This window comes from Ylistrum balloti, unplaced genomic scaffold (assembly GCF_031769215.1).
Source record: "Ylistrum balloti isolate Yb309-2 unplaced genomic scaffold, AGI_CSIRO_Ybal_v1 Utg371326, whole genome shotgun sequence".
Classification (NCBI taxonomy): Eukaryota; Metazoa; Mollusca; class Bivalvia; order Pectinida; family Pectinidae; genus Ylistrum; species Ylistrum balloti.
In genome coordinates this window covers 1-107,644 of record NW_026782706.1, presented here as the reverse complement: position 1 = coordinate 107,644, position 107,644 = coordinate 1, and the positions used below count along the sequence as shown (strand labels likewise).

At 37.4% G+C, this 107,644-nt stretch overlaps 2 protein-coding genes across 2 annotated transcripts; one reads left to right on the top strand and one right to left on the bottom strand.

Moving 5' to 3' along the window:
• The first annotated feature begins 13,390 nt into the window (after nucleotides 1-13,390).
• On the top strand, nucleotides 13,391-74,228 carry LOC132562015 (ATP-binding cassette sub-family D member 3-like). Its single transcript, XM_060226737.1, has 24 exons — nucleotides 13,391-13,497; nucleotides 15,145-15,178; nucleotides 15,467-15,516; nucleotides 16,127-16,178; nucleotides 17,915-18,003; nucleotides 18,221-18,290; nucleotides 18,447-18,473; nucleotides 19,168-19,238; nucleotides 19,552-19,675; nucleotides 20,727-20,783; nucleotides 21,091-21,143; nucleotides 22,379-22,468; nucleotides 22,758-22,827; nucleotides 23,037-23,106; nucleotides 23,781-23,967; nucleotides 24,297-24,855; nucleotides 41,992-42,083; nucleotides 42,238-42,329; nucleotides 42,846-42,915; nucleotides 44,253-44,316; nucleotides 45,169-45,246; nucleotides 54,664-54,729; nucleotides 71,595-71,651; nucleotides 71,974-74,228. The coding sequence occupies exons 1-24, from the start codon at nucleotides 13,391-13,393 to the stop codon at nucleotides 72,049-72,051; spliced, it is 2,307 nt and encodes a 768-aa protein (XP_060082720.1). The 3' UTR covers nucleotides 72,052-74,228.
• A 3,239-nt stretch (nucleotides 74,229-77,467) lies between these two features.
• LOC132562016 (PAT complex subunit Asterix-like) lies at nucleotides 77,468-81,913 on the bottom strand. The gene is made up of 4 exons (XM_060226739.1): nucleotides 81,750-81,913; nucleotides 80,593-80,692; nucleotides 80,011-80,108; nucleotides 77,468-78,801 (listed from the first exon to the last, which is right to left on the bottom strand). Exons 1-4 carry the CDS (start codon nucleotides 81,803-81,805, stop codon nucleotides 78,735-78,737), a joined length of 321 nt encoding a protein of 106 aa, XP_060082722.1. The 5' UTR covers nucleotides 81,806-81,913; the 3' UTR covers nucleotides 77,468-78,734.
• Nucleotides 81,914-107,644: the final 25,731 nt, after the last annotated feature.

Sequence of the window (107,644 nt, the reverse complement as noted above, 5' to 3'; positions counted from 1 at the left end):
GTCTCCCATCTGGACTGGTAGACGGCAGAAGAGGAAGCCCTGATAGATCGCGCGATGCGATCTGACACCTCTCGAGAAAAGCCTGCCTTGGCGAGGCTTCCAGAGATAGCCTCCACGCGTGAAGGTGGAGGATCTCTGGTCGCGGGTGTGTCGTCCTGGACTGAGGCTGACGAAGGAGATTCGGTCTGGTGGGGAGAGCCAGGGGCTCGTCCACCAGAAACGACAAGAACTCCGGAAACCAAGGCTGCCTGGGCCACAGGGGGGGGGGGGGGGGGGCTATCAGAAGTAAGGAGCAGTGATGCTCCCTAAGCTTCTGAAGCACCCTGCCCACCAGGTTGGAGGGAGGGAATGCATAGGCATGCATTCCGTCCCAGTCCAGAGAAAGGGCGTCCACAGCCCAAGCCTTCGGATCTGGGACCGGAGAGAAGAAAGGTTGGCAGCTGATTGTTCAGAGAAGTGGCAAACAGATCTATCAAAGGCCTGTCCCACACCTGACAAATTCCCCGGAAGACCGAGGGACACAGCTGCCATTCCGTCAACACCGGTTGGCGGCGCCTGGAGAGGGTATCCGCCAACACATTCAACCTGCCCGGAAGATGCTTGACCGCAATGGACAATTGCATCTCCTGACAGAGGAGAAGGATGCGGCTGGAGAGGGCACACAGGACGAGACCTGATGCCCCCTTGTCTCTCCAGAAACGCGACAACTGTAGAGTTGTCGGTAGCCACACAAATCGCCTTGGACTGCAGGAACCCCCGAAAGGATTGCAGTGCCAAAAGAACTGCCCTCATCTCGAGCGTTGATGTGCTCCGAGAGCTGATCCCCAGGCCACTCCCCCGAGCGACAATGGCCGTCGAGGTAAGCTCCCCATTCTGTCATGGAAGCATCCGTGAACAGGGTCATAGAGGGGACAGGCTTGGTCAGCGGAAACCCGCGGAGAACATTCTCCCGAATGGTCCACCAGCGAGCGAAGTCCCTGACCGACTGAGTGAGAGTTATCCAGGCCTCCCACTTCCTGGATGACGGAACCCAGTTGGACAGGAGGAACATCTGGAGAGGTCTGATGTGAAGCCTCCCTAGGGGGATTACATCTGCCAGGGCGTTGAGATACCCAGAAAACTGAGGAACCAACGCACCTGGACCTGCGACCGTTCGATGAAGGACAGAGCTAGAGCCCTGGCCTTCTCGAACTTCTCCACCGGTGGTAGGGCTATGCCCAGAACCGTATCGAAACGAATCCCCAGGAAGACAAAGTCCTGAGATGGGGAAACCTCTGACTTCTCTCTGGAAGGAATGAAGCCGACTCTGAGCAAGACTTTCAGGACCAACCGGGTATCCTTCACTAACGATTCCCTCACCCTGTGAAGCATGAGGGAGTCGTCGAAATAGATGTGGACGTCTATTCCGCGAGAGTGAAGGAATCCCACGACTACCTGCAGCAGCTTGGTGAACATCAAAGGAGCTGTCGTCAGCCCGAAGGGCATGGCCCGCAATTGGAAGACCTTGCCGTTGCACGTAAAACGGAGGAACTTCCGTGCCGACTTCTTGATGGGGATATGGAAATAGGCATCCTTCAGATCTACCGAAGTTGCCCACATCCCGACCCTCACGGAGGCCATGATGCCCCGTGGGGTCTCCATCTTGAAGTGAGGAGAATCTACGTGCCTGTTGAAGGCACTGAGATCTATGATCGGACGCCGATCTCCGGACTTCTTCCGAACGAGAAACATTCGGGAGTAGAAACCGGGAGTGATTTCCGACATAGGAATCTCCTCTACCGCGCCCTTTGCAAGCAAGGTCCTTACTTCCTCCTGGATCGCCCGAGCCTTCTCCAAATCCCCCGGAGGAGGAAAGAAGATCGGCTGGGCGGTAAGAGGCGGATCTCGAAGAAGGGGAATACCTAGACCCTCCTTGACCACCGACAACGTCCACGCGTCCTCTGTAATTTCCTGCCACTGGGACAGGAAAGCGGAGAGACGCCCGCCCACAGGAAGTTCCGGATGGGGCAGATCGAGTCCCTGCCAAACCAGGATTCGTCCGCCCATACGGAGCCTGAGCCTGCGGGAGAAAGACAAGAGACCTGAAGGGGAGGACCGCCGTCCACCCCGCCAGATCCCTGTTCTGTCTCGGTCAAGGAGAAGAAAGAGTCAGGAGCCCTTCTTCTTGCCCCCAGGAGGTTTCTTACCCTTCTTACCTTTCCCCTTATTGCCCTTGAAGTGTGGCTGTGATTTGGGTTGGGCAGACGCCTGCCCAGCCGAAAACTTAGCCCTCTTCTTGGGAGGCGCTGACCCCTGCGAGGCGCTGGCCTTCTCGGAACGATAACTCTTCACCACGAGTGCTGAGGCGACCGAGTCCTCCTTCATATCCTTCTGGACAGAAGGGAGAGCTCCCCCGAACAGGGTAGAGCCAGAGAAGGGGGCAGTCAATAGACGGGAAAGATAAGGTTCCTCGACTGGGCGATTTTTTAAGATTGAAAATCGCATAGCCAACACGACATTGGCGAGCAGGGAGACCTGTAAGGCCGCCGATGCCCTCAACGCCGCGTTCAGGGCAGCTGTAAGTACCGACGATGCATAAGGCGGCGGGCATACCTCCGCCCCGAGAATCCAAGAAATGTCGGCCCGTAGGGCCCGCATCCCCGAAAGAACATGCTGAGCCTCGGTTTCAGCAATCTCGGAGCCCCCTACCTCCTGGGAACCCTCCTGGTCGGAAGGGTCATCTGCAGATGACTCGGACGGATCAATCGCCAAGCACCCATGAGACAGATGGATAACATCGTCATCTTCTGCCAAGCCCACGCCCTCAGCGTCCATCTCCTCCTCGGTAGCGACCGAAGTCGCCCTGGGAGGAACAGGGGCCGCCAGAGGAGACCTCTCCGGAGAGGGGGACTCCTCTATACGGCGTTTAGACGTAGAACGTCTAACAGCCGAAGCTGTAGGCTTAGAAGCCAACCCCTGAGGACAGGAGACCGACGGGTCCGCGCGGGAGGCGGAAGTCCTAAAGGTCCGGCGAACCTTTTTAGGACCGGCCGAAACGGCCCCCGAAGTAGCAGAGCGTTGGGGGGATTCAGCACTGCTAAAACGTCTCCTAGAGGGAGAGACCATACCCCAAGGGTTCCATGAAGGAAGACCCATGGGGTTGAACCCAAACCCCTGAGGGAATGGGAACAGTCCCGCGGGCTGGGAGTGACCCCAGAACTGGCCAAATTGGCCTGCCTGAGCCTGGGGCTGGACACCCTGTCCAAAGGACCAGGATGAACCTCCACTCCCACCAGGTGGAAACCCAGCCATGTACGGGCCGAGCCCGTAACCGCTGGGTAACTGCTGGTACCCATGACCATCCGCAGGTTGGCCTGGGCGGCCCGGGATTAAGTGCCCGCAGGCACCCCTACACCCCGAGCCCGGGGGAAAACGCGACCGGAAACCGGAAGCCTGACCTGGGGCCCCAAATCCCTGGGGGAAACCCCCTGGGAAACCCTGCACCGGAAAATCTGGACTAGAGCGAAAAGCCGCAGATCAATAGACCTGTGAGGGTAGGAACCCAGGCCCCGCACTGACACTAGGATTAGTGAACTCAGTGTCACTAATCCCCGTAGCCACTGACAACCCTGACAAAAAGTCAGTGACCCCTGACCCCATACCCGAGGGTACCGGGGGTTTTGTTATCAGTACCTCAAACAGAGGGTTTGTTATCATAGCAAGGCACAATTAAAGTAATTTGATTGATTTCAGGAGGAAAATCTGACTAATCAAAGGCTGATACGCTGCTTTTGAAGATTACAAAGAAGCGACACCCAGCTTCAAAGCTATAACAAAATACTGCTAAGCGACCTTGAGATTCGTTTGATATACATCAAAGGATCAAACTAGTTTTTCGTCCTGTCTGCAAGGTGTCACACATGGAACCTTCAATTTTGCAACAAAATATTCCAGGGGTGGGTACAGCGAAAGTTATCGTACTCCCTGGAGAGTGGAAGTAATCGTAATTCTGGAGTATAGAGGATGACAAGGCAGGAACGCAAATAGAGAAGGTAGTGTCGAAAGTCATAATGATCAAGATAGATGTTAACATTGGTCAATTATTTGGTGTCTTCACAGGAAATTTCAATTATGAGGTGGAATGTTTGGTGGTCCATGTATTATTTGACAATATCATAAAGGTTGTCTGACGATCGTTTTGATTAGAGATCTGAAAATCCTTTAGTCCTATTAATTGACTTTGATAATGCAAATGCTCTACATGAAAGTGATTATGAAACCGTTACAGGTCTCTCGATAATTTTATTTGAAGATTTGTGTGAACATGTTACAACTATTTGAACAGTGAAAAAAACAGAACAAGTAGAACATGCCTTGCATTTACTTCTTGTGAAACTTAGATCCAGAGAGTCTAACAAGCTTCATTTAACGCTGGGAAATGAAGAGTGAGACAATCTCATCTGCATCTTACCATTTTAAGTTCCGATGAAGACGTTACAGTTTACACAAAGATTGTCCTGTTGTGAAACCCATGATGTTTGATTATACTATCGGATATATGGTATCTGTCATGGGACCCTATCTTGCATACTCCAAAAACAATGATGCCAATGTTTTGAAGCATGCTATTGCAACAAACTGCGATGCAATAAATGAGTGGATCTCTGAGGCGGACGTGCTGATCATGGATAGAGTCTCTATAAGTATGTTGGAAGATCTAGGCATAAAGGCAAAAATGCCTAAATTTTGCCACTCAAAGGACAGAAACAACATTCAACAGAGGCAGAGAATGATTCAAGACTTGAGATGGATAACTGAATTTGTTAACGGTAGAATCAAACAATGTAAATATTTAGAATAGACGTCGAGAGTAGGCACAACACGAAGCCGTGCCGGTTCAATTCACGATTTATTCGTGCTAAGAGTTGATTACATGTTTCGGATCCAAGCGATCCGTCATCAGAACAACAATATTCAATTAATACGTCAAACATTGTACCTTATTCGCAACTACCATTTATTGGTGACTATGTGCACCTTGTTTATACCCTTTGCAATAAATACAAATTACCTGAAAATGAATGCTGATAACGTTTCCATCATTATCAGAGGACAATTTGCACTCCGAGTGTTTATCAGTTGAAGTTGGCACGGAGCTACATCGAGGAGCATTTTGATGAAAGATTGATATTTTCTTCAACTAGCTAAATTTTATCTATGTAGCTGGTTCCCGCCTCCTTTGTAGAACTCTTTCGATCTACAGTTAGTTTGACGTTGAAACCTAGATTGACTGGACTATATATAGATCTAGTATTTGACGAATTGGTAATTTCTTTTCATTAGATAATGCTACTGTAATGGAAATTGAAGTATAAGAGTTATGTCCCTTGAATATGACTTGCGTAATGGAAATTGAAGTATAAGATTTATGTCCCTTGAATGTGATTATAGCTAATTACACATTGGTTAATTTGTTCATCTAATAATTTTTGTCGATTAATACAAATGTTTATAATTATGTAGTAAGATATGGAAAGGTATTTTGTACTATGTTAATATTTTAGTATGCATCATTTATGGTAAATTAAATACCAACAATTGCCACACCTAATGAAAGAGTTTATTATACATGTAAATAGAAATTACTTTGAATTATTGCGAGCGCTGTTATACTGACTGTTGTTGAGGCTTTCAGAGATACACAGACGACGAAAGACTTCTTACTAAGCAAGTAACACAGTCATGTGTAACAGGTGGTGGGTGAAAGTCTGAAATAGTGGCTTTTTCCGAAACCGCTTGTCAAGCTGATGCGAGAGCTCTTTAGTTCTCACCGAAGCTTGGACTTTTGACTGTGGGTAGCTAGCTATAGGGTTAGGTTAGAACCCGAGCTAGGGACACGAGGAAGGGTTGACTTAGTTGGTAGGACAACCTAGTGCTTAGTCAGGACCGACTAAGTGGTATTGCTCGGCGACTAGTTCAGTAGTTGGAACTAGGGTTAGGTGAAGTCACTGGGTGTCGAGCTTGCACTCACGCTCACATGCTAGTCAGAACAGTCTGTGTCGGGACAGCAGTCCATGTGAATACTAGTTCGTTCGTTAGTTTTATTGTTAACTCAGGTAGAGTTTGCTGTTCCACGCTATATATATATATCGGCATTTGTTAGCTAGTATCTCTGCAAGGAATCAGAGACATACCCACCGTGTGCAAAGCTAGGCTGCACGTTACAAAATTGGTGGCAGCGGTGGGATCTTGCTAGCTTTCATTTTTTATATATGGTATTGTTGTTTGCTTTGCCTAGAACTTTGCTGGTTTGCTATAATATATCTATGTTGAAACATGTCAGATCAAGACCAGCTATCTTTACAAAAAGGTATTGATGCTATCTCTGAGGAGATAAAGCAAATCGAATCTAGAAGACAGTCTCTAGACCTGGGCAATGTCGACACTCGCACACCGCCCATAAACGTTAGGGTACCGTATCGTGACTCGGGTATCGGTATGCTGCGTTCAGAAAACACGAGTAGCTATAAGAAACTCGGGGCCAGACCGAAACACAGTTTTGATTTGCACACTACAGAGCAAGGTCGTTTGTCTTCAGACATATTGGAGGAAAGTCGACTGACCTTGCCAGAGAGCCCCTACACCCCTTATACTGATTCAGACAGATACGCTAGGCCTTCTCAGCAAACACCTCCTGCAAACGTCACATATAGACGAAGCAGATTGCCACGCAATTCGTCATTGATGGAGGATCGTAGCAATCTACAATACTCTTCATCACTTGCTCGTGAAAAGTCTAGTTGTCACAATGCACGAGTTAACCCTGCAAAGTATGACGGAACAGGTTCCTGGATTGACTATCAAGCTCATTTTGAGGCTTGTGCAACTTTAAATAGGTGGACTCCTGAAGAAAAGGGATTAAACCTTGCCGTGGCGTTACGAGGACAAGCGCAAGGTGTGTTAGGTAACCTAAGGGGTCCTCTTGGTCAAAATTATGATATGCTGGTAAAGTCCTTGGAGGAGCGCTTTTCTCCGCCGAATCAAACAGAGCTTTATAGGACTCAGCTAAAAGAACGCCGACAAAGAGCTACTGAAACTCTCCCAGAACTGGCCCAAGATATACGCAGATTAACGAACTTGGCATATAACACAGTGCCTTCAGACGTCAAAGAAACCCTGGCTAAGGAGCAATTTCTTGATGCGCTTGTAGAATCTGATCTGCGAATAAGAATCAAGCAAGCCAGACCAGTAGATTTGAACGATGCCCTTCGTCATGCTGTTGAGCTAGAAGCTTATCTTAACTCTGAAAAGAAGATAAGGGAGCAACAGGCTTTCGCCAGATCTATTGACTCTGGTATTGCGAAAAATGAGAAGGTTTCTGAGAACAAGGCGGCTGAAACAGTTGACCTGGCAGGAATTGAGAAGTTACTTTCTTCCATGCAGAAGTCAGTAAGTGAACTTACCAAGGAGGTAAACGCAATGAAGCAAAACAGACGACAGAACCGATTTGCGCGGAGGAGCAATAGTCAGCCAACCGCACAACGATTTACGGACAGAAAATGCTATGAATGTGGGTCTCCAAAACATCTAAAACGTGACTGTCCTAACAAGAAAGGTCAAAGTACTAAGTCTGGACAGCAAGATGACAACGACCAGAAACCCAAAGCTACTGTGAATCTGAATAACGTAAAGAAGGAATCTGGTGTGTTCCTTACTACAGAGGTTAATGGGTACCTAATCAGCCTTTTAGTGGATACTGGTGCTACCGTTAGCCTGTTGTCTGATGAAGTCTTTGACAAGCTTGGCGTAGGCAAACAGCCTGCACTGCAGCCATTGAAGTGTGATGTACTGTCAGCTTGCGGCTCCCCTCTGGAGATAAGAGGGAAGGCCAATTTTGAATTGGTTATTGGGAGTTTCCGTTGTGCTGAAGAGCTAATGGTTGCAAAGCTGAACATTGACGGAGTACTTGGTCTTGACTTTCTGCGTAAGTATGGCTGCATTGTGAACATGACAGACGGTTCTCTTCAGATTGAGGAAAAGAAGCACGACATGAAATTTGAAGGCTTAAGTGGGTGCTACCGAGTTAGCGTGTCAAGCAACTCTAAGATACCTCCACAAAGTGAAGCAGTTATTCACTGTACTGTAACCATTCCTGATGGAAAGACAGCACCTACAGGCCTCGGTATAATTGAACCTCTAGGTACGTTCCTGGAATCAGACAGAGGTGTAGTTGGGAAAACTCTGGTTACAGGTAGTAACCAAGTACCGGTAAGATACATGAATCCCTCTTCTGAACCACAAACGTTGTATGCAGGAACGGCTATTGGACAATACAGTGTGGTAAATCACGTCAAGGCTCTAAGTAGTGTAAAATGTAAGAAAGGAAAGTCTCTTCCATCACATCTATTGGAGTTGTTTGAGAGAAGTAAAGAGTCTCTCTTACCTCAGCAGACAAGTCAGGTTCGGGAATTGCTTCTAACGTACTCTCCATTATTCGCTGAAACTGATAAGGATCTTGGGCGAACTGACATTATCAGGCATAAAATTGATACAGGAGACGCAAGACCGGTGAAGCAACCGTTGCGACGAATGCCTGCACCCATGGCCGACGAAGTTGACAAACAGGTTGATGACCTCTTGGAAAGAGATGTAATTCAGTCATCGACAAGTCCTTGGGCATCAGGTGTAGTGCTCGTTAAGAAGAAGGACGGAACGACACGATTTTGTGTCGACTATCGGCGACTAAATGCATTGACAGTGAAAGATGCGTATCCTTTACCGAGGATCGATCAGTCCTTGGATCAACTTGCTGGTTCTAAGTGGTTCTCCACTTTAGACCTCTGTTCGGGCTACTGGCAAGTTGAAGTAGATGAGAGCTCTCGGGAAAAGACTGCATTCTCCACAAGGAAGGGTTTGTTTGAGTTCAAATTAATGCCATTCGGGTTGTGCAATGCACCCGCTACATTTGAACGAGTCATGGAGACTATCCTTGCTGGACTACATTGGCAGACCTGTCTAATATATCTGGACGATATCATAGTGATGGGAAAATCATTCGAAGACATGATCAGTAACCTGACACAGGTGTTTGACAAACTACTTTCAGCAGGTCTCAAATTAAAGGCCAGAAAGTGTTGTTTGTTTGCAAAGCAGGTAGAATTCCTTGGTCACATTGTGTCTGAGGAAGGATGCTCTACTGACCCAAAGAAGATTAAGACAGTCCACGAATGGCCTGAGCCAGTAACTGTCTCTGAAGTTAGATCCTTCCTCGGTCTTTGTAGCTATTATAGAAGATTCATAGAGTCATTTGCTGCAATTGCAAGACCTCTTCACAGACTGACCGAGAAGTCAAGAGCTTTTGTCTGGACCAAAGAATGTCAGGAAGCATTTTATGAGTTGAAGTGTAAACTGACAAATGCACCAATTCTCGCACATCCCAATTTTACGGACTTATTCATCCTGGACACTGACGCAAGCAACAGTTCAAGTGGTGGAGTTTTATCTCAAATACAAGACGGGATTGAAAAACCAATAGCATACGCAAGTAGAGCACTCACGAAAAGTGAACGAGCGTATTGTATTACAAGAAAGGAACTTCTTGCGGTTGTCTTCTTTACCAAATACTTCCGGAACTATTTGTACGGGAGACGGTTTCTGCTGCGTACTGATCATAGTTCGCTGCGGTGGCTGACCAGCATGAAGGAGCCAGAAGGACAGTTAGCCCGCTGGCTAGAGGTCTTGTCTACGTATGACATGGAAATCCAACATAGACCTGGAAGGCTCCATGGGAACGCTGATGCGTTAAGTAGAATGCCTTGTAAAACCCCAGATGTTCACCCAAGCTGTTGTCAGGAATTTGTTGAAGCTATTCAAACAGTGAAGCCGTCTAAGTTATCAATAGACAGTACTTACGAACCGGTGACTTTCAGCAAGCTGCAAAAAGAGGATCCTGATTTGTCAGAAGTAATGCAAACAGTTGAAACTGGAACTCAACCAAGTTATGCGGAAATCAGCACAAATAATGCCTTTGCCAAATCACTGTACAATCAGTGGAGTTCTCTAGTAATAGAGAATGGTGTGTTGTGTCGGAAATGGACCTGCACTGGGAACAAAGAGGCAAAGATCCAGGCCGTGGTTCCTGGTAAGGAACGGGTGAAGGTACTTCAGCAGTGTCACGACAGTCGAACAGCCGGTCATCTAGGGGTAACAAAAACTCTGTCTAAGATAAGACAGAGTTACTACTGGCCGGGAATACAACAAGACGTCCGACGCTACATTGCCGGTTGTGATAAGTGCTGCCGTAGAAAGAACCCTCAAAAGACAAAGCGTGCTCCTATGCAACTGATACAGGTTGGGTATCCGATGGAACGAATCGCGACAGACATCCTTGGCGAACTTCCGATGACAAGGCAAGGCAATCGGTATATTTTGGTTGTGTCCGACTACTACACCAGATGGACAGAAGCCTTCCCTATGCGCAACATGGAATCTGTTACAGTTGCAAAACTCATTGTTGAGGAAATTGTAGCAAGGTATGGAGTACCAAATTCTATACACTCCGACCAAGGAGGTCAGTTTGAAGGAAAACTCTTTACTGAGATGTGTCGACTTTTGGGTATCAACAAAACTCGCACGACACCGTACTACCCGCAATCGGACGGGATGGTCGAGCGTTTTAATAGAACACTCGCTACTATGCTGAGTGCTTACGTGAACGAGTCACACACGGACTGGGACGTGCAGCTTCCATATGTTATGATGGCCTATCGGTCTGTCGAACATGAAAGCACGGGTTGCACACCGAACAGTCTGATGTTGGGCCGAGAGGTCAGCACTCCTCTTGATCTGATGTACGAGATGCCAGTCCCAATAAAAAGCATACCTCAAAATGACTGGGTGTGGGTCCTCCAAGAACGAATGGAAAAGGCACACGCGCTTGTCCGAGAAAGCACACAAAATGCTATGCAACGGCAGAAAAAGTATCACGATCGGAAATTGTACTGGCAATCATTTGAGCCAGGAGATCGAGTTTACGTATTCTTTCCGAGGAAGGAAGCCGGACAATCGCCGAAATTTGCATCGTATTGGAAAGGGCCATTCGATGTTATCGAGAAAATCAATGACGTGAACTACAAGGTCAATTGTGGCCAAAAGAATCAGCCACAAGTCATTCACGTTGACCGCATGCGCTTAAAGAAAAGCCAGCTACTATCCCATGAGAGATCAGACCTTGACGAACCTCTTTCTGATAAATATGAATGTTGCCCCGATACCGAGTCTGCAGAATCATTTAGTGATGCTACTGAAAGCGAGGACGAGCATGATTTTCGCATGGGTCGTCCAAAAAGACTTAAACGCAAACCATCAAAGTTCGGTGACTATGTCATGACCTTGTGCTAAAGCAATGGAACCGGAGCCCAAGTTGTCTGGTCCATCTGCTAAGCGGTTGTGCGATATAGGTGTACAGACCGAGGGACCCTACACTTGTAAGAGAGTGATTAGAAAAATTGTCACATATAGAGATGGTGACAGGAAGGTAAAGGAGGTGGACGGGCAGATTATCATATAATATGTCCATACCTGCTGGGTGCAGAATTTGGGACACTATATCTTTCGTAAAACAGGACTATTGTTGACTGTATTTCATGATCAAGTTGTTGTTTTGTGTCGGTTGTTAAAAGAAAAGAAAAAAATGAAAATAATTTGTTAATGATCGTTATGCGGGACGCATAAGTCGGAGGCGTGGGTAATGTAATGGAATTTGAAGTATAAGATTTATGTCCCTTGAATATGACTTGTGTAATGGAAATTGAAGTATAAGATTTATGTCCCTTGAATATGATTATAGCTAATTACATATTGGTTAATTTGTTCATCTAATGATTTTTGTCGATTAATACAAATGTTTATAATTATGTAGTAGGATATGGAAAGGTATTTTGTACTATGTTAATATTTTAGTTTGCATCATTTATGGTAAATTAAATACCAACAATTGTCACACCTAATGAAAGAGTTTATTATACATGTAAATAGAAATTACTTTGAATGATTGCGAGCGCTGTTGTACTGACTGTTGGTGAAGCTTTCAGAGATACACGGACCACAAAAGACTTCTTACTAAGCAAGTCAAACAGTCATTTGTAACAGGTGGTGGGTGAAAGTCTGAAATAGTGGCTTTTCCGAAACCGCTTGTCAAGCTGATGCGAGAGCTCTTTAGTTCTCACCGAAGCTTGGACTTTTGACTGTGGGTAGCTAGCTATAGGGTTAGGTTAGAACCCGAGCTAGGAACACGAGCAAGGGTTGACTTAGTTGCTAGGACAACCTAGTGCTTAATCAGGACCGACTAAGTGGTATTGCTCGGCGATTAGTTCAGTAGTTGGAACTAGGGTTAGGTGAAGTCACTGGGTGTCGAGCTTGCACTCACGCTCACATGCTAGTCAGAACAGTCTGTGTCGGGACAGCAGTCCATGCGAATACTAGTTCGTTCGTTATATATATATCGTTTGTTAGCTAGTATCTCTGCAAGGAATCAGAGACTTACCCATTGTTAACTCAGGTAGAGTTTGCTGTTCCACGCTATATATATATATCGGCATTTGTTAGCTAGTATCTCTGCAAGGAATCAGAGACTTACCCACCGTGTGCAAAGCTAGGCTGCACGTTACACTACCACATAATTCCTTCACTTATGTGTAACAGAGATCATTTTTCATCTCAATGCCTCCGCTAGGAATCGATCCCAGGACCCATGGCTTACTAGTCTGACGCTCAACCAATCGAGATAAAGAGAAGTTTTCGCTAGCCGAGTGGTATATTGCGGCAGAGACGTATATAACACGTTATACACGTCTCTGATTGCGGCTAGTATTTTACCAGGGTTACATATCAACCCAATGATAGTTATTTCACCAAGAAAGAAAACAAAATTAAAAAAGAACAAGTCCACACGCAAGATCTGTCTCTGAGTTTTTCCTCGATTTATCATAAGTACTAATCAGATCATTGGAGGAACTAAATGGATATTTTTGGGAATACAATGATACCTATTTGATTTCAGTTGTTGTTGTTGTTGACAATGATTTAAAGATGATGTGCTGGTGAAAACTGAATGTTCCTACGTAAATCATCAGCTTATGGTTAAATATAAGTCCGCTCCAGAATTATTCTTTACTGAGGAAATTCATTAGCGTGACATGGTTCTTAAGGTGTCAGAAACCAATTCGCCAATGATATATTTAAGATATATCAAACATTAGTCTTCTTTGATTATTTTTTCTTTTAAAATGTAGCAATATAAATTTATAAAGAAAAATGGACACATAAATCTTATTACAGGTTTTTACTAATCCGGATACGAAACACGTTTTTAATATTAGATTGTACAACCTGGCGGAAGTCCCTGTAAAACATGGCTGCCTTCAGCAAATTGACGCCGAGGAATTCGGCGTTGTTAACAGCCGTTGCTGCAGGATCTTTTCTGGTTTACAAGAACATAGCTGACAAACGAGCCAGAGGGTATGATGATTTTGTTATTGAAGATGATATTACATCCGATATCTCCTCTTGTGTTGGCACTTATATTTATAGGCTTACACAATATTCAGAGGCTGTGCAGTAACTGTAACCAAAGTCCATTTCACAGGTCAAAAATCGGAACACTATTTCATGGACTAGATCGTCGCACCATATCTATCATACAACCAGTTTACGTATAATACATGTAACATGAATTCTTATATATAAAAGCTGTATATAATTAATCCAACAGGTATGATCCGCTGCTTTAGTACATTTTGAACGCTTGTTCTAGAGGGCAATGGTAGGAAGGCCACGCACGATTGCACATATCACAATAGTCATACTCTCTTTGCATTAGGTATAATGCAGGGCAACGACGATAATTTTGCAGGATTTTTTAATTTTCAATTATTATTTCACATTTTTAGCGTCCAATTCTAGTGTATTTACCAACTCAGTATTAAAAAGGAAGACTGTCTCTAACACTGATTTACCTGAGTGTGATTAGAGGTAATTCCTTCCAGCAAATACGTAGGTGTCATGCTTTCAAAATCCGGCATGGGTATGTACAGTATACATCATATTTCCTCTGTTACTCTCAAATAGGAAGCTCAGTGTCAGATAACCAAAATAAACCCCAGTGTTCTCACAGATAATCAAAATAAACCCCAGTGTTCTCACAGATAACCTAAATCAACCCTAGTGTTCTCACAGATAACCTAAATCAACCCTAGTGTTCTTACAGATAACCTAAATCAACCCTAGTGTTCTTACAGATAACCTAAATCAACCCTTGTGTTCTCACAGATAACCAAAATCAACCCCAGTGTTCTCACAGATAACCTAAATCAACCCTAGTGTTCTCACAGATAACCTAAATCAACCCTAGTGTTCTTACAGATAACCAAAATCAACCCCAGTGTTCTCACAGATAACCTAAATCAACCCTAGTGTTCTCACATATAACCTAAATCAATTGTAGTGTTCTCACAGATAATCTAAATCAACCATATCATCAACCCTAGTTTTCTCACAGATAACCAAAATAAACCCTAGTGTTCTTAAAGATAACCTAAATCAACCCTAGTGTTCTTACAGATAGCCTAAATCGACCCTTGTGTTCTCACAGATAACCAAAATAAACCTCAGCTTTCTTACAGATAACCTAAATCAACCCTAGTGTTCTCACAGATAACCTAAATCAACCCTAGTGTTCTCACAGATAAGCTAAATAAACCCCAGTGTTCTAAGAGAACCCCTATTGTGTTCCTAGAGATTTATGGATTGAAACCCAGTTTTATATTTATACAGGGAACCAAAATAAACCTTCCATAGTGTTGTTATTTGTCAAGTAAAAGCTGTGATGATAAAAAGGCTGGTTCAAGAATATATAAAATCTTGGATTTTATTTGGATTAAGAGAGTGTAGTGTGATTATGTAACATATTGAACACATGATGGATATTACACATGTGTATACAGTGGAAATTATGGTAAAAGTAACCTGAAATCAGTGACATTCTACATGTACACTGTAATATTATCATCTAAATTTGTATTAATATCTACATATGTATATGAATCAGTCCTAACTACCTTATAAGTTAGCAGTACACATTTGTACTTTTTACCTTTTCTATTTTAGGAAAGAAGCAGATATCAAAGTGGTAATCCATGAGGTAAGAATATACATGATGTATTTATAACTCTATAATTCAGACAACTTCGTTCCAGGCCCAAATTTTCCAGAGTAGAAGTTTTCCATACTGGGGAAATTAGTCAACTTGTGAAGATAAATCAAATTGCAAGTTTTCCGGTGCAAGTGGCAATGAATATATGCAAATTGTTTATGTGTTCAGATTAAAGGAAAGAAAAATGAATGGATATGAAAAAGTGAAGTTAAAATCACAATAGAAATGACTTGTGATTTAACATAGCCTTAAGTGATTTTCTTTGTGATGTTCTAGACTGTCAGTCAGAAGAAGGAGAGGGCTGCTGTAGATGGAATCTTTTTTAGGTGAGATATTACTGAAAAAACTTAGTTTTATATAATATTGATAATAAACCTGGCCCCTTGGAGAACTAATAGGCCTAGAGACATAATATTTGGCTGATATGTTCCTTGGATTTAAAATGACCTTGATTAATATTCAAGGTCACTGTGGTCAAATTTGTTTGAACATTTAAATGACTTCTTTTCATGAACTTAAATATCCAAGAAAAATGATGTTTGACTGGTATGTTCTTAGGATGAAGCCTGACAAAGTTAGCAAAAAGAAATTGTCTTGACATATATTCAAGGTCACAGCGGTCAAATTTGTTAAAACCTTTAAAAAAATTCTACTCATGAACTAATAGGCCTGGAGGCAATAAATATACCAGGTGAGCAATGCAGGCCCATCAGGCTTCTTGGTACATTGTAAACATACTTGAATTAATTTTCATCAAAATTAAATGAGAATTATTCAGATTACTAGAGATATGAATCTATTGGATTTGAGTTGCTTCATGTTGAAGATACCTATCAATGAATGTAAAATCAAGATTGATGCAACAGTTATTGGTTAATGAAGTCGATGAATAAAGATTCATATAATTCTTTTTTATGTTGTTTTTTCTCCTTACAGACGTCTGTTTAAAATTCTCAAAGTTCTAATTCCTGGATGGTTCACTGCAGAGGTAAGGAGAATGTCTCTCTGTTAACATGAGACGTAAGGAGAATATCTCTCTGTTAACATGAGAGGTGAGGAGAATGTTTCTCTGTTAACATCAGAGGTAAGGAGAATGTCCCACTGTTAACATCAGAGGTGAGGAGAATGTCTCTCTGTTAACATCAGCGGTGAGGAGAATGTCTCTCTGTTAACATCAGAGGTGAGGAGAATGTCCCACTGTTAACATCAGAAGTGAGGAGAATGTCCCACTGTTAACATCAGAGGTGAGGAGAATGTCTCTCTGTTAACATTAGAAGTAAGGAGAATGTCTCTCTGTTAACATCAGAGGTGAGGAGAATGTCTCTCTGTTAACATCAGAGGTGAGGAGAATGTCTATCTGTTAACATCAGAGTAGAGTAGAATGTCTCTCTGTTAACATCAGAGTAGAGGAGAATGTCTCTCTGTTAACATCAGAGTAGAGGAGAATGTCTCTCTGTTAACATCAGAGTAGAGGAGAATGTCTCTCTGTTAACATCAGAGTAGAGGAGAATGTCTCTCTGTTAACATCAGAGTAGAGGAGAATGTCTCTCTGTTAACATCAGAGTAGAGGAGAATGTCCCACTGTTAACATCAGAGGTGAGGAGAATGTCTATCTGTTAACATCAGAGTAGAGGAGAATGTCTCTCTGTTAACATCAGAGTAGAGGAGAACATCAGAGTAGAGTAGAATGTCTCTCTGTTAACATCAGAGTAGAGGAGAATGTCTCTCTGTTAACATCAGAGTAGAGGAGAATGTCTCTCTGTTAACATCAGAGTAGAGGAGAATGTCTCTCTGTTAACATCAGAGTAGAGGAGAATGTCTCTCTGTTAACATCAGAGTAGAGGAGAATGTCTCTCTGTTAACATCAGAGTAGAGTAGAATGTCTCTCTGTTAACATCAGAGTAGAGGAGAATGTCTCTCTGTTAACATCAGAGTAGAGGAGAACATCAGAGTAGAGTAGAATGTCTCTCTGTTAACATCAGAGTAGAGTAGAATGTCTCTCTGTTAACATCAGAGTAGAGGAGAATGTCTCTCTGTTAACATCAGAGTAGAGGAGAACATCAGAGTAGAGTAGAATGTCTCTCTGTTAACATCAGAGTAGAGGAGAATGTCTCTCTGTTAACATCAGAGTAGAGGAGAACATCAGAGTAGAGTAGAATGTCTCTCTGTTAACATCAGAGTAGAGGAGAATGTCTCTCTGTTAACATCAGAGTAGAGGAGAATGTCTCTCTGTTAACATCAGAGTAGAGGAGAACATCAGAGTAGAGTAGAATGTCTATCTGTTAACATCAGAGTAGAGGAGAATGTCTCTCTGTTAACATCAGAGTAGAGGAGAATGTCTCTCTGTTAACATCAGAGTAGAGTAGAATGTCTCTCTGTTAACATCAGAGTAGAGGAGAATGTCTCTCTGTTAACATCAGAGTAGAGGAGAACATCAGAGTAGAGTAGAATGTCTCTTTGTTAACATCAGAGTAGAGGAGAATGTCTCTCTGTTAACATCAGAGTAGAGGAGAATGTCTCTCTGTTAACATCAGAGTAGAGGAGAATGTCTCTCTGTTAACATCAGAGTAGAGGAGAATGTCTCTCTGTTAACATCAGAGTAGAGGAGAATGTCTCTGTTAACATCAGAGGTAAAGCTGATGTTTTTATTACAGTTACTGTTTTACTAACACTTACCTGAAATTGAATGAGATGTAGATATGTTGGTGTTTGTTTACTACACAGGCCTGGTACATGTTCCTTGTGGCTGCTGCTCTGATTGCACGAACCTATGCTGATGTTTGGATGATACAGAATGGCACATCAATAGAAAGGTACCTACCACATACAGTTACTTACAGTTACTACATGTGATTGTTTTTTAAATTTCTTTCTAGATGGCATCCATTGATCTGTGAATCTGGTTTTGAAGGGAGATTAATATATTGCATGTGTGAATTTAAACTGAAATCTGTCCTTGAATTACTTTGAGTGCCTAAAGTTTATCAGTCATTTATATGTTTTTCCCATATACGTTTATTTCTATTTCAGTGCCATCATTGGACGGGATATGGAATTGTTCAAGAAATATCTCTTCAAATTTATCTATGCTATGCCCTTGGTGAGTAAATCAATGTTATTGATAAATTAATAAATAACAAACAGGTGATTTTATCTTACCATCAGTCATGTTAATGATGTTATGGGCACTTATTCAAACTTTGTTTTCTTTAAAACTATATGTTGCTTGTGAACTGGTTTTGTTTCATTTTTACAGATTTCCTGTACAAATAATGCTTTGAAGGTAAGTAAATACCTTTATAATAAAACAACATTTTTCTGACTCATGATCGGATACATGTCATTTGTAATACAGTAGAGAAATATTATAACATTAAAATTCTAATTGACATCTAAGCCTTTTTATTAGTCGCTGCTTTGTCTGTCTGTCCGTTTGTCTGTCCGTCCTGATTTTGTCTGGAGCATAACACAAAAAGCTGTAAGAGGTATCAACATAAAACTTCATAGTTAGATAAATCTGAACAAGGAAAAGTGCACTGCACATGAACCATCACTCTCTTTCACATGATTTTAGAGTTATTTTCCATACTTCAATTTTGTCCAGAGTATTACACTAAAACTTTAAGAAACTCTATAGGTAGATAGACTTCAGTGAGCAGAAGAGCAGTGTAATTTTTCATACTTAAATTTTTCCCCATATGGGGAGCATAACCTGTCTCTGATGGCCCATGTTTCTTACAGAGGAGAAAAAATATTTTTAGCCAGAGAATGTTGATGAAGTCATGTATTGTAAAATCACAGTTTTTATGGGATTAAAATTTTGTGTTTTTTTTAAAATACTGTATTTAGTGGAAAAAAATAGCATATTAAATCTTTTTTTATCTTATTTTAACAGTGCATGAAAAATCTCCACAGTTCATTGATGTTGATGTCTTCATTACTCAAAACATTTATTGTGCATTTTTCCTTTGTTACAGTATGGGCTGAATGAGTTGAAATTGAGATTCCGTACCAGATTGTCTGAAAATCTGTATCAAAAATATTTACAGTAAGTAAAATATCATACTTTAATGTTGCACCATTTGCCTTCATTTGCTTTATATTTTTGTAATTCATTCAAAGCCTGCTGCCCAATGTTGATCTGCTCCAGTTGCAGTATTTTCTTGCCAGTACAGAGTAACTTATATATAAATGAAATGAAATTATTGCAATGACATACAGGGTATTTATTTTTCAATGAAATTTAAGCAGTTGATGTCAAAAATTATTGGTGCCTTGATGATTAACAGAAAGCTACTATGTTCTTGAGATGAGGAGCTAAGTCTTATTGGTAAAACATTTGACTGTTATTTTATTTACAGAGGTTTTACATATTACAAAATGTGTAACCTAGACAACCGGATTTCTAACCCTGACCAGCTGCTCACACAGGATGTGGACAAATTCTGTGACTCTGTGGCTGAACTTTACTCTAATCTTAGCAAGGTACTCAAATTACTTTGCAATACAGGACAAGTATTCACACTGGACTGTTTTCTAACAGGATTTCTAACAGTAGATTTTTCTTGTGATTGGAAACTAGAGATTCAGCGTAGATCTAACAATTTGATTACACAGTGAAATGTATGTTTACTTACACAGGGTGAACTGATAAGGTTATGTTGTTGTGTTACAACATGTCTTAACAAAGGGAAAACTTTGCGATTTATAGAACAACTTCTGGAGGAAACATGGATTAGGATTTTTCAGTGTATTATGAATACTATGGGTTAGTAATTGTAAACAAAAGTTATATATGACTCTTTAAAAAACAAACACTTAACAGGATAACTTGTGTTTAGCAATTAGCATCATTACTCAAGCCCACTCATCCCACATTTAGAAAAAAACAAATTTTTGATGGAGGGGGATAGGGATAGGGAAATTGAAGTTATAATGGAATCAGCTTGTCTGTCCATAGACAAATGTCTGGAAAACTCATCCTAAAGTTGTGAAAAAAATTTCAATGAATTTATGCAGAAATGTTAGGGACCATGTGCAGATGTGCAGGTTTTTTCAGCAAAAATTTTAATTATCAGATTAGTGTACACAGGTTTTTGTGTAATGGCCAATAGCTCATTAGCCCATGGATAGATTTTAACAAAACTTGACTATCCGCGGTATATACGCATCTGGTGTTTTTGGAACCATTAACATAGAAATGTAATGGTAGCTTCTGATTGGTTGAAATTCAGATATTGCCTGATTATGCTGAAAATCATTATATAAGGGTTTTGAAGATTGGTAGTTATGGCACTATTTTCCAAAACCACTGATGTCATTTTGTAGTCATGGTAACCAAATATAAGATCTCTGATTAGAGGGATTTTGGGCTTGCGTAAATTTGCAGGCAGGTTTTTTTTCCTTTTTATTTTTTGCAAAAGGTTTGGTTGCCTTGGCAACAGAGTCACTGTACATATATATTTGTGTAATGGCCCTTGGCTTCATTCTTTACTCCACCAAGTTAATTAATGGTCTATGTATATCTATATTACAGCCGATACTGGATGTTATCCTGTATACAGTCAAGTTAGCTGGAAGTATAGGAATTCAGGTAATTATTGATGACAAGTTCGTAATATGTAAAACTTATGTCTAGTAGAAGTCTTACAGCACTTAATTTACATACATCATTTTTATTTATATCCCTGTTTGTGACTTTGTACTGTAACATTACATTGATATGAAATGATAGGGGCACATAGCATGCACCTGTCATCAACACTGAGTCGCACCTTGATGATATGAAGTCAAAAAGTCTACTGGCTGACTTTTGCAGTTAGCACCATTACAATTAAAACAAGCACATATGAGACTGAGGTTTGGACCACTTCCTGATAAGTGTGTATTTTGTGTTGTAGGGACCAGCTAAGATGTTGGTTTATTTGGCCGTTTCAGGTCTTATACTTACCAGGTACGTGGAGTCAACTTGATCAATTTAAGTTATCTTTGCTTCTAGAAATAACCAATGTCTGTCTGCTGTAGCAATTTTGAAATGTTGCAGAATAAACAGAATTTCATAATTTTATTAATGATGGTGGGCTATTCAAATCGCTCTGCGTCTGTGGTCCGTGGTCTGTGGTCCGTTGGTCCGTCTGTAAACAAATTTGTTATCGCTATTTCTTGAGAAATACTGAATGGATCTTTCTCAATTGCATGTGTAGGTTCCTTTGGTCCCTAGTTGTGCCCATTTGATTTTGGGCCAGATCAAAAAAATCAAACTTGCTGATAGGTAGCCATCTTGGAATTTTTCAATGAAGTTTGTTATCGCTATTCTTGAAAAGTAAGAGACGGATCTCTCTCAAATTTCTCAAATTTCATATGTAAGTTCGCCTTAGTCTCTTGTTGTGCCCATGTAATTTTGGGACTGATCAGGAAAACAAAATGGCAGAAATGTGGCCATCTTTGATTTTGACTTTGAAAGTTTGTTAACGCTATTTTTTGAGAACTACAACATAAATCTTTCTGAAATTTCATATATAGGTTCCCCTTGGTCCCTAGTTGTGCTTTTCTGATTTTTGGTCTGATCAAAGAAACAAAATGGATGACAGGTGGCCATCTTGTATTTTGACTTTGAAAGTTTGTTAATTGCTATTTCTTGAGAAATGCTGGATGGATCTTTCTTGAATTTCATATGTATATTTCCCTTGATCCCTAGTTGTACCTGTTTGATCTTGGTACTGATCAGAAAAAAATAAAATGGCCGACAAACAGCCATCTTTGATTTTGACTTTGAAAGTTTGTTATCGCTATTTCTTGGGAACTACTACTACAACATAGATACTTCTGAAATTGCATATATAGGTTCCCCTTGGTCCATAGTTGTGCCTATCTGATTTTGGGATTGATCAAATGAAGCAAAATGGCTTCCAGGCGACCATTTTGGATTTGGCAGGTAAAGATTATCATCACTATTCCTGCAAAGGAATGTTCAAACGTCTATTCATTATCAGCAAAATCAGAGAAGAGAGACAAAAAGAAAGGAAAAGACCCAACTTTAAAAGAGCATGTAAAGATCAAACAATGGTGAATGCCAAGATCCCTCTGGGATCTCTTGTTTAAATTTGTAAATATTGCCTCACTGTTAAGGAAAGTAAAAATATTGTCACTCAAATATGTTCAATATCATTACTGATTTGTGTTGGACAGGTTGAGGAGACCTGTTGGAAAACTGACTGTGATTGAACAAAGACTTGAGGGGGAATACAGATATGTCAATTCTAGACTTATTACTAACAGGTGAGAAAAGTCATCAGTGAATAATGTAATTAGTAACAGTAAGTCTGAATTAAGGATTGTAATATTTGTTTCACCTATCTAGCTTCTTCATAATTATTGATAGAAAAATAAATTGTGAACACAACTAATTAATTAGAAAATGAGACAAACTGCTATTCACATAAAAATGGCAGACAAATTTTCTGAAATACCACTTCATTTTGACGTAGGATAGGTCAAATTCATGTACTATGTTTGCATTTGTTTGTATTAGTGATCTTGTGTATATTTGTTGTCTTTCATTTTGCAGTGAAGAAATTGCCTTTTATCAGGGAAATAAAAGAGAGCAATTCATTATATTGGCTACCTTCCGAAAATTGGTATGTTTGTTGATTAATTAAATGTTCAATATGATACTGATGTAATTTCCTTACTTCTAACTTCAAATTTTAAGGTTGTTTCAGATATTTTCTTCAGCTAGAATCTATTAGTTTTGATTCTAAACCTGATATTTCTTATGTACTTTCTTCAGTTAGAATCTATTGGTGTTGATTCTAGACATGATGTTAATGATGTGCTGTATTCACAGGTGAATCACTTACGACATTTCATCAGCTTCAGGCTACAGATGGGATTTGTAGACAACATAGTGGCCAAGTGTAAGTGGACTTAAAATGGGATTTAACTGCGTGTCACAACATATAGAGTTTTCAAAAACTGAAAAAGATGTTTGAAAATGAAGGAGCAAATATTAACCTTGGTTAAGGAGCTTAAAAGACTGTACAAATGACATACATTTAAATAGCACCTTTCAATATAAATTTATACTCAACAAAAAAGGAAATGCACAATTAAATTATGCATTTCATTTCAGTAATAATTACCGTAACTTTAGTATGCAAATATAGTAACCCTACACCCATCTTTGTTTCCCAAAAACAATAGAGCATGAACCGTCACAGTTAGAAACATAGAGTGATCTCCTGTCCTCTTTCCTTTATGGCTTTATGGAGTATTATTTTTTACTCAATTTGAATTTATCTACCCATCTTTCAGTTTATATTGTCGTTTAAGACTTTGTTTTATGTTTGTGTCTATTTTTCGCCGTGTTTTTCTCTACATGTTCGAGTGCGTGACCATTTGTTTCGCCGTTTTGGTTACGTGAAGTTTTTTTAATCATTTTCCTGCTTTGTCTGTTTTGATGTGGCTGTTTCTTGCAGTTTTTGCCGCGTTATGTTGGTATTTTGCTTTTGTGTGTGGTTTGTTTTGTTAGTTTTGTCTGAAACTTTCCTGCCTGTTTTTATTATTTACAATTTTTGATTATTGTTTCAAGTACGGCTAGTGCCGGGTTTTGTCGGGGTTCAGCACATGGGTGTTACCATTTCTTTGGGATTTATCCTCTTCCGGCAGGAGAAGCATCCTGGTAAGTCCTTTACCTCCGGTTCTCCCAAGAAGAGGGTGATGTCTTCGGCTGCTCAGCCTTTTGCTCAAGCCTTGCTTCAAGAACAACAAGGGGAAGGGTAGGAAGTGTAAGAACCCTCCTGAGGACAAGAAGAAGGGTTCCTGACGCCTTCAGCTCCTTGGCCACAGCAGACCAAGAGCCGGCGGTCCTCCCGTCTCAAGCTCTTGTTCCTGTCCCGCAGGATTAGGTTTCAGGTGTGCAGAGGATATGCTGGTGTCTGGCAGGGTCTCGATCTGCCCTATCCAGAACTTCCTGGTTTGGGGTTTTTTGGGGGGGGGGGGGGGGGTTGGGGAGTCTTTCTGTTTTTCTTCTGCAGTGGCGGGAGATCACGTGAACACTTGGGCATTGTCTGTGGTCAGGGAGGGTCTAGGTATCCCCCTTCTTCAGGATCCAACCCTCGCTGCCCAGCCAATTTCCTTTCCTCCTCCAGTGGATAGGTAAAAAAGCTCGGGTGCTCCAGGAGGAAGGAGGGACCATACTTGCCAAGGGCATGGTAGAGGAGGTTCCTATGTCGGAATGCATTCCCAGCTTCTACTACAGAATGTTTCTGGTTCGGAAAAAGTCCGTAGCACGGCGTCTGATCATAGGTGACAGTGCCTTCAACAGGCACATAGATTCTCCTCGCTTCAAGATGGAAACCCCACAGGGCATTATTTTCTCTGTGCAGGATGGAATGTGGGCAACTTCAGTAGATCTGAAAGATGCCCCCTCTGCTCTGACCTTCATCGCTTGGTGGCATGTCCAGGTGCGTTGGTTCCTCAGTTTTCTGGGGTATCTCAACTCCCTTGCAGATGTGGTCCCACTAGGAAGGATTCACATCAGACCTCTGCAGATGTTCCTCCTGTCCAACTGGGTACCCTCATCCAGGAAGTGGGAGGCCGTTCAACAGCAGTTTGACTATGACAATCCATCATCATCACAATTGTTCTACCCCTCTGAAAATGTGGCATCTTGGTCAATAATGAAATCTAAATGCCATTATTAGTTTGAAAAAAATCCACCTTGGCTTGATCATGCTGCATGATTTGGACTAAAGAAGCTTACGAAGTCAGACAATGACATCACGCTTGACTGATTTTAGGGTATATTGTCGAGAAGGCGATAATTTCGGGTTGTTGGGAAATCCAAGATGGCCACCATGGCCGCCATCTTGAAAACACATTTTCGACTTCTTCTCAAGTTCCAACAGTGCGATTGAGCCAAAATTTGCAAGAAATGATCATGACATGGCACTGACCAAAGTTTGTTTATTTCGGGTTAGTCCAAAATCCAACTTGGCCGCCATGGTCACCATTTTGAAAATACATTGAAAACACGTTTTCAACTTCTTCTCAAATTCTACCTGTGACATTAACTGAAACTTACCTGAAATGATCATGATATGGTCCTGACCAAAGTTTGTTAATTTCGGGTTGGTCCGAAATCCAAGATGGCCACCATGGCCTCCATCTTGAAAACACAATTTCAACTTCTTCTCAAGTTCTACTGTGACATTGAGCTGAAACTTACCTGAAGTGATCATGACATGGTTCCAACCAATGTTTGTTAATTTCGGGTCAGTCCAAAATCCAACATGGCTGCAATGGCCGCCATTTTGAACTTTATCAACTTCTTCTCAAGTTCTACCAGTGCGATTGAGCCTAAACTTGCATGAAATGATCGTGATATAGCACCAACCAAAGTTTGTTAATTTTGGGTCAGTCTGAAATCCAAGATTGCTGCCAACTCCTTCTCATAAAATCTTTTAACAAACTTCTTTTTGATAACCACGAGGCACCGAGACTTGTTTTGTCACCTTACCTTATACCCAAAGTGCCATTCTCAAGTGCCTTTTTATAGCGATAAGTTATCATATAAAAGTGTACGCCTCCCAAACATTCAAGTGACTGAGAATAATGAAATGAAACTGAACTTATGTTAATGAGGAAAAAGGTCACGAAAAGCCATGGCAGTAAAATACTGTCCGAAATTGAAATATGTTAATCGGCATATTTTCCTCCATATGCAGAATACATGTCAAAAACATCTTATTTTGTCTGACATATATTCGATCTGCATCATCACTATCGGCAACACAGTCACAGATAGCGATGTACATGTAACCTTGCCTCCTTCAGTAAGTTAAAAAGAAACAATTTATCGCATTAATGAAAAATTATAAGTCAATAGTATATATACTAATCATAAGTCACAAGTGGTCTTAATCGTTTATGTCACTATGTATATATTTGATTTTAATTAAGAATACAAAATGCGTCATACATGTTGCTGATCCAAATGTTTAATATTTCAATTTCCTGTCATAATTGTACAGTGTTTAATATACTAGAATTATAAATTTACGATATTTGTGTTTATATATTAAGAAGAATTTATTTATGGTGAACATAGGTGTGGAAGAATAGATTTTCAACAGTTTTGAGCAATATGGTATAATATTGCAAGGGAGATAATTTGCTTCCTGACATCTTTGTGCACAGAAATAAAATTTTCTGGAATGTTTTGGAAGCCAAACTGAACACCCAGGGTGATGATATGTGGCCTGTTGCATGCTGGGATGAAGGTTTAATAAGTTTGTTGAAATGAATAACCTTAAACCACTTTCAAGGTTGTGACTGAGTGCCCTTGATTCTTAGATCCAGGTGAAATGAATTCAAAATTTGAAATCTTGTCAGATGACCGTTAAGGCTCATGGGCCTCTTGTTCAATACAAGTTTGGATTTAGATACTGTAGAGTCAAATGATTAACCAAACTTCATCTTGCAGTTTACAGAACAAATACTGAAAATGGTTGAAAATTTTATGAAACACAGGATTTGCCCAAAGATCTCATTCTCAAAGCTGAAAATAATTGTTACAAACCGATTTAAGCCCACTGTCAGCAGATGGTCGACTGTTCAATAGTCTTCCTTCAGTGGTCCAATGTTGATCAGTTTTTTTTAAAACTTTCTTGTTATCACTATTTCTTTCAAAGAAGAGGATGAATCTTTCTCAAGGTTCATAAGTAGATTCCTCTTAGTCATTGGTTCTCCAAATTAAAATTTGGGACTGATCGGAAAAATATTGACTGACAGTTGGCCATATAAGATTTTAATTATTAGATTATTAGGTTTTTTGTTGTTCTTTCTTGAGAAGAACAGTATGGATCCATCTCAGATTTTAGTATTAGACTTCCCTTTTCTCTTACCCTGGACAGGGATATCCACACGTTTTAACGGTGTTAGATTTCCTAATCTCACCCTAGGGTGAGACAAGCTAAACACGCTCTGTGCACATTCTTAACAATTATGTGACGTCACTATCTTGACCCGGAAGTGGAAACACAAGGGATGTGGATCATGTGACATATAAATGACGTCATTTCAAAGTATCGATTTGATAATCTGTGTTGATTTTGTTATACATTTTCATTTCTGGAACTGATGATGAGAAGATATGACTGACTGCTGGCCATCTTAGAATACAACAGTTGTAGTTTGTTTTGGCTGTATCTTGATGATTGCTTTTCAAATTTGATCAGTAAAAATAAGTTCCCCTTGTTCTTTAGTTGTGTATAAGTTCGCCTTTGTATTTAGTAATGTATAAGTTCCTATTGGTCTTTAGTTGTGTATAAGTTCCTTTTGGTCTTTAGTTGTGTATAAGTTCCTCTTGGTCTTTAGTTGTGTATATGTTCCCCTTTGTCTTTAGTTGTGTATAAGTTCCTCTTGGTCTTTAGTTGTATATAAGTTCTTCTTTTATTTAGTTGTGTATAAGTTCCCCTTGGTCTTTAGTTGTGTATAAGTTCTCGTTGGTTTTTGTTGTGTATAAGTTCCTCTTGGTCTTTAGTTGTGTATAAGTTTCCCTTTGTATTTAGTTGTGTATAATTTCCCCTTCGTCTTTAGTTGTGTATAAGTTCCCCTTTGTCTTTAGTTGTGTATAAGTTCCTCTTGGTCTTTAGTTGTATATAAGTTCTTCTTTTATTTAGTTGTGTATAAGTTCCTCTTGGTCTTTTGTTGTGTATAAGTCCCCCTTGGTCTTTAATTGAGTATAAGTTCCCCTTGGTCTTTAGTTGCATATTAGTTTCCCTTTGTATTTTGTTGTGTATAAATTCCACTACGTATTTAGTTGTGTATAAGTCCCCCTTGGTCTTTGGTTGTGTATAAGTTGCTCTTTGTCTTTAGTTGTGTATGAGTTCCTCTTGGTTTTTAGTTGTGTTTAAATTCTCCTTTGAATTTAGTTGTGTATAAGTTCCCCTATGTATTTAGTTGTGTATAAGTTCCCCTATGTATTTAGTTGTGTATAAGTTCCTCTTAATCTTTAGTTGTGTATAAGTTTCCCTTTGTCTTTAGTTGTGTATCAGTTCCTCTTGGTCTTTAGTTGTGTATAAGTTCCTCTTGGTCTTTAGTTGTGTATAAGTTTCCCTTGGTCTTTAGTTGTGTATAAGTTCCCCTTTTTATTAAGTTGTTTGTAAGTTTCCCATGGTCTTTAGTTGTGTATAAGTTCCAGTTGGTCTTTAGTTGTGTATAAGTTCCCCTTTGAATTTAGTTGTGTATAAATTCCCCATGGTCTTTAGTTGTGTATAAGTTCCCCTTGGCCTTTAGTTGTGTATAAGTTCCTCTTGTTCTTTAGTTGTGTATCAGTTCCCCTTTGAATTTAGTTGTATATAAGTTCCCCATGGTCTTAAGTTGTGTATAAGTTCCCCTTTGAATTTAGTTCTGTATAAGTTCCCCATGGTCTTTAGTTGTGTATAAATTCCCCTTTGTATTTAGTTGTGTATGAGTTCAAGATGGTCTTTAGTTGTCTATAAATTCCCCTTTGTATTTAGTTGTGTATAAGTTCCAGATGGTCTTTAGTTTTGTATGAATTCCCCTGGGTCTTTAGTTGTGTATAAGTTCCCCTTCGTCTTTAGAAGTGTATAAGTTCCCCTTTGTATTGAGTTTTGTATAAGTTCTCTATGGTGTTTAGTTGTTTATAAGTTCCCGTTTGTATTCAGTTGTGTTTAACTTCCCCATGGGCTTTAGTTGTGTTTAAGTTCCTCTTGGTCTTTAGTTGTGTATAAGTTCCTCTTTTTATTTAGTTGTGTATCAATTTCCTGTAGTCTTTAATTGTGTATAAGTTCCCCTTTGTCTTTAGTTCCTGTTTGTATTTAGTTGGATATAAGTTTGTCTTTGTGTTTAGTTGTGTATAAGTTCCCCTTTAAATTTAGTTGTGTATAAATTCCCCATGGTCTTTAGTTGTGTATAAGTTTGCCTTGGTCTTTAGTTGTTTATAAGTTCCTCTTGGTCTTTAGTTCTATATAAGTTCCCCATGGTCTTTAGTTGTATATAAGTTCCTCTTTTTATTTAGTTGTGTATAACTTTCTCTTGGTCTTTAGTTGTGTATAAGTTCCCCACAGTTTTTAGTTGTGTATAAGTTCCCCTTGGTCTTTAGTTGTGTATAAGTTTCTCTATGTCTTTAGTTGTGTATAAGTTTCCCTATGTATTTATTTGTGTATAAGTCCCCCTTGGTATTTAGATGTGTATTAGTTCTCCTTTGTTTTTAGTTGTGTATAAGTTCCCCTTTGTCTTTAGTTGTGTATAAAATCCCGTTTGTATTTAGTTGTGAATAAGTTCCCCTTTATCATTAGTTGTGTATAAGTTGCCCTTGGTCTTTAGTTGTGTATAAGTTCTTGTTTTTAGTTGTGTATAAATTCTCCTTTGTATTTAGTTGTGTATAAATTCTTCTTGGTCTTTAGTTGTTTATAAGTCCCCCTTTGTATTTAGTTGTGTATAAGTTTCCCTGGGTATTTAGTTGTGTATAAGTCTCCCTTTGAATTTAGTTGTGTATAAGTTCCCCTTTGAATTTAGTTGTGTATAAGTTCCCCATGGTATTTAGTTGTGTATAAGTTCCCCTTTTTATTAAGTTGTTTGTAAGTTTCCCATGGTCTTTAGTTGTGTATAAGTTCCAGTTGGTCTTTAGTTGTGTATAAGTTCCCCTTTGAATTTAGTTGTGTATAAATTCCCCATGGTCTTTAGTTGTGTATAAGTTCCCCTTGGCCTTTAGTTGTGTATAAGTTCCTCTTGTTCTTTAGTTGTGTATCAGTTCTTGTTGGTTTTAGTTGTGTATAAGTTCCTTTTGGTCTTCAGTTGTGTATAAGTTCCTGTTGGTCTTTAGTTGTGTATAAGTTCCCCTTTGAATTTAGTTGTGTATAAATTCCCCATGGTATTTAGTTGTGTATATGTTCCTTTTGGTCTTTAGTTGTGTATAAGTTCCCCTTGGTCTTTAGTTGTGTATAAGTTCCCCTTTGAATTTAGTTGTGTATAAGTTCCCCATGGTATTTAGTTGTGTATAAGTTCCCCTTGGTCTTTAGTTGTGTATAAGTTCTTGTTGGTTTCAGTTGTGTATAATGTCCTCTTGGTCTTTAGTTGTGTATAAGTTTCCCTAGGTTGTTAATTGTGTATAAGTTCCCCTTGGTCTTTTGTTGTTTATCAGTTCCCCATGGTCTTTAGTTGTGTATAAATTCCAATTTGTATTTAGTTGTGTATAAATTTCCCTTGGTATTTTGGTTGTGTATAAGGTCCTCTTTGTCTTTAGTTGTGTATAAGTTCCAGATGGTCTTTAGTTTTCTATCAATTCCCCTTGGTCTTTAGTTGTGTATAAGTTCCTCGTGTTATTTAGTAGTGAATAAGTTCCGCTTTGAATTTATTTGCATATTAGTTCGTCTTTGTTTTTAGTTGTGTATAAGTTCCCCTTTAAATTTAGTTGTGTATAAATTCCCCATGGTCTTTAGTTGTGTATAAGTTTGCCTTGGTCTTTAGTTGTGTATAAGTTCCTCTTGGTCTTTAGTTCTATATAAGTTCTTTTTAGTTGTATATAATTATAAGTTCCCCATTCTTTAGTTGTATATAAGTTCCCCTTGGTCTTTAGTTGTGTATAAGTTTCCCTTCGTCTTTAGTAGTGTAAAACTTCCCCTTTGTCTTTAGTTGTGTATATGTTCCTTTTGGTCTTTAGTTGTGTATAAGTTCCCCTTGGTCTTTAGTTGTGTATAAGTTCCCCTTTGAATTTAGTTGTGTATAAGTTCCCCTTTGTCTTTAGTTGTGTATGAGTTCCCAATGGTATTTAGTTGTGTATAAGTTACCCTTGGTCTTTAGTTGTTTATCAGTTCCCCATAGTCTTTAATCGTGTATAAGTTCCCCTTTGTCTTTAGTTCCTGTAGTCTTTAATCGTGTATAAGTTCCCCTTTGTCTTTAGTTGTGTATAAGTTCCCCTTGGTCTTTATAAGTTCCTCTGTCTTTAGTTGTGTATAAGGTCCTCTTTGTCTTTAGTTGTGTATAAGTTCCCCTTGGTCTTTAGTTGTGTATAAAATCCCCGTGGTCTTTAGTTTTGTATAAGTTCCCGATGGTCTTTAGTTGTGTATAAGTTTCCCTTGTCTTTAGTTGTGTATAAGTTCCCCTTTGTCTTTAGTTCCTGTAGTCTTTAATCGTGTATAAGTTCCCCTTTGTCTTTAGTTCTTTAGTTGTGTATAAGTTCCCCTTGGTCTTTAGTTGTGTAAAACTTACCCTTGGTCTTTAGTTGTGTATAAGTTCCCCTTGGTCTTTAGTTGTGTATATGTTCCAGGTGGTGTTTAGTTGTGTATAAGTTCCCCTTGGTCTTTAGTTGTGTATATAAGTTCCCCATGTCTTTAGTTGTGTATATAAGTTCCCCTTTGTCTTTAGTTGTGTATAAGTTCCCCTTTGTCTTTAGTTCCCCATGTAGTCTTTAATCGTGTATAAGTTCCCCTTTGTCTTTAGTTGTGTATAAAATCCCGTTTGTATTTAGTTGTGTATAAGTTCCCCCTTGAATTTAGTTGGGTATAAGTTCTCGTTTGTATTTAGTTGTGAATAAGTTCCCCTTTATCATTAGTTGTGTATAAGTTGCCCTTGGTCTTTAGTTGTGTATAAGTTCTTGTTTTTAGTTGTGTATAAATTCTCCTTTGTATTTAGTTGTGTATAAGTTCCCTTTGTCTTTAGTTGTGTATAAGTTCCTGTTGGTCTTTAGTTGTGTATAAGTTCCCTTTGTATTTAGTTGTGTATAAATTCCCCTTTCTTTAGTTGTGTATAAGTTCCCCTTTGTCTTTAGTTGTGTATAAGTTCCAGATGGTCTTTAGTTGTGTATAAGTTCCCCTTTGAATTTAGTTGTGTATAAGTTCCCCGTGGTCTTTAGTTGTATATAAGTTCCCGTTTCTATTTAGTTGTGTATAAGTTCCCCCTTGAATTTAGTTGGGTATAAGTTCCCCATGGTCTTAAGTTGTGTATAAGTTCCCCTTTGAATTTAGTTCTGTATAAGTTCCCCATGGTCTTTAGTTGTGTATAAATTCCCCTTTGTATTTAGTTGTGTATAAATTCCCCTTTGTCTTTAGTTGTGTATAAGTTCTTGTTGGTTTTAGTTGTGTATAAGTTCCTTTTGGTCTTCAGTTGTGTATAAGTTCCTGTTGGTCTTTAGTTGTGTATAAGTTCCCCTTTGAATTTAGTTGTGTATAAATTCCCCATGGTATTTAGTTGTGTATATGTTCCTTTTGGTCTTTAGTTGTGTATAAGTTCCCCTTGGTCTTTAGTTGTGTATAAGTTCCCCTTTGAATTTAGTTGTGTATAAGTTCCCCATGGTATTTAGTTGTGTATAAGTTCCCCTTGGTCTTTAATTGTGTATAAGTTCTTGTTGGTTTCAGTTGTGTATAATGTCCTCTTGGTCTTTAGTTGTGTATAAGTTTCCCTAGGTTGTTAATTGTGTATAAGTTCCCCTTGGTCTTTAGTTGTTTATCAGTTCCCCATGGTCTTTAGTTGTGTATAAATTCCAATTTGTATTTAGTTGTGTATAAATTTCCCTTGGTCTTTAGTTGTGTATAAGTTCCTCGTGTTCTTTAGTTGTGAATAAGTTCCCCTTTGAATTTAGTTGTGTATAAGTTCCCTACGGTCTTTAGTTGTGTATAAGTTCCCGTTTGAATTTAGTTTTGTATAAGTTCCCGATTGTCTTTAGTTGTGTATAAGCTTCCCTTTGTATTTATTTGTGTATAAGTTCCCCTTTGAATTTAGTTGTGTATAAGTTCCCCATGGTATTTAGTTGTGTATAAGTTCCCCTTGGTCTTTAGTTGTGTATAAGTTCTTGTTGGTTTCAGTTGTGTATAATGTCCTTTTGGTCTTTAGTTGTGTATAAGTGTCCCTAGGTTGTTAATTGTGTATAAGTTCCCCTTGGTCTTTAGTTGTTTATCAGTTCCCCATGGTCTTTAGTTGTGTATAAATTCCAATTTGTATTTAGTTGTGTATAAATTTCCCTTGGTCTTTAGTTGTGTATAAGGTCCTCTTTGTCTTTAGTTGTGTATAAGTTCCAGATGGTCTTTAGTTTTCTATCAATTCCCCTTGGTCTTTAGTTGTGTATAAGTTCCTCGTGTTCTTTAGTAGTGAATAAGTTCCGTTTTGAATTTATTTGCATATTAGTTCGTCTTTGTTTTTAGTTGTGTATAAGTTCCACTTTGTCTCTAGTTGTGTATAAAATCCCCTTGGTCTTTAGTTGTGTATTTGAATTTAGTTGTGTATAAGTTCCCCACGGTCTTTAGTTGTGTATAAGTTCCGCTTTGAATTTAGTTTTGTATAAGTTCCCGATGGTCTTTAGTTGTGTATAAGTTTCCCTTTGAATTTAGTTGTGTATAAGTTCCTGTTGGTCTTTAGTTGTGTATAAGTTCCCCTTGGTCTTTAGTTGTGTATAAGTTCTTGTTGGTTTCAGTTGTGTATAATGTCCTCTTGGTCTTTAGTTGGGTATAAGTGTCCCTAGGTTGTTAATTGTGTATCAGTTCCCCTTGGTCTTTAGTTGTGTATAAGTTCCCAATGGTCTTTAGTTGTGTATAAGTTCCCCTTGGTCTTTAGTTGTTTATCAGTTCCCCATGGTCTTTAGTTGTGTATAAATTCCAATTTGTATTTAGTTGTGTATAAATTTCCCTTGGTCTTTAGTTGTGTATAAGGTCCTCTTTGTCTTTAGTTGTGTATAAGTTCCATCCAGATGGTCTTTAGTTTTTTATCAATTCCCCTTGTTCTTTAGTTGTGTATAAGTTCCTCGTGTTCTTTAGTAGTGAATAAGTTCCCCTTTGAATTTATTTGCATATTAGTTTGTCTTTGTTTTTAGTTGTGTATAAGTTCCACTTTGTCTCTAGTTGTGTATAAAATCCCCTTGGTCTTTAGTTGTGTAAAACTTTCCCTTTGTCTTTAGTTGTTTATCAGTTCCCCATGGTCTTTAGTTGTGTATAAATTCCAATTTGTATTTAGTTGTGTATAAGTTCCCCTTGGTCTTTAGTTGTGTATATGTTCCTTTTGGTCTTTAGTTGTGTATAAGTTCCCCTTGGTCTTTAGTTGTGTATAAGTTCCACTTTGAATTTAGTTGTGTATAAATTCCCCCTGATCTTTAGTTGTTTTTAAGTTCCTGTTTGTATTTAGTTGAGTAGAAGTTCGTCTTTGTGTTTAGTTGTATATAAGTTCCCCATGGTCTTAAGTTGTGTATAAGTTCCCCTTTGAATTTATTTGCATATTAGTTCCCCTTTGTATAAGTTCCACTTTTTCTCTAGTTGTGTATAAAATCCCCTTGGTTTTTAGTTGTGTATAAGTTCCCCTTCGTCTTTAGTAGTGTATAAGTTCCCCTTTGTATTGAGTTTTGTATAAGTTCCCTATGGTGTTTAGTTGTTTATAAGTTCCCCTTTGTATTCAGTTGTGTTTAACCTCCCTATGGGCTTTAGTTGTGTTTAAGTTCCTCTTGGTCTTTAGTTGTGTATAAGTTCCTCTTTGTATTTAGTTGTGTATAAATTTCCCTTGGTCTTTAGTTGTGTATAAGTTCCCCTTTGTCTTTAGTTGTGTATAAGTTCTTGTTGGTTTTAGTTGTGTATAAGTTCCTTTTGGTCTTTAGTTGTGTATAAGTTCCCCTTTGAATTTAGTTGTGTATAAATTCCCCTTTGTCTTTAGTTGTTAATAAGTTCCTGTTTGTATTTAGTTGAGTATAAGTCCGTCTTTGTGTTTAGTTGTGTAGAAGTTCCCCATGGTCTTTAGATGTGTATAAGTTCCCCTTTGAATTTAGTTGTGTATAAGTTCCTTTTGGTCTTTAGTTGTGTATAAGTTCCCCTTTGAATTTAGTTGTGTATAAATTCCCCTTTGTCTATAGTTGTGTATAAGTTCTTGTTGGTTTTAGTTGTGTATAAGTTCCTTTTGGTCTTCAGTTGTGTATAAGTTCCTGTTGGTCTTTAGTTGTGTATAAGTTCCCCTTTGAATTTAGTTGTGTATAAATTCCCCATGGTATTTAGTTGTGTATAAGTTCCCCTTGGTCTTTAGTTGTGTATAAGTTCCCCTTTGAATTTAGTTGTGTATAAATTCCCCATGGTCTTTAGTTGTGTATAAGTTCCAGATGGTCTTTAGTTGTGTATAAGTTCCCCTTTGAATTTAGTTGTGTATAAGTTCCCCGTGGTCTTTAGTTGTATATAAGTGTCCTGTTACCGTTTCTATTTGTTTATCCGGTGTTGTGTATATACTGTGAATTATTTGTTTTGTAGTGTTGTATGTTTGATGAACTGTGAAATTAAGTGTGTATATGTGAATTATCTGTGAATAACATGTTGTACTGTGTGATATACTGTGAATTTTCCTGTGTGTTATACTGTGAATTATCCTGTGTTGATACTGTTTGTATATACTGTGAATTATCCTGTGTTGTACTGTGTGTTATATTGTGAATTATCCTGTGTTGTACTGTGAATTATCCTGTGTTGTATATACTGTGAATTATCCTGTGTTGTATGTGTGTTATACTTGTGTGTTGTAGATATACTGTGAATTATCCTGTGTTGTACTGTTATAATTATCTGTGTTGTTGTACTGTGTGTTATACTGTGAATTATCCTGTGTATCAGTTGTGTTTGAGATAGGTACTGTTTGAATTATCTGTGTTGTACTGTTTGATATACTGTGAATTATCCTGTGTTGTACTGTGTGTTATGTGTTGTACTGTGAATTATCCTGTGTTGTACTGTTTAATGTAGTGTGTGTTGTACTATACTGTGAATTGTGTTGTACTTGTGATGTATTGTGATTGTGTTGTACTGTTTGATACTGTGTTGTATATACTGTGAATTATCCTGTGTTGTATACTGTTTGTTATACTGTGAATTATCCTTTGTTGTACTGTTTGATATACTGTGAATATCTGTGTTGTACTGTTTAATATACTGTGAATTATCCTGTGTTGTAGTGTTACTGTAATACTGTGAATTATCCCATGTTGTAGTGTTTGTAATACTGTGAATTATCCTGTGTTGTACTGTTTGTAATACTGTGAATTATTCTGTGTTGTACTGTGTGTTATACTGTGAATTATCCTGTGTTGTACTGTTTGTAATACTGTGAATTATCCTGTGTTGTACTGTTTGATATAATTATCATTTGTTGTACTGTTTGATATACTGTGAATTATCCCATGTTGTAGTGTTTGTAATACTGTGAATTATCCTGTGTTGTACTGTTTGTAATACTGTGAATTATTCTGTGATGTACTGTTTGATATACTGTGAATTATCCTGTGTTGTACTTGTAATACTGTGTGTGAATTATCCTGTGATGTACTGTGTTATTCTATAATACTGTGAATTATCCTGTGTTGTACTGTTTGATATACTGTGAATTATCCTGTGTTGTACTGTTTGATATACTGTGAATTATCCTGTGTTGTACTGTGTGTTATACTGTGAATTATCCTGTGTTGTACTGTTTGATATACTGTGAATTATACTGTGTTTACTGTGTGTTATACTGTGAATTATCCTGTGTTGTACTGTTTGTATATACTGTGAATTATCCTGTGTTGTACTGTGTGTTATACTGTGAATTATCCTGTGTTGTAGTGTGTGTATATACTGTGAATTATCCTGTGTTGTACTGTTTGTGTGTGAATTATCCTGTGTTGTACTGTGTGATATACTGTGAATTATCCTGTGTTGTACTGTTTAATATACTGTGAATTATCCTGTGTTGTACTTGTGACGTACTGTGTGTTATACTGTGAATTATCCTGTGATGTACTACTGTGAATTATCCTATGTGTTTTGTAATGAATTATCCTGTGTTGTACTGTTTAATATACTGTGAATTATCCTGTGTTGTACTGTGTGTAATACTGTGAATTATCCTGTGTTGTACTGTTTGTATACTGTGTTGTACTATTTGTAATACTGTGAATTATCCTGTGTTGTACTGTTTGATATACTGTGAATTATCTTGTGATGTACTGTTTGATATACTGTGAATTATCCTGTATTGTACTGTTCGATATACTGTGAATTATCCTGTGTTGTACTGTGTGATATACTGTGAATTATCCTGTGTTGTACTGTTTAATATACTGTGAATTATCCTGTGTTGTAGTGTTTGTAATACTGTGAATTATCCTGTGTTGTATTGTGTGTAATACTGTGAATTATTCTGTGTTGTACTGTGTGTTATACTGTGAATTATCCTATGTTGTACTTTTTGATATACTGTGAATTATCCTGTGTTGTACTGTTTGTATACTGTGAATTATACTGTGAATGTGTGTGATATACTGTGAATTATCCTGTGTTGTAGTGTTTGTGTTGTAATATACTGTGAATTATCCTGTGTTGTACTGTTTGTATATACTGTGAATTATCCTGTGTTGTACTACTGTGTTTGATATACTGTGAATTATCCTGTGTTGTACTGTTTGATATACTGTGAATTATCCTGTGTTGTTCTGTTTGATATGCTGTGATTTATCCATTTGTTGTGTTGTACTGTTTGATATACTGTGAATTATCCTGTATTGTACTGTTTGATATGCTGTGAATTATCATTTGTTGTACTGTTTGATATACTGTGAATTATCCTGTGATGTTACTGTTGTGTTATACTGTGAATTATCCTGTGTTGTACTGTAGTGTTATACTGTTATACTGTGAATTATCCTGTGTTGTACTGTTTGATATACTGTGAATTATCCTGTATTGTACTGTTTGATATACTGTGAATTATCCTGTGTTGTACTGTTTGATATACTGTGAATTATCCCATGTTGTAGTGTTTGTAATACTGTGAATTATTCTGTGTTATACTGTTTGATATACTCTGAATTGTCCTGTGTTGTACTGTGTGTTATTCTGTGAAATTATCCGGTGTTGTACTGTTTGATATATTGTGAATTATCCTGTGTTTTACTGTTTGATATAGTGTGAATTATCCTGTGTTGTACTGTGTGTTATACTGTGAATTATCCTGTGTTGTTACTGTTTAATATATTGTGAATTATTCTGTGTTGTATTGTGTGTTATACTGTGAATTGTCCTGTGTTGTAGTGTTTGTAATACTGTGAATTATCCTGTGTTGTATTGTGTGATATACTGTGAATTACCCTGTATTGTACTGTGTGTTATACTGTGAATTATCCTATGTTGTACTTTTTGATATACTGTGAATTATCCTGTGTTGTACTGTTTAATATACTGTGAATTATCCTGTGATGTACTGTGTGTTATACTGTGAATTATCCTGTGATATACGGAGTGTTATACTGTGAAAAATCCTGTGTTGTACTGTTTAATATACTGTGAATTATCCTGTGTTGTACTGTTTGATATGCTGTGAATTATCCTTTGTTGTACTGTTTGATATACTGTGAATTATCCCATGTTGTAGTGTTTGTAATACTGTGAATTATCCTGTGATGTACTGTTTGATATACTGTGAATTATCCCATGTTGTAGTGTTTGTAATACTGTGAATTATCCTGTGATGTACTGTGTGATATACTGTGAATTATCCTGTGTTGTAGTGTTTGTAATACTGTGAATTATCCTGTGATATACGGAGTGTTATACTGTGAATTATCCTGTGTTGTACTGTTTAATATACTGTGAATTATCCTGTGTTGTAGTGTTTGTAATACTGTGAATTATCCTGTGATGTACTGTGTGATATACTGTGAATTATCCTGTGTTGTAGTGTTTGTAATACTGTGAATTATCCTGTGTTGTATTGTGTGTAATACTGTTAATTATTCTGTGTTGTACTGTGTGTAATACTGTTAATTATTCTATGTTGTATTGTGTGTTATACTGTGAATTATCCTGTGTTGTAGTGTGTGATATACTGTGAATTATCCTGTGTTGTACTGTTTGATATACTGTGAATTATCCGGTATTGTACTGTGTGATATACTGTGAATTATCCCATGTTGTAGTGTTTGTAATACTGTGAATTATCCTATGTTGTACTGTTTGATATACTGTGAATTATTCTGTGTTGTACCGTGTGTTATACTGTGAATTATCCTGTGTTGTTACTGTTTAATATATTGTGAATTATCCTGTGTTGTTACTGTTTAATATACTGTGAATTATACTGTGTTGTACTGTTTGTAATACTGTGAATGATCCTGTGTTGTACTGTTTGATATACTGTGAGTTATTCTATGTTGTATTGTGTGTTATACTGTGAATTATCCTGTGTTGTACTGTTTGATATACTGTGAATTATCCGGTATTGTACTGTGTGATATACTGTGAATTATCCTATGTTGTACTGTTTGATATACAGTGAATTATCCTGTGTTGTTACTGTTTAATATATTGTGAATTATCCTGTGTTGTTACTGTTTAATATACTGTGAATTATACTGTGTTGTACTGTTTCATATACTGTGAATTATCCTGTGATGTACTGTGTGATATACTGTGAATTATCCTGTGTTGTACTGTTTAATATACTTTGAATTATCCTGTGTTGTACTGTTTGATATACTGTGAATTATCCTGTATTGTTCTGTTTGATATACTGTGAATTATTTTGTGTTGTACTGTGTGGTATACTGTGAATTATCCTGTGTTGTACTGTTTAATATACTGTGAATTATCCTGTGATGTACGGAGTGTTATACTGTGAATTATCCTGTGTTGTACTGTTTAATATGCTGTGAATTATCCTGTGATGTACTGTGTGATATACTGTGAATTATCCTGTGATGTACTGTTTGATATAATGTGAATTATCCTGTGATGTACGGAGTGTTATACTGTGAATTATCCTGTGTTGTACTGTTTGATATACTGTGAATTATCCTGTGTTGTAGTGTTTGTAATACTGTGAATTATCCTGTGATGTACTGTGTGTTATACTGTGAATTATCCTGTGATATACGGAGTGTTATACTGTGAAAAATCCTGTGTTGTACTGTTTGTAATACTGTGAATTATCCTGTGTTGTTCTGTTTGATATGCTGTGAATTATCATTTGTTGTACTGTTTGATATACTGTGAATTATCCCATGTTGTAGTGTTTGTAATACTGTGAATTATCCTGTGTTGTACTGTTTGTAATACTGTTAGTTATTCTATGTTGTACTGTGTGTTATACTGTGAATTATCCTGTGTTGTACCTGTTTAATGTACTGTGAATTATACTGTGTTGTACTGTTTGTAATACTGTGAATTATCCTGTGTTGTACTGTTTGATATACTGTGAATTATCTTGTGATGTACTGTTTGATATACTGTGAATTATCCTGTGATATACGGAGTGTTATACTGTGAATTATCCTGTGTTGTACTGTTTAATATACTGTGAATTATCCTGTGTTGTAGTGTTTGTAATACTGTGAATTATCCTGTGATGTACTGTGTGATATACTGTGAATTATCCTGTGTTGTAGTGTTTGTAATACTGTGAATTATCCTGTGTTGTATTGTGTGTAATACTGTGAATTATTCTGTGTTGTACTGTGTGTTATACTGTGAATTATTCTATGTTGTATTGTGTGAAATACTGTGAATTATCCTGTGTTGTAGTGTGTGATATACTGTGAATTATCCTGTGTTGTACTGTTTGATATACTGTGAGTTATTCTATGTTGTATTGTGTGTTATACTGTGAATTATCCTGTGTTTTACTGTTTGATATACTGTGAACTATCTTGTGTTGTACTGTTTGATATACTGTGAATTATCCTGTGTTGTACTGTTTGATATACTGTGAATTATCCGGTATTGTACTGTGTGATATACTGTGAATTATCCCATGTTGTAGTGTTTGTAATACTGTGAATTATCCTATGTTGTACTGTTTGATATACTGTGAATTATTCTGTGTTGTACTGTGTGTTATACTGTGAATTATCCTGTGTTGTTACTGTTTAATATATTGTGAATTATCCTGTGTTGTTACTGTTTAATATACTGTGAATTATACTGTGTTGTACTGTTTGTAATACTGTGAATTATCCTGTGTTGTACTGTTTGATATACTGTGAATTATACTGTGATGTACTGTGTGATATACTGTGAATTATCCTGTGTTGTACTGTTTAATATACTTTGAATTATCATTTGTTGTGCTGTTTGATATACTGTGAATGATCCTGTATTGTACTGTTTGATATACTGTGAATTATTTTGTGTTGTACTGTGTGGTATACTGTGAATTATCCTGTGTTGTACTGTTTAATATACTGTGAATTATCCTGTGATGTACGGAGTGTTATACTGTGAATTATCCTGTGTTGTACTGTTTAATATACTGTGAATTATCCTGTGATGTACTGTGTGATATACTGTGAATTATCCTGTGATGTACTGTGTGTTATACTGTGAATTATCCTGTGATGTACGGAATGTTATACTGTGAATTATCCTGTGTTGTACTGTTTGATATACTGTGAATTATCCTGTGTTGTACTGTTTGATATAATGTGAATTATCCTGTGATGTACGGAGTGTTATACTGTGAATTATCCTATGTTGTACTGTTTAATATACTGTGAATTATCCTGTGTTGTACTGTTTAATATACTGTGAATTATCTTGTGATGTACTGTGTGATATACTGTGAATTATCCTGTGATGTACGGAATGTTATACTGTGAATTATCCTGTGATGTACGGAATGTTATACTGTGAATTATCCTGTGTTGTACTGTTTGATATACTGTGAATTATCCTGTGATGTACTGTTTAATATACTGTAAATTATCCCATGTTGTAGTGTTTGATATACTACCTGTTATGCTCTGTAACATAAAATAAGCACCATTTTACATATATTCTATGCATCGGCAGGACTACTATAAGAGTGGAAGGATGTTGGTACGAATGGCTGAAGCCATTGGCCGGATTGTCCTGGCTGGACGAGAGATGACAAGACTAGCGGGGTAAGCAGCTTGTTGATTTTTAATAAACCCTGATAAAGAACAGAAAAGCATGGAATTGTCAGCGTCAGACTTGACATTAAAATGTCTATTGATAGAGGTTTACAAGTGTCAGCTGTCAAACTCATTTTGAAATGTGTATCAATATGTGTCCCAGATTTACCTCAAGGATCACAGAGCTCATGCGCGTCTTGGATGATCTCAACAAAGGCCGATATGAAAGGACTATGGTGTCAGAACAAAACAAATGTGAGTTGTAAATTCTATGTATTAGATTTAAAACAAAAATTTTGTGCTTATCATAAATTTGTGTGAAAATTATCCCAGTACATTAGCTGGATGTGCTTGACTATCCCAAGTGACAAGTTATTGAAGGATCTGAATAGAGACCCATGACACCCTCTCTCTGAAGATAATACTTGTTCACAACCATCACCTATTCTGTGCTTTTATGGCTGACCTCCTTGGATTAAACATGAGATGTCTATGAATGTTCTATGTTAACAACACTGACCAGAGACTATGAAATCTGATATAAAATTCCACGAATCAAAAAATAAATATATTCCATTATTGTTGGCCATTATTAATGTTAACTTATTTAGGCTTTTTATCCATGTTTTACATTTCATGTATTGGCTATTGCTAGGGATGTTGTATTAACTCATCAAACAGTGAATTTAAACAGACTGAAGGGAATTAATTCCTTGTTTGATAGATCATACATTTACATCATTACATCATCAGTAACCTGTTAATTTCCAGCAAAAGATGAGCAGACTCAGACTTTCAAAGCAGGAACTGGACAAATAGTAAACCAGGATCACCTCATCAAGTAAGATTTAGATACACAGTACTAAACCAGAATCAACTCATCAAGTAAGATTTATATACACAGTACTAAACCAGGATCATCTCATCAAGTAAGATTTAGATACACAGTACTAAACCAGGATCACCTCATCAAGTAAGATTTAGATACACAGTACTAAACCAGGATCACCTCATCAAGTAAGATTTAGATACACAGTACTAAACCAGGATCACCTCATCAAGTAAGATTTAGATACACAGTGCTAAACCAGGATCACCTCATCAAGTAAGATTTAGATACACAGTACTAAACCAGGATCACCTCATCAAGTAAGATTTAGATACACAGTGCTAAACCAGGATCACCTCATCAAGTTAGATTTAGATACACAGTGCTAAACCAGGATCACCTCATCAAGTAAGATTTAGATACACAGTACTAAACCAGGATCACCTCATCAAGTAAGATTTAGATACACAGTGCTAAACCAGGATCACCTCATCAAGTAAGATTTAGATACACAGTACTAAACCAGGATCATTTCATCAAGTCAGATTTAGATACACAGTACTTAACCAGGATCACCTCATCAAGTAAGATTTAGATACACAGTACTTAACCAGGATCACCTCATCAAGTAAGATTTAGATACACAGTACTTAACCAGGATCACCTCATCAAGTAAGATTTAGATACACAGTACTTAACCAGGATCACCTCATCAAGTAAGATTTAGATACACTGTACAACAACTGTAATACCTCAAATACCTAAACCAGGATCACTACCTCATTTGAAGTCTGTTGTTTTTTGTCAAAATCAAGATAATTGTTTAAACTGATTCAAGAAGTTGTAGAAGGACATTTCAAACAGATAAGGAATATGTTAGAGAGGAGAGCAATTAAAACAGTTTGTTTCATTTTGACTTCATTAATTAGATTGTCACATTTTACAAGGGAAAAATTGTACATTGATACAATTTTGCTATAAATGAAATAAAACACATATAGTGAAGAAAATTCTGCATTTGAAAATTTTGTTTTGTCAGAACAATCCTTTTTAACAGAAAACAATGAAATAGAAAGTGTTAGAAAACCTTACTCAGATTTCAAACAGTGTTTAGTGTTACAATATATGCGCTAAATGCATTCATTACTTGTCCTAATTTATAATGTAACCATGTGTATGAAACAGACGTCATAATTGATTTCATTGCCTCCATTAGGATTTGAACACCGAACCCCTGTCTAGTATTTTACCAGGGTTACATGAAGTTTAGAAGATATGTCACCTCAGTAAATCCACTATATATAAATGTGATAATTGTTTACATATTTAAATATTTGTTGTGATTTTAGGTTTGATAAAGTGCCCCTTGTCACCCCCAACGGAGATGTACTCATCAAAGAACTTACGTTTGAGGTACGTTGAGACAACATGCTGTAAGTTGAGGTTGATGTATCAGTATAATGTACTTAATTGTAAGATCTGTAAATAGAAATGAGATAACAATAGAATAGATGTCCTTATAACACAACCCGTGTGATGTTTGATGGCTACATGGTCACCTTGATCAGACAAATGACCAGTGTGGACCGTAATAGTACTGATGTACATAGTTTACGAGATGGAATCGACCAACTTTTTTAGCTGTACGATAACACTGTGAACACTCAGTTTGAAAATAGTATGACAAGATAGTAAACAGATTATAGACCAAATACACCAGATGGTAACAACATGCTGTAGTCAAAATGGCTACGCTTTTTGGTATGTCAGTGTTAGAGACACATTGATCAATAAGCAATAAGTTTTCCCAGAAGAGGGGGAAAAAATGGTGTTCCTCTTTTCGTCATGTATTCTTATGAACTAACTTTATGGATTCGGCCTTATACCTATGTATTTAATCCTCTATTCACAAAGACATGAATAAACACTATTGTTTTTACTCACATGTATGGTACGGTTTTTCATATTGATCCTGAAAAATAAACAGAATTTACGTTTTGGTTTGACATTTCAGCTTATTTTTGGGATCAATCCCTAAAGGTGTATTTGTCCAAATTCTTTTTGGATCATTCCCGAGAAAAGTTTTTACCAGTTTTCCTTTTCAGGATAAATCACGAAAATGATTTTACCAAATTACCAATGAACCTAAAAATGGCTTTGACTAAATTGTTTTTGAGTTATTTTTCTATATTTCACTGGTAAAAATGAAATAATTTTTGGAAATAATAGATACATTTTTGTAGTTGTAGTTACACTATTTGACAGGTGAGGGGAGGAATGAATGTATTGGTATGTGGACCAAACGGCTGTGGTAAAAGTTCCCTGTTCCGTGTTTTGGGTGAGGTAAGTGATATTGTGAACTACTGCTGTGTGGTAAATTTGATATAAGGTTGTATAATGTTGAAAAAAAAGCCTGTCATCGTACAGCCATATGTCTGTCCGTCTGTTAACAATTTTGGTTATCACTTTTTCTTGAGAAATGCTGGATGGATGTTTCTCAAATTGCATATGTAGGTTCCCCACGGTCCCTGGTTGTGCCCATTTGATTTTGGGACTGATAAAAAAAAACCAAAATGGCCAACAGGTGACCATCTTAGATTTTTTCAATGAAGTTTGTTATTGCTATATGATGATTTAATTTATGTTAAATTATAGTTTATATACAACTTACTGGTATATATTTTGTTTTGTTTACTTTCTTGGCTTTAGATCTTATGCTAATTATTCATTTGTATCTGTTTAATTCTGAGGGGTTTGTTTTTCCAGGGCCAGTGTAAGTCTATCTAATAAAGCTATGTTTACGTTGATATGCTAATTAGGGGAATTTTGGGATTATTGACCAATCACCATTTACTCCTAGAGGGGTATGATGTATTGCAGTTTCAGACTTCAGTAATTGTTTTCTAATGATTGGTGGTGTTTGTTTGTGACATATCTTTTCTACCCTATGATCTACATTTATTACATCCCTGCAGTGTTTGGAGTACTGACGCTAATCATTGCAATCTTCGATATTCACGGTGTCTTTGAGCGTGAATCTTTTCTGGAGAAGACTAGGCCTAGGTGCCTATGTTCTCGACGACTCAAAGTTTTGCTTGGAATCTATGCTCAGACTTTGCTAATAACCTACCTCATCATGGAACGTCAATATTTTGTTTAAACTACAGTAATTTTGTGTGATTGTATCTCACCCGTCATTTTACGAACTTTACCTTTATACAGACTATTTATTGCCGATCATGTGTTTAACCTGTTCATGAGTGTTTCTCGGTCCTTGAAAGTGTGTCACTCAGACTCTGTACCAAGAACTAGGCTGGCTGTGCTGCCCAATTTTGCCTGTGTGTTAAGTTTTTGTATTTTGACTCTTCGCTACTTATTATGTGCTGACTTATACCAACGGATACCATTCATGTGTGTTAATATACTTGTGTATGTGAAATAGGTCGTGACTTGCATGGGTGTTTGAGCTATATAAAGACTTGTGTTTGTTTATGCAATATTGGGCCTAAACGCTATTCTCGTCGAGCTGCACCATACTATCCTGAGCTTCTGGAAAATTGGACGCTTTCACGTTTAAGAGAAGAACTTAAATTGCGAGGTATTGTATTCAAAACAACGACAAGCGCATGGTTCTCATTTAAAACTTGAGGGACGCTAGAAATTCTACAGGCCGTGTGCAAAGCGTAACTAGAGCATAGAGCAGGTGCGTGATCCCATAGTGCAATGGGCCAAGATGGTTACTCACAAGATGGCAGCGCCCATGGAATTAATACAGACAGTAACAGCCATTTGTATCGTATGGTGTCTAGTTTAGCAGACAGTATCGCTACGTAACAAGAAAGTTATTTGAGACTAGAAAACCATTTCATTTCTTCTGGAAGTGGTACGAGGCTGTATTCATCTCCTGTGGTGGCGGCAGGTAGCGAAAGTCAACTTACTTCCAACGCATTGACCTCACTCTTAGATAGGACAACCTCCACTACCAACAACGACAGAAACATTGTAGTAACTCCACCTACACATCAAATGTACACACTGAACAAGGCTTATAGACAACAAAGCGAATCATCTATGGGTGCTACATCTCAAGGTGAGAGTTCTGTCCGTTCTAGGACTTGGTTTGGATTTGCAGTGGAGTCCCTACCATTTGTAGAGACAATTTCTTCCCCCCTCTGCCAGCAAATTATTACAGGGTGTGATGTGAATCTAGCGGCCTTGCTCATTCCATATTTTAGTGGTCAAAGCCATCCTAGTTGCCATACTTCTGAACAGCCTGACTCTCAGCTTACTAAGTCACTTACCTTAAGTGAATTTATTTTGGCCTATTGCGAGACAATAATGTTCCTATAGACTGGTCAGTGCGTGACAATACTCTTTTTTGCAACATCTTTGCAAACTCAAAACCTTTGTCTTGTGAAGGATGTGACAGTACACTCTACACAACCAGTTTCTGTCCTAGTCTTTGCGACAAACCATGTCACTCTTCTGGCTATGGCCCCAAGAATGTTAAGACAAATAACAACAGAAATCACAATTCTTCGTCACCAGATTCTAAAGAAAGCGCCAAGGTTTTTCACGAAGGATGCAAGATTTGCAATGATTTTAATAGCTCTTTTGGCTGCAACATATCTCCATGCTTTTTCCTGCACGTTTGTTTGAACTGTAAAGGGGGTCGTTCCAAGCAAGTCTGTCCTTTAGAGTCAACGAAGCCTCCTATGAGGAAAAGATAACCAGACGTATCTGTGACGATCCTTTCACTGCTACTACTCCTATTAATATTGAGGCTTTAAGATTGGAACTCATTCATCATCCTGACAAAGACTTTGTTAACAATTTTCTACATGGATTAGCTCATGGTTTCCAACATTTACCAATCAATTCCATTATCGGCAAAAACCTTAAGTCAGCTTTGGATGACCCAAACTGTGTAACAGAATTAGTTAATAAAGAGCTTTGAAAAGGCTATCATATTGGCCCATTTGACAACATACCTTTCACAATGTATAGGATTAATCGCATTGGGTTGGTGGAGCATAAATATTAAAAAAGAAGTGCCTCTTCATGGATTTGTTTGCCCCACACGAAGAAGACCTGAACCCTAGTCTTAATAGCCTTATTGACAAAATCATGTGTTCATTAAAATATGTCACTATTGACAATGCTGTCCGTTTTATAAAAAACTTTGGCTTAGATGCTTGGTTAATGAAAACGGACATTACTGACGCATTTAAGTTGCTGCCTATTAAACCTGAACTGTGGTCGTATCATGGTATTCAGTGGAATAAGAAGTTTTGTTTTTTCACTAGACTTGTGTTTGGAAGCCGTTCTATCCCAAAGTTGTTTGATACATTGTCTCAAGCTATTTGTTGGATAGCACGAACAAATTACAACATCAATCACATACTTCACCTTTTGGACGAATTCTTAGTGGTGGAACCAGCTCAAGCTAACGCTACTACTACCATGGAACATTTTTTTGCTATTTTGCATAACCTGAACAACTCAAAGACGCATCAATGGCTCTTTTTGAACTGTACCCCATTGTGCATCAATGGCTCTTTTTGAACTGTACCCCATTGTCATGGCTTGTGTTTTATGGGGCCACTTGTGGCACAGGAAAAGAATACTATTTCATTAGGACAATTCTTCTACTTTGGAAATTATTGCCAAAGGTTGTTCTAAAGTTAAAAGCAGTATGAGTCTCATGCGTAGACTTACAGTGAATTCCGCGATCAATTACTTTGTGGTTCATGCTGTTAACATTCCTGGATGACGGTTCAGGCAGCTGGCACCCCAGGTAGTTGTCTTCCCAATTCCTCGTCTTCCTATGTCTGCTTTGATGATGAGTTAAACTCTCAGGTCAACAATCTGTGGAATGAAGCCTTGAGCAAAAGGACTATGGCTACTTACTGCTCAGGGCTCAATTGTTTCCTTTCATTTGTGCTCATGCAGGGCATCGCTTATCCCACCGGCTCTCTGCCTGCCATTTGTGAGGACCTCCTTATCCAGTTTGTTACCCACTGTCAGCACGCCTTGAGAATCAAATTTGACACAATTAAGCTTTATTTGGCTGGGGTACGTTTTCACTGCATTCATTCCAATTTGGGAGACCCTTTGTAGGGGACTCTTCGTTTGTCATATATTTTGTGCGCAATCCAGAAATCCTCTGTTGTGCATACAACAATATTTGCAAATACAACGTTTGCCTCAGGTGAGGATGTCGCTGTGATTGTTGCTGATGGCACTTATCCAGTAATCCAGTAATTACACATTCCAACGTCGCTCTTTCTCAATGCAAAAGGCACGTCCTCTCTTGAAGCCAATGCTTCTTGTAGCTTCTGATGGTTATATCTTGTCTGTTCTTGGTCCGTATTTAGCAGATGGTCGAAACAATGATGCCAATATCACAAAGCACATGCTCAAAACTATCACTGAGAACATCAATGATTAGTTTCAAGATGATGATGTCCTTGTTGTTGACGGAGGCTTTAGAGATGTGACAGATTTTTTGAGGGATTCTGGTATCAAAACAGAAATGCCATTTTTTCTACCGAAGGGTCAGAAGCAATATACCATCAAAGAAGCAAATGAATCCCGTCTTGTTACAATGGTAAGGTGGGTTGTTGAGTCAGCCAATGGACGGATTAAGCAGTGGAAGACGTCGGGACATGTATTGCCAAACACATTAATTCCCGTTGTAGGAGATTTTGTACGAATTGTTTGTGCAATTTGCAATGCCTTTTGCCCTCCACTTGCTTCAAATTCTCCCAATGACATTGTAATTGCCGAGAGAATGATGGCATTGTCCAAAACACCTAACAAACTTCAAACTCTTATTGAGGCAGAAGGGTTAACAAGGAAGTGGTCTATTTGGGTAAAGCTTGATGAGGCCAGTTTGCCTGATTTCCCAAAGTTATCAGAACCAGAGTTGAGAGATCTTACCATGGGGGTATATCAGCTGAAACAGGCAAAATCCTACACCAAAGAGCACTTAGCTGAAGATGGTCAGTATGAACTTATGCTATGCAGGGAGAAACCTGACTTGATTAAAGTTCCGATTCATTCACGACATGTTGCTTCGAAGGTGTACAATCTTTGGATTGAATATTCTAATGGACTGACCCCAATATCAGGCTGGTATTGTCAATGTAAGGTTGGTGCCAGAGTAGTCGGCTGCTGTGCCCACATTGCATCTGTCCTATGGTATCTTTCTTATGACCAACACCAGTCTGGTACTGCACAAACAATTGCCTCCTCAAGTTTCCTTAGTTGTGTTGATGACGCAATGACGGTGGAGAACTGGTTAGATTGTGACAGCGACAGTGACTCCTAAATGAATATCCCAACACCACCATTCCCCTTACTAAAGCAGTAAACAAAAATGCAATCCCTAAAGTAATAGACAATGGTCATTTATGATCCTGTGAAACCCAGTGCTAAATTAATTTTTACCATTTTAATATCATCCATATTTGCAAAAATATTTCAAATAAATACACTGCACATGATAAACGTATTGTTTATAGATGTATTAAGAGAAAAAACGGTGCTCAAGTGTGACTTAACTAGTAATTAGGGCACTTAATTACAGTGACCTACTTTTCAACAATGGCATATTTTTTGTCATTTATTCTAATGAAGTTTTGAAATATATCATCAAATGACATTTAAGAGAAAAAAACTAAAAAAAGATGTTTCAGTTTGATAATTATTGCAATAATTATTAAATTTGATCCCCCACTCGTCCCCCCTATAACAACTGAACAGCCTTGAGCCTTAGGAAGAATTGAATGGATATCTCTCAAATTTTATATGTATGTTCCCTTTGGGCTCTCCTTGTGCTCGTTTGATTTTGGGACTGATCAGAAGGCGGCCATTTTTGATTTGGCAGGTAAGATTATCATTGCTATTTCTGCAAAAGGATGTTCAAATGTCTCATCATTAAGAGCAAAAACAGAGAAAAGAAGAGAAAATAAGAAAAAGATCCAACTTTCAAAGAGCATACAAAGATCAAACAATGGTGGGCGCCAAGATCCCTCTGGGATCTCTTGTTTTAATTTGTATTTCTCGTTAACGTTGCTTAATGTTAAATGGTAATTGTGATCAGCATTCTGTGTGGTTTGATAACTGTTTGTCATTAACTAACAGTACCTCATTTGTGCAATTACTGTTTCCAGTTCATTTTGTTAGAAATTACTTCCTTCGTCATGATTAAAAAGCAATTGTTACTGAGTTTACCCAATGGTAGTTGTTTTCTTTTGATGAAAAGTTTGGTGTAGCTCACGCTATAGGTACATTTAACAGTGGGGACCTTTAGAGAAGATACATGTAGTTGAAAAACCTCAAACAATTACCCCACTCCCCCTCCCAAAGTTCCATAGGACTGAAGGGAGATGTCAAAGATAGTAGATCATGAGTCACAGGTATGGATAATGGGGGTAAAACCTAATTTGGTATGGAGCATTCCTGTGATAACAGAATAAAAGTTAGTTGTACTGTTGAGAAGAGGGGTTGAACCCAGTAGCGGAATGAAGGTAGCATTTGAGGCACAATTTGAGATTGAAAGAATATGGAAGTTTGATGGTGAAGGGAGTTAAGTGTTACACTTGAGTACTTATCTGAACACTTCAGTATGTACCTGTAATTAGTGTGAACTCTCAGGTGTTTACCTGTAATTAGTATGTACACTCTAGTATTTACCTGTAATAAGTGTGGACACTCTAGTATTTACTTGTACTTAATGTGAACTCTCAAGTATTTACCTGTAATTAGTATGTACACTCAAGTATTTACCTGTAATAAGTGTGGACACTCTAGTATTTACTTGTACTTAATGTGAACTCTCAAGTATTAACCTGTAATTAGTATGTACACTCAAGTATTTACCTGTAATAAGTGTGGACACTCTAGTATTTACTTGTACTTAATGTGAACTCTCAAGTATTTACCTGTAATAAGTGTGGACACTCTAGTATTTACTTGTACTTAATGTGAACTCTCAAGTATTTACCTGTAATTAGTATGTACACTCAAGTATTTACCTGTAATTAGTGTGAACTCTCAAGTATGTACCTGTTATTAATGTGAACTCTCAAGTATGTACCTGTTATTAGTGTGTACACTTTATTATTTACCTGTAATTAGTATGTACACTCTAGTATTTACCTGTAATAAGTGTGCACACTCTAGTATTTACTTGTACTTGATGTGAACTCTCAAGTATTTACCTGTAATTAGTAGATACACTCTAGTTTTTACCTGTACTTAATGTGAACTCTCAAATGTTTACCTGTAATTAGTATGTACACTCTAGTATTTACCTGTAATTAATGAGTACACTTTATTATTTACCTGTACTTAGTGTGTACACTCTAGTTATTACCTGTAATTAATGTGTACACTTTATTCTTTACCTGTACTTAGTGTGTACACACTAGTATACACCTGTACTTAGTGTGAACTCTCAATTATTTACCTGTAATTAATGTGTACACTTTGTTATTTACCTGTACTTAGTGTGTACACTCTAGTGTTTACCTGTACTAAGTGTGAACTCTCAATTATTTACCTGTAATTAATGTGTACACTTTATTATTTACCTGTACTTAGTGTGTACACTCTAGTGTTTACCTGTAATAAGTGTGAACTCTCAATTATTTACCTGTTATTAGTGTGTACACTTTATTATTTACCTGTAATTAGTATGTACACTCTAGTATTTACCTGTAATAAGTGTGCACACTCTAGTATTTACTTGTACTTGATGTGAACTCTCAAGTATTTACCTGTAATTAGTAGATACACTCTAGTTTTTACCTGTACTTAATGTGAACTCTCAAATGTTTACCTGTAATTAGTATGTACACTCTAGTATTTACCTGTAATTAATGAGTACACTTTATTATTTACCTGTACTTAGTGTGTACACTCTATTACCTGTAATTAATGTGTACACTTTATTCTTTACATGTACTTAGTGTGTACACACTGTATACACCTGTACACTCTTATTATTTACTGTAATTAATGTGTACACTTTGTTATTTACCTGTACTTAGTGTGTACACACCTGTAATTAATGTGTACACTTTATTCTTTACATGTACTTAGTGTGTACACACTAGTATACAGTGTGAACTCTCAATTATTTACATGTAATTAATGTGTACACTTTGTTATTTACCTGTACTTAGTGTGTACACTCTAGTGTTTACCTGTACTAAGTGTGAACTCTCAATTATTTACCTGTTATTAGTGTGTACACTTTATTATTTACCTGTAATTAGTATGTACACTCTAGTATTTACCTGTAATAAGTGTGCACACTCTAGTATTTACTTGTACTTGATGTGAACTCTCAAGTATTTACCTGTAATTAGTAGATACACTCTAGTTTTTACCTGTACTTAATGTGAACTCTCAAATGTTTACCTGTAATTAGTATGTACACTCTAGTATTTACCTGTAATTAATGAGTACACTTTATTATTTACCTGTACTTAGTGTGTACACTCTAGTTATTACCTGTAATTAATGTGTACACTTTATTCTTTACATGTACTTAGTGTGTACACACTAGTATACACCTGTACTTAGTGTGAACTCTCTATTATTTACATGTAATTAATGTGTACACTTTGTTATTTACCTGTACTTAGTGTGTACACTCTAGTGTTTACCTGTAATAAGTGTGAACTCTCAATTATTTACCTGTTATTAGTGTGTACACTTTATTATTTACCTGTAATTAGTATGTACACTCTAGTATTTACCTGTAATAAGTGTGCACACTCTAGTATTTACTTGTACTTGATGTGAACTCTCAAGTATTTACCTGTAATTAGTAGATACACTCTAGTTTTTACCTGTACTTAATGTGAACTCTCAAATGTTTACCTGTAATTAGTATGTACACTCTAGTATTTACCTGTAATTAATGAGTACACTTTATTATTTACCTGTACTTAGTGTGTACACTCTAGTTATTACCTGTAATTAATGTGTACACTTTATTCTTTACATGTACTTAGTGTGTACACACTAGTATACACCTGTACTTAGTGTGAACTCTCAATTATTTACATGTAATTAATGTGTACACTTTGTTATTTACCTGTACTTAGTGTGTACACTCTAGTGTTTACCTGTACTAAGTGTGAACTCTCAATTATTTACCTGTAATAAATGTGTACACTTTATTATTTACCTGTAATTAGTATGTACACTCTAGTATTTACCTGTAATAAGTGTGCACACTCTAGCATTTACTTGTACTTAAGGTGAACTCTCAAGTATTTACCTGTAATAAGTGTGCACACTCTAGTATTTACCTGTACTTAATGTGAACTCTCAGGTATTTACCTGTAGTTAGTAGATACACATTAGTATTTACCTGTACTTAGTGTGTACACTCTAGTGTTTATCTGTAATTAGTATGTACACTCTAGTATTTACCTGCAATTAATGTGTACACTTTATTATTTACCTGTACTTAGTGTGTACACTCTAGTATTTACCTGAAATCAATGTGTACACTTTATTCTTTGCCTGTCCTTAGTGTGTAGGTGAGCTATTTCTGTATATTTTTCATTGAAATTTACATTTCTTCAGTTTGAAAAATGGTGTTTCTATCTTTTAAACATTTGAATTTAGCTCAATGTCTGCAATTGTTTTGAAAAAAAGTAAAAAATATTTTACAGTTTATTTAACTGATGTCAAGTATTTTGTTTGATAGATATGGCTTTTGTTTTTTGTTTCCAGTTATGGCCATTATTTGGTGGTACACTGACCAAGCCAGAAAAGGGAAACCTTTTCTATGTTCCACAAGTAAGTTATTATTTGGATAATTCTCATTGACACACAGCTCAGTATGACCTGTTTATTACACCTCCACTACAGTAATGTAGGGAAAAACGAGTGTCTATCATTGACACACAGCTCAGTATGACCTGTTTATTACACCTCCACTACAGTAATGTAGGGAAAAATGAGTGTCTATCATTGACACACAGACCAGTATGACTTGTTTATTACACCTCCACTACAGTAATGTAGGGAAAAACGAGTGTCTGTCATTGACACACAGCTCAGTATGACCTGTTTATTACACCTCCACTACAGTAATGTAGGGAAAAACGAGTGTCTATCATTGACACACAGACCAGTATGACCTGTTTATTACACCTCCACTACTGTAATGTAGGGAAAAACGAGTGTCTATCATTGACACACAGATCAGTATGACCTGTTTATTACACCTCCACTACAGTAATGTAGGGAAAAACGAGTGTCTATCATTGACACACAGATCAGTATGACCTGTTTATTACACCTCCACTACTGTAATGTAGGGAAAAACGAGTGTCTATCATTGACACACAGATCAGTATGACCTGTTTATTACACCCCACTACAGTAATGTAGGGAAAAACGAGTGTCTATCATTGACACACAGATCAGTATGACCTGTTTATTACACCTCCACTACAGTAATGTAGGGAAAAACGAGTGTCTATCATTGACTCACAGCTCAGTATGACCTGTTTATTACACCTCCACTACAGTAATGTAGGGAAAAACGAGTGTCTATCATTGACACACAGCTCAGTATGACCTGTTTATTACACCTCCACTACAGTAATGTAGGGAAAAATGAGTGTCTATCATTGACACACAGATCAGTATGACCTGTTTATTACACCTCCACTACAGTAATGTAGGGAAAAACGAGTGTCTATCATTGACACACAGATCAGTATGACCTGTTTATTACACCTCCACTACAGTAATGTAGGGAAAAACGAGTGTCTATCATTGACACACAGATCAGTATGATCTGTTTATTACACCTCCAGTACAATGATACTTATTCTTCATATTAAGCTTCAATTCTATGTTGTACCTTGTTTTCATTGAGACATTATCATCAGATTGAAATAGCACTTTGTGTTGTCCATCCAAAATATTGTTATTGCTGAGGACTAGATGGATCTTCCTCCAATTGCCTATGTGAACATATGAATGTTCTTCTTGTTCCATTGTTGTGCCCATTTAAATTCTTTTTAATTGATCAGAAAATAACTAGCTGACTGGTGGCTATCTTAGATTTTGACAGACAAAGTTTTGCTATTGCTATATCCTTGAGAATTTTCAGATGGATTATACTGGATAGATCTTTCTCATATTTGCCATTGGTGCCCAGTTATTTTGATTTTGGGATTCGCCAGGAAAACAGATTATGATTTTTCTTTTTAAGTAATAATTTTTAAAGTCTCAGTCCAGGAAAGAAAACTGCCAATTTCGTATTTCGATTTTTTTCAATAGATATAATATTCTTACCAAAGGAAAACACTTTTCTGAAAATATCTCCGTATTTCATGTGTAAACAGTTGTTATATTAACTTTGAAAGTAAGTTGTCATATTAACATTGGAAGTGAAAGAACAAGTGTCATATTAACTTAGTAAGTGAAAGAACAGTTGTCATTTTAACTTGTCAAGTGAAAGAACAGTTGTCATATTAACTGATCAAGTGAAAGAACAGTTGTCATATTAATTTTGAAATTGAAAGAACAGTTGTTATATTTACTTATCAAGAGAAAAAACAGTTGTCATATTAACTTATCAAGTGAAAGAACAGTTGTCATATTAACTGATCAAGTGAAAGAACAGTTGTCATATGAACTGATCAAGTGAAGGGAAAGTTGTCATATTAACTTATGAAGTGAAAGAACAGTTGTCATATTAACTTTGAAAGAACAGTTGTCATATTAACTTTGAAAATCAGTTGTCATATTAATTTTGAAATTGAAAGAACAGTTGTCATATTAACTTAGAAGGTGATATGTGATATGTCATATTAACTTTGAAGGTGACAGAACAGTTGTTATATTAACTTTGAAAGTGAGTTGTCATATCAATTCAAGAGTAGGAACTATAAAAACTAATCAAGTGAAAGAACAGTTGTCATATAAACTAATCAAGTGAAAGAACAGTTGTCATATTAAATTTGAAAGTGAAACAACAGTTGTTATATTAACTTTGAAAGTGAAAGAACAGTTGTAATTTTAACTTATCAAGAGAAAGAACAGTTGTCATATTAACTTTGATAGTGAGTTTTCTATTAACTTTGAAAGTGAAAGAACAATTGTTATATTAACTCAGCAAGTGAAAGAACAGTTTTCATATTTACTTAGCAAGTGAAATAACACCTGTCATGTTAATTTATCAAGTGAAATGACAGTTGTTATATTAAATCAGCATGTGAAAAAACAGTTGTCATATTAACTTAGCAAATGAAAGAACAGTTTTCATATGAACAGATCAAGTGAAAAAACAGTTGTCATTTTAACTTAGCAAGTGAAAGAACATTTGTCGATTAACTTTGAAGGTGAAAAAACAGTTGTTATATTTACTTTGAAAGTGAGTTGTCATATTAATTTTGAAGGTGAAATAACAGTTGTCATATTAACTTATCAAGTGCAAGAACAGTTGTTATATTAATTAATCAAGTGAAAGAACAGTTGTCATATTAATCTATCAAGAGAAAGAACAGTTGTTATATTAACATTCAAAGTGAGTTGTCATATTAACTTATCAAGAGAAAGAACAGGTGTCATATTAACTGATCAAATAAAAGAGCAATTGTTATATTAACTTAGCAAGTGAAAGAACAGTTGTCATAATAACTTATCAAGAGAAACAACAGTTGTCATATTAACTTTGAAAGTGAGTTCTCATACTAATTTTCAAAGTGAAAGAACAGTTGTCATATTAACTTTGAAAGAACAGTTGTCATATTAACTTTGAAAATCAGTTGTCATATTAATTTTGAAATTGAAAGAACAGTTGTTATATTAGTTTTGAAAGTGAAAGAACAGTTGTTATATTAACTTTGAAAGTGAAAGAACAGTTGTCATATTAACTTATCAAGTGAAAGAACAGTTGTCATATTAACTGATCAAGTGAAAGAACAGTTGTCATATGAACTGATCAAGTGAAGGGAAAGTTGTCATATTAACTTATGAAGTGAAAGAACAGTTGTCATATTAACTTTGAAAGAACAGTTGTCATATTAACTTTGAAAATCAGTTGTCATATTAATTTTGAAATTGAAAGAACAGTTGTCATATTAACTTATCAAGTGCAAGAACAGTTGTTATATTAATTAATCAAGTGAAAGAACAGTTGTCATATTAATCTATCAAGAGAAAGAACAGTTGTTATATTAACATTCAAAGTGAGTTGTCATATTAACTTATCAAGTGAAAGAACAGTTGTCATATTAACTTGATCAAATAAAAGAACAGTTGTTATATTAACTTAGCAAGTGAAAGAACAGTTGTCATATTAACTTATCAAGTGAAACAACAGTTGTCATATTAACTTTGAAAAAACAGTTGAAAGTGAGAAAAGTTGTCATATTAACTTATGAAGTGAAAGAACAGTTGTCATATTAACTTTGAAAGAACAGTTGTCATATTAACTTTGAAAATCAGTTGTCATATTAATTTTGAAATTGAAAGAACAGTTGTTATATTAGTTTTGAAAGTGAAAGAACAGTTGTTATATTAACTTTGAAAGTGAAAGAACAGTTGTCATATTAACTGATCAATTGAAAAAACAGTTGCCATATTAACTTATCAAGTGAAAGAACAGTTGTCATATTAACTTTCAAAGTGAGTTGTCATATTAACTTATCACAGTTGTCATATTAACTTGAAAAAGAACAGTTGTCATATCAAGTGAAAGAACAGTTGTCAACTTATCAAGTGAAAGAACAGTTGTCATATTAACTTTCAAAGTGTCATATTAACTTATCAGTGAAAGAACAGTTGTCATATTAACTTATCAAGTGAAAGAACAGTTGTCATATTAACTTTGAAAGTGATCAAGTGAAAGAACAGTTATATTAATTGATCAAGTGATTATATTAACTTTGAAAGTACAGTTATCATATTAACTTGGAAGTGAAATAACAGTTGTCATATTAACTTAGTAAGTGAAAGAACAGTTGTCATTTTAACTTGTCAAGAGAAAGAACAGTTGTCATATTAACTGTGAAAGGAAGTTCTCATATTAAGATTGAAAGTGAAAGAACAGTTGTCGCATTAACTTTGAAAGTGAAAGAACAGTTGTTATATTAATTGATCAAGTGAAAGAACAGTTGTTATATCAACTTTGAAAGTAAGTTGTCATATTAACATTGAAAGTGAAAGAACAGTTGTCATTTTAACTTAAGTAAGAGAAAGAACAGTTGTCATATTAACTTGTCAAGTGAAAGAACAGTTGTCATATTAACTGATCAAGTGAAAGAACAGTTGTCATATTAATTTTGAAATTGAAAGAACAGTTGTTATATTAACTTATCAAGAGAAAAAACAGTTGTCATATTAACTTATCAAGTGAAAGAACAGTTGTCATATTAACTGATCAAGTGAAAGAACAGTTGTCATATGAACTGATCAAGTGAAAGGAAAGTTGTCATATTAACTTATGAAGTGAAAGAACAGTTGTCATATTAACTTTGAAAGAACAGTTGTCATATTAACTTTGAAAATCAGTTGTCATATTAATTTTGAAATTGAAAGAACAGTTGTCATATTAACTTTGAAAGTGAAAGAACAGTTGTCATATTAACTTTGAAAGTGAAAGAACAGTTGTCATATTAACTTTTGAAAGTGAAAGAAACAGTTGTCATATTAACTTTCAAAGTGAAAGAACAGTTGTCATATTAACTTTCAAGTGAAAGAACAGTTGTCATATTAACTTATCAAGAAAGAACAGTTGATATTAACTTTTAAACAACAGTTGTCATATTAACTTGATCAAACTTTGAAAGAAACAGTTGTCATATTAACTTATCAAGTTGAAAGTGAAAGAACAGTTGTCATATTAACTTAAAGTGAAAGAACAGTTGTCATATTAACTTAAAGTGAAAGAACAGTTGTCATATTAACTTATCAAGTGAAAGAACAGTTGTCATATTAACTTGATCAAGTGAAAGAACAGTTGTCATATTAACTTTCAAGTGAAAGAACAGTTGTCATATTAACTTTGAAAGTGAAAGAACAGTTGTCAAAACTTATCAAGTGAAAGAACAGTTGTCATATTAACTTAGCAAATGAAAGAACAGTTGTCATATTAACTTAGCAAATGAAAGAACAGTTGTCATATTAACTTTCAAGTGAAAGAAAGTTGTCATATTAACTTCAAGTGAAAGAACAGTTGTCATATTAACTTATCAGTGAAAAGAACAGTTGTCATATTAACTTTGAAAGTTGTCATATTAACTTTGAAAGTGAAAGAACAGTTGTCATATTAACTTTGAAAGTGAAAGAACAGTTGTCATATTAACTTAAAGTGAAAGAAAGGAGTTGTCATATTAACTTGTCATATGTGAACAGTTGTCATATTAACTTTGAAAGTGAAAGAACAGTTGTCATATTAACTTTCAAGTGAAAGAACAGTTGTCATATTAACTTAAGTGAAAGAACAGTTGTCATATTAACTTATCAAGTGAAAGAACAGTTGTCATATTAACTTTGAAAGTGAATATTAACTTTGAAGTGAAAGAACAGTTGTCATATTAACTTATCAAGTGAAAGAACAGTTGTCATATCAACTGATCAAGTGAAAGAACAGTTGTCATATTAACTTTCAAGAAAGAACAGTTGTCATATTAACTTTCAAAGTGAAAGAACAGTTGTCATATTAACTTAAAGTGAAAGAACAGTTGTCATATTAACTTATGAAGTGAAAGAACAGTTGTCATATTAACTTTGAAAGAACAGAAAACTTTGAACAGTTGTCATATTAACTTATCAAGTGAAAGGACAGTTGTCATATTAACATTGAAAGTGAAAGAACAGTTGTCATATCAACTGATCAAGTGAAATAACAGTTGTCATATTAACTTAGCAAGTGAAATAACACCTGTCATATTAATTTATCAAGTGAAAGGACAGTTGTCATATTAACATTGAAAGTGAAAGAACAGTTGTCATATCAACTGATCAAGTGAAATAACAGTTGTCATATTAACTTTTATAGTGAGTTGTCATATTAACTTATCAAGTCATATTAACTTTTAGAAAGTGAAAGAACAGTTGTCATATTAACTTTGAAAGAAAGAACAGTTGTCATATTAACTTTGAAAGTGAAAGAACAGTTGTCATATTAACTTATCAAGTGAAATATTAACAGTTGTCATATTAACTTTGAAAGTGAGTTGCCATATTAACTTATCAAGTGAAAGAACAGTTGTCATATTAACTTTCAAAGTGAGTTGTCATATTAACTTATCACGAGAAAGAACAGTTGTCATATTAACTGATCAAGTGAAAGAACAGTTGTCATATTAACTTTGAAAGTGAAAGAACAGTTGTTATATTAACTTTGAAAGTGAGTTCTCATATTAACATTAAAAGTGAAAGAACAGTTGTCGTATTAACTTAGCAAGTGAAAGAACAGTTGTCATATTAACTTTGAAAGTGAAAGAACAGTTATATTAATTGATCAAGTGAAAGAACAGTTATATCAACTTTGAAAGTAAGTTATCATATTAACATTGGAAGTGAAAGAACAGTTGTCATAGTAACTTAGTAAGTGAAAGAACAGTTGTCATTTTAACTTGTCAAGAGAAACAACAGTTGTCATATTAACTGTGAAAGGAAGTTCTCATATTAAGATTGAAAGTGAAAGAACAGTTGTCGTATTAACTTGTCAAGAGAAAGAACAGTTGTCATATTAACTGATCAATTGAAAAAACAGTTGCCATATTAACTTATCAAGTGAAAGAACAGTTGTCATATTAACTTTCAAAGTGAGTTGTCATATTAACTTATCACGAGAAAGAACAGTTGTCATATTAACTTATCAAGTGAAAGAACAGTTGTCATATTAACATATCAAGTGAAAGAACAGTTATATTAATTGATCAAGTGAAAGAACAGTTATATCAACTTTGAAAGTAAGTTATCATATTAACATTGGAAGTGAAAGAACAGTTGTCATAGTAACTTAGTAAGTGAAAGAACAGTTGTCATTTTAACTTGTCAAGAGAAACAACAGTTGTCATATTAACTGTGAAAGGAAGTTCTCATATTAAGATTGAAAGTGAAAGAACAGTTGTCGTATTAACTTTGAAAGTGAAAGAACAGTTGTTATATTAATTGATCAAGTGAAAAAACAGTTGTTATATTAACTTTGAAAGTAAGTTGTCATATTAACATTGGAAGTGAAAGAACAAGTGTCATATTAACTTAGTAAGTGAAAGAACAGTTGTCATTTTAACTTGTCAAGTGAAAGAACAGTTGTCATATTAACTGATCAAGTGAAAGAACAGTTGTCATATTAATTTTGAAATTGAAAGAACAGTTGTTATATTTACTTATCAAGAGAAAAAACAGTTGTCATATTAACTTATCAAGTGAAAGAACAGTTGTCATATTAACTGATCAAGTGAAAGAACAGTTGTCATATGAACTGATCAAGTGAAGGGAAAGTTGTCATATTAACTTATGAAGTGAAAGAACAGTTGTCATATTAACTTTGAAAGAACAGTTGTCATATTAACTTTGAAAATCAGTTGTCATATTAATTTTGAAATTGAAAGAACAGTTGTCATATTAACTTAGAAAGTGAAAGAACAGTTGTCATATTAACTTTGAAAGTGAAAGAACAGTTGTTATATTAACTGTGAAAGTGAAAGAACAGTATGTTCAAGTGAATTAAAAACTAATCAAGTTTTGTCATATTAACTAATCAAGTGAAAGAACAGTTGTCATATTAACTTTGAAAGTGAAAGAACAGTTGTCATATTAACTTTGAAAGTTGAATTAGAAAAAACAGTTGTCATATTAACTTATCAAGAAAAGAACAGTTGTCATATTAACTTTGAAAGTAGAACAGTTGTCATATTAACTTATCAAGTGAAAGAACAGTTGTCATATCAACTGATCAAGTGAAAGAACAGTTGTCATATTAACTTTGAAAGTGAAATAACAGTTGTCATATTAACTTAGCAAGTGAAATAACACCTGTCATTTTAACTTGTCAAGATAAAGAACAGTTGTCATATTAACTGTAAAAGGAAGTTCTCATATTAGGATTGAAAGTGTCATATTAATTTATCAAGTGAAAGGACAGTTGTCATATTAACATTGAAAGTGAAAGAACAGTTGTCATATCAACTGATCAAGTGAAATAACAGTTGTCATATTAACTTAGCAAGTGAAAGAACATTTGTCGTATTAACTTTGAAGGTGATAGAACAGTTGTTATATTTACTTTGAAAGTGAGTTGTCATATTAATTTTGAAGGTGAAAGAACAGTTGTCATATTAACTTATCAAGAGAAAGAACAGTTTTCATATTAACTGATCAAGTGAAAGAACATTTGTCGTATTAACTTAAGTCAAAGTGAAAGAACAGTTGTTATATTAACTTTCAAAGTGAACAGTTATCATATTAACTTATCAAGTGAAAGAACAGTTGTCATATCAACTGATCAAGTGAAATAACAGTTGTCATATTAACTTAGCAAGTGAAATAACACCTGTCATATTAACTTATCAAGTGAAAGGACAGTTGTCATATTAACATTGAAAGTGAAAGATGTCATATTAACTTTCAAGTGAAAGAACAGTTGTCATATTAACTTATCAAGTGAAAGAACAGTTGTCATATTAACTTAAAGTGAAAGAACAGTTGTCATATTAACTTTGATCAAGTGAAAGAACAGTTGTCATATTAACTTTGAAAGAACAGTTGTCATATTAACTTTGAAAGAACAGTTGTCAAGAACAGTTGTCATATTAACTTTGAAAAAGAACAGTTGTCATATTAACTTATCAAGTGAAAGAACAGTTGTCATATTAACTTATCAAGAAAGAACAGTTGTCAAGTGAAAGAACAGTTGTCATATTAACTTTGAAAGTGAATTAACTTGAAAGTGAACAGTTGTCATATTAACTTATCAAGTGAAAGAACAGTTGTCATATCAACTGATCAAGTGAAAGAACAGTTGTCATATTAACTTTGAATGTGAAATAACAGTTGTCATATTAACTTAGCAAGTGAAATAACACCTGTCATATTAATTTATCAAGTGAAAGGACAGTTGTCATATTAACATTGAAAGTGAAAGAACAGTTGTCATATTAACTTATTGAAACAGTTGTTATATTAAAGTTGTCATATTAACTTTTGAAAGTGAAAGAACAGTTGTCATATTAACTTAAGTGAAAGAAAGTGAAAGAACAGTTGTCATATTAACTTATCAAGAAAAGAACAGTTGTCATATTAACTTAGCAAGTGAAAGAACAGTTGTCATATTAACTTTCAAGTGAAAGAACAGTTGTCATATTAACTTTGAAAGTGAAAAAACAGTTGTCATATTAACTTTGAAGTGAAAGAACAGTTGTCATATTAACTTTCAAGTGAAAGAACAGTTGTCATATTAACTTCAAGTGAAAGAACAGTTGTCATATTAACTTTGAAAGTGAAAGAACAGTTGTCATATTAACTTTGAAAAAGAACAGTTGTCATATTAACTTTGAAAAAGAACAGTTGTCATATTAAGTTGTTGTCATATTAACTTTCAAGTGAAAGAACAGTTGTCATATTAACTTTGAAAGTGAAAGAACAGTTGTCATATTAACTTATCAAGTGAAAGAACAGTTGTCATATCAACTGATCAAGTGAAAGAACAGTTGTCATATTAACTTTGAAAGTGAAATAACAGTTGTCATATTAACTTTCAAAGTGAGTTGTCATATTAACTTATCAAGTGAAAGAACAGTTGTCATATCAACTGATCAAGTGAAAGAACAGTTGTCATATTAACTTTGAAAGTGAAAGAACAGTTGTCATATTAACTTTGAAAGTGAAAGAACAGTTGTCATATTAACTTTGAAAGTGAAAGAACAGTTGTCATATTAACTTAAGTGAAAGAACAGTTGTCATATTAACTTTGAAAGTGAAAGAACAGTTGTCATATTAACTTGATCAAGTGAAAGAACAGTTGTCATATTAACTTTGAAAGTAAGTTATCATATTAACATTGGAAGTGAAAGAACAGTTGTCATATTAACTTTGAAAGTGAAAGAACAGTTGTCATATTAACTGATCAATTGAAAAATCAGTTGACATATTAACTTTTCAAGTGAAAGAACAGTTGTCATATTAACTTTGAAAGGAGTTGTTATATTAACTGTGAAAGTGAAAGAACAGTTGTCATATTAGTTTTGAAAGTGAAAGAACAGTTATATTAACTTTGAAAGTGAAAGAACAGTTGTCATATTAACTGATCAATTGAAAAAACAGTTGCCATATTAACTTATCAAGTGAAAGAACAGTTGTCATATTAACTTTCAAAGTGAGTTGTCATATTAACTTATCAAGTGAAAGAACAGTTGTCATATTAACATATCAAGTGAAAGAACAGTTATATTAATTGATCAAGTGAAAGAACAGTTATATCAACTTTGAAAGTAAGTTATCATATTAACATTGGAAGTGAAAGAACAGTTGTCATAGTAACTTAGTAAGTGAAAGAACAGTTGTCATTTTAACTTGTCAAGAGAAACAACAGTTGTCATATTAACTGTGAAAGGAAGTTCTCATATTAAGATTGAAAGTGAAAGAACAGTTGTCGTATTAACTTTGAAAGTGAAAGAACAGTTGTTATATTAATTGATCAAGTGAAAAAACAGTTGTTATATTAACTTTGAAAGTAAGTTGTCATATTAACATTGGAAGTGAAAGAACAAGTGTCATATTAACTTAGTAAGTGAAAGAACAGTTGTCATTTTAACTTGTCAAGTGAAAGAACAGTTGTCATATTAACTGATCAAGTGAAAGAACAGTTGTCATATTAATTTTGAAATTGAAAGATATTTACTTATCAGTTGTTATATTTACTTATCAAGAGAAAAAACAGTTGTCATATTAACTTATCAAGTGAAAGAACAGTAAATATTTAGAGTTGAAACTCATTGTCTCGAAATTGCTTGAGTCAAAATTACGTTTGAGTTGAAATAACTTTCAAGCCACGATTTTTCTCCTATATCATTGTAATTTTAGTTGACTTAAATTTCATTGAGCTGAAATTTCGGTTGAGTTGAAGCCATTTATCAGTCTCTTCAATTGTAAAGCAAGAAAACAGTCATTCTTTGTCTCAAAATAAATTTTTGTCAAATCATCAGTGTAGCATATCTGGGACTCTCAATCAGTATTGTTATGATCTCAAACCACACTTTTGGTTACAATAGTATTACAGATGAATACCGGACATTATTTCTGGATTGTATATGGACATAGATAGGATATTACATCCCCCCATTTTTCTTTAGAAAGATCTTGTATCATATATGAACAAATGAGTATCGTGCCACAGTTCAGTAGTCCAATCTGATTTCTTTTCTTCAAAGACTTCCTAATGAATTGACTAGAACAGAACTTGCATTGACTGGAATATTTGTCAGGATGATATTAATAATGTAGATATGTAATTAGGACCAAAGAAACAGTTCAGATTTAACAGAGGCAATATATATAGACCAATTACCAACAAAAATGGGTTTATGTAACCCAACTAACCAACAAAAATGAGTTTATGTAACCAAAGTACATTGAAGGGATTATTTTGCTGTTAAGAGTATCAATGTATTGCCTTACTCTAACCTTATCACTGATGTCACATTTAGCTTTGCACAATGTCTTTAAGGAATGCAGGCTTTGACCGTAGCCTCCCTGACCTCCAAGGTACATTTTTTGTTTTGGTCTCCACCATTTCTGTGAGTGAAGTATTTGGAACTTCCGTCTGATCATGATAAATCTCATTATAGTCATCATCAATATAAGGATCAGAAATACTGTGGTCTTGAACATCAAACTTGACCTTTTTGAAACATGAAGAGTTCCTGGTTACTTTACGGTCTTTTCTTTGTACAGTTATCATTGATCCTTTACTTTCGACCACCTGGTATGGATTGGGGTCATATTTCTGGGTCAATTTTCCTTTCACCTCAGTCTCTAGTATTATATGTCTCCCACCTCCTTCTTGGGCGAGTGTGATGATCTGTTCCTCATATCTTCCAGTGATTTCATTTTTGACTTCCCCAAGCTGTCGTTGTGCAAGATTCCCTCAACCTCCACATTCTCAGGCTTACATTTGGTATGTGGAATTTCGAGTAACTTGGTGCTTGACTCTCTGGAAAAGATCAACCTATGCAGCATTTTTACATTTCCTGTTTCCAATTTTTATGTTTCAGGTGAGAGGCTTTAATTAATTTCATCAGTGGTTTGTTGAATACTTCTGCTTGGGCATTCACTCTAGGCCAACAAGGAGTGATCTTTCGGTGATCAAATCCAATGTTCTCTGCATATTTTGCAAACTGGCTGGAGTTGAATGGACTACCGTTATCTGTTTTTATACCTTTGGGGATATCAAACATGCTGACCTCTTTGTCCAGAACAGGAATTGTTGTGATTGACGAGACACTTTTGAAAGTTTCTACTACTGGGTACCTGGAGTATTCGTCGACGGTAATCTCCTGAAGGGAGAGGTCTGCACAAGTCGGCGCTAGGTCTTTGCCATGATCCGGAAGGTAAAGGACTCATCTTAAGTGGTTCGCGTAGTTTGGCTTTTTTGAAGTAGCTTGACATGCTACATATTTCTCTATAGCCTTTTCCACTTCTTCATTAATGTTTGAAAACCAAATTTTCGACCGGATAAACAATTTTGTTTTGGTTATCCCTTGGTGTCCCTCATGCGCTATTTTGACAGCTCTGTCTCTTAATTCACTGGGTATAACTATTCTAGATCCTCGTAACAAGACATTGTCAGTGTGAACGGTAAGTTCATCGTGTACACTTCTCAGTGGACTTGGTTTCACTACATCAATGTCAGTCACTTCAGAGAGATCTTTGATAGTGTACCATCATTGACTGTTCCTGGTCAGCTTGATTGCTTTCATGAGTGTCTCGTCTTTCACAGTTGCTGCTTTTATTTCATCTATTGTCATTGCCTTGGGGATGGATGTTTCAGCTATGAAGTTAACATGATATTCAGCAACCTTTTCCTCGTGACTACAACAGACTTTTCCTTCATGTGGATGTCGTGAGAGGTAGTCAGCTGTATTTTCTTCACTAGGTCTGTATTTTACTTTCATTTTATACGACTGTAGACGATGCCCCCATCTTTCGATTTGTAGAGTTGGGTTAGGTTTTGTCCAAATTTTTTCCAGGGGCTTGTCTGTTGTTACTGTAAATTTAGGTGCTCCACATACGTAAGCATTCAGATGCTCACGTGCCCAAACAACACCAAGTGCTTCTCGCTCAGTTTGACTGTATCTGCTTTCCACGTCTGTGAGGTCATGGCTCGCGTAGACCACCATTTTGTCTGATAGTGTAACACTGCACCAAGACCTGCTCCATCTAAACAACACCAAGTGTTGAGTGAATGCACTCTCATGTTCTTTCGTCCATTCACAGACTGTTTGTTTGTGGGTAAGCCTCCTATTTGGTTCACATATCGTGGAATAGTCTGGTATCTGCTTTCCACGTCTGTGAGGTCATGACATCCCATCAGGTCCAAACACAACTCCAAAGAAGGATATTGTCTGTTTATTAAATTCACACTTTTTTCTTGTTTTTTGCTCCTTTCAAGTGCTGGATTACTCCTCAAATCGCCTCTTGAAAGACTTCTGATGCTGAAGAAATGCCAAAATTTAAACGTTTGAATCTGAAGATTCCAATATGCTTACTGGATGTAGTTATGTGTCGTGACTCTTCGTATAACGCTAACTGGTGATAACCTGATGTAAGATCAAGCTTGCAGAACACTTTTGCACAATTTAGATCGTTCATCAATTCATCAATTCATTAAGTGTTGGATTTACATTACATTCCCTTTTAATAGCTTTGTTGGGTTCCCGCATATCAACACACAGCCTTATTTCTGTTCCTCCCTTCTTCGGTGGGGTTAAATATAGGGGAGATCCACGGTGTCAATGTGCCTTTGATGCGTTCATTGATGTCTTCATCAACTGGTGATAACCTGATGTAAGATCAAGCTTGCAGAACACTTTTGCACAATTTAGATCGTTCATCAATTCATCAATTCATTAAGTGTTGGATTTACATTACATTCCCTTTTAATAGCTCTGTTGGGTTCCCGCATATCAACACACAGCCTTATTTCTGTTCCTCCCTTCTTCGGTGGGGTTAAATATAGGGGAGATCCACGGTGTCAATGTGCTTTTGATGCGTTCATTGATGTCTTCATCAACCACGTGCTTTATTTCTGCCGCGCATGTGTCTAAGCACGACAGGTTTCACAGTTTTGTCAATGTGTACTTTTACGGTTTTGTTTTTTAACTTCCTAACTCCATCGAACAGGGTTTTTCTCTGGTGGTCAGTTATTTTGTTGATGATTTGACCAATTCTAGTTCTGTCACAGACAGAAATCCAATAAGTGAACCATAGGTGCGTTCGACAAGATGAAATGTGTGTACGCTATATTTGGATTTTGTTTTTATTTTTATTTTTAGAGTTTCAAGTGTCTTAAGCGGGTTTCCACCACCGTAGGGAAGAAGTCTGGGACCTTTGTCTCTTTTGACCTTAGGAAACCAATGTGCTTGTATGTTGTTTGATCGATGATGTTTATAGATATCTATTAAAACTTCTGATAGGATGTCGTTCCCCTTGACGCAGAGTTTTGGTGTCTTAGATACATTCCCTTTTGCTGTTGTTTATTTACACTATAGCAGTAGTCGTTGCTGTCTTCACTGCTGGCTGTGTCGTAATTTACACGTACTTCCTTCACATGTTTACCTTTTTGTTTTATGAAAGACACTTTTTCGAAGTGTTTTTTTTTCCACATGAATGACACGGATTTCCTTGTGCAGGGCACTGATTTTTGTGTGGCCATTCTCTCCCACATTTGAAACAGGTGTTTCTGTCTTTCACAATGCTATTAGGTTTCCTGCCTTCTCTCGCCTGTGTCTGTTTCTTTGGCCATCCTTTTCCTGTTTCCATGCTTGGTCATGTTTGCGAGCAGTTTTCTTGGTGTCCACGCCTTTGGCGAAACCGGTGGCTAAATCTTTTTCAATCTGTGCTGAGTATTTATCAGCAGCATCCATCGACCTCCCTAGTTCAACAACTTCGTCCAAACTCATATTTCTCTTGTTCTCTGGATACACGTTTTCTTAGCTGTGTCGAATGGCAATGTGATATTAACTGTGCTAACTAAGCTATATTTCAACTTGTAAACGAAAACATGATTTGCTTTATATAAATGTGCAACCCTGACCTCTGTTTGGCTAAGACATTTTGGACTTCCTCTCAAGAACCACTGGGTGGATCATGTTCAAACTTGGTACAGATATTTTACATGCGGTCCTGCACAAGTGTTGTTACATTTTTGCAACATTTTAAAATCCCCAGATTATTGACATATATTCCCCAGGTGACCGTTAAGGCCCCTTGGGCCTCTTGTTTATTATAATCTCGAACCTAACTTCCGGTTACAAGAGTAGGACAGATGAATACCGGACATTATTTCCGGATTGTATATGGACATAGATAGGATATTACAATCGGCATGTCTTCTGACAAAATCAGTCAATGCATACAAAGAGTAGAAATTCACCTGTGTGTAACACATGGCTAATTACGGTGTATTGGTCCACTGTACACACAACACTTGGTCTCTGACGACTAATTACCAGTTTAATTATCCAATTAAAGGTTGGCTTCTAAATTAGTGTCACCATCCTGTAGCAGTGACTTACTTGTACATTAAAAAAAGTAGCGCGTTTACACAAAACATGAAAACATTTAGCTTGTTTGTGTGCATCTTCAGGAAGGATAAAAATAAAACCATCAAACCAGTACAAACTTTTTGACGAAATCTGATCCCCACATATCCAAAAGAAGCTAATTTTGAGGTTGTTAACTAATGACTGTGATTGGGCACTATGTCAGATTAAGCATTGAAGTGCTAAAAGTATTTTTCATTGATAGAGTCTATATCTGTGCACGAGTTTTAAGTCTAGTGCTTGTACAATGTTTTCTGTAACAGGTAAAACCTTTCTTGTGCCGTGTTTTTCATATGTTTATTTATTCACAATAAAGTCATATTGATATGATCTGTAGCTTCGCACATTGTTTCTTGTAGCGTATCAAAAGCGAATTTTGATTTGGTTTTATGTCATTCCATAAAATATATATGATGTATATGTACTTGGTCAATCAGGGTATTGTGCACGTGTGTGGGACGGAATAATGTGAGTACAAATGCATTTGATTGGAGTTGTTATTACACGTTTTGTTATTTGGATGAATAAACAATAGAAGGAGAAAGTAGGATAAATTTGTTTATTTTCTGCCATTTCAAATTTAAGATTAAACTACATTGTTTGCATGCTATTGCAGCTCTACTTCATTCAACCATAATAAACATCAGGAAACTGATATCTTTACCCTTATTTGTACACTTCATTTGGGTCAAAATATAGATAGGTCGAAATATTTTTCACGGTCCCTTGAATTTCGAGATAACGAGTTTTGACTGTATGTTTGTAAGTAAGTATTAAAGGCCCTTGATGGTGTATGTATTAACAAGATTGTGAAGTATACTATTGTGTATACAGTCACCAAATTGTGGATCTTTGTTTTTTGTTTTTCAGGTTCAGATTTCACTATTCACAGTGTCACACAGAAAATCTTTGTGGAAGCACCATGAGGTAAGACATACTAATAACATGACATGTCTTAGAAAATGTTTGAAATCATGAAATTTTAATGTTAATTGTGTTTCTGTAAGGATGGAAGTATTCACCTAATGTAATGCTGGTTTTAAAGATAAATTATACAGTTAATTCAGTATTACAGAGATCTGTAGTAGAGCCACCTGAATCAACAGTAGTTATGACACTAACTAAATTTGTGTTTACAACACTTTCAGTACTTTGATTTTTGTTGCATTCATACTGGACATGTTAATATACATGTTTGATTCTTTGTAGATAAAACTTTTGATATATCCTGGTAAAACGTTTGTTACAGTATTATCTGAAGATGGATGGGCGTGGTGCTTATGAGTATAAAAGGATCACCTCTGACACTACCGAGTTTGGATCTTGATGACTGTTGCCTTAGCACTGTGATATTTTTTGTGTGATATTTGTTATGTTTCATGATGTCAAGACTCACTTTAACAACTTGAGTATCATTAGACCAGGCTACTTTTTGCCATTAGTAACAATGAAGCACAATAATTCGGGCCCAATGTCTATGGTAGTAGTACTGAACACCTCAAAATCTGGATTTTATTTTTTTCAACAATACACTGGTATGCCAGCATCTTAAAACTAAAGTTTTGGAAATGAACACAAGCTAGGCCAAAAATTAATGTTACATTATACTAGATAACGTTGGCTCTACCCAATAGTTCACTTCTTAATTGAGACCCTAGATTTTTATACCAATGACAATGTTTAGTCTTTACACAGCAATCATCATAGCAGTATTCATATGTATGACCCAAGTTTTATATGGGACTTAGAAAAAAAAATTATTATGCATTTTGAAACTTAAAGTCTTGATAAAATCACCTAGAGAGGACCATGTGGAAGATTAGCCGTTGGCTAAACATGTTTTATATCCTTAATGAATAAATATAGATCTTTTTGAAATTTCATTTGTATGTTTCCCTTGATCCATAGTTGTTCCTGTTTGATTTTGGCAATGATCAGAAAAAAAGAAAATGGCCCACGTTAGCTATCTTTGATTTGACTTTAAAAGGTTTTTATCACTATTTCTTGACAACAACTGTATACATATTTCTCAAATTTCATGTGTAGGTTTCTTTTGATCCCTAGTTGTGCCTGTTTGAGTTTGGGACTGATAAAAAAAAACGAAATGACTGAAAGGGAGCCATGTTGTTTTCACCTAGTAAAGATTGTTATCTCGGTCTCTGAAGAAGTACTGAATGGATATCTCTCAAATGTCATACATGTGTTCCCTTTAGTCTCGCTATTTCTGCAGAGGATTGTTCAAATGTCTTATCATTAAGAGCAAAAACAGAGAAGAGAAAAGATCCAACTTTCAATGAGCAAATAGAGGTCAAACAATGGTGGATGTCAAGATCCTTCTAGGATTTCTTGTGTATGTTGTCAATATAACAATTATTGCAAAATCATGAATTTTCATTGTGCTTATTTGATCAAAATTTACAGTAAGCAAAAGAATTTTATTGCACTGAAATAAGTACATTTACAATATTGGATTTTTTCCCTCAATGTTGTGCATGTTGTGTTTTAGATAAAGAATTCACAGACTGATATTTGTAAAGATTATTCATTTTTTGTAAATAATTTTTCTGAGAGCAGGAGAATAGATAATGAAGTTTCTTTTTGAAATCAATTTCAGTATTTAAGATCTTGTTAAAAGCAACACACCCTTTTGTAGACATTGAGCTTTGTCAGTTGTAATGTGCCGTGCATCGTGTATAAACTTTTGACATTGCAAACTTCTTTTGAAGTTCCACCAATGGGATTAAGCTCAAACTTGCATGAAATGATCCTGAGAGAGTCCTGACCAAGTATTATTATTTTTCGAGTATGCACTGGTTCCACAGTTCCACTGGTACCAATGAGGCCGCTGAGTTATAATTTGGGGGGAATGTTAAGGACAGGTAGCCAACAAAGTGTTGTTATTTTTTTACCTTGTCGAAACTTGGACACGGCAGCCAGGGAGGCCATTTTGTAACATGATTGTGCAATCATGGTTTTCCTGAGCAACACATATTTCAAATTTCTCAAGTTTTACCAGTTGGATTGATCTCCAACTTTACTGTCGACAAATAAGTAACACTTGTTACATTTACCTACTCCTCACCAAATCTACCGTCTATATCAGGAAAAACAGCCTCTTAGTAAGATTTCATTCAAAGTAGAAAATATAACGTTGCTCCCTGCTGAAAGTTTTTGTAGTCAAATGACGGTTAAGACCGATAGGCCCTTTTTTTCAATACAGAAATGTTTGATGAAGTTACCATTTTTGTAGAAAAAGTTTGTAGCATCTGTAATTTTATTTGATGAACTCCTAGGAGATTTAGGTTAGATATGATAATGATACTTACCATGCTTTCTTCAAAATCACCTACTTTCTATAACTTGGTATGTAAGAAAGAGTTGCAATTCTATAAATGATCTTTAACAAATGATAAGATAGTTAAATATGTAAGATTTAAATTAAACTGGGAGAACTGAGTACAAAGTATTAAGTATATTTTTAAATGATTTAGATTTGTTTTTCAGTTGGTTTTTATCATCATTTTCATATATAAGTTGTGCTTCTATAAAAGTTGAGTGTTATCCTCCGACACATTTTAGAAAAAAAACAATTTTTTATATATATACATGTTAATTACATACATATACTAATATGTTACATTGCATACCACCCTGTAATAAATTTATTTTCCTTTAATTTATGAAAATGTTAAAAGCATGTATCTAATTTTATGCCTGATTTAAGTACATGTGGTTGTATACCTGAAACCAGTGTTGACGGGTACTTCGATCAATCATGTTTGACCATATTCCTGTCTGAACGTATATCAGATGTATAGATACTTTTTTTTTAAATATGGCTATTTCTTCAGATATATTAAGACAAAAAGTAAACGTTCGAATTAGTGAACCATTATTCATTACCTGACAAGGAGCGGTCATATTGGCAGCAATGAATGTTTGGTTGGGAGTAACATGTTTTGTTGTAAATATGAATCCAATGGATAACAACAACTGTGCATATCACAAGTATTTTAGACTCTACAAGTTGAGTGATTACTTAATTCTGAAGATCTACTGTTCATTGGTTTTGATATGAACAAACCTTTAATAGTAGAATTACAGTCTGTCTATTAGTGACCACAGCCAGAGAACTAGTTGTCACATCATGTTCACAGCCAGAGAACTAGTTGTCACATCATGTTCACAGTCAGAGAACTAGTTGTCACATCATGATCACATCCAGAGAACTAGTTGCTACATCATGATCACAGCCAGAGAACTAGTTGTCACATCATGATCAAAACTAGAGTACTTGTTGTCACATCATGATCACAGCAAAAGAACTAGTTATTACATCATGATCAAAACTAGAGTACTTGTTGCCACATCATGATCACAGCAAAAGAACTAGTTATTACATCATGATCAAAACTAGAGTACTTGTTGTCACATCATGATCACATCCAGAGAACTAGTTGCTACATCATGATCACAGCCAGAGAACTAGTTGCTACATCATGATCACATCCAGAGAACTAGTTGCTACATCATGATCACAGTCAGAGGGCTAGTTGTCACATCATGATCACAGCCAGAGAACTCGTTGTCACATCATGATCAAAACTAGAGTACTTGTCACATCATGATCACATCCAGAGAACTAGTTGCTACATCATGATTACAGCCAGAGAGCTAGTTGCTACATCATGATCACATCCAGAGAGCTAGTTGCTACATCATGATCACAGTCAGAGAGCTAGTTGACACATCATGATCACAGCCAGAGAACTAGTTGTCACATCATGATCACAGTCAGAGAACTAGTTGTCACATCATGATCACAGCCAGAGAACTAGTTGCCACATCATGATCACAGCCAAGCCCAGTAGTAATCATATCTAACAGACTCCTAACACCCATTATGGCTATACCTTGCCAGTTTTTTCATCCTTTCTGCATCCAAATTTCAAATTAAACATGGATATTCACATAATAACTGTATTCCAAAAAGGATGAAAACAAATATTTTATCAGGCTTTTAGACCAACAACTGTCAGAATCTTTGATAGAAATTGTCATTTTGTTGTATGAATATTGTCCAAGGTTAAGGGGAGGTGTAAGCTTTATGCCCCAGGTTACCTGTTTTTAAAAATTTCAACTTTTTGATTTATCATTTTCACTCACTAACAGTTTTATTTTCACATGAAGGCCAATAGACTATATTACATAGTACTTACCTTGATTATTGATTGGTTACATATTTTGTTGAAAACATTTTAATTTTTGAGTGAACATAGATCTACTGTTTAAATCATGTTAAAGAAATAAACATTATTTAAAGAGTAAATGTTCATGTCATTAGCTCCCTTTGTATAAACCTTATCATTGGTTTGTATTTTACTCTTTACACAAATCTGAACTTGGTATCTGTTATGTATATGCTCTTACACAGGTCTATCCTGTGGACAGGAACATCCCAATCTGAGTGAATGAGTTTGGCTGGTCAGCATGAGGCCAACCCAGGACTAGCAAACCAAACTCTTGCATGAAGGCTGAGAAATCAGACCCAGGATTGATTATTTTTCTTTCATACTTAAAAAGACAAGAGGCCTAGCAGCCTTGACAGTCGCCAATAAGCAATAATGAATATAAAGGATAAAAGATGGTGATCAAGTGTCATGAAACAGAAATTGTGGCACTGAATATAGACAGTATTAATACATGCATTCCATCAAAACTGTCAACCTATACTAATAATTCTTGTAAAGTTATTTCCAGTGGGGAAAAAAAAAAAACATTATGAAAATAACAGTAAAGTTTAAAAAATCTTCTTCCCCAGGAAGAAGTGTGAGACTCATTTTGGTAATTAAAGAACCATCTGATTCTTCTATTCATGAAGAGCTTTGATTCTACTATATCTGGGTGTTGAGAAGATTTTTTGAAATTTAAGTGAATTTGACACCTCCCCCCACTCTCTAGGAGTCAGTCAGAATAAAAAATAGGCATACCATCAAGCCGCAATCCTTCACGCATAATTCTAACCAAGTCTGAAGTATTTCCAATGGAAATTACATAAGTTATGCTCAAAAATCAAGTTTTCCTATATTAATTATAGTAAACTGTACCTACTCCTGATGGGGATATGCGAGACCCTGGGGCCATGAAATTCACAGTTTTGGTAAAGCACCTAAGATGCTTCCATTCATGAAGAGTATTTGATTCTACCATACCTGGGTCTTGAGGAAGAGTTTTGAAATCCAAGTCAATTTGACCCCTTGGGGTTGGGGACTGTATAAATCACAATTTTGGTTCATCTTGGGTCAGGGAATGTTTCTGCAAAATCTCATTGAAAGTGGATCAGGTTTTTGGGAAGAAGTTGAAAGTGTTGAATTTGTTTACAGACGCAGGACTTGTGTCAGCTGTCAAGGATAACCCCTTTTTAAGAATATATGTTTTCAAAGAAGAGTGTTTTACCATGACCTTGTATAAAGGGAAATCAGAAATGGTCACCGTTTTATGACATCTAGCCATGCAGATGTCAAATTTGGCTATAAGGTTACACCACAGATTTTGTACAGGATTGAAGATGAGGAAACATTCTGAGAAATACAATCATTTCAAGCTGAAAAATGTTCCCAGAATACACGGAACTGAAGCCAGGCCTTCGCATCCTGTGTACCACAAAGATATCAAATAGAAGGATCAATCAAATGTGTCCTGGTGCCTATGAATTTGGAAGTCTAAATAAATGAAAGCAAAACTTCCCAAATAGAAATTTATTTCATGACATTTCATTTATAAATATGTACAAAATAAACAACTACATATTCACATGATGATAATCATACACATTTTAATACACACTTGTGCAACTTTTTAAAAATTGCAAGAGGTCTAGCGGTCTTGATGGTCACCTGAGATAAGCAATATTGAATATAAAGGTTAAAGGATAGTTATTAAGTGTTATGAAACAGAAATTGTGACAATGAATATAGGAAGCCAGCATCAATATATGCATACCATCAAAACTGTTATCCTATACTGTTATTTCTTATAAAGTTATTTCCAGTGGGAAATAATCAGCGTTAAGCTCAAAAATGCAATTTGACCCCTTTTGGCCCCCCATCAGCCCTTGTGGGTCAGTCAGGATCAAAATGGGCATACCATCAAGCTGTCACCCTTCACTCATAATTCTAACGAAGTCTGAAATATGCTCAAAAAATTAGTTTTTCTATATAAACTATAGTCAACTGTACCCCCTCCCCATGGGGATATGCGAGACCCTGGGGCCATGAAATTCACAATTTTGTTAAAGCACTCTAAAACGCTTGCACTCATAAAGAGTATTTGATTCTACTGTATCTGGGTGTTGAGAAGAAGATTTTTGAAATCCAAGTCAATTTGACCCCTTTTGGCCCCGCCTCTCAGGCCTCTAGTGAGTGGGGACTATATAATTCACAATTTTGGTTCATCTAAGACTGGGGAAGGTTTCTGCAAAATTTAATTGACAGTAGATTAGGGGTTTCTGAGAAAAGGTAGAAAATGTTAAATTATTTACAGGTGCATGAAGGCGGATGAATGTGAGACTTTGTCTCAGGTGACCTAAAAATCCAGTTCCATCAACTTTTTGCTGATTCAGAAGTTTCCAGGTTTACTGTTCATACAAGCAATCTTGTATACAAATGGATCTGCCTGAAAATAGCAAGGTAACATTTCTGGCTACACCATTATCTCGTTCGCAACCCCCAGAAACCATGTCACTTGTATTATCAGATGTTACAGAAGAATTCTGGTAATATGTGTAAAGCTTAAAAAAAAGATCCACATCATATCTGGCATGGTGTGTAGAGTTCAAGGTTAGATTGAACTTGATATGCATCACGATCCCAAAGATATTACCTGAATATGTAAATGTTAGAACCAGCTGACAAAGTTACACTGTATTATAATTTCCTGTCGGTTCACACAAGTTCATTTCCCTAGTCTGGTTATCTCCCATCGAACCTTTGCCACTTTGTCACTCTACCTTCACCAGGGTGGAGACATCGGCTGGGGATTCTGTAGATAAGACATTACTACAGCTGATATAGATAACCTGCAAAAGAAAAATAAACATACCAATCACTTTTTTTCATATGTATTTTATAAAATGTCTGCTGCAACATCAATGCTTATATAGACTAAGTGAGTTGCTGAAATTTCAACGCTACAGGAAATTTCACATACGCAAATCCAGTAACATTTTACCTCATGCCTGACCACATCCTCAATACTCCAGGGGTTAAATCACTTTTGCTAACTGTACCGGTGAAACATGTCATGGCAAAATTAAAGGCACAAGCAAAGTAATTTCATTGGTTCCGGAGAAAAAAAACTGACCAATCACATGCTGATATACACCTTTTGAAGTTTACAAGGCTTTCTCTGGCTTTCAATTTTGATTTGCCAAAATCTTAATCTTCTGAAAACTAGTTATGGTTATGGCAGTGATATTATAACCCTTGAAGTGTTGAGGATGTAGTAATTGTAACCCCAGGAGTATCAGCGATGTAGTGATCGTAACTCCTGGAGTATTAAGGATGTAGTGATCGTAACCCCTGGAGTGTCAAGGATGTAGTGATCGTAACCCTAGGAGTGTCGAGGATGTAGTGATTGTAACTCCTGGAGTATCAAGGATGTAGTGATTGTAACCCCAGGAGTGTCGAGGATGTAGTGATTGTAACCCCTGGAGTATCAAGGATGTAGTGACCGTAACCCCTGGAGTATCAAGGATGTAGTGATCGTAACCCCTGGAGTGTCAAGGATGTGGTGATCGTAACCCCTGGAGTGTCGAGAATGTAGTGATTGTAACCCCTGTAGTATCAAGGATATAGTGATCGTAACCCCTCAAGTATCAAGGATGTAGTGATTATAACCCCTGGAGTGTCGAGGATGTAGCAATTGTAACCCCTGGAGAGTCGAGGATGTAGCGATTGTTACTCCTGGAGATTCGAGGAAGTAGCGATTGTTACCCCTGGAGTGTCAAGGATGTAGTGATTGTTACTCCTGGAGAGTCGAGGAAGTAGCGATTGTTACCCCTGGAGTGTCAAGGATGTAGCAATTGTTACCCCTGGAGTATCAAGGATGGCCTGACCATTGGAAACAACAAATATGAAGTTAACAAAAACTGATTTCATCCTTTGTTAGTAATAAATGTGCTGTACAGCATGTGAAATAAAAATATTCATGCATAAAGTATCTCTGTAGTGTTATTAGATGTTTAAGCATATTGATAAAGGATATGATGACTATTTGTTATACTGACATGAAGCTACTGAGCATTTGTTTCGTATCTTCTGATGTTCGAGAATTTGCAAAACTGATAAAGGAACAATAAACGGCTGCCCAGGCACACCACTTCAACTGAAGATAAAAAAAAACATATCATAAATGGTTTAAACATGTCAAAATCAAAGCTCAATATACAGAATACAAAAAAGTTATGGTTCATAATGAATTGATCTTATTTTAACATCACAGTATGATGTGACTTTAAGTGTAGTTCAATATCTTACATTAGTTGCATCTACAATATGACTGGAAATATCTAGTTTCTCAACATTTTGATTTCCAAGACACTAAATGTGCATTGTTGAACAGTTATCATACATTTGGTATCTGTATAAGCAATATTCATAATCAGGCTTAGAAGAATCTTCAAAATACCAATGTTAGTTTGATGAAAAATATAAGAGTATTGTCAGAATGTCTTATACGGTACCATTATATATCACAGAATATTTATATATTAACCAAGTTGAAGACTTTAAAACTATGATTAATTCAAAATACCATATTGATTAAATCTAAATAAAAGAGCAAACAGGAAAAAGCTAACTATATATACCTTCATCATCAGTCCACACATACTGAAAATCATGCCAAGGAGGTTCATATAATCTGGGGTAGGATCATCTGAGGGCCCGCCAGGCTGAGGAGGTTTGTACCTGATTAGTGAATCACCAAATGAATGTGAATAATATTTTTAACATTGCCTGAATATCCAATGTGCTATCCTTTATCACAAGAAAGCCCACGCCACATATAGAAAATATTTTCATACAAGAATTATCATTTTTCTGACCTTTTCTTATGGAACTATGTCTGTTTGATGGAAAATGGTACAAGTTTTCATTGGTGGTCTAATATTAGTACTACTGAAAATTCACACATATCATAATCAACCAGTTTTTGGGATACTGATTTTCCAGATATTGTTTTCATGGTTACATATATACAGAAAATGCAGTCAACGATTTATAAAGACAGTCAAGAAAACATTTTACATAGTGCAGCAAATTTCAAACTTGTTTCAATTGCAACTGTATCTATAGCTAATTGGTATACAAAATGTTTACTGAATTTTGTTGCAAAGTATTTTACAAGCTTCTCTATACAATACGTATCGAAATAAAAGATGGATGTACATTTTCAGCTAATGGATTTGTGTGAGCACTGCAGTGATTTTTAAAATCTAATCATTTGTGTTGTGGACACATGATTTTCCATTGGTATTGCTCAAATTTTGAGAACCCACTTTCCTGACTGTAACCGAACTCATCAAAATTTGCTCATCAAAAGAAACTGTCCATTGGTCTCGACAGAAAAAATCCAACAAACACTACCAAGCTTCATCGGAATGCATTTTATGTACCTCGAGTCCCTTAAGTGTTGGGCGTTGTACTAGTGCTAATCTCAGGGTTTTTTAAAGCTATTCTAGTGAGTATTTGTACGTGTCATTCGTAGTATTCGTAGTTTCAATGTGAATGGGTACACTTGATCATGTCTTTCTCTGGAATCGGCAGGGGTGAATATGTTTTTGTATTGTTACGCAAATGTGTCAAAGTATAAAGTAGGGACGGTATCTTATCTTCTGAATGGAGTAGGTGCAATGATAGGGTAACAATAGTGCATTATCTCAATCAACATATCCCTTCAACTCTTTCCAAACTTCAACAGTGACCGCCGACCTGTTGAACGAGGTGCGTCACTTGGATACTTTACCTGTTTACTTTATTTGCCCGGCGTGGATCGTTGGCATTGTTCGTTCCCGAAGACATTATTATTAGCTAGACACAGCCAAATGTCTTTTATTATCTATACTCTGCGTTTGGACGTCTTCGAAAACGTTTATCACCTATGGCTCGTTCAGAATACTCACACCGGATTACGCACCGGAAACCTTCTTGCGCATGTGACATTCTGCAGCTCTGAATTTTTTAGTAAGCTTTTTGTATTATCCTTTAGTTTCGTATTTTTACTGCACTTCCGGATGCTGTTATTAATACGTCTAATTGCTTGACATTTTCCACATTATATCGTACTCTTCTTTGCTGTATTTTCGTGACACCCCGAATCCTGCAGATATAAGGAAGCCTCTCAGGTAAGAGGCTTCGTTGCCGCAGATAGACGTCAGTGGTTTGACAAGTGCAGACAAGGTAAGTGGGTGTCGTTTCTGTATAGTTTTATTTTTCAGTTTAGTATTGTTATCTGTTGGTGATGTTAATTAACAATTTGTCGAAGCACCAGGACATCATTGCAATGGAAAAGGAGTTGGGGTATGATGATACCATGATTACATCTTAACAAATAAGTCGAAACACAACATACTGAAAAAATAAGTCGAAACACAACATATTAACAAATTAGTCGCAACACAATATACTAACAAATCAGTGAAAACACAACATACAAACAAAAAAATTCGAAACACAACATACTAATACATAAGTTGAAACACAACATACAAACCAATAAGTCGAAAACCAACATACCAACAAAAAATTGAAACACAACATATAATAAAATTAGTCAAAACTCAACAGTAGTATTAGTCGAATCACAACATACATACAAATAAGTTGAAACATAGCATATTAACAATTAAGTCGAAACACAACGTACTAACAAATCAGTCGAAACACGACATACAAGCAAATACTAGAAAAACAACATTCTAACATTAGCCGAATCACAACACATAAACGAAAAAGTCGAACCCTGAGCACTAAAAATACAAATCATAGCGTACGAATATATTGATTTACTTCAGAAGTAAAGGGACTCCCACGAGTTGTTTTATTATGGCATCCAACGCGGTGTTCCGTCCAGCGGTCTTCAAAGCCTCCACCAATCTCAACTCGTCCCTCCCCGAGGTGACCACATCCCGCAGACTGGTATAAGCCAAAGCGTCCCCACTCCAGCGTGTGATCTGTCCCCTGATTAATTTGGCATGTCTGGCTGCCTGGTAGCATGAAGAAGTTTGTACTGTCCAGCAGTACGGAACGAGGCAAATGAAATCCCATCAGCTGCACCGCAAATGATTCCCACATAAGTAAGCCTTGATCCCCATCTGCCTCCTTCCACGGACTCTTCCTTCGTATCTCTCCAATCTCGCAACGCAGGAGGAAACAGTGGCATCCAACCCCGACTCAACAAATCCCACCGCTGCCACCAGTTGTAACGGAACTGGTCCCTGCTGGTATAGATCTCTTGATCTGTTCCTTATATCCTTGGTAGCTGTGCCAGACACCCAGTTCCACGTGGGAACAGTATGACCAATACTAATGTAGTTTCAAACCACCTCCTTCAACCAAGTTTAATACATGAGTTTTGAGTCCACAAATTTAGTCGCTAATAATATATGATAACAATAACAAGAATAATTTACAAAGAAGTCATGAATGATAAGAAATGTTGATAATTACATACAATATGGATGCAATACAATCTTACACACTCATACTTCTAGATATAGATAGAACGATTCCCTCTCTGATATTTCAGCTGACTAAAGTGTTCTGTTACAGATAAATGATTCCCTGTAAGGATTACAATGTTACAATATTTTGAGTATACCACTGAACTCGATAAGGAATAATTCAGTTATAAATTATCAATTAGGAGTATAAGTTAATTTAGATTACTAATATTCACAGTAGAGAATCTACCAGGTAATAATTTTAACAACAGACTGAATTATAATAAATAATAAATGAAGTAAATGCAACATTACGGCTTAAGACAGCGAATCCAGTTGAATAATTCAATGAATTTAGAATAGTTACTAACAATAATAAAGAAAACCAATAAACACAAGTATATAGTGACCTCTTCCACAGAGTATTCCCCTCTTCTGTAGGCAATTAACGCTCAGGTATATATATACAAGCGTTTATTATATAGCTCTTATTAGTCTTAAATATATATTCTGATAAATATTCAATCAATATCCTAATACCTCTTCCACACAGAGTATCACTGTTGTAGGCAAATAACTTTTAGGTTTTGGATATGAAAATATTCACAGAGTATATCTCAATGAACCAGAACTGAGTTATTTATCAAATTATTGATATCTGCACCACAAGTACAGATTACTTGCTACTATACACAGTGTACAAGCGTACTAAGAACATTCTATGCAAGTACAACAAGTTTACCAGAACTATTTATTCAACCGTATAAAATCCGCTGCCAACTTAAGTCCGTACTAGTTATTCCCCTTGCCAAAACACTAACTTTTGAGTTATCTGAAGTTTTCCTACCAAAACTACGAACGTGGACGGCAGGAGCACCCAATGCCAACGGGCCAGAACTGCCGACAACGTGACACGCTCCCTTTTATCTCTTACGGTCCTCACCGTGTGAAAAACATTCCTCATTTTGTGAGGAACATGACCAAATATGGAAGTCATGACCCAGACGTTTGGGGTCACAGCACAAAATTACTATGACCGCATTACTACCTTCCTCCGTGATATAGTACTACATTACACTGATCAAATATCGGCAATTATTTCAATAACATAGATCGAAAATGTGATAAATCTCACTTCCAGTATAATTCAAATGAAATAACAATATTTTTTTATCTGAAGTGAGAGATTTGAACAAATAAACATCCGAATCGGTCTCCCATGACATTTACATTATCCGCCATGTTGAGAGAGGGACCGAGATGAAACGGGAAAGTCAAGCCCTGATCTCAGGGAGTGAACCCAGCGTTCATACTCCGATACGGAGAAAATTAATTAAAAATCAGAAGTTACACAATTCACTCAAATAATCAGCGCAACCGCTTGCTAAATAAATACAGCATCTTTATGCATAAATTTAAATATTTACCATGACGTAACCGATCTGACGCAGCTGATTCACAGACGTAAACAACAATCAGCTGATTTACAAGTCGACGATCTCACATTTAACTGTACCTTCTTTCACGATTTCGTACACAAATGCTACCTGCACACAATTACTTGCAAGGACAGTTATTCATTCTCAGCTCTTTCTACACAACCAAATAGCGAGCCAGTTTCATAATGTACAAGTAAAGTAGACTAGAACTAAGTGTACCGATATTTGACCTGAAAGTAGGTCAACCACAATTTAAATACACGAGAAACAAAGTATCAGCTGTCTAAAGACTCTAGATTTACTACTTACTCACAATCAATACATCCATTCTTACAGATTCGTCTCACTACTAACATTAGTCAAATCACAACATACTAACAATTAAGTCGAAACACACCATATTAACAAATTAGTCGAAACACAACATACTAACAAATAAGTCGAAAAACAACATACTAACTTAAGACGAATCACAACATACTAACAAATAAATTGAAACATAACATTCAAACAAATAATCGGAACACAACATAATTACAAATAAGTCGAAACACAACATACTAATACATTAGTTGAAACACGACATACTAACAAATTAGTCGAAACACAACATACTAACAAATTAGTCGGAACACAACATACTAACAAATACATTGAAAGAAAACATATTCAAAAATTAGTCGAAACACAAAATTACTAAAAATATAGTTGAAACACAACATTCTAACAAATAAGTCGAAACATAACATACAAACAAATAATTGGAACACAATGTATTAACAAATTAATCGAAACACAACACACTAAAAAATAAGTCGAAAAACAAGATATAACCAAACATACTAGCATTAGTCGAATCACAACATACAAACAAATAAGACGAATTGCAACATACTAACAAATAGGTCGAATAACATACAAACAAATAAGTCGAAACACAACATATAAAAAAATAAATCGAAACACAACATACTAACATTAGTCGAATCACAACATACAAACAAAAAATTCGAAACACAACATACTCACAAATAAGTCGAAACACAACATACTAATACATTAGTTGAAACACAAAATACAAACAAATTAATCGGAACACAACATACTAACAAATAAATTGAAAGAAAACATATTCAAACATTAGCCTCAACACAAAATTACTTAAAATATAGTTGAAACACAACATACTAACAAATAAGTCGAAACACAACATACCAATACATTAGTTGAAATACGACATACTAACAAATTAGTCGAAACACAACATACAAACAAAATATTCGAAACACAACATACTTACAAATAAGTCGAAACACAACATACTAATACATTAGTTGAAACACAACATACAAACCAATTAGTCGAAAACCAACATACCAACAAAAGAATTTAAACACAACATACAAGCAAATACTAGAAAAACAACATTCTAACATTAGCCGAATCACAACATATAAACAATAAAGTCGAACCACCAAATACACACATATAAGTCGAAACACAACATACTAACATTAGTCAAATCACAACATACAAACAAATTAGTTGAAACACAACATAGTAACAAATAAGTTGAAACACAACATACTAACAAATAAATTGAAACACAACATACTAATAAATTAGTCGAAACACACCATATTAACAAATTAGTCGAAACATAACATACTAACAAAAAGTCGAAACACAGCGTACTAACTAAAAGTCGAAACGCAACGTACTAACAAAAAATCGAAAAACAACATACTAACAAATAATTTGAAACACAACATACTAACAAATCAATTGAAACACAGCATACTAACAAATTAGTCGAAACACACCATATTAACAAATTGATAGAAACACAACATACTAACAAAAAGTCGAAACACAACGTACTAAAAAATAAATCGAAAAACAACATTCAAAAGAATAATCGGAACACAACATAATAACAAATTATTCCAAACACAACATACTAACAAATAAGTCCAAACAACATACTAACAAATTAATCGGAACACAACATACTAACAAATAAATTGATAGAAAACATATTCAAAAATTAGCCTCAACACAAAATTACTAAAAATATAGTTGAAACACAACATACTAACAAATAAGTCGAAACACAACATACAAACATATAAGCCGAAACACAACATACAAACAAATTAGTCGAAACAAAACATACTAACACATTAGTCGAAATACAACATACTAACTTAAGACGAATCACAACATACTAACAAATAAATGGAAAAACAACATTCAAACAAATAATCGGAACACAACATTATTACAAATAAGTCGAAACACAACATACTAATACATTAGTTGAAACACGACATACTAACAAATTAGTCGAAACACAACATACTAACAAATTAGTCGGAACACAACATACTAACAAATACATTGAAAGAAAACATATTCAAAAATTAGTCGAAACACAAAATTACTAAAAATATAGTTGAAACACAACATTCTAACAAATAAGTCGAAACATAGCCTTGCAGACAAATAAATGGAACACAATGTATTAACAAATTAATCGGAACACACCACACTAAAAAATAAGTCGAAAAACAAGATATAACCAAACATACTAGCATTAGTCAAATCACACCATACAAACAAATAAGACGAATCGCAACATACTAACAAATAGGTCGAATAACATACAAACAAATAAGTCGAAACACACCATACTTTCAAATAAGTCGAATAACAACATACAAACAAATAAGTTGAAACACAACATATAAACAAATAAATCAAAACACAACATACCAACAAAAAATTTGAAACACAACATACTAACAAATAAGTCGAAACACAACACAGTAATACATTAGTTGAAACACAACATACAAACAAAAAATTTGAAACACAACATACTCACAAATAAGTCAAAACACAACATATAATAAAATTAGTCAAAACTCAACAGTAGTATTAGTCGAATCACAACATACAAACAAATAATTTCAAACACAGCATATAAACAATTAAGTCGAAACACACCATATTAACAAATTAGTCGAAACATAACATGCTAACAAAAAGTCAAAACACAGCGTACTAACTAAAAGTCGAAACACAACGTACTAACAAAAAATCGAAAAACAACATACTAACAAATAAATTGAAACACAACATATTAACAAATAAGTCGAAACACAACATACTAACTTTAGTCGAATCACAACATACTAACAAATAAATGGAAACATAACATTCAAATGAATAATCAGAACACAACATAACACATTAGTCGAAACACAACATACTAACAAATTTATCGGAACACAACATACTAACAAATAAATTAAAAGAAAGCATATTCAAAAATTAGTCTAAACACAAAATTACTAAAAATATAGTTGAAACACAACATACAAACATATAAGCCGAAACACAAAATACAAACAAATTAGTCGAAACACAACATGCTAACACATTAGTCGAAACACAACATACAAACAAAATATTCGAAACACAACATACTTACAAATAAGTCGAAACACAACATACTAATACATTAGTGGAAACACAACATACAAACCAATTAGTCGAAAACCAACATACCAACAAAAAAATTGAAACACAACATACAAGCAAATACTAGAAAAACAGCATTCTAACATTAGCCGAATCACAACATATAAACAAAAAAGTCGAACCACAAAATACACACATATAAGTCGAAACACAACATACTAACATTAGTCAAATCACAACATACAAACAAATTAGTTGAAACACAGCATACTAACAAATTAGTCGAAACACAACATATTAACAAATTAGTCGAATCACAACATACTAACAAATAAGTTGAAACACAACATACTAAAAAATTAGTGGAAACACACCATATTAAAAAAATTATCGGAACACAACATACTAACAAAGAAGTTGAAACACAACATACTAAAAAATTAGTGGAAACACCATATTAACAAATTTATCGGAACACAACATACTAACAAATCAATTAAAAGAAAGCATATTCAAAAATTAGTCTAAACACAAAATTACTAAAAATATAGTTGAAACACAACATACTAACATATAACCCGAAAAACAAAATACAAACAAATTAGTCGAAACACAACATGCTAACACATGTAAAGTCCTGTATCAGTAAGGTCCCAGTGTCAGTAAGGTCCCTGTATCAGTAAGGTCCCTGTGTCAGTAAGGTCCTGTATCAGTAAGGTCCCTGTATCAGTCAGGCCCTGTGTCAGTCAAGTCCCTGTGTCAGTAAGGTCCTGTGTCAGTCAGGTCCCTGTGTCAGTAAGGTCCCTGTATCAGTAAGTTCCCTATATCAGTAAGATCCCGGTGTCAGTAACGTCCCTGTATCAGTAAGGTCCCTATGTAAGTAAGGTCCCTGTGTCAGTAAAGTCCATGTATCATTAAGGTCCCTGTGTCAGTAAGGTCCCTGTATCAGTAAGGTCTCTGTGTCAGTAAGGTCCCAGTGTCAGTAAGGTCCCTGTATCAGTAAGGTTCCTGTGTCACTAAGGTCCCTGCATCAGTAAGGTCCTGTATCAGTAAGGTTCCCGTGTCAGTAAGGTCCCGGTATCATTAAGGTCCCTGTGTCAGTAAGGTCCCTGTATCAGTAAGGTTCCTGTCTCACTAAGGTCCCTGTATCAGTAAGGTCCTTTATCAGTAAGGTTCCCGTGTCAGTAAGGTCCTGTGTCAGTAAGGTCACTGTGTCTGTAAGGTCCTGTATCAATAAGTTCCCTGTATCAGTAAGGTTCCGGTGTCAGTTAGGTCCCTTTATCAGTAAGGTCCCTGTGTAAGTAAGGTCCCTGTATCAGTAAGGTCCCTGTATCATTAAGGTCCCTGTGTCAGTAAGGTCCCTGTATCAGTAAGGTTCCTGTCTCACTAAGGTCCCTGTGTCAGTAAGGTCCCTGTATCAGTAAGGTTCCCGTGTCAGTAAGGTCCTGTGTCAGTAAGGTCCCTGTGTCAGAAAGGTCCTGTGTCAGTCAAGTCCCTGTGTCAGTAAGGTCCTGTGTCAGTAAGGTCCATGTGTCAGTAAGGTCCAAATGTCAATATGATCCCTGTATCAGTAAGGTCCCTGTATCAGTAAGGTCCTTGTATCAGTTAGGTCCCTGTGTCAGTAAGGACCTTGTATCAGTAATGTATGTCCCTGTATCAGTAAGGTCCTGTGTCAGTTAGGTCCCTGTATCAGTAAGGTCTCTGTGTCAGTAAGGTCCTTTTATAAGTAATGTATGTCCCTGTATTAGTAAGGTCCCTGTGTCAGTAAGATCACTGTATCAGTAAGGTCCCCGTATCAGTTAGGTCCCAGTGTCAGTAAGGGCCTTGTATCAGTAATTTATGTTCCTGTATTAGTAAGGTCCCTGTATCAGTAATGCATGTCCCTGTATCAGTAAGGTCCTTGTATTAGTAATGTATGTCCCTGTATCAGTAAGGTCCCTGTGTATGTAAGGTCCTCTATCAATAAGGTCCCTGTATCAGAAAGGTCCTGTGTCAGTAAGGTCCCTGTGTCAGTAAGGTCCTGTGCCAGTCAGGTCCCTGTGTCAGTAAGGTCCTGTGTCAGTAAGGTCCATGTGTCAGTAAGGTCCCTATGTCAATATGATCCCTGTATCAGTAAGGTCCCTATATCAGTAAGGTCCTTGTCTCAGGTGCCTGTGTCAGTAAGGACCTTGTATCAGTAATGTATGTCCCTGTGTCAGTAAGGACCTTGTATCAGTAATGTATGTGCCTGTGTCAGTAAGGTCCCTATGTCAGTAAGGTCCTGTGTCAGGTCCTGTGTCAGTAAGGTCCATGTGTCAGTAAGGTCCCTATGTAAATATGATCCCTGTATCAGTAAGGTCCCTGTATCAGTAAGGTCCTTGTCTCAGTTAGGTGCCTGTGTCAGTAAGGACCTTGTATCAGTAATGTATGTCCCTGTGTCAGTAAGGACCTTGTATCAGTAATGTATGTGCCTGTGTCAGTAAGGTCCCTGTGTCAGTAAGGTCCTGTGTCAGTAAGGTCCATGTGTCAGTAAGGTCCCTATGTAAATATGATCCCTGTATCAGTAAGGTCCCTGTATCAGTAAGGTCCTTGTATCAGTTAGGTCCCTGTGTTAGTAAGGACCTTGTATCAGTAATGTATGTCCCTGTATCAGTAAGGTCCCTGTGTCAGTAAGGTCCATGTGTCAGTAAGGTCCCTATGTCAATATAATCCCTGTATCAGTAAGGTCCCTGTATCAGTAAGGTCCCTGTGTCAGTAAGGTCCCAGTGTCAGTAAGGTCCCTGTATCAGTAAGGTCTCTGTGTCAGTAAGGTCCCAGTGTCAGTAAGGTCCCTGTATCAGTAAGGTTCCTGTGTCACTAAGGTCCCTGCATCAGTAAGGTCCTGTATCAGTAAGGTTCCCGTGTCAGTAAGGTCCCGGTATCAGTAAGGTCCATGTGTCAGTAAGGTCCTGTATCAGTAAGGTCCCTGTATCAGTAAGGTCCCGTGTCAGTAAGGTCACTGTGTCAGTAAGGTCCCTGTGTCAGTAAGGTCCTGTGTCAGTAAGGTCCATATGTCAGTAAGGTCCCTAGGTCAATATGATTCCTGTATCAGTAAGGTCCTTGTATAAGTAAGGTCCCTGTATCAGTAAGGTCCTGTGTCAGTAAGGTCCATGTGTCAGTAAGGTCCCTATGTCAATATGATCCCTGTATCAGTAAGGTCCCTGTATCAGTAATGTCCTTGAATCAGTTAGGTCCCTGTGTCAGTAAGGACCTTGTATGACTAATGTATGTCCCTGTGTCAGTAAGGTCCCTGTGTCAGTAAGGTCCCTGTGTCAGTAAGGTCACTGTGTCTGTAAGGTCCTGTATCAATAAGGTCCCTGTATTAGTTAGGTCCCCGTGTCAGTAAGGACCTTCTATCAGTAATGTATGTCCCTGTGTCAGTAAAATCCCTGTATCAGTAAGGTTCCCGTCTCACTAAGGTCCCTGTATCAGTAAGGTTCCCGTGTCTGTAAGGTCCTGTATCAATAAGTTCCCTGTATCAGTAAGGTTCCGGTGTCAGTAAGGTCCCTGTATCAGTAAGGTCCCTGTGTAAGTAAGGTCCCTGTATCAGTTAGGTCCCTGTGTTAGTAAGGACCTTGTATCAGTAATGTATGTCCCTGTATCAGTAAGGTCCCTGTGTCAGTAAGGTCCATGTGTCAGTAAGGTCCCTATGTCAATATAAGAAGCAGTAAGGTCCCTGTATCAGTAAGGTCCCTGTGTCAGTAAGGTCCCTGTGTCAGTAAGGTCCCTGTATCAGTAAGGTCCCTGTGTCAGTTAGGTCCCTGTATCAGTAAGGTCCTGTGTCAGTTAGGTCCCTGTATCAGTAAGGTCCCTGTATCAGTTATGTGTATGTGTAATGTAGGTTCCCGTGTCAGTAAGGTCCCGGTATCAGTAAGGTCCAATTGTCAGTAAGGTCCTGTATCAGTAAGGTCCTTGTATAAGTAAGGTCCCTGTATCAGTAAGGTCCTGTGTCAGTAAGGTCCATATGTCAGTAAGGTCACTGTGTCAGTAAGGTCCTGTGTCAGTAAGGTCCATGTGTCAGTAAGGTCCCTATGTCAATATGATCCCTGTAGCAGTAAGGTCCCTGTGTCAGTAAGGTCCCTGTGTCAGTAAGGTCCCTGTGTCAGTAATGTCCCTGTGTTAATATGGTCCCTGTGTCAGTAAGGTCCCTGTGTCAGTAAGGTTCCTGTGTCACTAAGGTCCCTGCATCAGTAAGGTCCTGTATCAATAAGTTCCCTGTATCAGTAAGGTTCCGGTGTCAGTAAGGTCCCTTTATCAGTAAGGTCCCTGTGTAAGTAAAGTCCCAGTATCAGTAAGGTCCCTGTATCATTAAGGTCCCTGTGTCAGTAAGGTCCCTGTATCAGTAAGGTTCCTGTCTCACTAAGGTCCCTGTATAAGTAAGGTCCTGTATCAGTAAGGTTCCCATATCAGTAAGGTCCTGTGTCAGTAAGGTCCCTGTGTCAGAAAGGTCCTGTGTCAGTCAAGTCCCTGTGTCAGTAAGGTCCATGTGTCAGTAAGGTCCCAATGTCAATATGATCCCTGTATCAGTAAGGTCCCTGTATCAGTAAGGTCCTTGTATCAGTTAGGTCCCTGTGTCAGTAAGGACCTTGTATCAGTAATGTATGTCCCTGTATTAGTAGGGTCCCTGTGTCAGTAAGATCACTGTATCAGTAAGATCCCCGTATCAGTTAGGTCCCTGTGTCAGTAAGGGCCTTGTATCAGTAATTTATGTTCCTGTATTAGTAAGGTCCCTGTATCAGTAATGTATGTCCCTGTATCAGTAAGGTCCTTGTATTAGTAATGTATGTCCCTGTATCAGTAAGGTACCTGTGTCTGTAAGGTCCTCTATCAATAAGGTCCCTGTATCAGTAAGGTCTCTGTGTCAGTAAGGTCCTTTTATAAGTAATTTATGTCCCTGTATTAGTAAGGTCCCTGTGTCAGTAAGATCACCGTATCAGTAAGGTCCCCGTATCAGTTAGGTCCCAGTGTCAGTAAGGGCCTTGTATCAGTAATTTATGTTCCTGTGTCACTAAGGTCCCTGCATCAGTAAGGTCCTGTATCAGTAAGGTTCCCGTGTCAGTAAGATCCCGGTATCAGTAAGGTCCTTGTGTCAGTAAGGTCCTGTATCAGTAAGGTCCCTTTATCAGTAAGGTCCTGTGTCAGTAAGGTCACTGTGTCAGTAAGGTCCCTTTGTCAATATCATCCCTGTGTCAGTAAGGACCTTTTATCAGTAATGTATGTCCCTGTGTCAGTAAGGTCCTGTGTCAGTAAGGACATTGTATCAGTAATGTATGTCCCTGTATCGGTAAGGTCCCTGTGTCAGTTCGATCACTGTATCAGTAAGGTCCCCGTATCAGTAAGGTCTCTGTGTCAGTAAGGTCCCAGTGTCAGTAAGGTCCATGTATCAGTAAGGTTCCTGTGTCACTAAGGTTCCTGTGTCACTAAGGTCCCTGCATCACTAAGGTCCTGTATCAGTAAGGTTCCCGTGTCAATAAGGTCCCGGTATCAGTAAGGTCCATGTGTCAGTAAGGTCCTGTATCAGTAAGGTCCCTGTATCAGTAAGGTCCCGTGTCAGTAAGGTCACTGTGTCAGTAAGGTTACTGTGTCAGTAAGGTCACTGTGTCAGTAAGGTCCTGTGTCAGTAAGGTCCCTGTGTCAGTAAGGTCCTGTGTCAGTAAGGTCCATGTGTCAGTAAGGTCCCTAGGTCAATATGATTTCTGTATCAGTAAGGTCCCTGTATCAGTAAGGTCCTTGTATCAGTTAGGTCCCTGTGTCAGTAAGGACCTTGTATCAGTAATGTATGTGTCTGTGTCAGTAAGGTCCCTGTGTCAGGAAGGTCCTGTGTCAGTAAGGTCCCTGTGTCAGTAAGGTCCCTATGTCAATATGACCCCTGTATCGGTAAGGTCCATGTATCAGTAAGGTCCTTGTATCAGTTAGGTCCCTGTGTCAGTAAGGAACTTGTATCAGTAATGTATGTCCCTGTATCAGTAAGGTCCTGTGTCAGTTAGGTCCCAGTGTCAGTAAGGGCCTTGTATTAGTAATGTATGTCCCGGTATCAGTAAGGTCCCTGTGTCTGTAAGGTCCTTTATCAATAAGGTCCCTGTATCAGAAAGGTCCTGTGTCAGTAAGGTCCCTGTGTCAGTAAGGTCCTGTCCTGTCAGGTCCCTGTGTCAGTAATGTCCCTGTGTCTGTAAGGTCCTCTATCAATAAGGTCCCTGTATCAGAAAGGTCCTGTGTCAGTAAGGTCCCTGTGTCAGTAAGGTCCTGTCCTGTCAGGTCCCTGTGACAGAAAGGACCTTGTATCAGTAATGTATGTCCCTGTGTCAGTAAGGTCCCTGTGTCAGTTAGGTCCTGTGTCAGTAAGGTCCATGTGTCAGTAAGGTCCCTATGTCAATATCAGTATCAGTAAGGTCCCTGTATCAGTAAGGTCCTTGTATCAGTTAGGTCACTGTGTCAGTTAGGTCCCTCTATCAGTAAGGTCTCCGTGTCAGTAAGGTCCTTGTATCAGTAATGTATGTTCCTGTATTAGTAAGGTCCCTGTGTCAGTAAGATCCCTGTATCAGTAAGGTCCCCGTATCAGTAAGGTCTCTGTGTCAGTAAGGTCCCAGTGTCAGTAAGGTCCCAGTGTCAGTAAGGTCCCTGTATCAGTAAGGTTCCTGTGTCACTAAGGTCCCTGCATCAGTAAGGTCCTGTATCAGTAAGGTTCCCGTGTCAATAAGGTCCCGGTATCAGTAAGGTCCATGTGTCAGTAAGGTCCTGTATCAGTAAGGTCCCTGTATCAGTAAGGTCCCGTGTCAGTAAGATCACTGTGTCAGTAAGGTCACTGTGTCAGTATGGTCCTGTGTCAGTCAGGTCCCTGTGTCAGTAAGGTCCTGTGTCAGTAAGGTCCATGTGTCAGTAAGGTCCCTAGGTCAATATGATTCCTGTATCAGTAAGGTCCCTGTATCAGTAAGGTCCTTGTATCAGTTAGGTCCCTGTGTCAGTAAGGACCTTGTATCAGTAATGTATGTGTCTGTGTCAGTAAGGTCCCTGTGTCAGTAAGGTCCTGTGTCAGTAAGGTCCATGTGTCAGTAAGGTCCCTATGTCAATATGACCCCTGTATCGGTAAGGTCCATGTATCAGTAAGGTTCTTGTATCAGTTAGGTCCCTGTGTCAGTAAGGTCCTTGTATAAGTAATGTATGTCCCGGTATCCGTAAGGTTCCTGTGTCAGTAAGGTCCTTGTATCAGTAATGTATGTCCCTGTGTCAGTAAGGTCCCTGTGTCAGTTAGGTCCTGTGTCAGTAAGGTCCATGTGTCAGTAAGGTCCCTATGTCAATATGATCCCGGTATCAGTAAGGTCCCTGTATCAGTAAGGTCCTTGTATCAGGTAGGTCACTGTGTCAGTTCGGTCCCTGTATCAGTAAGGTCTCCGTGTCAGTAAGGTCCTTGTATCAGTAATATATGTTCCTGTATTAGTAAGGTCCATGTATCAGTAAGGTTCTTGTATCAGTTAGGTCCCTGTGTCAGTAAGGACCTTGTATCAGTAATGTATGTCCCTGTGTCAGTAAGGTCCCTGTATCAGTAAGGTCCCTGTGTGAGTTAGGTCCCTGTGTCAGTAAGGTCCTTGTATAAGTAATGTATGTCCCGGTATCCGTAAGGTTCCTGTGTCACTAAGGTCCCTGCATCAGTAAGGTCCTGTATCAGTAAGGTTCCCGTGTCAATAAGGTCCCGGTATTAGTAAGGTCCCTGTGTCAGTAAGATCACTGTATCAGTTAGGTCCCCGTATCAGTTAGGTCCCAGTGTCAGTAAGGGCCTTGTATCAGTAATTTATGTTCCTGTATAAGTAAGGTCCTTGTATTAGTAATGTATGTCCCTGTATCAGTAAGGTCCCTGTGTCTGTAAGGTCCTCTATCAATAAGGTCCCTGTATCAGAAAAGTCCTGTGTCAGTAAGGTCCCTGTGTCAGTAAGGTCCTGTCCTGTCAGGTCCCTGTGTCAGTAAGGTCCATGTGTCAGTAAGGTCCCTATATCAATATGATCTCTGTATCAGTTAGGTCCCTGTGACAGTAAGGACCTTGTATCAGTAATGTATGTCCCTGTGTCATTAAGGTCCCTGTGTCAGTTAGGTCCTGTGTCAGTAAGGTCCGTGTGTCAATATGATCCCGGTATCAGTAAGGTCCCTGTATCAGTAAGGTCCTTGTATCAGTTAGGTCACTGTGTCAGTTAGGTCCCTGTATCAGTAAGGTCTCCCTGTCAGTAAGGTCCTTGTATTAGTAATATATGTTCATGTATTAGTAAAGTCCCTGTGTCAGTAAGATCCCTGTATCAGTAAGGTCCCCGTATCAGTTAGGTCCCTGTGTCAGTAAGGGCATTGTATCAGTAATTTATGTTCCTGTATTAGTAAGGTCCCTGTATCAGTAAGGTCCTTGTATCAGTAATGTATGTCTCTCTATTAGTTAGGTCCATGTGTCAGTAAGGTCCCTGTATCAGTAAGGTCATCGTGTCAATATGGTCCCTGTATCAGTAAGGTCCTCTGTCAGTAAGGTACCGGTATCAGTAAGGTTCCTATGTCTGTAAGGTCCCTGTATCAGTAAAGTTCCTGTGTCAGTAAGGTCCTTGTATCAGTAAAGTCCCTCTGTCAGTAAGGTAGTTTTCTCAGGAAGGTCCCTGTATTAGTAAGGTCCTTGTGTCAGTAAGGTCCCTGTGTCAGTTAAGTCCCTGTATCAGGAAGGTATCCGTGTCAGTAAGGTTCCCGTGTCAGTAATGTCCCTGTGTCAGTAAGGTCCTTGTATCAGTAAGGTCCCTGTATCGGTAAGGTCCCTGTGTCAGCTAGGTCCCTGTATCTGTAAGGTCCCTGTGTCAGTAAGGTCCTTGTCTCAGTAAGATCCCTGTATCAGTAAGGTCCCTGTATCAGTATGGTCCCTGTGTCAGTAAGGTCCCTGTATTAGTATGGTCCCTGTGTCATTAAGATCCCTGTATCAGTAACGTCCCTTGGTCAGTAAGGTCCCTGTATCAGTAACATCCCTGTGTCCGTAAGGTCCCTGTGTCAGTAAGGTCCCTGTATCAGTAATGTATGTCCCCGTATTAGTAAAGTACCTGTATCAGTTATGCATGCCCCTGTATCAGTAAGGTCCTTGTATTAGTAATGTACGTCCCTGTGTCAGTAAGTTCCCTGTATCAGTAAGGTCCTTGTATTAGTAATGTATGTCCCTGTATCAGTAAGGTCCCTGTATCAGTAAGGTCCATGTGTCAGTAAGGTCTCTGTGTCAGTTAGGTCCCTGTATCAGTATGGTCCTTTGTTAGTAAGGTCCCCGTGTCAGTAATGTCTCTGTGTCAGTATGGTCCCTGTGTCAGTAAGGTCCCTGTATTAGTATGGTCCCTGTGTCAGTAAGATCCCTGTATCAGTAACGTCCCTTGGTCAGTAAGGTCCCTGTATCAGTAACGTCCCTGTGTCAGTAAGGTCCCTGTGTCAGTAAGGTCCCTGTGTCAGTAAGGTCCCTGTATTAGTAATGTATGTCCCCGTATTAGTAAAGTACCTGTATCAGTTATGCATGTCCCTGTATCAGTAAGGTCCTTGTATTAGTAATATACGTCCCTGTGTCAGTAAGGTCCCTGTATCAGTAAGGTCCTTGTATTAGTAATGTATGTCCCTGTATCAGTAAGGTCCCTGTATCAGTACGGTCCCTGTGTCAGTAAGATCCTTGTCTCATTAAGATCCCTGTATCAGTAAGGTCCCTGTGTCAGTAAGGTCCCTGTGTCAGTAAGGTCCCTGTGTCAGTAAGGTCCCTGTGTCAGTAAGGTCCCTGTATTAGTAATGTATGTCCCCGTATTAGTAAAGTACCTGTATCAGTTATGCATGTCCCTGTATCAGTAAGGTCCTTGTATTAGTAATATACGTCCCTGTGTCAGTTAGGTCCCTGTATCAGTAAGGTCCTTTGTTAGTAAGGTCCCCGTGTCAGTAATGTCCCTGTGTCAGTATGGTCCCTGTGTCAGTAAGGTCTCTGTATTAGTATGGTCCCTGTGTCAGTAAGATCCCTGTATCAGTAACGTCCCGTGGTCAGTAAGGTCCCTGTATCAGTAACGTCCCTGTGTCAGTAAGGTCCCTGTATCAGTAATGTATGTCCCCGTATTAGTAAGGTACCTGTATCAGTTATGCATGTCCCTTTATCAGTAAGGTCCTTGTATAAGTAATGTACGTCCCTGTGTCAGTAAGGTCCCTGTATCAGTAAGGTCCTTGTATTAGTAATGTATGTCCCTGTATCAGTAAGGTCCCTGTGTCAATAAGGTCTTTGTTTCGATAAGGCAACAATGTCCTCGAATCCAAAAGGTCCTGTGTCAGTAAGTTACCTATAACAGTAATTTAAATGTGTCAAAAAGATCCTTGTGTCGATAAGGTCCTCATGTCTATAAGGTCATGTGGCAATAAGGTCAAGTGTCACTAAGTTCCGTGTAGGTAATGTACAATTTTGTCGGTAAGGTCATTGTGTTAGTATGTTTTTGTCCCTAAGTGCCCTGTGTCAATACGGTCCTTATGTAAATAAAGTCCCTTTATCAATAAGATCCCTGTATCAGTAAGGCCCCTGTGTATATATGGTCCTTGTGTCAATAATGTCTCTGTATTAGTAAGGTCCATGTGTCAATAATGACAATGTGTCAATTATGTCAATAAGGTACCTATGTCAGTAAGGTCCCTGTTTTAATAAGGTCTTCTTGTCGATAAGGCGATATGGTCCTCGTGTCCAAAAGGTCCTATGTCAATAAGGTCCCTGTGTCGATAAGGTCAATTTGTCAATAATGTAAATGTGTCATGAATGTCCTTGTGTTGTTAAGGTCCTTGTGTCAATGAGGTCCTCGTTTCCAAAACGTCCTGTGTCAGTAGGGTCCTATGTCAGTCATTCTTGGTTCTATTGTTCTATGCAGAGGCGCCACCAACATTCTTTTACAGACACAGATAACACAGATGAGCACATTTGACTTGATCGTTGTAAAAAGTGAGCTCACTTATCTGTTATAAGATAAAACTATTTGTCGTTAACGATGTTGTTTTAAAGTATATAAATGGCTATCGGGATGAACTCTTAGAATCAATCCAACAAGACCGACAAAAAGTGTACCTAGTGAATTAAATGTTTTGACGGGGACACAGTTTTCAGTTTTATGCATTAAAATAAGAATGGTTTGAGATTTGTGCATTGAAAAAGCTTCCAAATGAATGATTGAATAATGTTTTGTTGACCAAATTGAATTCCACACACGCTATGATAAAGGTTTCGCTAATAAAAGAGCCAAGGTGAAACGCATCATAAAAAGGTTTACCATAAAAGTTTTGTTTTTATTATACTTTATCTTGATTTTTTCAGGTTACGCCCAAACTCTGTAGATACAATTTTCAATATTTTCTCTTAAACATTCTCTTAGTGCAAAAAACTTCATCAACTTGTTAGAAAGTTAAAAAAAATTACGTTATCATTATTTCTCGGCACAGTAAATGAAAGCATATTATTATGTTCTAGATAACTTTTGTTTTCTAAAAGAGCAAATCATAACTCTTTATTTAGATATCAAGGCTTCAATAGCAATTACGATCATACAAGAACGGCTTACACATATGTGTGAGGTGAGCACCTGTGCTTAATGAGTGTGTTTGTTGGAGACTGTGACCCGATCGTGATTACTTTTATATCGTCTAAAAGCATGTCACATTTTAAAATTGTAAACATATTGACACTCAACACTTTTCGCTAGTGTGTGACGGTCATTCGTGATAAGAGGCATGGTAATTATAATATCTCAGGTTCAAATATTCAGTCTGTGCCCTGTTTATGTAGAGCTTTAAGTCCTAGTTACGTCCAGGGACATTTGAAGGCGCCGATTATAAAATACCTGCAACAAAATACTTTCTCAAGTTATGATGCAAAAGGCATCGTTTAGTTACAAGGAAATCTCTGGTTCGAACAAGAAAAGCTACGACAACTATATATAGCTTGTGTGAAGGAATAAGAACGTTGTTTCTGTTCTCGTTGAGAATTGATATAAGGACCTTACTGATACCGGAACTTTATTGACATAATGATATTATTGACAAAGGAAATTTACTGACAAAGAGATCTTACTGACAGAGGGCCCTTATCGACATAAGGACCTTATTGACAAGGGAATCTTTCTGACACAAGGACTTTCTTAATACAATGACGTTACTGACACATTGACCTTGACACATTGACCTTAATAACACAGGGACCTTACTGACATAGGGATCTTATTGACAAAATGACCTTAACTGACACAGGGACCGTATTGAGAAAATGACCTTATTGACACATTGACCTTTTTGACACTGAGACCTATCTGACACAGGGACATTACTGACATAGGACCATACTGACACAGGACGTTTTGGACACGAGGACCTCATTGACACAAGGACCTTAACGACACAACTAATACAGGGACATACATTACTGATACAAGGACCTTACAGACATAGGGACCTTACTAATACAGGGACATAAATTACTGATACAAGGACCTTAATGACACAGGAACCTAACTGATACAGGGACCTTACTGATACAGGGACCTTACTGACACAGGGACCTTACTAATACAAGGACATACATTACTGCCACAGGACCTTACTGACACAGGGACCTTACTGACACAGGAACCTTACTGATACAGGACCTTAATGACACAGGGACCTTACTGACACTGGGACGTTACTGATACAGGGACCTTACTGACACAGGGACATACATTACTGATACAAGGTCCTTACTGACACAGGGACCTAAATGATACAAGGACCTTACTGATACAGGGACCTTACTGATACAGGGACCTTACTGACACATTGACCTTACTGACACAGTACTTACTGACACAGGGACCTTACTGATACAGGGACCTTACTGACACATTGACCTTACTGACACAGTACTTACTGACACAGGGACCTTACTGATACAGGGACCTTACTAATACAGGGACCTAACTAACACATGACCTAACTGATACTGGGACCTTACTGACACAGGGACCTTACTGATACAGAACCTTACTGACACAGGGACCTTTCTGACACAGGGACTTTACTGATACAGGGACCATATTGACATAGGGACCTACTGACACAGGGACCTTACTGACACAGGACCTTTTGGACACGAGGACCTCATCGACACAAGGACCTTAACGACACAAGGACATTCATGACACATTTACATTATTGACAAATTGACCTTATCGACACAGGGACCTTATTGACATAGGACCTTTTGGACACGAGGACCATATCGCCTTATCGACAAGAAGACCTTATTGACACAGGGACCTCACTGACATAGGGACCTTATTGACACATTGACGTTATTAACACATTCACCTTATCGACACAGGGACTTTACTGACATAGGGACCTGCTTGACGCTGGGACCGTTGTTGACACACGAATATTATTGACAAAGAGCCTTTATTTACTCACGGTAATTACTGACACAAGGACCATATTTACGCAGGGACCTTACTGATACAGAGATCTTACTGATAAAGGGACTTTATTGACATAAGGACCGTACTGACACAGGATACTTAGGGACAATAAATATACTAACACAGGAACCTCATCGACAAAGAGACATTACCTACTGATACAGAGACCTTATTGACATGATGTCGTTACTGACACAGGACCTTACTGATACAGGGACCTAACTGACACAGGGACCTTACTGATACAGGGACCTTACTGACACAAGGAAATTAATGACACAGGGACTTTACTGATACAGGGACCTTACTGATACAGGGACCTAACTGATACAGAGACCTTACTGATACAACTACCTAACTGACAAAGGGACCTTACTGATACAGGGACATACCTTACTGATACAGGGACCTTACTGACATAGGGACTTATCTCATACAGGGACGTCACTGACACAGAGACCTAACTGATACAGGGACCTTACTGATACAGGACCTTACTGATACAGGGATCTCAGTGACACAGGAACCTTACTGATACAGGGGCCTTACTGACACAGGGACCTAACTGATACAGGGACCTTACTGATACTGGGACATTACTGATACAGGGACCTTACTGATACAGGACCTTACAGACACAGGGACCTTACTGACACAGGGACCATATTGACAAGGTGACCTTACTAATACAGGGACCTTACTGACACATGGACCTAACTAATACAGGGACATACATTACTGATACAAGGACCTTACAGACATAGGGACCTTACTAATACAGGGACATAAATTACTGATACAAGGACCTTAATGACACAGGAACCTAACTGATACAGGGACCTTACTGATACAGGGACCTTACTGACACAGGGACCTTACTAATACAAGGACATACATTACTGCCACAGGACCTTACTGACACAGGGACCTTACTGACACAGGAACCTTACTGATACAGGACCTTAATGACACAGGGACCTTACTGACACTGGGACGTTACTGATATCGGGACCTTACTGACACAGGGACATACATTACTGATACAAGGTCCTTACTGACACAGGGACCTAAATGATACAAGGACCTTACTGATACAGGGACCTTACTGACACAGGACCTTACTGACACAGTACTTACAGTGACACAGGGACCTTACTGATACAGGGACCTTACTAATACAGGGACATAACTAACACAGGACCTAACTGATACTGGGACCTTACTGACACAGGGACCTTACTGATACAAGGACCTTAATGACACAGGGACCTTTCTGACACAGGGACTTTACTGATACAGGGACCATATTGACATAGGGACCTACTGACACAGGACTTACTGACACAGGGACCTTACTGACACAGGGACCTTACTGACACCGGGACCTTACTGACACCGGGACCTTACTGACACCGGGACCTTACTGACACTGGACCTTACTGACACAGGGACCTTACTGATACAGGGACATACATTACTGATACAGGGACCTTACTGACACAGGGACCTAACTGATACAGGGACCTAACTGATACAGGGACCTTACTGATACAGGGACATACATTTCTGATACAGGGACCTTACTGACATAGGGACCTAACTGATACAAGGGCCTAACTGATACATGAACCTTACTGATACAAGGCCCTTACTGATACAGGGACCTTACTGACACATGGACCTAACTAATACAGGGACATACATTACTGATACAGGGACCTTACTGACACAGGGACCTTACTAATACAAGGACATACATTACTGACACAGGACCTTACTGACACAGGGACCTTACTGACACAGGGACCTTACTGACACAGGGACCTTACTGATACAGGACCTTACTGACACAGGGACCTTACTGACACTGGGACGTTACTGATACAGGGACCTTACTGACACAGGGACATACATTACTGATACAAGGTCCTTACTGACACAGGGACCTAAATGATACAGGGACCTTACTGATACAGGGACCTTACTGACACATTGACCTTACTGACACAGTACTTATTGACACAGGGACCTTACTGATACAGGGACCTTACTAATACAGGGACCTAACTAACACAGGACCTAACTGATACTGGGACCTTACTGACACAGGGACCTTACTGATACAGAACCTTACTGACACAGGGACCTTTCTGACACAGGGACTTTACTGATACAGGGACCATATTGACATAGGGACCTACTGACACAGGACTTAATGACACAGGGACCTTACTGTCATAGGACCTTACTGACACCGGGACCTTACTGACACTGGACCTTACTGACACAGGGACCTTACTGTCATAGGACCTTACTGACACTGGACCTTAATGACACAGGGACCTTACTGATACAGGGACATACATTACTGATACAGGAACCTTACTGACACAGGGACCTATCTGATACAGGGACCTAACTGATACAGGGACCTTACTGATACAGGGACATACATTACTGATACAGGGACCTTACTGACGCAGGGACATACATTACTGATACAAGGTCCTTACTGACACAGGGACCTAAATGATACAAGGACCTTACTGATACAGGGACCTTACTGATACAGGGACCTTACTGACACATTGACCTTACTGACACAGTACTTACTGACACAGGGACCTTACTGATACAGGGACCTTACTAATACAGGGACCTAACTAACACATGACCTAACTGATACTGGGACCTTACTGACACAGGGACCTTACTGATACAGAACCTTACTGACACAGGGACCTTTCTGACACAGGGACTTTACTGATACAGGGACCATATTGACATAGGGACCTACTGACACAGGAATTACTGACACAGGGACCTTACTGACACAGGACCTTTTGGACACGAGGACCTCATCGACACAAGGACCTTAACGACACAAGGACATTCATGACACATTTACATTATTGACAAATTGACCTTATCGACACAGGGACCTTATTGACATAGGACCTTTTGGACACGAGGACCATATCGCCTTATCGACAAGAAGACCTTATTGACACAGGGACCTCACTGACATAGGGACCTTATTGACACATTGACGTTATTAACACATTCACCTTATCGACACAGGGACTTTACTGACATAGGGACCTGCTTGACGCTGGGACCGTTGTTGACACACGAATATTATTGACAAAGAGCCTTTATTTACTCACGGTAATTACTGACACAAGGACCATATTTACGCAGGGACCTTACTGATACAGAGATCTTACTGATAAAGGGACTTTATTGACATAAGGACCGTACTGACACAGGATACTTAGGGACAATAAATATACTAACACAGGAACCTCATCGACAAAGAGACATTACCTACTGATACAGAGACCTTATTGACATGATGTCGTTACTGACACAGGACCTTACTGATACAGGGACCTAACTGACACAGGGACCTTACTGATACAGGGACCTTACTGACACAAGGAAATTAATGACACAGGGACTTTACTGATACAGGGACCTTACTGATACAGGGACCTAACTGATACAGAGACCTTACTGATACAACTACCTAACTGACAAAGGGACCTTACTGATACAGGGACATACCTTACTGATACAGGGACCTTACTGACATAGGGACTTATCTCATACAGGGACGTCACTGACACAGAGACCTAACTGATACAGGGACCTTACTGATACAGGACCTTACTGATACAGGGATCTCAGTGACACAGGAACCTTACTGATACAGGGGCCTTACTGACACAGGGACCTAACTGATACAGGGACTATACTGATACTGGGACATTACTGATACAGGGACCTTACTGATACAGGACCTTACAGACACAGGGACCTTACTGACACAGGGACCATATTGACAAGGTGACCTTACTAATACAGGGACCTTACTGACACATGGACCTAACTAATACAGGGACATACATTACTGATACAAGGACCTTACAGACATAGGGACCTTACTAATACAGGGACATAAATTACTGATACAAGGACCTTAATGACACAGGAACCTAACTGATACAGGGACCTTACTGATACAGGGACCTTACTGACACAGGGACCTTACTAATACAAGGACATACATTACTGCCACAGGACCTTACTGACACAGGGACCTTACTGACACAGGAACCTTACTGATACAGGACCTTAATGACACAGGGACCTTACTGACACTGGGACGTTACTGATACAGGGACCTTACTGACACAGGGACATACATTACTGATACAAGGTCCTTACTGACACAGGGACCTAAATGATACAAGGACCTTACTGATACAGGGACCTTACTGATACAGGGACCTTACTGACACATTGACCTTACTGACACAGTACTTACTGACACAGGGACCTTACTGATACAGGGACCTTACTAATACAGGGACATAACTAACACAGGACCTAACTGATACTGGGACCTTACTGACACAGGGACCTTACTGATACAAGGACCTTAATGACACAGGGACCTTTCTGACACAGGGACTTTACTGATACAGGGACCATATTGACATAGGGACCTACTGACACAGGACTTACTGACACAGGGACCTTACTGACACAGGGACCTTACTGACACCTTACTGGGACCTTACTGACACCGGGACCTTACTGACACTGGACCTTACTGACACAGGGACCTTACTGATACAGGGACATACATTACTGATACAGGGACCTTACTGACACAGGGACCTAACTGATACAGGGACCTAACTGATACAGGGACCTTACTGATACAGGGACATACATTTCTGATACAGGGACCTTACTGACATAGGGACCTAACTGATACAAGGGCCTAACTGATACATGAACCTTACTGATACAAGGCCCTTACTGATACAGGGACCTTACTGACACATGGACCTAACTAATACAGGGACATACATTACTGATACAGGGACCTTACTGACACAGGGACCTTACTAATACAAGGACATACATTACTGACACAGGACCTTACTGACACAGGGACCTTACTGACACAGGGACCTTACTGATACAGGACCTTACTGACACAGGGACCTTACTGACACTGGGACGTTACTGATACAGGGACCTTACTGACACAGGGACATACATTACTGATACAAGGTCCTTACTGACACAGGGACCTAAATGATACAGGGACCTTACTGATACAGGGACCTTACTGACACATTGACCTTACTGACACAGTACTTATTGACACAGGGACCTTACTGATACAGGGACCTTACTAATACAGGGACCTAACTAACACAGGACCTAACTGATACTGGGACCTTACACACAGGGACCTTACTGATACAGGACCTTACTGACACAGGGACCTTTCTGACACAGGGACTTTACTGATACAGGGACCATATTGACATAGGGACCTACTGACACAGGACTTAATGACACAGGGACCTTACTGACTGACACAGGACCTTACTGACACAGGGACCTTACTGATACAGGACGGACCTTACTGACACAGGACCTTACTGAGGGACCTTACTGATACAGGGACCTTACTGACACAGGACCTTAATGACACAGGGACCTTACTGATACAGGGACCTTAGTGAGACAGGAACCTTACTGATACAGGGACCTTACTGACATAGGGACCTTAATGATACAGGGACCTTACTGATACAGGGATTTTACTGACACAGGGACATACATTACTGATACAAGGTCCTTACTGACACAGGGACCTAACTGATACAGGGACCTTACTGATACAGGGACCTTACTGATACAGGGACCTTACTGACACATTGACCTTACTGACACAGTACTTACTGACACAGGGACCTTACTGATACAGGGACCTTACTAATA

Excerpts from the sequence above, each read along its gene's own strand:
- LOC132562015 (XM_060226737.1), top strand. The coding sequence starts at position 13,391 with ATGGCTGCCTTCAGCAAATTGACGCCGAGGAATTCGGCGTTGTTAACA. Across the intron at positions 21,144-22,378 it reads TCAGGTCTTATACTTACCAG|GTTGAGGAGACCTGTTGGAA; the intron begins GTACGTGGAGTC and ends TGTGTTGGACAG. Across the intron at positions 24,856-41,991 it reads TCTACCCCTCTGAAAATGTG|GACTACTATAAGAGTGGAAG; the intron begins GCATCTTGGTCA and ends ATGCATCGGCAG.
- LOC132562016 (XM_060226739.1), bottom strand. The coding sequence starts at position 81,805 with ATGTCTTCGGGAACGAACAATGCCAACGATCCACGCCGGGCAAATAAA. Across the intron at positions 80,109-80,592 it reads TGTGTGGACTGATGATGAAG|TTGAAGTGGTGTGCCTGGGC; the intron begins GTATATATAGTT and ends TTTTATCTTCAG. Across the intron at positions 78,802-80,010 it reads CAAATGCTCAGTAGCTTCAT|GTTATCTATATCAGCTGTAG; the intron begins GTCAGTATAACA and ends TTTCTTTTGCAG.